Below are 144179 nucleotides of genomic sequence, written 5' to 3'. Positions count from 1 at the left end.
TATACCCTTTGGCACTTGTAGTCCATTTTCTCGTGAAATCACATCACGTAGGATCCGCGAGTCTGCTGCAGATCCTTCCCAACCGGCGAGGACATAAACGAAATCCCCTTTTGTGTCACAGACCCCAAGAACGTTTGTGGAAATTTCCCCCTTACGCGTTCTGAAAGTAGGCCGATCTCCTGCGGGGACGTTGACCTTTATGTACGTCCCGTCTAACGCGCCAAGGCAGTTCTGCAGGTTGAAAGAAACACGATGAATTAACTGCGATGTACCTAAAGGTCAATTATAGTGAACTTCTATGATGCCCACCTCGAAACACTTCCAACGTTGATCATTGCAGTTACTTGTTACCGGAACAGGTCTCTTTATCAACTCCTCATACAGTCGAAGAACAGCCAACAATACGATGTTGAAATGTCGAGATACTGTCTCACCGGAGCGTACAAATTCTCGTTGTATGACGCGGTTCTTCACGTCATGAGCGAGGACGTGCAAGAACATTGCTACCATTTCCTCAACATCGAAAATTTTTAGTTCAAGAAAGACCAGCGACATTTCTAAGTAAATGGCATAGAATTGCGAATGTTCGTCTATCCATCCGCGTGCTTTGCCGACACACAAGATCTGACTCGTGTATCATGCGAAAGTAAGCAAGCTCCCTAATTCTATGGCGTGTATCGGGCGGTGTATGTGGGAGACGCTTATTGTTGTTCATTAATAGCTCCAACGTTAGTAAAATCTGACGTTGGGCCAACGTGAATGCAGTTAGAACTCCAATAAGTGTTTGTTCATCCATTACAATGTATGTAAAGTTCCCTAAAAACATGTACTATTTAAATTAGTACAATATTGATATATTGTGAAAAGATATGTAAACTTAGTAATATCCATATTTAGTAAAACTATAAACATAGAACAAAAAAATTAGATTATGACTGACGAGAACATTGAAAACCGAACAATAGTTTGGAATTTGTAATTTGAAATTATGACTTATAATTTTATTTTATTTTCAACAATTTTTACAATCTATTTTAGTTCTAAAATAAGTATTTTAAAAATAGAAATAAAATTGGTTGAAAAAAAATTCAACAAAACATAAAGAAGGTTAAAATAAAAGAAAAAAGTTTGTGGTTAAAACATCTTAATAAGTTTGTGGTTAAAATACAATTTCATACAAATGTGTGAGAATAAAATAACTTTAGAAATAGTTGAAGTTTCAAAAGTATAAAACTAAATATAAAAATTGTTATTAAATGAGGCTTAAGAACATTAGAATCGAGAATAGGAAAAATGTTTGAAAATCACCAACATTTATTTTCTTTCTTTAACGTCACAATATGCTACATAACCTATTTTCTTTTTTCTTTTTAGGAAAAAACCTATTTTCAATGTATATATATTTTTGAACTAAATTTTAAATTTTTAGATGAAGAGAATATTTTGAACTAATTTTAAATTATTTAGAATCTATATGAATTTTTTTATGACTTCTATATTGCTCATAATTACTAATCTCAATATTTGATCTTTAAATATAAATGAACAAAATACCAAATATTTCAAGTGAAATAAATAATATATCATTTCTCTTTTTTTATGAAACAAATAAATACATTTTCCTTGGACAGTTTTTGTATCTCTATTTTCTCAACCTATGTCCATTTTATTAGGTCTTACAACTTGCAAAACTTTTTATAAGGCCACGAACTCTCAATTGTATATACAATAGTTTTTATTAGACTTTTTAATTATTTGTTGGTAGAAAAATAAAAGTTAGAATTTATGTTTAAAACGTTTTGGACTAAATTATTAAAACAAAAAATGTCATTAAACTTTGGAACGTGTCTACTCCTAAATTTTCAAAGCTTCAAACACATTTGTACAAACTTTATTACTATATAGAAAATTTTTTGTTAAAAAACAGAAAATTAATAGGATACATTATGTAACAAAATTAAACCGAATGTTCTATATACATATTATAAATGAAACAAAATGTTAATTATAAAATTATACAAAACCGGAAAAAAAATGAACAAAAATAAAATACATTATCGAAAGCCTACAAACGGCTATTACAAGAGTACCTCTTCAAATAATTTCGAACTCCTTCATCGCAACGTCCTACATAAGAGAAGAAGATGATTATTATTTGTAATTAAAACACAATAAAAAACGTATGAAAAAAAAATAAATATACATACCTTTTTATGACGAAAAATTAAACTCCAAATGAAGATTGAATCGGGAAACCGTAAGAATAAGATTAATTTTAATTTAGTAGCCTCAGAGTTTTGATTCCATTCAAAATAATGAATGGAATTCCATCATAGTTATAGAAAAAAAAATAAAGGACAGGAAGGTATAGAAAACATATCGCAAAAACCATACACTAAAAAGACATGGAAGAGACAACCTACATGGTAACGGTAATGAATACAAAAGATAAGTTACAAGCACAGAGAGGGTACAAAAGATACATGGTAACAGTAAAGAAGAAGAGGACTTACAAAATATAACTTAGAACCACAGAGATGATACAAAGAGGGAGAAGAATGCAGTGAATCAAAAGAGGAAAGGTGGCAATATATAGGGGAAAGATGGGGCAAGTTGAGAGGACTTGGAGGGAGGTAAACAAAAATATAAAGACCAAAATACCAAAGTACAGCCAACTATCAATAAAATACAGGCCCTATCTCTCTGCTACAACTGACATAAAGCATAGCATAGTCAAAGGCTATATACTGAAACCTATACCAAAACCATACCCTACAAAAACATGGAAGAGACAACACTGGACAGAAAGGAAGAAGAGACAACACTGGACAGAAAGGAAGAAGAGACAACACTGGACAGAAACAATATAGACAAATAAATTAACAATGTAACAATACAGACAAATAAATTTTGTAAATTAAAGTAAATGAAAGTAAATGAACAGAACAATAAAACAGAATAGAAGGATTGTAATAAATTTTGTAAGCAAATGTGAAGTCAAAACCATACACTAAAAAGACATGGAAGAGACAACACTAAAGCAATAAGACATGGCAAAAGAATACAGAGAATAAATAAAGAGAACAATACAAGAATTGAAAAAAAATGTAACAAATTTTTAAATGAAACAATTGTACAGAGAGAGGTAAGAATAAAACAATTGTAAAAAAATACAACAATTGTAAGAAAATTGGTAAGAATACGCATGTTACACAAATTCAGTATTACACAAATTCGAACTCATCATGGCCGGAACTACATACATTCATTACAAAATAACACATAGGTAAAGAATACAGAACACAGAACACAGAATACATAGGTAAACAATACAGAACACACAACACATAGGTAAACAATACAGAACACACAACACATAGGTAAACAATACAGAACACACAACACATAGGTAAACAATACAGAACACACAACACATAGGTAAACAATACAGAACACACAAGACATAGGTAAAGAATACAGAACACATAACACATTGGTAGAGAATACAGAACAATTCAGCACAAATTCGAACTCATCATCGGCTTTAAAAAAAGTGGATTGAGAACTCCAAACCTCCCTACCAAGCTTCAATGGCAGAGTGAAGAATCTGTCCTATTGCCAATCGAAAGACCGGAGAGCATAATCGAACCACGGCGGCAAGGAGGTTTGAAGGAGCCAAAACCCACGATTCCAAAAAGGAAATCGTGTTCGGAGCCAACGAAATCGTCGGCTTCAACGAACACAGAAGTCCTTTCGGAGTGAGAGAGACGGATGAGAGAGATTTAGAGAGAGATTCGGCGTAACGAAATCCGGTTTCATCGCAAAAACGCAAGAGCAGAATGGATTAAAGGATGAAGACGAAATTGTGAACATTCGTTGAGGGAGAAGACGAAGGGAACGAATGGATTAAAGGATGAAACGGAAAAAACCAAAATCGACCGGACAAAAGAGAACGAACACAAACCCTAGAAAAGTTGAGGGAGAAGACGAAAGGAACGAATGGATTAAAGGATGAAACGAAAAAAACCAAAATCGACCGGACAAAAGAGAGCGAACACAAACCCTAAAAAAGTTGAGGGAGAAGACGAAACGAACGAATGGATTAAAGGATGAAACGAAAAAAACCAAAATCGACCGGACAAAAGAGAACGAACACAAACCCTAGAAAAGTTGAGGGAGAAGACGAAACGAAACATCCTTTCGTTGAGGGAGAAGACGAAACGAAACATGGATTCGTTGAGGGAGATGACAGAAAGAAGAGAAAAAGGAAAAAATTTCGAGGAAGAAGGGTTGAGGAGAAGATTGAAATCGGTTTGAAGGAAGAAATCGAACACGGATTGCGGGGAAGGACGAAACCGGATTCACGAAAACGGGGAACACGCGTATCGCCGTTCAAAGGGGAAGAGGAAATCGTGTTAAGGAAACCCTAAAACTAGGGTTTCCTTAACATTGGGCCCAAACGGGGGTTAGGGTTGGGCTAACCTAACCCCACAGCCCAAACCCTAACCCCAAACAGCCCCTAAAAGAATTAAAATAGTTTTGGAGAAATTTAATGTAAAGAATTTGAATTTTGCATTTGTATTAATTTTTGTATAGTATAATGACTGACAGTTTGATTCTCCCCTCTAGAAATTAACTTTAATCCTTCCTTCTTGAATGATCAGCCTTCAGACTTGTTAATGAACTTAATCACCATTTGAAATTTTTGACTTCGAGAGCGCCATAAACTTTATTATCTTCTTGAAGTCTTTTGATTTTTGGATCTTTAGGAAAGCCAAACTTTGAGAAAATTGTGTTCGTCGAATCTTCAACCTGAACTTGAGTTACTCCAATAGATAAGGCCTCAATTTATAAGGGTTTCATGGGACTTTTGGGGCAAATATTGAGTTTGGACTAAAGTTGGGCTTGAGCCCAATCTTTTAGGTGGCTCAAATATTCACCATGGACTTGATGAGTTGGGCCAAGCGACTTTAATTAGTTGACCCGATCCCAACTATAAATTTCGAGATGGGATAGACTTTTAAGGTGCGTTTGGGAGAATGAAAGAGTTACGAATAAAAGAATTATAATAATCCTAGGATCATGACAATCTTAGTGTTATGATAATATGTGTTTGGGGTAAAGGTTATTATTGGTAGTGTCATGGTAATATATGTTTGGGGGAAAAAATATAAAAAGTAGTGTTATGATAGTATGTGTTTGGAAGAGGGATTATGATAGTAATATTATAATAATATGTGTTTGAGGAAAATGTTATGATTGTAGTAATTTAAAAAATAATAATAAAATTTGGATTGGGTTAGTTGGATAGGTTAATGTAGGTTGTAAGAAAGTAAAAGAGAAGTTAAGATAGGTTTATTTAGGGATTAGGATAACTCTAATCCCCATTTATCATAATCCTTGGGCCAAACACGGTTTGGCCCAATTTCCTAATCCTTTTCCCCATAAAACCTCACCCCAAACACACCCTTATTGTGATGACATGGAAAATTTAGGAAATTGGTTCGATTTTAGTCCATATACTTTCTTTAACTTTAGTCTCTATATTTTCAACAATCATCCTTACTATAAATTTAAAAAATTATTCACCCATTATATTAACTTTCATGAAAATTGTAATTATTATTATTTATCAATTTTGAAAGAAAATAATTTTGATCCACTAGATTTAAGATTTATTATTAAGGGACTAGGAATTAAAATTGCATCAAATAATATTTTGACCAATAATAATAATAAGTAATGAAATATAATTAAACTAAATTTTAATGAAAAATGATTGTAAATGAGAATACTGTTGAAAATGTTTACAAATGATTGTAAAATTTTGTATTTAGACTTTTACCGATTCAATTAATGGTAGATATTGATAGATAGAAGTTTATAGTGTATATAACTGATTGAATGTTACATCTTATATAAATATTTCTTGGTTTTAATTTTTACATACTTAGGCCTATTTATTTTATTTTTACCCGGGCCTTTAGTTTAACGCTCCCACTCGTGAATTTATGTAACGGTGTATTGGTAAGTTGTTCAACCCCTAAAGTCCATATAACAAATTGAAGGTCTAATTTTGTAATCTTTATAACCTACTTTGAATATCTATAAAAACAAATTTAAGAAAAAATATCAAATTTGTTTTAAAAATGAGGTGTAACTGAAATACGGAAATAAAAAAAAATATATTATTAAAATATTAAAATTTAATATAAAATAAAATACAGAAATTAAGGACATTCAATATTTAGAAATTTTCAAAGAAATTCACCATCTCCCATTTCTCTAGAAAATCCTTCAATGTTGGTGTTTCTTACAATCCCACCAAATGTCACTATTTATAAACAACTTGACACATGGATTAAAGGAATGATCTTATTTGGATACTAAATGTCTATAATAATAAGATGCACGGCGATTATCTATATATTCATCTAATATTTATACTAAAGTTCAACTTAATTAGCATATAGAATAGACCTACCTTTTCCATCAGTACTTGTAAATCTTTGAGAATGGCTTTCCAAAACCATAGTCTCCAATCTCCATGAATGTTTAAGAGTTGTAAGAAAAATACTTCTTTAACTTTTTTAACCATCAGTTTTGACGACGATTTCATCTTCTGATTTTAGTGGGCTTATAGATTTTTCACTACTAGTAACTTTCTATGATGTTGAATAGGTATTTCACCCACTTACTTTCTCCTTCATATCATTTGAGTCATTGGCTATAATATATGACAACTTATCAATTGCTCGTTTTTTAGGCTAGGGAAAATTTTGCAAGCTAGTTCAAATGAAAAAGAGTCCAATGATATTGTTAGTTACGGTGTGGACCCTTTTTTCTTTCCGATTTTGGAGATTAATACTTTACATTTTGTTTGGAAACAAGATGTTTACAAAACATGTACATGATCCTCACTTTTTAGATTATCATGGATGGATTAAGTTTCTCTTAAATAAATATAGCCTAAAAGCAGTGTTATCAGAGCAAGAGAACTAAGGAGCTGCCGGTGCAGATGCAATAAAAGAGTGAATACTTCATAAACAAAAGAGATTTTCCCATCTAAATGGGTAGGACAATATTTATATTTCTGTAGACAAAGGGAGCAACACAATGTTTAGTCACAAAAAGAATACATCTAATGCTAATGCTATGAGAGGGAATTTTCTTTTCTTCTTGATTAACCACTACGCTCTACAAGAAAGGCACGGCCAAAACGAAGTTGCTGAAGCGGTTTGGGGGGGGAAAAAGAATGTCAAATAGATGGTTGAAGATACTATAGAAAAACTGCTGGAAATAGAAAGAAATGTCATAAGACGAGTCTCAATTTTGTTCTCCACATTTCACCTATCACCTTCTTAGGGGAGGGATCGTCTGGTCCTTTATCTCGTTGTCCAGACGTGAAGTATAGCCATCCGTCCCAATATCCAACCAGCGTCGTTTTAACGCGGAACGGAAGCTTCCCTATCACTGACCATTGCTGCAATGCAACAGAAATTTCAACAAAAACATAACTCATGTAAATGCTCGACTAAAATCATCAATCTTGACTGAATTATAATTCTAGTCCTTTGGCTTCACCCTTCTTATTGTTTTCGTCTTAACAGTATTGGTTTATTTTAGCTTTTAACTAACCAATTTAGTTCAAAATATGGTTTTTTCAATTAAATTGAAATGAAAATCTACTTCAACCCCATGTATTAAGCCAACAGCATAGAGTCACTCAAGTTACTATGTGGTCAGAAAAAAAAAATGAGGGCAGTGCAAAGAAGGAAGATTTCCCTATTTCAGATAAAAAATATATATAATACGTTAAAAGTTAGATTTTGAGCTTCCACTCTAATTTCCCCCTTAGTCTTATTCACTTTAAGACTCAGGTTGGAGGACGAGAGAAAATCAGCGTGTGCGTACCCACTGAATGTATTTAGACTTACAAAGGACACAAGGAGAATATAAAATAAGTGATACCTGCAAACGCAGACTAAATTGGAATACTTCTCCATTGAGAACCATCTTCTTGGTTTGAGGATGCTTATCTGTCGTGCCGCCAACAATAACAATTGAATTGTTGACTACCACCCAAGCAAATTCTATATGGGAATCTGGTTTTGGCATTGATGGCAACACTTTCCATTCCATATCATCATCCAGCATATAAACATCGCTGTAAACCACCTATAACTCAACCGAGAAGATTAAATCAGGCATAAGGATACCAAAGTTTATATAGTATCCATTCTTGCAGACTAGTTTAATGCCTTTTTTCCAATCATAAATAGTATTACAAGTAGTTTTCTAAACGACATTGAGAAGCGTCAAAATCCTTTGTAGAGATCAAAATAAATGGGCAATCATGCACACAAACCGATCAATGGCACTTTTTATAGACTTAATTTCATGAAGTTTGACAAAGGGAAAAAGGGTAGGCGCATCAAGAAGTTAACAGTAGAAATAGACCACTTTTCAAATACAAAAGTAAATTAACAACGGAGTTATATAAAGAGATATTGACAAAACTAAGGCAGGTCGAATATGAGCTTACCTCATTCCTGCGGGAGCATTTGAAAATAGGGGATCCTGGTTTTGCCATAAAATCACCTTCTTGACCTCCAATAACATAAAGTCGGTCATCAACAACAATGCATGCTCTGCAACAAACCAAGAAATAGTTAGTAAAATGAAAGAGGAATCCATGTAGAAAGTGCAAGAAAAAGTTTAGAATGTTTTGATCTTTTTGAGGTTTAAGAGAGACTAAATAGCTGTACCATGCAAAAAAGGAGTACCAAATCAAACTGGTCACTCAGGAATAAATCATCAAGGCTTATCTTCACCAACAAAAAGTAAAAATGTCTATCAAATTTACGATTATAAGTCATGACAAAAGACATCACAAAGACCTGTGAGGTCCTCCTCGAGGAATAGGTATTTCACTCCTCCACTCCTTTTCTAAGGCTTTCCCATCCTTCACGGCAAGACTCCAATGCTCTAAAGCAGGTGTGTGCCGGTTTTCCATGCTACCACCCATCACATGGAGTCTACCTCTCCAAAGTTGAGTTGCAGGTGCGTATCTGCAAATGTCTCATCATGTTAAAACTATTTAATGGAATATGACTTCTACAAAAATCACAATATGCATCACTAAAAAGAAAAATACCTAGGGACTGGTAATGGGGGCATATCCTGCCACTGCTTCGTCTCAGTATCGAGAACAAATGTATGAGCCGTAGGCCCCCGACACTGTGGACCATATTGCCCTGTGACTACATAAATATACCTTCCATCAGTTGCCATTCCTAAATGCGAATGTGCCATTTCCTTTGGCATGTCAAATCGTCCTCCCCATGTATTATCAGTAAAATTATAAACATCAACATGCGAATGTACCTATTATCCGCCAGAAGAAAGAAGATAAGAAAATAAGAGCCTGTTGACAGATACTAACATCGGCAAGTCTTCTTCATATCCATACTTGAATGTAACTAAGTCAACAGAAGAAATAAGAAATAAAAACAACAGCAGACCGATTAAGTCGGATCAAGTATGCTGAATTTACAGGATAATCTCCTATTCAGACATCAGAAAATTAGACCTAAATTTTGTTAGAAACTGAAAATCGGTTCTTTAGAGTTTTGGTGATAATTACACCACCTACACAAAAGTTCTTACAGGAAAACAAAATATTGCAGCAGGTTGCAAGATATTCAGAGAAATCCACATTACTTCTAAGTAATTTTGCTAGTTGTAAGACAATCAGGAAAGTGACACAGGCTCCATTGCCCTCGACCATAAAATAGGTTTGTGGAAGTTTGGATGGACATTTTTCTGTCAGGATGAAGAATCAAATGAAGAACAAACAGCTTTTCTAGATTCAGAGGCAATCTCTTAAATAAATCAGAATTTTGTAATTGCTAAAGCCTAAAGTAATAAATGGAACTTAGTGAGTAGATTTTTCTTTTTTAAATTTTTTTTAAGTACAACTGGGGGTGAGGGGATTTGAACTCAGGACCTCTTCTCCTCGGGAACATACAGATGCCAGTTGAGTTGAGCTGAACTCATGTTGGCGGTGAGTAGATTTTCCACAAAGAAAAGTTAGAAACTAGTAGCAATAGAACGGAAAAAAGGACAAATTCTCACTGAATCAATGGTGCCATATCCAGCAAATACGAATAGAAGATTCTTGATCTGTATTGCAGCACCATCCAAGCGAGGCACAGGAGCAGTTGTCATCTTCTTCCATGTTAACTCTGGAGCTGGCAGATCAGCAAAGGTTGCTGACAGGGCTCTCCCAGGATTAACGTCTTTGCCGCCTTTAGCAGCCTCTCCCTGCAGTAACCACAGAAGGGGGATAATTGAAAATAAAATTCAGATTGTTCAAAACTTTTGTGAGTGTCTGTTACCCTCATTATAAAAACGTGAACTGAAAGTCTATAATTATAGGATATAAATCTCAGGTAGTTTACACATATAGTTTTTTTATCCAATGAGTTTTTTTTTCTTTTTTCTTTCTTTTTTTTTTTAAAGAAACAAATGCTTTTATTGAAAAAAAGTGAAAGAGTACAAGGGCATATAAAAAAACCAAGTTCACAAGAAAACTCACTAAAGACAGCGTTCCCAACTAAGTAAGTTGTTAGCCAGAGAATAATTTTGATAAAAAATTATTATAAAAAAAATTGAAACTAAAGCCTAAAAGGGTGTGTTTGGGGTGGGGTTTTAGGGGAAAAGGATTAGGAAATTGGGCCAAACACGAATATGATAAATGGGGATTAGGGTTATCCTAATCCCTAATAACCCTATCTTATCCTCTCTTTTACTTTCTTACAACCCTACATTACCCTACCCAAATAACCCAATCCAAATTCTATTATTATTTTTTAAATTACTACAATCATAACCCTTCCCCCAAACACATATTATTATAACACTACTATCATAATCCCTCCTCCAAACGCATACTATCATAACACTACCTTTTATATTCTTTCCCCCAAACACATATTACCATAACACTACCAATAATAACATTTCCCTCAAACACATATTATCATAACACTAGGATTATCATAATCTTAGATCTTAGGATTATTATAATCCTTTTCCCCCATAACTCTTTCCCTCCCCCAAACGCACCCTAAAGAAAAACATGGAACCTCACCAGGGATCAAATTTCACTAAGATCACCATCCTCACCTCTAAATACTTTACCATTCTTCTCCCCCTAAAGATCCCACAACAAAGCGCACATCCCAACAAACCACAAGAAACAACTTTTTTCTTCGAAAGGTGGATGGAAGTGGAACTCCCTGATCATTGCAATTTGCACAAACATTCTTGACAACTAACAAAAGTCAAACTCTTGAAAAAAGCAGTTCAACACAAAACTAGCAAACTAACACTCCTGGTGACAATGATCCACGTTTTCTTCCACCTTCCGACAAAGGATACTCATACAATAGAAAACCATAATGAAGGTATCTTTCTCAAAAAGCTATTTATTGTGTTCACACGACTAAGCAAAACTTGTAATCCTCCATAAAACAGGAAAGACCAAATCGTCAGCAGGAGAGAGATCCTACAAAAGCCCAAAGAAAGACTTACAAGAAAAAAAGATGACTGAAGTCTACCTCACACCCATTGATCTTCCCAAAAATACATTTCCTTAACTTCCCCCCACAACACAACAAACAAGATGGAAAAGAAAAAAGGGAGCTCAAAAGAAATATTTCCAAAAATGATGTGTGTCTTTAACCCATGTCACCACCCATTCAAAGGGATGGCTTTGGATCATTGCTAACTCATAATGATCCAAAGTCATCTAGCTAACAGAGATTTGTTGTGCAACCTTAAACTTTTTACCTCTAACCTCCGTGTTCATGTGTCACCCCACAACTTCCAGTTGAACAAATGAAACACTTTCCCTTCCTCCACCCCTTCCCAAATAAAGTCTCTCATGAGACACTCAATGCACTTACAAACCGAAACTAGAACACAAAAAAAGGGAAAGATAATAGATAGGAATTCAAATTCCATTCACCACCGATCTGATTAGGTAAGTTGGAAAAATTTGGAGGAAAAAAAGTTCTTTCATGAGGCTAACCTTTTCCTAATCTTCTCAATCGGGGATCGCCAAAAAGAGATGACTCTCAGATTTCCTCCAAGAGGAAGGCCAAGGTTAAGGAAATTATCCAACTTCAAAGCCAATAAAACCTGCCCATCTATTGAGTTTTTCCTAATCAGAGTTGAAACCCAAAATCTGAAACTTGCTCCTATTTATTTAATGCCCTGACATTGCCTCAAAGAACCCCAAAATATGATTCATGATTAGCGAAGGCTCCCTTTTGCCAGAGCAATAGAACACATATCTGTGAACTAAAGATGAGACAAAGCCACCTCCTTGGATTCAGTATTAAAAGGTTTAAGAATGCCACCTTCGAATTTGACTTGCTTGAGGATGATACAACTTAAAACATCCTTGACTGGAAGGAACAGGAATGGAGATACAGGGTCCCACTGTCTCAAGAAGCCTTAATCGACCATTTGAGATTCCATTGACGAGGATCAAATCATTCACCTTCTTGACACACCCACATCCATATCCTTCATCTATGCCTGAAACCTTTCTTTTCCATCACCCTGTCCAAGAAGTCCAAATGATTATCATAAGTTGTTTCAAAGTTAATTTCAAAGAGCACTACTTCCTTCTTTTTGGCTCTATAATTCTCAATGACCTCATTGACTATAAGGGCTTGATGAAGAATTTACCTCCTACCTATAAAAGCTCCTTGCGCCTCAAAGATGGTTGAAGGGAGTAATTTCCTTATAGGATTTGCAATGACCTTAGGTAGAATCTTGTAAGCAATAGAGTTGACATAGATAGGTAGGAAATCCTTAACCCTATTTGCATTCTCCTTCTTAGGAATGATGCAAACTATGGTTTCTGATATTCTTTAATTTATTCTCGATAAAAGTTGTTGATTCTATATTTCTTTAAAAAGAAAAATAAATAAATAACCAACAACAGTGGTTTCCGATATACAAAAATTCAAGATACCTCCCTCAAAAAAATTCTTCAAAGACTCTTTCCAACTCAACCTTAACAAGATTCCAATGATCTTGGAAGAAAACCATGGAAAAGCCATCCTGGCCAAGGGACTTATACCTGTAACTCCCCAAGACAGCTTTTCTAATTTCTTCCAACCATTCCTTGTCGAAAAGAGACACTAATCAATACCCTGAACAAACGCTTTAGGAAAGATATCAAGCTTATAAAGATTTGAGAACACCAGCAGAACCTCCTCCTAAACCTCCTTATTATTACTCGTAGGCTTTATTTTTTCCAATGAGAGTAGCCAGACATAGTAGGAATACTTGTTCTCTTAAATTCTAATATAATCGGAAGACTAAACGTTCTAATTATATATCTTCCCAGCGTTTTCTCAATACAATGAAGTCGATGTAATCCACAAGAAATTATGGATACCAAATGGTCTGTAGAAAAAAGGTTAACCCACCAGAGTGGATAAGGGTTCACTCAATTCCTAAAGAAACAAAAATTCATAATATCAAATTTTAATAAACAGCGTAATATTAACATTATGAAAAAGAAGGAGAATCCAAATGAACAAAGAAGAGGGAAACGCCATGGCTAGTGCTAATCCTTCACATAAGAGTGAAAGCTTTTCAAGCCCATAACACAAATCAAATCAATTTTTTTTTTACTCAACTCAAGTATAGGTGCAATTTACCGGATACACCCATAAAACCAAGAGGGAAATCTGAGAAAAGAGAAACTGACCTTGGTGGGATTTGCTGAGTCTGGTTTAGTGGTAACCGGTATGCTGGTATCCGGGTGGTAAGGAGGAGCCCAATTGGATGCAATGGATAAGGAATAAGAAAAGCGAGATGAGGAAGCCCAGATATAGTCGGCGATGAGAGCAAATCCAAGAAGCGCCAAGCATATTAGCACCAACTTGAGTGATGCGTGCTTAGATGAGGGCCTTGCCATTTCTGATTGAAACCCAAATGAAAAGAGATGTTAGGAGATCTGTGAAACAGAGGATATGTATGTGTCCTCTCTCACCCCGTATGAAGATCTTGAACACATGACGATGATATGAACCACCATTAATGCAGCGCCATCTTCAACCTTTCGTCTGCGATCGGCTTTACTTGTTTTCACTGTTCATCTCCCACATCACAAACCGACGTTTTGTTGCCTCCCTTCGTTGAAGTCCTTTTTCTTTTTTGGTACGCATGACTTACTCTTGAAGGTGATTAAGTCATGAGTACAAAAAAAAAAAAAAAAGAAAGAATAAAGGAAGGCAACAGTTTGGATTACCCATAAAAAAAAAAAAAAGAAAACCATTTAAAAAATAAGGTGTTTTGTGTTAGAAGGTAATAAGGTGTTTTGTGTTAAAAGGTAAGGTGAATTATTGCTGTGCCGTGACGAACCACTGCCCTGAAAAAGCAATTTCGGCTGACTGTAGTGCTAATCGTTATGTCGTTTGCTCCCAAGGTTAACACAACGTGCACTCGTAGGAATAGAAACAAAGGGCTTATAAGGGCTCAAGAGGAAGAGAGGAAAGGGCTGACGAACCACTGCCTTGAAAAAGCAATTTCGGCTGACTGTAGTGCTAATCGTTATGTCGTTTGCTCCCAAGGTTAACACAACGTGCACTCGTAGGAATAGAAACAAAGGGCTTATAAGGGCTCAAGAGGAAGAGAGGAAAGGGCTGACGAACCACTGCCCTGAAAAAGCAATTTCGGCTGACTGTAGTGCTAATCGTTATGTCGTTTGCTCCCAAGGTTAACACAACGTGCACTCGTAGGAATAGAAACAAAGGGCTTATAAGGGCTCAAGAGGAAGAGAGGAAAGGGCTTATAAGGGCTCAAGAGGAAGAGAGGACACGTTTCACGTACAACCGCCTAAAAGTACGCCACGTAGGTGAATGCCTAGACTGTCTAAAAAGTAAAATAAAATTATATTCCTATCTTTCGCGCAAGCGCGGTTGCCCGAGCCCGACCGGACAGGCGGTGGCGCGCATGTCGTACAGGGTTATGCTATCACCACTAAACTTGGTTTGTAGTCCTCTTGAAAGATAGGAGTTTATATTTCCTTATCCTACTTCAAGATTTATCCATGTGGGACAAACTTGATGGTTTTACTATTTGGGCCAAGCCCAATAAGTCATTTCCAATAATCCCCCTCAAATGACTGCTATAGCAAAAGTTTTCGGGTAAGTGAAAAGAATGAGATGTGTTCTGAGCATAGAGGAGATATTAAGCTTAGGCACCAATATCCGAAGATTTGAATTGATGCGTAGTGAAGTAAGGCAACAACCTTAGTTAGAGGGAGTGAATTATATCTTGAACTCCTTGTAACACTTGGTTGAGACCCTTACGACATGCTTTATCTCTAGAAAAAAGCCTTTGTTTCTGCAACATAAACTTGTGCCTTTTGGCCATGCACATAAACCGAACCTCGGGTCGTCGTGAGAGCTCTAGAAAGAGACCTTTAAACTCTTTCATAGAAGGCGGCCCCACCTTCACTGTCACGTTATATGCTCCATCAAGTTTGTCAAGTCAAACCACTCAAAAGAGCTATGGAGACTTCATTGTCCATACTGATTATGAACTCACAGGTTTTAGATTATCCATCTAGTCCATTTAAGGACTATCCACACGATGGGCTATGGACCATCAAGTCTATCGCAACAGACCACCCAATAAGGGGCTATGGACCATCAAGTCTATCGCAATAGACCACCCATTTATCAAGTGCTATGGATCTCCGAAGGGCTTCAGGCCCATGTTCACAGAGGAATCTAATACCATTTTCCTTGTTAGTCCTTTGGTTAAAGGATCAGCCAAGTTCTTCTCAGATCGAACAAATTCCAAGGAGATGGTTCCTTCCTTTAGCAGTTGTTTTACTACTGCATGCCTAAGACGTATGTGTCTACTTTTACCATTATAAACATTGTTCTTGGCAGTACATATCGTGGCTTGCGAATCACACTGTATGGACACCGGTACAGATGTCCCCCACAATGGTACATCTCCTAGTAGATTTTTGATCCACTCAGCCTCCTGTCCTGCCAACTCTAGTGCTATGAACTCGGATTCCATCGTGGATCTGGCTATACAAGTCTGTTTTGTAGACTTCCAAGATATAGCTCCACCTCCGAGTAAAAATACATACCCACTAGTGGAGTTAACCTCATCATTGTCTGTGACCCAGTTTGCATCACAATATCCTTCTAGTACGGCAGGAAATTTGTTGAAGTGTAGACAGTAATCTATCGTTCCTTTAAGATATCTCAACAGATGGCGTAAGGCATCCCAGTGGTATCTATTAGGATTGTGTCTATATCTACTCAATCTACTAACAGCATATGCAATATCTGGTCTAGTGTAGTTCATTAAATACATCACACTACCTATGATCTTTGCATATTCTGGTTGAGACACACTATCTCCTTTATTCTTCTTAAGATGTTTACTAGCGTCAAAGGGAGTTCTCACAGGAGAAACATCAAAGGAGTTAAACTTCTTTAGTATTTTCTCTACGTAATGAGATTGACATAGAGACAAACTGGTTTTGTTTTTCCTGATTTTAACACCTAGAATTACGTCTGCTTCTCCCAGGTCTTTCATTTCAAAGTGTGACGAGAGAAAAAACTTAGTGTCAGTTATTAACTCCATGTTTGTTCCAAAGATTAACATGTCGTCAACGTATAGACATATTAATATGCAATCAGCTCCAACCATCTTTGAATAAACACACGTGTCAGAGGAATTTATTTTAAAACCATTGGTTATCAACGTATTGTTAAATTTTTCGTACCACTGTTTGGGAGCTTGCTTGAGACCGTATAGGGACTTTCTCAGTTTACACACTTTGTTTTCTTGCCCATAGATTTTAAAGCCTTCTGGTTGTGTCATATAAATTTCTTCTTCTAAGTCACCATTTAAAAAGGTTGTTTTTACGTCCATTTGATGAATAAGAAGATTATGTATTGCGGCCAAAGCAATCAAGGCCCTAATTGTGGTTATCTTAGTTACAGGGGAATAGGTGTCGAAATAGTCAACACCTTGTTTTTGGGTATATCCTACTACCACTGATCTAGCCTTGTATCTTTCTATTAATCCATTTGATTCACAAAATTCTTTAAGAGTTTTATCGGAATACTCACCACCTCTATCTGATCTTAATCTTTTTATCCTTTTTCCTAACTGATTCTCAGATTCTGCCTTGAATTTTACGAACATACTGATAGCTTCATTTTTTGTTTTTATCAGGTATATCTTAGTGAATCTAGAGTAATCATCAACAAAGGATACATAGTAGTTTTTACCTCCTCTACTAGCAGTGGTTCTAAAGTCGGCTAGATCTGAGTGAATTAATTCTAACAGCTCAGTAGTTCTATATTCAACTGGTTTGAAGGGCTTCTTATGGAATTTACTTTCTATGCAAACAGGACATTTACCAGTTTCATGCGTCTCAGAGGTATTAATGAGTCTCAAGTCTTTAAGTTTTCTAATTGATGCAAAGTTCACATGTCCTAGTCTACCATGCCATAAGTTTGCAGATTCAATCAAGTAAGCAGAACTGGAAGCATTTGCATTCATAGAAATCGTGTTTAGCACAAATAGACCATTAGACAGATACCCCTTACCGACAAAATCTCCATTTTTGGTGAGGACAACTTTGTCACCTTCTAGCACAATTTTAAGCCCGGCCCGATTCAACAGACTCCCAAACACCAGGTTCCTACGTAGGGAAGGGACATATAGAACATTACTTAAAGATAAAGTTTTGCCAGAAGTTAACTTTAAAATAACCTTCCCTTTCCCGATTACTCCTGCAGTGGCTGAGTTTTCCATGAACACGCATTCTCCATCAGCAGTGTCTTCGTAGTCATGGAGTAGTTCACGATTAGTGCAGAAGTGTCTCGAGGCTCCAGTGTCGAGGATCCAGTCCGTCTTGTTTTCTATCAGATTGGCTTCTACTATGGCTGCAATGATCTCACTGTCTTGCTCTGCTAGATTGGCTTGAGGTGTTGGTTTCTGACTTGGCCTCCCTTTTCTCTGGTTGCATTGGTATGATTTGTGCCCTTCCTTTCCGCACATGTAGCAGACCAGCTTTTTCTTCTTAATTTGTCCCCCAGTAGTCTTGAATTGTCTCTTCTCTGAGTTTTTCCCTTTATGTCCTTTTTCCTGCTTCGTTCTGTCTCTGTTCACAAAGGATGATTCGACTAAGTTAGCATTAACTGAATTTAAATTTTTGGAGGCTAACTTATCTTTCAGTCTGTTGGCTTCTTCCGTGCGCATATGACTGATGAGTTCCTAGAGCTTTAGATCCTTCTTCTTGTGCTTGAGATGATTACGGTAGTCATTCCAGGATGGAGGAAATTTTTCCAACAGGACATTTGCTTGAAGTATTTCGCACATCTTCATGCCTTCAGACAGGACGTTTGCCACCAAGTTCTCGTACTCATGTATTTGTTCCACGACTGGTTTGTCGTCAGTCATCTGGAATTGTAGCCATTTTCCAACTACATATTTTTTCCGTCCAGCATCATCTCCTCCATACCGTGATTCCAAGGTGCTCCAGATGTCCTTGGCAGATTTTTGGACTACGAAGAGGTCAAACATCGAGTCAGACATATGGTTTAACAGGTGTCCTCGAACGGTCTTGTTATCCTTTGCATATTTTTCAGGATCAATCACTTGGTCCTTCTTTACTTGATCAGTGACAGCAACAGTTGTAAGAGGCCCCGTAGATGATTTTGGATCAGAGGATGTTGACGTGGTAGTTGGGGGGTCAGATGTCGGGAGATCTGTAGTGAGGACATAATCGACTTCTAGTTGCTCAAAGAAGATTAGCAACTTTTGGGACCAACGGCGGTAGTTTGTTCCGTCGAGTGGCTCAAGTTTAGACAGGTCCGATAGGATTTTGTTGGAAGTCTTGATCGACATAATTGCTTTCAGATTGTTAGAAGGTAAGGTCGATTAGAATTATTGCTGTGCCGTGACGAACCACTGCCCTGAAAGCAATTTCGGCTGACCGTGGTGCTAATCGTTATGCCGTTTGCTCCCCAAGGTTAACACAGCTTCCCTGGTACGAACGTGCACTCGTAAGTATAGGGAATAGAAACAAAGAGCTTATAAGGGCTCAGAACACAGGGCGAATGAGAGGAAGAGAGGATTGAAGTAAATTGTGTGTTTTGATGAATGAGTGCTCTCCAATTTATAGAGGGGTGAGGGAGGAAGTGCATGGAGGAGAGTCTTTAACGGGAAGAAGGGGACGAGAGTGAACTTCGCAAAAGTCTGGCAGAGGGAACGTTAGATACGTTTCACGTACGTACGTTCGAACCGCCTAAAAGTACGCCACGTACGTGAATGCCTTGACTGTCTAAAAAGGTTACACGTGTCCCTTAGCTCCCAAAGAATAAAAAGTAAAATAAATTGCCCAAGCCCGAGCCCGTCCGACCAAATGGCGGCGCACGTGTGGGACAGGGTTATGTTATCACCACTAAACTTGGTTTGTAATCCTCTTGAAAGATAGGAGTTTATATTTCCTTATCCTACTTCAAGAGTTATCCATGTGGGACAAACTTGATGGTTTTGCTATTTGGGCCAAGCCCAATAAGTCATTTCCAATATTTTGGTAACTTTTCTAAGAAATGTGATTGAAAAATAATTAATTTGGAAGAAAAATCTCAAAAGCAAATTTTAAGAAAGTTATGCATAGAAACGCTTATAAAATGTAATCAAACAAGTAAGTGTTTAAAATTTAAACTCGTTTTAAAGGAAGTGTTTAAAATTTAAACTCGTTTTAAAGGAAGTGTTTAAAATAAAATGTATTCTTAAAAAAAATTTTTTTAATAGATAATCCAAATGCACTAAATTCTATGACACTTGCCAACTTATAAAGTATAATTTTTTGCTCAAGTTATTGGCCATATTCAATAAATACAAATACATCGTGATCGCGATTAACCCTACAACTCAATGAAGTTTCCTATCCCTAGCCTAATTTAACAAAACGTGATGATTTAAACCTAACTGGACGTTCCAAAATATATTCATGATAGCGATGACCCTTCCCACCCAATCATTTTCACAAATCTCGTGTAACACAAACACGAGAGAAATGTATATTTACACCATGGGTTTAATCGATGTAGCAACAAGGATGAACCAGTCACCCTAATATTTGCTTAGTCATGACCTAAGTTCCAAGCCCATTTCAAAACATCATTTTTAGGCAATTTTATCCTAGTCTCTCGACTTAGGGAAGCCCATTAAAACACGAAGGTTTAGCACTTGCCTGATTATATTAGAATAAGTCTAATAGGGATTTATAAATTAAAAAGTTTGAACTTCAATCCAACTTCATTTCACCAATTTCGACCATTGTGGACCAAGTACGCTCAGCTTTCTGAAGCTTCTTCTTCTTCTTATCGGGGTTCCCACTTGTGTTTACCCTCATAAGTAGATTAGTCATGAATCACTTTTTCGATTACTATTGTTTTCGATTTTCTGGATTTGCATTATTAATGTAATAAAATCTTTTGTAATATATTATTTGTTTCCTTATTCATCATATAGGTCTTTGTATTTATCCCCCTTTTTCCTTGATGTAATACACACAATATTATATTTAATAAAATACAGCACATGGTATCAGAGCTTTTAACCTAAGTCACTGTTCAGCTGCCGCGCCGCCGCCGCCACCTATCCGATGCCTGCGTTTCTTCTGTCTCCGCTGCACTTTCTGATCTTCGAAGTCACGTTCCCCATCGTCATCTTTTCATTCTAAGCCTCACCAAGACGAAGACAGATCCATCCTTCATGCGTCAGTCTGTTCGCGCGTTCGAGTTGTTCTCCGTCCAAGCTTGGCCGCAAGCGAACCAAAGCCGACCTTCGATCTCATTTTTCAGTACCCGTTTCTCTGATCTCCATCTGCAGCATGCCCCGATCTCCGTCTACAGCATGTCCCGATCTCCGACCTCCGATCTCAACTCCCTGTTCTTCGATCTCCATGAAATCTAGCCAAAGCCAAACTCCGTTCTCAGTTCTCCATTTGGCCTCATTACTCATCGCTGTCGTGATTTCTGTTCAACCCTGCTTTTCATTGCTGCTGCTCTCTGAATTTTATTTCTTGTGCAGAACTACTGCTTACCAATATTGTGTTTTGTTTATACGATAGCAGACTTATTTCTTTATTATGAGTAGATGGAGAAAAGTGAAATTTCTTTTCAATTAGCACAATTCTTGATGGCTCTAATTATATTACATGGGAAAATCAAATGAAAAGTTTTTTAATTGGACGAAAATTATGGTGTATTGTCACCGGCGATATAACCAAATCGACCAAACAAGACAAAGAAGATGATAGCAAATTTATTGAACGTCTTGAAGAATGGGACAGCAAAAATCATCCGATTATTACCTGGCTTAGTAACACTTCAATCCCTGTTATCCATACACAATTTGATGTGCATCAAGTAAAATTGTATAGTTGACAATAAAAAACCGTCAAGTAAAATATTATATTTGATTCAAGTAAAATCGTATACTTGACTCTTTTTTACACTTCAAGTAAAATTGTATAGTTGACACTAAAAAACCGTCATATATTTAACGTTATGTATATTGTTTAATAATATATATTAAATATACAAATTTTCTATTTTCTGTTTCCTGTATTTGGTACATTCCTTTCCAACCAATAGTTAGACAACAAAAAATGACAAATAAACCAATAAACCAACAATCATTTCATTCTTCTCCTTAATATATCATCAACAATTACAGAATTCCAATCCATAATATAAACCAACTAAAATTTCCTATATATGGCCTATTCCAAAATCAACAATAATAATAGCTATCCTTATATAACCAAAGACATGTGTTGTATACCAAAACTAAAGTCTATCCCTTTGCATCTATTGCCTCATCTATATAAGTATAATGACTATGAACAAAACATTTACACAAAAAAGGTTATGAGCATTCTCATATGTTAGCCATTTACAAAATTAAGATCACATCTAGGTGTCTATCATATGTACCGAGTTAAAAATTCAGTCCACTCCACTCGTATTTCATCCAATTCAAGCTGTGAGTATGAGTTTCTCCTATCAATCTGTACAACATAAAAAGTTAAGTAGACATTTTGTTAAAAAAAATAAGTCACATATTATACTATTTATAACGTTACAATGTAAGTAGTTTAAAAACATACCGCATCAGTAATAATGTTTGTGTCCTTACTCACGATTTCGTGCATATATCTCATGACATAATATCCACATTCAACAGTACCTACTTGTAAAGGACACTATAACCCAAAACCAAATAACAATGCATATTAGGTTATGTGCTAAATTAAATTGTAAATAATTATATATATATATTTACCTTTTATCGCTTTCCAAAATGTTGTTTTTCTAGTCTTGTTCAAATTTTTCTGAGATTGGAAAATCGTCAAGGCCCTACATTTCCCAAGTATAGTATAAATCAAAATGAACTAATTTGTTTATCGATTAAAAAAAACGTAAACAGAGTTAGCTTACATATTCGTTACGTATTTAATATCATCTCGGGAGCTTGTTCTCAATCAGTCAAGATGCTACACCACATCATCATATAGATTAATGACTACTAATGACCAATGATCCCTAAATGAAATATATATGCAAGTAATTAGTATTGGTACTAATGCAAGTTTAAATTGATAAAAATTATACTTATCTAGGAATACTTACGCAAGATTATAAGGAACAACAACCAATTGATCTTGTTTGGAAGTCATTAATCCACTACAAAGGTTTCGAGCTCTAATCTCTCGAGTACTATGGCCAGTTGAAATAAGAGATGGATCTACTAAAACGTACTTTAAAACCTTATTCAAATCAATAATGAGTGAGTATAAGTACCTACAATAAATTAATTGCATACATCAACCTACTACTAATTAAAAAGTGTGAATATATATATCATAAAGAAGTAACATTTACTTACATAATATAAGCCACCATTGATAAAGTCTTAACTTTTTGCATGTTGCAAAAATCAATAACATCTTCTCGCAAAACGTAACTCTTTCGAGGTATACCAAATAACTCAAGAGGTAGTTGAAATGAAAAACTAGACCCATCAACAATTACCCTTTCAGCATATCTAAGAATATACTTCAATTGAATTGGTAGATTGGATGGTTCACTAGTAACTTCCACCTCCTTTGTCATCGGCTTTAAAGCTTTTACCTAACACAAGTAAGTAACAATCTAAGAACTCATATACCTAAAATTGTTTATTTACAATCCACCTTCACATTTACCTCATTCTTTGATATCGATGGCCTAGTAAGAATCACTTCCTCCTTTTTCACTTCCTCCTCTTCTACGACCTTCTTCTTTGATGTAACTTTGATGTAACTTATGTAGGTTACAGCAGGTCGGGTGCGACGGCGGCAGTTGGCGTGTGCGGGTTATAGCGGGGTGCGGAATCTGTTGGTGCGGTGATTGGCGTGTGCGGGTTACGAGCGACGTGTGCGGGTTATGGTGGGTCGACGTCTTCTGGTGCGACGTCCAAAGGTGGCGGTGAGATTGGAGATGGAGGCTTGAGATGGATTTGGAAGAGAAAGGGGGAAAATGAAAAGGCTTAGGAGGGAAATTTGAATAAGTTAATTTATTTTAATAAATTGTTTTATTAAAATAATTTTTAATAAGTTTATTTAATGAAAGGATGGAATAAATGGTATTTTTATACTTTTTATTTTTTTATTTTTTATTTTTTATATTTAACATTTCCAAAATATTTTAAATAAAAATGTAAACTATACTTGACAATTTTTTTCACGTCAAGTAAATATTACCTATACTTAACGCAGCCACAACGTCAAGCAAACTCTGCACTATACTTGACGTTAATAAACCGTCAAGTACAATCTCTACTATACTTGATGTAAAATAAAACGTCAAGTAAAACTAACGTAAAATTATTCGACATTTTTATTTTTCTTCATACTATACTTGACACGGATACAACGTCAAGTAAACTCTTCTTTATACTTAACGTGGAAAAAACGTCAAGTAAAAGCCAACGTAAAAAAGTTCAAAAATTTCCGTAAAAACCCAGCTTTTTGAGACTATACTTGACGTTTTTTCTTTAAAATAGTCAATACTTACGTTTTTTTTACTAAAAACGTCAAGTATATAAAAATACTTAGTGTCAAGTAAAGTAGATTTTGTAGTAGTGTGCTTTTAAAAATGCTAAGGAGTTATGGGACTTTTTTATCTACATGATTTAAATTCACCGGATTAGCTCATTATTATCAGCTGCACAATAGCCTTGTAAATCTCAATCAAGAAGTTGGTCAATTGGTTAATGAATATCTAGCGGCGCTTCAACCCATCTGAACTCAACTTGATCAAGCTAAAATCAGTAAAGAACATCTTCGTCTTATTAAAGTTCTTATGGGACTTCGTCCAGAATATGAACCTGTTAGGGCTACCTTATTACACCGCAGTCCCTTGCCCTCATTGGATGTAGATATCCAAGAGATATTATTTGAAGAAAAACGTCTTGGCATCAATCTTTCTAAACATTCTGATGTTGTTCTTGCAGACACTTATTCACCATCTGGAGCATCAAGCACATTTTGTCAGAATTGTAAGCTCACTGGTCACAATTCATTGATTGTCTTAAAATAGAATGCAAGTGCTGCCATAAGCCAGGTCATATTCTGGATAACTGTTCCATAAAACCGCCTCAACCTTGAAGCTATCCTACAAGAGCAAAGAACTTTACTAAACCTGGTACCTCCTCTGTTGTTGTTGCTGCTTCAGATGATTCCACCACCCCCCATTTTCAGATAAGTGATCTTCAAAGCCTATTAAATCAGTTAATTTCATCATCTTCCTCTGCACTTGCTGTCTCATCAGGTACTCGATGACTTCTTGACTTTGCCTGTTGCAATCATATGACATCTAATTATTCTCTTATGAACACTCTTAGTCCTGCTAAATCTTTACCATCCATTTGTGCTGCTGATAACAATTGTATGAACATCACTCACATTGGCACCAATAATACCCCCAGTTTAAATCTTCCTCATACTTACTGTGTCCCAAACTTAACTTTTAATCTAGTGTCTATTGGTCAACTGTGCGATCTTGGCTTAATTGTCTCTTTTTCTCTCAATGGTTGTCAGATTCAAGATTCGCAGACAGGATAGACAATTGGGACGGGTCGCAAAGTGGGAAGATTGTTTGAGCTCCTATCACTTCAGGTTCCTCCTCCTTCATCCATCTCTACTCCTGTCACTGATTCTGATACATATCAGTGGCATCTTCGTCTTGGTCATGCTTCTCTTAAAAAACTGCGTCATTTAATTTCTATTAACAGTTTAAGTAATGTTACCAAGTTTGTCCCTTTTAATTGTTTAAATTGCAAACTTGCTAAGCAACCTGCTTTGTCTTTTTCTCCATCCACTTCTATATGTGATAAACCTTTTGATTTAATCCATTCAGACATTTGGGCTCTTGGCCCTACTACCATTGTCCATGGTTTTCGCTATTATGTTTTATTCATTGATGATTTCTCTCGATTCACATGGATATATTTTCTCAAACACCACTCTGAATTATCTCGCACTTATATTGAGTTTGCTAAAATGATTCACACTCAATTCTCTTGTCCTATCAAAACCCTTTGCACTGACAATGCCTTGGAGTATAAAGACTCCATTCTTCTATCTTTTCTCTCCCAACAGGGCACTCTTGTTCAGCGCTCCTGCCTTCACACTTCTCCTCAAAATCGCCGTGCTGAGAGCAAACATCGCCACATTCTTGACTCAGTACGTGCCCTCCTTTTTACTGCCTCATGCCCTGAGAAATTTTGGGGTAAAGCAGCTCTTACATCCGTCTATACCATCAACAGACTTCCTTCCTCTATTCTTCAGAACATCTCTCCATTCGAAAGATTATATGGTACTCTTCCCAACTACTCTAACCTTAAAGTCTTTGGTTGTGTGTGCTTTGTTCTCCTGCATCCTCATGAACACACAAAACTTGAACCAAATGCCCGCCTTTGTTGTTTCCTTGGCTATGGCACAAAACATAAAGGTTTTCATTGTTGGGATCTTCTTTCCAATAGACTTTGTATATCTTGCCATGTCACATTTTGGGAGCATACTATGTTCTCTCGCTTGTCCTCCCTCCACTCCTCCTTCTCTAGTCCTCAACCTTTATTCACCGATACATCTGATGAACTCTTTTCTCTTTTTGAGTCCACTCTTGATACCGAACTTGCTCAATCTGCACCTACTTCTGCAAACTCAAACCAATCATCTGTCTCTGATGATGGTCCTGAACCTACTCTAGACACCCCTCCTCGTCGTTCTACTCGGGTAAGGGAACCTCTCATCCATCTTCAAGATTATCACTGTTTTTTCACTATTGTTTTCTTTGTTGAACCTACCTCTTATCAAGAGGCTAGCACTGACCCTTTATGGCATAAAGCGATGAATGATGAATTACAGGCTCTTGAAAAGACACACACTTTAGACTATGTTGACTTACCTCCCGATAAAAGACCCATTGGCTGCAAGTGAATCTACAAGATAAAGACTCACTCTGATGGTACTATTGAGTGTTATAAAGCTCGTCTTGTTGCAAAAGGATATTTGCAAGAATATGGTATTGATTATGAAGAAACATTTACTTTTGTGGCTTGTGTGACGTTTGTTCGAAGTTTGTTACCTGTTGTTGCTGCCAAGCAATGGCCTCTTCTTCAGATGGATGTCAAAAATGCTTTCCTTAATGGGACTCTTTTTGAAGAAGTCTATATGAAGCCTCCTCCTGGTACTTCTCCTCCTCCTCACAAGATGTGCCTCCAACATCGAGCATTATATGGTCTGAAACAGGCCTCACGGGCTTGGTTTACCACATTTAGCTCTACCATCACTCAACTTGGATTTTCTTCTAGCCCTCATGATATTGCACTCTTTACTTACCACACACCCTAGGGTATTATTCTTCTTCTCCTTTATGTTAATAACACGATTATTACTAGTAATAATCTACAAGCCATATTTGATCTCCAACATTATTTGGGTCAACATTTTGAGATGAAAGACCTTAGGTCTCTCAACTACTTTCTTGGTCTTGAAGTCTCCCGGCGCTTAGACGGGTATTTCTTATCTCAAGCCAAATATGCCTCGAATCTCTTAGTTCGCTTAGGAATTACTGACTCCAACACATCTTCGACGCCATTAGATTCCAATGTTCATTTGACCCCTTATGATGGTGTTCCTCTTGAAGATGTGAGTCTTTATTGACAACTTGTTAGCAGTCTTATTTATCTAACATTGAGTTGCCCAGACATTGCATATGTTATTCATATTGTCAATCAGTTTATGGCTGCTCCTAGAACTATTCATTTACTGTTGTGTTACGTATTCTTCGCTACATCAAGGGAACCTTGGGGCATGGACTTCAGTTTTCTTCTCAATCCTCTCTTGTCTTATCTGGCTACTTTGTTGCAGATTGGGTTGGGGATCCCACTAATCAGCGTTCTACAACAGGTTACTATTTCTACTTAGGTGATTCTCTAATTTCTTGTCATAGTAAGAAATAAAGTGTTGTCTCTCGTTTCAGCACTATATCAGAATATCGTGCTCTTGCTGATGCTAACGTTGAACTCCTATGGCTTCGTTGGCTTCTTGCTGCAGCAGGGACCCACTTTTATTCATTGTGATAATCGTAGTGCCATCCAAATTGCCCACAATGATGTTTTCCATGAACGTACAAAGCACAACGAAAATGACTGTCACTTCATTCGTCATCATCTCTTGAGCAATACACTTCTTTTGTAACCTGTCTCCACCACTGAATGACTAGCAGATATCTTCACCAAGGCTTTACCATCTACCCACTTCAATCAGTTACTTACCAAACTCAAGCCAACCGATACTCTACCACCTTGAGTTTGAGGGAGGGTATTAATGTAATAAAATCTTTTGTAATATATTATTTGTTTCCTTATTCATCATATAGGTCTTTGTATTTATCCCCCTTTTTTTCTTGATGTAATACACACAATATTATATTCAATAAAATACAACACATGCATAATTTGATCCGTTAAAAAAAAAAGAGAAGTAATAGGTATTTTCTATTTGTAACTTGTCATTTTAGTTTGAAAGGGTAGGGAAGAAGGGAATGGTCTTACGCTGATGATGAAAAATATGCATAGATATGAGTGTTTGGTTGACTTATATACAGTGTTCAATAGTCCTCTTGTACATTACATCCTAAAAAGAGAGATGGTTGATGATCGAGTTGGCGTCATTAGTTCCGTGTAGCTGGGAAGGTTGTGACTTTTACTAAAGAAGATTTCACCTAATCACTAGCATATGGTCATCTCCCTTTATCAGTGATGTTATCTAGTTTGATAGCAGCAATTATTATCTATAAGACAAATTCTACTCCGTTCGGTACAAACCTAATAAAATTATGAATCTATGGTGTTTGAGTTACATTAAACCTCAAGAAATAACCTAAAAATCTATAGTATATAGATAAGGTTGGGTGTTTTATCCTAGTAATACTATGGATATGACCCGTCTTATAATAGTTACACATAGTTTGATTCAAATCGTTCATGATGAGGCATGTAAGTGGGATATCATATACAAAGAGCTTGTATAAGACTGAACAACAAAATATCTAATCTATCTTTACAAATTCGTTAATTAATGAGATTAATATGTCATATGATGGTCATGTATAAGATCTTTAATCTTGAATGATTTATGAACTTTTTATCTATGAAGCCAGTGTTTTGATTTGCATGAGTAAAAGTGGCATGAGTTGTGGACTATTATTGTCACATCCTTTTCTGGAGCCCCCTCTCCATAGCCCCAAAAAGCGAGGGCTAGCAAGCATTGTCATACTTTGACAACACTCACCAACCAACTAAACTACGTAACTCAACGACCTCAATACTAACATTGCATACACTAAAATAAAGCCAACACAATCTAAATCCTCAATAAGCTTAAACCAACTCTATTATAACTACTACAGACACTCAACGTAAACATAAACTTTACCAAAAACCCTTAGGCCCATGACATCTAACTTATGCTAAATGCATACACATGCCAACTACAAAAAGAATAACCTTAGTTCACCAATAACAGTTATAGGGCAGGCTCGACACAATGATCACTGCCTAGAAAGCTATGAGAAAACATTTTGAAAGAAATAGTTAAGAAACTCAGAACCATTTGGTAACATTCTCATTCTCTGTTTCTTGTTCCTTGTTTCTTCTTTTGTTAGAATGGGAACAAGAAACATAAATGTATTTGATAACTGTTTTTGTTTCTTGTTTCTTAAAAAAATGAAATAAAAACAGAAAATGTATTTGATAATTGTTTCTTATTTTTTTTCTTAATATATGTCTTACATTAAACATAAAAAAGAAAATTATCAAAAGTTTATATCGTTTAATACAAACAAGTCCAGTGCACAAATAAAAACAATAACATAAACATAAATAAAAACAATATCATTTAGTTGGCTTCTCATAAAATTCCAACAAGTTTTTGTAAATATTGTGGTTGGTCGATTTTCTTTTGCAATTTCTCTTCATCCATTAAATCTACAAATAAAGCTTCACTCTTGTCTGACCATGGTTCCTCACTTCTTAATCCATCAATTTCAACATCATCCGTTACAAGAAATCGGGGCATCACTGACGCACAAAAAGGTGTCAGAAGACAGGACGTCGGGATAGAGGCCTTTCCTCGACATTGTTTTATCCACGTCGGGGAAAGGCAAACAAAATATTTAATTATTTACATTTCTTGATGTCTCCTCCAAGGCGTCAAAAAACAAGAAGTCAATCTCGACGTCTTGATGTAGTGCGTTAGGAATGGTTAACAATTAAATAATATATAACTTTTCTCACGACGCATCATGCATGGCATCAAGAATGGACTTCACTTTTCTTGATGCCATTAGCAATGCGTCGGTAATGGAAGGTGTTATTTTCAACGCACTACAGAAGGCGTCAGGAATTGTGAAAAATTAAATGTCATATTGTTATTCACGACACGCCATGCATGGCATTGGGAATAGGTTTATTTATTCTTAATGCCATTAGTAATGCGTCGGTAATGTGTGTGGCTATTTCTGACGCATTACTAATGGCATCAAGAACAATGGGGATCTTTCAACATTTTCGTGGTGCATCGAGAGTTTTCCTATAAAAAGATGCTTCAGTTCTATAATTCACAGAACCAAAATGAAGAGAAGAGGAGAGAAACAAAAAGCGAAGGAGGAGAAGAGGAAGAGAGTCATCGTTGTGCTGTCATCCCTCACCGTCGTGCCCTTATCGTCGTTCGTCACCGTCTACCGTCGCTCGTCCTTATTTTGGTAAGTATTTTAGTTTAAATGTTAGTTTTGTTTAGGGTTAGTTTAGTTTAGTTTTTTGTTCTATAAAATAAGTTTTAGGATTTTGATTGTTGATTAGTTTTAAGAATTTGATTGTGAATGAGTTTTAGGATATTTTTTTTGAATAGATTTTGGTTTTGAAGTTGAAATTTTGAATGGTGTGGGTTGAAAATTTGAAGGGGGTTTATTTGAAAAATTGAAGTTGGGGAGTTATATTGAATTGAAAATTTGAGGGGGAGCGGGGCTTAAATTGAAAATTTGAGGGGGTTAGAGTAAAAAATTAAAGGGGGGTTGTAATTAAAAATTGAGGGTGGTCGTATTGAAAACTCGAAGGGGTAGGAGCTGTTATTATTTTATAAATTTTGTAATTTGTGGTTGAAATTTGTTTTGGCTATCCTGCAGTTATAGTAGCCTTTAGTTCAAATTTAGTTTTTTATTTCTTAGTAGTTTTGAAGTTATTTGTTGTTGATTTATTGTGACTATCTTGCAGTTATGATAGTCTTTTTAGTGCCAACTTAGTTTTGAATTTGTTAGTATTTCTGAGGGTTTGAAGTTGTGGTAGATAGCTTGTAAAGTATATATGTTGGAAGGGATAGGTAGATTGTAAAGATTGAAGTTGTTTGTGATTAGCTTGTGGTGGCTATCCTATAATTATGATAGCTTCTATAGTTTAAACTTGGCTTTGGTGAAAAGTTTGAGAGATTGTACATTGCTTATTTAGAGGAGTAAGTTTAGGGTGTGAGAGGAGAAATATACGACTAATCAAATCTATTTATGTTTTAGGAGCTTTAAGATGGACAAGGGTTGGATGAAACTTAAGAATAAGTTTTTCGTTGACTATAGAGAGGGAGTTACCCAATTTTAAAGGTTGCCAAGTTTCAAGTCGATGATTACGGACCAATAAGGTGTCCATGTAAGAGATGTATGAACTCAAATTGGAACTCATTAGAGGGTGTGAAACGACATTTACTTACTATTGGAATATCCCCTACTACACAGAATGTGCGTATCGTGGAGAGTCAATTAACTTGAATAGAGGTATAGAAAACTTTGATGAAGGAACTAGTATTAACCCTTTTGATGAAAGAATTAGTAGTAGCCACTTTCATGAAGAAGATGAAATATTTGGTATGCTGAATGACTTACAAGCTCTGATTGAACAGAAAGAGGAAATAGAGGAAGATCGTTCTGAGAATGAAGTGTCGTGCAATATTAGGGCAAATATAGAACAAGATACAACAAATATATTTCAGGACTTATTGAATGAAGCACGTAGTGAGCTGTACCCTGGTTGTTCAGAATTTTCCTCCTTGAATTTTTTGGTTAAGTTGATGCACGTCAAGGTTCTCAACGATTGGAGTAACAATCATTTGACATGTTGTTAGAACTGTTAAGAGCAGTGTTTCCAATGTATAGTGGTACTATCCCTAGTTCATTTTATAAAGCCAAACAAAAACTGTGTGACTTAGGCTTGGGATATGAGACTATTCACGCGTGCAAATACGACTATGTATTGTACTGGAAGGAGTTTGGCGATTCGCAACATTGTCCCACATGTGGCGAGGTTTGGTACAATGGTTAATCCTAACATAGGAAAAAAAATTATGCATAAGGTATTGCGCCACTTTCCGTTGATACCAAGGTTACATGGATAAACGTGTTGAAACAGATGATGCGTTGAGATATCCAACTGATGCGGAGGGATGGAAGCACTTTAATTGTGAATTTCCTAATTTCGCTTCTGATCAACGGAACGTTCATTTAGGGTTAGCTTGAGATGGGTTTAATCCATTTGGTCATATGAGTATCTCGTACAATATGTGACCTATTAGTCATATGAGTTGGTGTAGAATGGCATACGCGACTTGTTAGGAGACATTCGTAGTTTTTTTCCTATGTATTTTTTTCGAACATTTACTATATTATGTACTTTTTGGAACATTCGTAAACATACGAAATTGTTTTTGAATTTGGTATTTTATATAATTATTTACTAATTTATTGCTTATTTTCTATAATTTGATTCGATTTATTTCAAATTAGAATAATACTATTGAATAAAAAACAATTCAAAAAAAATAAAAAATATTTTAAAAATATTCCCCGATGTAGCTTAGACGTTGGGAATTGGAAACTCTTTTCGATGCACTTAAAATAGCATAAAGAACACAATTTTCAACGTTGCGTCAGGACAACATCGGGAACGGTCATTTTTCAACGTCTTGACAACATCAGCAATAGTGACGTCGGGAGACATCCATTCCTGACGTCGTGTTGGTAGAGCGTCAGGAATAGGTCTCTTGATGCATTTCTCTTGACACACTTTCCGACGTTGCTTTCTACATCGAAAAATCAGTTTCCGATGTATTTCAAGCCGACTCTAATGCTTTTATGCATTGGGAATACCCCAACTTGTTGTAGTGATCGACACAACGTTGTTCAGATGATTTTTGTGACATCTAGAATGTAATATTGATTTTAAAATTAGTTATTATGTCCTCAATACTCAGAATTGAAAGAAACAAAACATAATTTAACCTTTAACTCTACTACCTATGATGGTTTAGAGAAAAATGAACAATATAAGAACGTGCCTTGAACAATACATATTCACAAATCACCTAATAATCAAATTAATTACAAATCCAAACAAAAAAACTAATATTCAAACCGCTTTCTAACCAGATTCAACAACACTTTCCCAAATGATAACGAGTTACATAACCAACTTAAGCTAAAGTCAATCAAACCATTTCTTGAAACAAAATAACTCAACTAAAGTCTACTAGAACTGCCTAGCTCAAGGGCCACCATAGCTCAAAGAGCTACTTTAATTCCAACGGTGACGTCGATATATAGCCACCTTTCCTTTATAAACACAGTTCTCAAAACTCTTTATCACATAAACTCAACAAAAGGCACGAGTCCAATAACTTACTTCTAAAATATGCCTTGCATCTCACATGGTAACATCAATCAACGTGAGGAGTATCTACACATGCTTACCAAATATAAACTCTTACCATTCATATGTTTCAGCGCAAGCAAGTTATTAAAAATAATTTCTAGATCAAACTATAAAATCCTAAAACAAAAAAGAAAAAAGAAAAAGACTGAATCTAACGTCAAACAAATAAGAAATATACCAATATATACATCAAAAGGAAGCCAACCAAGAAAGCTTTATTTGGGCAACTTTTCTGTTTCAACTTATTTAATGCAAGTCTTGTTTCCTAATGAGCTAGGTAAAACCATCATTCCAATTTTGAGCCCTCTTTTTTAGTTTTTATGGAACAACATCAGACTACTTCTATTCCATATAACATAGGCAAGAAATTGAAAAGACCAAGATTAAAAAAATCACGATTAAAGAAATTGGGTACAAAAAAAGATTGTGACAACTTGAGCGCAACTTGAAGTAGTCACCAACCCCATTTTTATACTTTAAATAGAGATACCATGTGAATTTAGAAAACCACTTTACATCACAATAACAACTATTGATTTATCTGTGAAAACACATCCTCAGGTGCAAAAAAAGACTACCTGTGGGTAAAAAACTTAAGTCAAAGAAGTGAAGTGAAATAAACTATACCAAAGGTACATCTGAAATCATAAAACATATCCTAAGGTGAAAATGAAAGCAGCCTTTTATTAAAGCAGTCAAATTAATTCAATCCCAATTCGCAAGCACACTTGAAAAATATGTGAGCACGACAAATATTCGATATACGATTCTCATATCAAGCTTATGGAATTCAATTTCTTTCAAAAACTTTGACAAATAAGAACAAAAATCACTACGAAACTTTCAATCAAGAATTTGCTACAAATGGTACTTTTAAAATCAAAATCTTAGCGGCAAATAAATTTGTATTTCAAACAAATTTGTATTTGCTATAAATCAATGAATGACTATTTCATCAAACATGCTTTTCTAAATAATTATGCTCAATGCTTTATTTATTTATTTATTTATTTATATATATATATATATATAAATAAATAAAGAAGGGATTTGGAACAATCATTTTTCATCTTCTTGTCTCTTCTCCATGTTGAAATTAAAATTCAAACCCATAAGCAAACATGAATTTGTAGGTTACATATTGAAACCGAAGGTTCCAATTAATATTAATCAACTCTATGACTTAATAATAAGTAATTGAAAAGGTTAAAAACTCATCATTAAAGCCAATGAAAAAGGATGAAATCTCTTCCCATTCTAAATCCTCTAAATTTTTCTCTTAACATTTCAAAATTTAGAACAAATTATATAGAGCATCTTTTTCTTCCATTCCTATAAATAGTTTCAGTTATTTATAAGGAGTTTTATTGCTTTGTAAAAAAAGAATCGTATCAAATAGCTTTGATTGAAGGTGTATCTTTATTTTAGATTTTTTTTTGTTGGTCTTATGACATGATTTAATTTTGTTGTTTAAAAAGGTTTTTATTTGTAAAGGAAATTATTCCAAAACATGCACTTTTAGTATTACTTTTGTACCAAATTTATCTTATATTATCTTACTACCTTAAAATGTGGCTAATTAGATGATCATTTTTTATTGTCGAAATGATAATTCTTTAATTTTATTTATGTTATTTATTTCATTCTTGTTTATTTAACATATCTTGTATTCTTATTGTTTAACAAGTTTTATAATTAATAAATAATGTGTTTCTTAAAACATTTAACCTTAAATTTACAATACTATCATTTGTTTTAAAACATAAAATTTGTTATTGAATATTTTTAGTTAGGTTGGTAATTAAAAAAAAACCACTCACTTACTCAATGCAATGGGTCTTTTTTAAAAAACGAAAATGACTTATTAAAGTTAAAATGATAACTATTATCGTTAATAAAAATAAAATAAAACATTGATTATGAAAAACAGTAAAAAATACCCAAGGACCCTTCAGTTAAGACTGCAGCTAATAATGTTAGTAATAACTTGTGAGACAGTAGAGAAGATTAACACATGAGACTTTGATAACCCAGTTCGGCAAATATTGCCTACATCTGGCGAGCTGCGTACAACTCAGATAAGTAATTTTATTAATATTCACCATAGACACCAAAACATCAATACAACTAATGTGTACTTCTCAAGACTTTTTAACTATATGACATGTGTATTAACATCAGACTCCAGACTCCCCCTGGGATAAGGATGGCTCCCGTCAACAACGTCTGACTTTAAGCTCCCCCTAAACGTATGCGTGAATCAACTATGAATCAAACTCACCACAGGTTCATTCTGTATATTACTCATCTGCAAACTCAACTTTAGGTAATCATGTTGCTTTATAAATCATAAGATCAAGCTACCTTTTGTTACGGCGGCTTCAATGAAAAACCAGATGTTACTTCTTGCGTCAACAACGAAACTTTTCTCTATTTTTTCTGCGCGTCCAGCACGTCTTCAAAACTCATATATATACATATGTGTCCAGATATGTATAAATCTTTTATCTTTAATAAGATACCAAAAGAGTAGGAACTTATTTTATTCTTAAAGATAATTAGAAAGATTCCCAAAATATAGGAGAATCAATTACTCATTGAATATCTTTTCTTTTAAACAAATCATATAATTAAAAGATATTCTGTTAGACAAAAACACTTCAACAAACTCCCCCTTTTGTCTAAAAGGAATTTCTTTTATGGTTCAACACAATACTACCACAAAGTCAACTGTTAAGACAAACAGATGATACCAAGTCATGACAGTCAGCACTCAATTAATGTGTTATATACCATAATCTTCAGTTCTTAGTGAAACAGAGTCATTCATTAAAAGAACTTTCTCATAACAGAAAACAACAAATTTTATCAACTACATCTGTCACAAAACAAATCCTACAGTCATAAAAAAAACAGAACCAGAACAACCCAAAACAATATCCATTTCAACCCAAAACCAGAACATCCCAACATCAACATCCACTCCCCCTTTGAACCGGAAAAGTAATGACATCAACTGAAAGATGGCTGCTGACGACTAGTAGATGAGGCTAAAGACTTCAAACGTCGAATAAGAGCATCAACCTCTAATCGACATTCAGACAACAGATTGATGGAGTTAGAAAATGCACGAGATTCAACAGTCGGAGAATTAACAATGCGGGCAGCTAACTCACGATCAACATAAAAACCTCCAGCAGACTCATCCCAGTCATCAGTATCAAAAATACGTGGGCTACGAGTCAGATGCACATCATGGTCAATATTAGGCACATGACTGCCTTGAAAGAGTTTGTAGCTAAGGACAAATGTTTTAGCTTCAGATCCAAGAGCATCAGTTGCAGTAAGCACGACTCCATTTAAGTGAAGTAGCAGACTGGAGAAAAACCGCAGAAGAGCAATTGGAACCTTAACCCCAAAAGAACGAACATGCCTTAACAGCTGATTGTAAATGAAAGCACCCGTATCCACTTTATTGTCATTGCAAATTTGATACAAAAATGTACCTAAAGCACCCGATACGCTAGAGGCAAGAGAAGAAGGGAACCAATTAGTAATGTCAATCTTGTGCAAGATGGCATATTTGATGCTGAGAGCAACTGGAGGAATCCCATTTACAGGTCATGTGGACAAGGTCCCACCAGATAAGACAGTAGCTAAAACCTCAGTAGAAGGACACGATGGAGAGCAGTTAATATCAACAAAATTTCCAAGAAAACCATTAATCACAGCAAGAGAAATCACAAATTTGAACCCTCTAATATGAACTGTCTAGTAATCAGGGCTACTTGGATTATTAAACTCATCAGGCAGATTGACAATAAATTCTCTAATTAGCTAGGGATAGAACGAACCAACATTTGAGATAGTTTTTTCCAAACCAGCTCTTCTGTTAATCAGGAATGGACCAATATTAGCTGGGGATAGAACGGACCAACATTAGCTGGTAATTAGGGAATGAATACCCCTTCTGTTGATGAACTCTCTTGAGAGTGTGTGGAACTAGGGGGATAAGAAGGGAGCTTCTCAGAGATAATTGAACCTGAGGTTTTCTTCAACAATCGAACTAATGGAACATCATCCTGATCATCCGAATCCATATCGGATACAATGGCCTCAGGAACTCGAGATGCATGTATAGTAGAAGAAACAAGAACAGAAGACTCACCAACTTCAGGCACAGACACAGGCCGTAAAGATTCATGCAACCTTCTAGAGGCCTCTCCTTGTAATTTTTCAGATGGAAGCCAATACGGTCTCTGGGGAGGAGTGCTTTTGAACCGTCGACCTCTTACCCTCACTTTTCATTTCGGAGGAGGCGAAGAAATGGTGACATTAGGTACGTCTTCAGATTGTTGAGACATATAAGACCCCTTGTGAGTATTCACCATATCGAACAAGATTAGAATAACTAAAGAAAGATTTCAACTGTTGTATCAACTTCAGTGTGTGTGGCGCTCAGAATAAACTCAGTTTAAATAGCCAGAAATTAAAAGCCCAATAATGTAAAAAGAAACTCTCCATATGCCGAAAAGACATCCATTTATTCCTGAAACGGCGCTAACACCCCTAATGATTTGGAACGTGGAGACATGCGCCGCCTTTATAGCTGGCCATGAAGTTAAGTGCGACACACTCCTAAACCAGCACGTAAGTATTCGACTAAATTTGCATCTAGAGGCTTAGTGAAAATATCGGCTAATTGTAAGTTTGAACGAATATAATCGAGTCTAATTACTTTATCTTCAACAAGTTCTCGAATAAAATGATGTCTTATGTCAATGCGCTTTGTTCGACTATGTTGAACAGGATTCTTCGATATATCAATTGCGCTTATATTGTCACAATACAACATCATAGTGTCTTGATCAAAGCCATATTCATGCAACATATTTTTCATCCAAATCAACTGAGTACAACCACTGTCTACTGCTATATATTCAACTTTAGTTGTAGATAAAGAAACACAGTTATGCTTCTTACTCAACCAAGAAATTAGATTGTTTCCTAAAAATAAACATCCTTCAGATGTACTTTTTCGATCATCAGTCGAACCTACCTAGTCAACGTCACAATATCCAACAAGAGTGGGGGTGGTTTCATAGGAATACATCATTCCAAAGTCATTGGTCCCATTAACATACTTAAGAATTCGTTTAACAGCTTCTAGATGAGAGATGCAAGGATCAGCTTGATAACGGGCACATATTCCCACAACATAAGATATGTCAGGTCGACTTGCTGTTAAATACAATAAGCTGCCTACTATACTCCTGTAGAGTTTGTGATCAACTTCAGCACCATCAGTATCTCTTGTAAGTTTAACATGTGTTGCAGTTGGAGTCCGCTTATTTCGAGTCTGTTCCAAACAAAACCTTTTAATCATATTCTTGGCATACTTTTCTTGAGATATGAATATGCTGTCATTCTTTTACTTGATTTGAAGACCCAAAAAGCACGAAAGTTCTCCAACCATGCTCATTTTGAATTCTGACTACATGATGTTAATGAAATTATTGACAAGATCTTGAGGAAAACCTCCAAAAATGATGTCATCAACATAAATTTCATTGTTCCTCCTGGTAGTGCCTTCATCATTCCTTCTTCGATACTGATTAGAAATTTGAGCATTCATACCTGTTGTATTCATATTTTTGAATTGAAGGACGTTTGTGAATTATTTTGTTAACAAGGCTATTGACTCATCCATGTTTGCTTCAGTGTCACTTACTGCCACCTCACCTTCATGTGTGGACTTAAAAACAATTCCCTTGCCTTTCTTATTTTCTCTATCAGCAGTGGCCATCTCAAATGTAAGCAACGAACCAAATGATTCATCAAGTCTCAACGTTTTAATATCATGAGCTTCCTCAATGGCAGTAACTTTCATATCAAATTTTATGGGCAAGGATTGAAGTACTTTCCGCACTATTTTAGTGTTAGATATTTTTTCACCAAGCAGCAAAGATTCATTTGCAATTTCAAGAACTCTCTTATTGTAATCAGACACTAATTCATCTTCGGTCATTCTCAATGCCTTAAATTTAGACGTTATCAACTGTAATCTTGAGATCTTTACTTTGAAGTACCTTCATACACTACCTCCAAGATTTTCTAGGCTTCTTTGGCTGTACTACAAGAATTTATTAACTTGAAAACGTTCAGGTCAACACCATTGAATATCGCGTTAAGTGCTCTGGCATTCCCAACAGAAGCTTGCTCTTCAACATTGGTCCAATCAACTTCGGGTTTTGGAACTGAAACACTATTCACGGTAATCATAGGAGGATCATAACCCGCAACAAGAGCTCTCCAAGCTTTTCCATTTCACGTCTTAATGAAGAATATCATCTGAGGTTTCCAATATGAGTAGTTTTTACCATCTAAAATAGGAGGATGTAATGCAGATGGTCCTTCTCGGATTATCTCCATGATCTCTCAACGCGCTCTAATACCAATTGAAAAACAGTAAAGAATAATCAAGGACCCTTCAGTTAAGACTGCAGTTAATAATGTTAGTAATAACTTGTGAGACAACAGAGAAGATTAATACATGAGACTTTGATAACCCAGTTCGACCAATATTGCCTACATTAGGGGAGCTGCGCACAGCTCAGATAAGTAATTTTATTAATATTCACCATAGACACCAAAATATCAATTCAGCTAATGTGTACTTCTCAAGACTTTAACTATATGACATGTGTATTAACATCAGACTCCAGGCTCCCCTGGAATAAGGATGACACCCGTCAACATCGTTTGGCTTCAGGCTCCCCCTGAACGTATGCGTGAATCAACTATGAATCAAACTCACCATAGGTTCATTCTGTATATTACTCATCTGTAAACTCAACTTTAGGTAATCATGTTGCTTTAGAAATCATAAGATCAAGCTACCTTTTGTTACGGCGGCTTCAACGAAAAACCAGATGTTACTTCTTGCGTCAACAACGAAACTTTTCTCTCTTTTTTCTGTGCACCCAGTACGTCTTCAAAACTCATATATATACATATGTGTCCAGATATGTATAAATCTTTTATCTTTAATAAGATCCCTAAAGAGTAGGAACTTATTTTATTCTTAAAGATAATTAGAAAGATTCCCAAAATATAGGAGAATCAATTACTCATTGAATATCTGTTCTTTTAAACAAATTATATAATTAAAATATATTCTTTTAGACAAAAACACTTCAACAGATTATTTATTATCTTTTTACATTCTCACAACCTTCTTTAACCTACAAGAGTTTAAGAGATAAAGAGGATAGAATATGAAAAATCTATTTATTTTTAATTCAACGATTAAATTTCTAGAATTCATACGAGTTTCAAAGGTTTTGTAATTTCTAATTTTGTCAACTATATAAAGGATCATCTTCAACCATTTTTCTTACAAACATTTGAATACTCACTTCTACTTGTTTTTGTTTAATATCTTTCCTTTTTACTCACTCTTTGTCTTATAATTTCTATTAGATTGTTTAAATTTAACATCATTTTAATTTTTAACATTGTTTTTATGTCGCAATATTGTCAATACTTTGTAATGTTAGAGAAAACTCAAAGATATGCATATAGAGGAAGCAAAAAGAAAAAAAAAAAGATCAAATGTTAATTTTGTGAAATCAAGTCCAATAATGCTTTTAGTTTTTTTTTTTTTGTTCTAATTTGTAATACATGATTACAACCTTTGATTTTTGTACGTGAGAGCAAGAAAATGATATATAATATAATGTCACTTGTGAAGCCAAACCCAATGAAGCCTTTAATTTTGTAATTTTCTATTTTAATTTGTTTTGCATTATCATATTTACCCGTTTCTCGAAAAAAAAAACATAATTTTATGTTAAAAAAGTTAGGAAAATCATTTCTAAACTATTTTACCCATTTGTCAAAATATCTTAAACTTTACTATTATTATTTGTTTTTAGACCTAAATTGTTTTGTAACGACCCAACTTTTCAAACTAAGCTGAGGTCATTAGTTAGATCCAAAGACCAATCATTTAAATATAAACGTTTACAAAAATTATTTCAAAAATAAATATTAAAGAAAAATTTAATTTAGGTCTTGTTTCAAACAAAATAAAAGTTTAAAATATTTATATTTTGAGTCACCTTGAAATAAATAGTCGTTCTACACAATAAATTCATTTCAATTGACAGAATTCGAAAGAAGAAAATGATAAAACGATAAGCGGAAGTGTCTTAAAAGATAATTCCATATAACGTTCACGAGTCCTTCTTGTCCCTCACCGATCTACCTCTTATATTACCTTTGTCTGAAAAAGTTAAACATGAAAGGGTGAGTATAAAAGTATACTCAGTAAGAGACCCACTACTAGTCCCGTTAGGGGGTAAAAACTGTTAACTTCCTATTGGGATGTATCCTACATCATAACAGTCTTGTAACCCCATAGGATGTACATAATTAGTCTAGTGATCCCGAATGATGCTCATAATCAGTCTAGTGATCCTAAAGGATGCACATATCAGTTTAGTGATCCAAAATGATACACATATCAATCTAGTAATCTCGAAAGATACACATATCAGTCTAGTGATCCCGAAGGATACACATATCAATCTAGTAATCCCGAATGATATACATATCAGTCTAGTGATCTCAAAGAATACACATATCAATCTAGTGATCACGAAGGATGCACAACATGTAGTGATCCCAAAGGACATTGTGCGTGCAAAATACACTACCTCATAGATAAAGCTAACAATTCTCCCTCCATCCATTCTAAACAGTTCAAGACAATCACATTAAAGCATAATTAAAACTGTCAACATAACTCCTTCTCTACACATGCATAACCAGTTAAAATAAATACGCTAATGCATGTCACAGTTCAGTCAACAATATCAGTCATCAATACATTTTAAACTACGCATAACAGTCAAACTATCTCAGTTCAGTCAACAGTATAAACTATCAATACACTCTAAACTACACATAACAGTCAACTCTCTTAGTCAATAAATTCCAACTTCAATATAAGGTCCAGTAGTAGGAATCCCTTACCTTGAGGTTAGCTAAAATTTTCTGTTTAATTGATAGTCAATAATTTTCCAATTAAATAGTTTCTAAACAATAAGGAAAGTATCAGTAATTTTAATCAATAAAATTGACAATTGCCTACTATCCAAGAATTCTACCAAATTACTTACCTAAAATACCAAAATAGCTCAACTTGGCTCAAAAGAGAGAGACAACAGCTCGGCTAGGAAAAGAAATTGACTTATGCGGCTCAGCTAACAGAGGAAATCAACTCCGACGGCTTGCATGTAGCCTAAGAGAGGGAAAGAACCTGCGGCTCAAATCTGGCTTGGATGGCAGACATGTATGGTTAAGTTTGAGAGGAGCTCGTCGGGCAGACAGAAGCTCATGAAGGATGATCGGTGAATGTTTTGACTTCATGGAGGCTACAACTACTGAAAATGGCAGAAAGAAGAATGACGCACTCATGCGACGACATGCAATAGAGAAAAATAGAGGTCATGGAGAACTTGACGTGGACAGAACTGTGCGATGTGCGACGTGATGAAAAACAAAGGGAAGATGCGGCTGGGACACCCAAAGGACACTTTAGCTCGGGAAATTGACTCAAAAGAGTGAGACAGAGACGGCGAGCAGCGGAGACCAGTGGAAGTGGTGACCTGGCATGCGACGGTAATCAAAGATGGTAGATGGCGACAGACTAGGGTATTGAGAGGAGAGGATGAAGAGATGGGAAAGATGGAGGCGCATGCAGTCCAACACGATTTTAAAATAATAATAATACTTTATTATTATACTTTTCTTTTTCCAATTCCTTTTCAAAATAAATACAGTAAACTTCTCTCCCCTCGTTAACTCCTAAATATCCTATATATATATATATATATATATTTATTTATTTATTCATTCTCTTTCTTCATTTAACTTTTTCTATCACATCATCCATTTTTCTTCTAAAATACAATTATTATTTACTTCAAAAAAATAATGATATATATATACATATATATAACTAACCAAAATTTCTTTAAATTCTCAAATTTAATTAAATCAATAAAATTCAACTTAAATCAATTTTTTAACAACACCAAAATTTCAATAAATTAACACCAAAAAATTTAAAAATCTTAAGAAAATAGACAAATAGGTTGATAATAAATACCTTAAATTTTGAGAGGTTACATGTTCTTATTAAAAAAAAATTATGTCGATAATTAGAAGAAGAAAAAACCCACCATCGATCCACGCACACAATGAAACCCCTTTTATATTTAAAAAAGTTAAAATGATTTATTATGTTATCAGTATAAAAATAAAATAAACATTAACTATTTATTTATTTATTTATTTTTTCACTACAAGAAGAGAGTCCTGTTATGACAATTCATTCTATCCCAAATTGAAAGAATTAAAGAAAAAAATGTCATAAAAGGTCAAAATGCGTGTTTTTGGCAGAAAAATACGGAATTTTTCGAATTTGAAGAATTTATGACAGTTTTTAAGTGTCATTAATCTATGACAATTTTTAACTGTCATTAAATATAAATAATAAAATAATAAATATTTATTTAAAATCAAATGAAAGGAAAGAAAGAAAAGAGAAAGGTACCAAACCTCTTGCATGATTTTTTCTTATGCACAAAACATTTATCCCCAAATCCTTCTACACTATTTTCTCTCGCCCAAGGAAGAACAGGTACATCGTTTCATTCTTCTTCTTTATCTCTTTGCCTCTCTTGCCTTTTCCCTTCTTCTTCTTCCTCCTCTCTTAGATTCATCAACATTTCCAATCCATTCTTCTCCCCAAGCCCTTGTTTCCCACTTTTTGTTTCTTCTAGACACGTCATCTCCGTTTGTCATCTTCAGTCGTCTCGTGCTTCTCCTCGCTCCCTCCTCCATCTGGTACGTTCTTCATTCATTATTATAGTACTCCTCTTTGTTGCTTCGTTCTTTGATTCGTTCTTTGCTCTCCAATTTCCTTTTTACTTAACTTTCATTAATCGCCTTCATTTAGTTTTCTTGATGGATTCGAACGTGTTTGACGTGGGTCTTCATGTTTAGTTTTTGTTGTTTGTTCTTCTGCCTGCAAACTGTTTGAGAAAATGACTGATAGAGTAATTTCTAGATTATGATTTCTCGGGTACGAAAATTTCTTCCTTGTTGACTAATAAACTTAAAGGATGATTGCACAAGTTCTACGCTCATTTTGCTTTTTAAGTTTTACTCTAATTTTGATCTTCTAGCTCTTGGATGCACATTTGATATATATGAGTTATTGGATTTTGAATGTTTGAGTGAAACAGTTTGGAGGAAGCCGTTAGAAAATTGGAGGCATATAGACAAAAATTTCCAAGCTTGGAAAGGTAATTCCATCCTTGTTAAGTCATCTTCAAGATGGTTAAATATAAGTTTTCTTCATTTTTTTCTCAATAACTTTTATTTAGGTCCTTACTTGTTATGTAATGTATAGATTTCTTTTAGAAAAAAAGTATTTTTTTTTTTTGGATTGTTTTTCAATGGAAAGTTTTGTAAACAAGTAATCTTAGGGCATGTGTTAATTTGCATTGTTATGGAAACTGAATTTTCTAATTGGTTGTGATATTAGTTATAACAATAGTGCACATTGATTTTATTGTGGGTTTGATGGTGGTAGGTAGTAGCATAGCATGTAAATTAAGACTATTGTATCATCATCATGAATGCCTAAATTTGTTCTCTAATTGTGATTGAAAAACTACTAGAACTGATTTCAAATCTAATGCATTTAGATGCGGATAAAACAGTCTTTTTAGTGCAGTTGATTTTAATTTTTAATAATGAGAAACCAGGATTTTTAATCTTCTTCTTTGTTCTTATAGTTGAAATCTATATGTAGACTTCTTTTGTTTGTTAATTTATATTATTGTTTTGTAAATTGTGGTAGCAGCGAATCAAAATTACCATTTTGTGTATATTGCTCCTGAGGTGTTGCTTAAGAAAGAGTATGATGGCAAGGTAAATGTTATAATATAATTATATATATACATGTGTATCAATATGCCCATTCTATCTTGTGATGTGTTTTAAGGTTGAGATTATTTCTCTTTTTTGTATCTGACAGTGCATTTCAGATTGCAGATGTGTAGTCGTGTGGGGTGACCTTATATGTTCTTTGGTTTGTTATTCATTTATTATAATTAATAGCAAAGTTAGATATTGTAATTGGTTGCATATGTTTCCTCTGTGCTCCTAAAAAATGGTTGTTTTGGTCTTCATGTTGACAACAAGATATTGCTTTACAATAGGCGCTAACTCAACAACGCCTTTGTCCATTCCCTAAGGTACCGTAACTCAAAAACGCATTTTAACTATTTTGTGATCTTTTAAAGGTATATTGATGGTTTTGTGAAATATATTGTCGGCTATGTGATGAAACATTTTGGTAGCTTACAATGTGTTTGACGAAATGCCTCAATGAAGTCTTTGGTTGATTTTTAATTGATTTTTGTTTGTTTGAATTAGGAAATCAAGGCCAAGGGAGATTTCATGGCTATGGAAGGAAGCTTTGAGAAAAAGAGAATAGAAAATGAATGGTTAGATTTTAAACTTTGATGATGTGTAGGGCCTTTAAGCATTTTCTAGAATTTAGTTGTTAATGTCATACATGTTTAGTGTTAGGTTTTATTTCTAGTAGTGTAGAAATTTCAATCTCCTCTCTTATTAAAAAGAATATTTAGTCTTAAGATGTATTTAGGATTGTTTCTCAAGTAATGACTTTTTGGAATGAATGGAAAATTATTTGGATACTTGGTTTTATATTTTGCTATGATTTCTTACACAGGCACTTTAAGGATGACCTTCATCACACATTCGCTTTCTTGAACAGATCCTTTCGATGCTTCGAAAAGGTAACTTGTCTAGAACCCTTCTTTCTCATCTTTTTGCTTGTTCTCTAAAATTAGAGCCATCCAAAAAGTATCTCCATTTTTCTTCTCTTTTGTTCCTCTCTTTTTCCCTCAATTTCTTCATTTTCTTCTCTTTCGATGCTCACACATGTTTGTACTATACATGTACTTTTTTGATAGTTTTGATGTTCTTCTTTTTCTTAGCAAATGCCTTTAATAAAAAACCATATCTCCTTGGAAAAGTTCTATTTTATGGGTGAGCAATTTCTTGTATGTTAACAAAAGTTCTCATCAGATATTTGTTTTTGTAACGTATTACTTGTATAAAATCTTCCATTTCAAGAACATTTACGGCCATCAACTTTTGTTTCTTTTTCTATCTTTTAGCTCTCCACATACTTTAGTACTCCAAGTAGTAATTTTTAATTTATGCTCCAAGTTGAACTCAACCAAGTGATGAGTATATTTATAATTTATTTTGTAGGTTGAACTCAACCAAACGTGCCATTTGTTTGCAGATATATCGTGCCTGAGACAGAAGATTATTGATATGAAGTTGATGTTATACCCAAGAAGATCAAATTAGAAAATCTTACAGTAAGCCCGCTCATCAAAACATTGAAAAGAAATGCACAAAATAACATTTCCATCTCAAGTAATTGAATGATTTCTATGAATATCTATTACGGTGTTTGTTAATGGTTTGCTTCTCATTCCAAGAACCCCTTGTAGTTTCCAAGGTTGAGAGTCGTTTTTTTTAAGTAAGATTAATTGTTATGTAAGTGACGTCTGTGAGTTTGCCAATTTTATTTTGAATTCTTGAATTGTTTACTTATTTTCTAGGAGATAAGGAGTGCAAAGATTGAAAGGAAGAAAAAAATTGTACTAGATGAACATGTTTTTGGTGAATTCGTGATTCAGAGTGATCTTTTATTGATAATTTTGTACATACTCTTGAGATAGGTTTGTGTTGATGATTGTGAACATTGCTTTGTTAGGTTATTTTTGGTTTAATGAGTTCTTTGAACTAAGTAGTAAATTATGGAACTACAGACTTTATTATCTTTGCTAATATCCATGGACAATATTTTACTCTTTATTCAACAACTTTTTATTTTATAGTGTTGTCTTTAGAAGTCCAATTTGAGTTAACCTACTGCTTTCATACATTCAAATTTTAGATTTCTCACAACAATCTTTTGATTTTTCTCTCTCAGATTGTTCAAAGAAGAAGCTTAATTATTGAAGATTGATTTCACAAAGATGAAGAAGAAGAAGATTAAGATGGAGGGAAGAAGAGGATGAAGATTTAGAAGAACACAAGAATTTTATAGTGGTTAAGCAAAAATGCCTACATCTACTTAGAATGAGGTATTCCTTTTGTTTTGCTTTTCAAGTTTTTTAAAGATTTTACAAAGGAAACTCGTACCTCTCAATCTCTTTTATATCAAAAAATTTAAAGAGGAAACAACTGTTGGATTAGTTTCGAGGTTACAACAGAAGTAGGTATTTGTTTTAAATTACTTTTATACAGCATCAGATTACAAATGCTAGAGGTTCTTAAGGATGCCCAATGGTCAAATTTGAATATTTTTTCATGTATTCTGTCCAAGTGAAATTGTTGATAATAGCTTAAGTTTTGTGTTCTCAATCCAACCCACATCATTATCTTTCTATTTAGAATAACTTAAGTTTTTTGAATTAGCAAAAACAATGAACGGGTCCTTTGAGCTAACCCATAACATGCATGCTCTGTTACAGATCCTAAAGCTTTGTCATGCATTTGAATTAGTGCTCAATTCTACATGTACTTAGGAACTTGATACTTTGTTGTATTGCCTATTCTGCAATTATGGTAGTCATTGAAAAACTATTTTGTTTAATCCACTTAGACATATGTTATAGGAATCATATTGTTTTGTAATTACTTTGGAGGAGGGGGCTAAGGATAAGTTTATGCTAAGTTTCAACTTGATGCAAACTAGAACATTGCTTGGTCTGTAAATATTGAATCAAAACTTACATTTGCAACATTTATATACTATGCTTATGTCTATGCTTATGTAGTTGGTTTTTTTTTTATCTTTTGCATTCTTTACGGATTTTTGTATTAAAAACCTTGGTTGTATGAACTTTAGGCGCTTATTTTGAAAAGTTTATTGGTCTGCTTATTAAGAAGGTGATTTTTGTTCGGCATGTACTTAATGTTTATGCTTATGCATTTTCTGTAATGAATGTTGGCTAAGGTTCATTTTCATTCAAATTTGCAGATAGTTGAAGAATCCATGGACCATGGTATCAATCAAGTTCTCATTTATGTGTCAATTTGATTAGATTAGATCACACATACATGTAATATTACAATAAACTTATCTTTTGGATTATTGTAAAATCTTTACCGATAATGTAAGTTATATTTTTTATTATCAATATAAATATCTTTCCAAACATATGTGGGTAATGCTGAAATTTAATATTTAATTTTTTTTAAAGAAGAAATATATGACAGAAAAATATGTGTTGTGAAAATGAAGAATAACAACACCAAACATGTGTCGACATATAAGTCTTTATTAAACAGAAACAATATCGTTAAAGCACATTTCTTGACAACAATTTTGTGTAATGAAACATTTACAACGACAATATATTAGTGTCGAGTTATATTGAAATGTGACATACTTAAAGCGTCATTATAAGAGTATTAATGACAATATATTGGTGTCAAGTGATAGATAACAGTGAGACATTTAAATTGTCAATGTAATAGTATTAATGACAATATATTTGTGTCGAATGACAGATTACGGTGACACATTTTAAGTGTCAATGTAAGGGTATTAATGTCAATATATTTTTGTCAAGGTATAGATAACGGTGACATATTTAAAGTGTCAATATAAGGTTATTAATGACTATATTCGTGTCGAGTAATAGGTAACGGTGACAAATTTAAAGCGTCAATGTAAGAGTATTATTGACAATATATCAGTGTCAAGGTATAGATAACGATGACACATGATTTATTGATGTCGAGTTATAGATAACGATGAGATATTTATTGCATCAAGGTAAAGGTATTAATGACACAATTTTGGTGTCATCTAAGCATATTTAATGACACGTTTTACAAATTGTCGTTAAATAGTCTTTCTTGACAATGGCTTCAATGACGGAAAATTGTGTCGTTGAAAGCATTTATGATGAAAAATTTGCATTGTTAAAGCCAAAATTTGTGGTAGTGCTCAGATATGTATTGTAGAGAGCATTTAAGAACAACATTTGTTGATAAAAGTGGTGAAAATAGTTCAAGACCGATTTCATGTTCATCTGTAATATTCAGCTTGCTAGTTTCTTATAACTTGTTCTCAAAGTCTCAGGTTTAAAGCAAACAATGTATTTTTGCACTTGACATTATCATTCCTTTTAAATTAATATTTCTCTCACTTGATCAGATTTGATTGTTTGCAAGGTTGGAACGGTGCTCCTTAGTTGTGCCTTCCTCTATGATATCTTTTGGGTATTTGTTTCTAAAGAAGGTGTTCAATGAAAGTGTGATGATTGTGGTTAGTAGGGAGTGCCATTTTGACTTACATCGTCATAAACTTGAAGAAGATCACCTCTCAACTACTTTACTGCGTTGCTATTAAAAATCATTAACAGGTGGCTCTGTCTAATTTTCAAGTTGGCAACTTTCAGTTTCTGGGAACGGTTGGAAAAAGTATTTATGCTATGATGAAAATGTGGATTGAAAGTGCATCTAGTCTTGTATGTACATTGGCAATATTGATAGTGGGTTAGGGTTCTGCTAGTTGCACATGTTGTGTACTACTTTTCCCTCCTAGCATTTGTAGGGATGTATTCTTGAATGATTAATTTAATGATTTCTGCACTTTAATGCTTTCTTACATGTAAATTTGCTGTCATTTTGGCTACCATAAAGCCAATGGTGCTGGGTTGAAGGTAAAGGAACATGAATGTTCTTGATTGGTTATTTTTCAATTATTCCCGATAAATCCTAAATGTTAGAGTGTTTATTGTTTTTTAAATGTTACAAGTTTTATGAAAAGTATGTTGGTGAATTAAAAATGTGTTGAAGTATCCAAGAGTATGGCTTGTGATTAACATTAGGGTCTGCATTGAATTCGATGAGCATTCGATTACAAGATTTATGTTAGTATCATTGTCTTCTTGAAGATGTCTTGGTTCTCTCTTATTATATATCCTTATTGAAAGGTTTTGTCATCAATATCTTTGTTTGCAAGGTTTTGTCATCAATATTAATATCAGGGCTTGTGATGTCAATTGTTGCTTTTGATTATCAGGTAAGTTACATATGACTCATGTATTTAGATTTTTTAGAATTTAGAAAAATAAAGAGCTTGATGTTCTACTGGTTGATTTATTTGTCTATAATATGTAGGAGCTTGGAGTTTTGGTGATGCTATTTTCCATATTTCATGTCTGTATAGGTTTAAATTTACCTTCACTTGCAAAATTAAGAACTATGGTAGTGTTTTACTCTATGATAGCATCTGCTGAAACGTAATTATGCATACATCAGGTTTTGATTGCACACTGGTTTTTTTTCTTTTCTTTTCTTTTCTTCGTTTTAGTAGTTGTAGCTCACAAACGCAGAGACATGGCTTCCTTCCTCTTCTCCAACACTAATTTTGAAGCTCTAAACAATTATGAACAAATTGAACTTCTCATTGTTACCATCTCTAGTGATTACTATGGTATTGCCTTCCAAATATCTTTGTTATATATATATATATATATATATATATATATATATATATATATATCATCAACTTAATTTAATTAAACATTATCCATATAATTAATTGTTTCTTAATTAATATTTCCATCTCTTTCTTATTGTAGATATAGCCTTAGATATTCTTATGAAGAAACCTGAATTAGCAATGGCACGGCTGTGTCTGGAACAAGGCTGTAAAGGTTGTCAAGATTGGAGGTAATTTGGAAGAGAGATTTTATTCTAGAAATTAAAGAGCTCTACTTTCTATTTATATAAGTTAGCCCCATTAAATTTATGGTTAGAATTTTTCCAACACATTCATGATCTAAAGTCTACCCATTTCTATCTAGACCAGTCTTTACAATTACACTTTTTTAATATGCTCTAGATATAATTTCTACATATCCTTCGAGTAATTTCTCTAAAAATACTCTAATAATTAAGAAATCTGGCGTTTGCTTCGATTAGGCCCAAATAATTCTAACCCAAAATCAAATTTATATTTTGACAGTGACTTAGTGTTGCATGTACTATCTAGAAAGCCATCTGTAATTGGTAGCAGCAATGAGCTTAGCTTTTGGAAAAGACATGTGAACTCTAGTAATGCATATCAACTGTGTCTTTTTGTTTGAATATAATGTGTATTTTTTGTAACATTATATGATTTACATGTTTGTGTTTTTTAAATTTAATTTGGTGTATGCTTCAACATAATTTACAGAAAGGCTCTAATGGAGACATTAGCCTATCAAGTTGTTGAACGCATAGGCAATGTTCTTGTCCAGAATCTTTCACTAAAGGAATTATTTGATTTTATAAAAACTCCTTCATTCCCATTTTCCGACATAATAAAGCATTTACAGTGTTTGTCATATCAGATGTTGTAGCTCTGGTGATGTTTATTTGTGTCTTATTACCGTTGGGAGGCTATTACTGGCGCATCAAAAATTCAGTGATAATAGCATTTGCTGTCATTCACTACTACAAATTTGGGTTTCAACGACGCAAAATGTGTCATAAAGAGTTTCAACGACACACTTTTCGCGTCATTGAAGCCACTGTCAAGAAAAGCTCTTTAACGACACTTTGGAAAATGTGTCGTTAAATATGATTTGATGACACTAAAATTGTGTCGTTAATACCTTTACCTTGACGCAATAAATATGTCACTGCCATCTATAAAATGACACCAATATAGTGTCATTAATACTCTTACATTGACGCAAATGATGTGTCACCGTTATCTATACCTTGACAGAAATATATTGTCATTAATACACTTACATTGACGCAAATCAGGTGTCGCCGTTATCTATACCTCGACACTAATATACTGTCATTAATACTCTTACATTGACGCTGTAATTGTGTCTAATTGTGTCACCATTATCTATACATTGACACAACTATATTGTCATTAATACACTTACATTGACATAAATCAGGTGTCATCGTTATCTATATCTCGACACTAATATACTGTCATTAATACTCTTACATTGACGCTTTAATTGTGTCACCGTTAGCTATACATTGACACAAATATATTGTCATTAATACACTTACATTGACGTAAATCAGGTGTCACCGTTATCTATATCTCGACACGAATATATTGTCATTAATACTCTTATATTGACGCTTTAAATGTGTCATCGTTATCTATACCTCGACATGAATATATTGTCATTAATACCCTTATATTGACACTTCAAATGTGTCACCGTTATCTATACCTCGACCCGAATATATTATCATTAATACCCTTATAACGACACTAATATATTGTCATTGTAAATGTTTCGTTACACATAGTTCTTGCTAAGAAATGTGCTTTGAGGACACTGTTGTTGTTTACTAAAGGCTTATATGTCGACACATGTTTGGTGTCATTATTCATTTTCTCAGCACGTATTTCCTGTCATATATTTCTTCTTTCAAAAAAATTAATTACTAAATTTTAACATTATGCACATTTGTTTGGAAAGATATTTATATTGATAATAAAAAATGTAAATTACATTGTCGGTAAAGGTTTTCCAATAATCCAAAAGATAAATTAACTGTAATATATGTACGACCTAATCTAATCAAACTAATGTAGGAATGAACTTGATCGATACCATGATCCATCTATTCTTCAATTACCTACAAAATTGAAGAAAATGAACCTTATTCAACTTTCATTACGGAAAATGCATAATGACACCACATTAAGTACATTCCAAATAGGAACTTTTTAACATAAACGTCCAAAGTTCATACAACCAAGGTTATTTATAAAAGACCCATAAAGAATACAAAGATAAAAGAAAAACACCGACTACATAAGCATAAACATAAGCATAAACATGGTTGCAAATAAATATGTTTCAATTCAATCTTTACAGACCTAACAATATTCTGATTTAAATTTAAAACTTAAGCATACACGTATCCTTAGCCCCCCTTCAAAGTCATTTATAAACTTAAACATTAACTTAGCATCTCACTCACTCCTTCCAAGGTCATTATCAAAAATAAATGTATCACTCCCCTCCCACCCAAGTCATACAACCAAGTTTCTTAGTAAAAGATTCATAAGGGAAGCAAAAGAGAAATAAAAACACCAACTTCATAAGCATAAGCATAATATATAAGTAATGCAATAATTTGTTTTGATTCATTCTTTACAGACCTAACAATGTTTTAGTTTGCATCAAAGAACAACTTAAGCATAAACGTACCCCTAGTCCCAACCCCCCCCAAGTCATTTCTAACCTTAGCAACTCACTCCCTCCTTCCAAGGTCATTATTAAACATAAAGGTATTCCCCCCCCCCCCCCAATTTCCCACTCCCTCACCCCTTCTAAAGTCAAAATTGAGCTTAAACATGAACTTAGCACTCCCACCGTCCCGCTCCCCACTTCCAAGGTCATTAATAAACCTAAACATAGACTTACCTCCTCCATTCCACAAACACCTATGCTACGAATAAAACTTTACAAGTAAACGAAGTGAACGAGAAATTAACAAAACAAAACAATGTCAACACGGTTCCTAAAACATGTGTAAGCAGATTGAACAAAATAGCTAGCTTATCAATGACTACCATAACTGCAGGATAGTCAACACAACTATGAACAGAGATCCAAAGTACATGTCAACATGATTCCTAAAACATATGTCTAAAAATCAACAAAAGAGCATTTCAATGCAGGATAGTCGACGCAACAACACGTGTTGTAATAAAATCCACACAAAAAAGCATATAAAGTTGTCTAGTTTACAAATTTTACCTTTGAGATTGGGAACAGAAAATATATTTGTTTACGAATTCAGCCCACTCCGTTCTTACGACATCTAAATCGTCCTGTGAGTATGTTGAGGTTGATCCTTCCATCTATTCATCATTTAAAAATAATTTAATATGCAACAATTGTAAATAACATAAGTAGAGAGAAAAGGTAAAATGAAATACTTACTACTTCAATGATTGTCCTGTTGTTTTATATGTTGGAATTATGACTTGGTTCTCTTACATGTCAACTAACCTAATTTAAGTTTATAATTTGAGCATTATCCATGTAACATGCCTAGGATGACTTTGAAGTATCGGTAATCTTTATTTTTCTTAGGTTGTTCTCTCTTAGTAGTAACTATTTCATCGTATACTTTGTCATGGAAGGTTAAAGGGTCCAAGTAGTTATAGGAAAATGTGATGAATGTGATGTTTTCTTTAGCCGTTGTGTCTTTGGTATGGTGTATGAGTTAGGTAGCTGAAGTGTTTGAAAAAAGTACCCAATCTTCAAAAAGCTTCAGATTGGATCATTAGAAATGGTTAGTGTATTGCCATCATATATTTGTATTGCAATTCTCAAGCGCCAGAAGTTTCAAGTCTTTCTATTTTAAGGACATAATTCTATTACCAATGTTCGTAGACTTAGAAGTTAAAGTTCTTAGTTTTAACACTATTCTCATTTTGTGCTTTGTTACTTGCTAAATTATGCTTGTCGTTAGTGTGCATTGATAAACTAAACTTGATGATAAATTTGCAAAGAATGGCAACAGTAGACAGTAAAAAATAACATAGGATTCAAAATAGCAATCAAAGAACTCAAATTTCAACCAAAAAATGTGAATGGAAGAAAAGCGAGTGAAGGGAGCGAACCGGAATGAACGGAAAATAAAGCAGACGAAGGAGGAAGCAAGGAGAAGCAATCAACAGCAAAAGACAACTTCACGGAGGTAACCAGAAATTGATTTTGACGGTGTTGCAAATGTGCTGCGCTTCAACAACTATTCCTAAAACACAAGGACCTGCAAGTGTCAAAAACGAGATTCTAAATGGAGCTAACCTAATGGCTAATTCATTCAATTCACACTAGTTGAAGTGCAATGCAATGCAGATGATAAAACTAGACAGCAACCATATTTAAAAAATCAAAATCAAAAATCATTTTTATTAAGCATTCATAACTACAAAAAACACCACTTAATTGAGTGGTTTCTTCAACTAACTTCCAAACTATTTTCATATCATTCAATAGCATTATATAGCATACAACCATACAATTAAGTCTAAAACTTCTCTCTGGTTCTTGTTGAGTTTCTAGCTGGATTAAGTCTAAAACTTCTCTCAGCTTCAAGCCACTTCTGGCTGCAGAACCACCTTCATATTAACAACCTTCATCTGCTTCTAAGTTTAAATGAAAATGATACAAATACGAATTAGTATAAACCTGGTTGGATCCTTCGGGCTAATAGGTTGCCAACACATGAGGCATTAATGAATGGAACTTTTGTGTAACAAAAGGGTGAATGCAAATAACAACAATAATATTAATATGACGAGCCAGTAAAGTCAAATAAATATTTAATCATATACATATAAGGACTACAGAGAATTCCCATATAATTTGAAAGCTGTCCAATTTGTAATATTTTAGGGTATGGTCATGCAACATTATTAAACTACTAGAAAAGGGCACATGATATTATAGTAGGAAATGAAGCCGCATGTCAAGGAGATTCATTCACTTTTTAATTTTTCTTGTATTTCGGGTTTCAAGACGTCGTATCCTCATAATTTCCTTCCTCAATTCTTTAATTTGAACTTGGACTCCTCTCTGAGTTAGAGTGTTATATAATCATTGTTATTGTTATGGGATTTGACTTTTTATAGCCATTTGGATAATTTGAATTAATAATATTCATTTTGGGATTAGGTATCACGAAAGGAAATGATAATTACAAGGTTTTAATTTGAAGCAATTGTACTTAATTCCATTCATATATTATATAAATTTAACTCTATTATAGTATGGAGTTTTAAAGTTAAAAAATGCCTTCATATCCAAAAATAAATAGACCATTATATGAGAATGTTTTTGTGCTGTCAAAGTTTTCAGCCATAGCCAATAGGTCATTCATTGTGACTTTGATTTACAGGATTATGATAGTGACTTAGATTTTGAAGTAGAACCTTTTCCATCTGTCAAAGCTAATGGTATACCGAATGAGTCAGACGTTCCAAATAGTTCTGCAGTTAAGGCCCCAATATCCCAATATAAATTTTCTAATCATGGTGACGGAAAAATGGCCATAAAGTTATGAAAAAAAGAAAAAAAAAATAAAGCACTCAACACTTCAATAAGATGGAATTTCCAACATAGCAAGTGCAGAATTTCAAAAGTCTTGAAACAACTTAAACATACTCGAAGTCAATCTCAAGGACATCAAAGGGACCTCTCAATTAAGCAAGAAAACAAGAATCAAAACACGAAGAAGAAAAAATATATAAGCTCCCAAACATATACAATGTTAACAACATAACTTACAACATGAATGCATTGGTAAAGGAAAACCAACCATAAAAGCAATAGTTGAAAAAGAAAAAGAACAACAGATCAGGAAACTAATATTTAGGTACCAATAACCAAACAAGAGTTTTGTAAAGGAATGGTAGCAATATACGGGATTAGACCTGTGCAGTATTTAAGTTATAAAAACGTTAGAAGCTTACCGGGTAGTCGGAACCAAATGCTAAGGATGCTTTGCAACTTAAAAGTGATCTAAATAAAAGGGATTCTTTTTCAGCTCTCTATGCTGCAAGTTTGTTTGTTGGAAACTTAGCATCATCCAGAAGGTGTTCGGGCTGCCAAGAAACATATTAGATCATCAATAACTTAGATGAAACCATCGGAAAGGATACTGAGATACCAACATGCTAAATAGTAATGTTAAAACCAAACTGTAAATTAAACTAAAAGGAACACTTGATGAAATTAAAATGTTTAGAGATCTAACTCATCCTACAAAGTTGGCGTTTTCTCGTCTGATCCTACAACTAAAATCAAATAAACTCGTAGGAAATAAATTTCGTAGATGACTACCCATGACCTTTTAGTTGAGATATCACCACTAGGTCAAATCACAATGGTTTAGGAATATATAGGTATTATTAAAGACGTCTTTAAGGAAGAGCAAGAATTAGGGGTAGATTATGTCTCATTCCATCCAATATATGCCTTATGTTACTCTTTGATTTAATATGGTATTTGGATTCCAACCGAAGTATCCAATAATCACATCTACTTTCATCAACTTTCATGTTTGTGTAACCTAATTCCAGTCACAAGAAAATTAAATAAATCAAGCAAAAGTATTTGAGTCATTCGGGCCAACTTCTCTTAAATCTAATTCTGGGAGTTGAAGATCTTTTTAAAATATGTATCTTCATATTACAATAGCATGCATAATTAGAGATATGAGCCGAAAGAGGACATCAATGGCATATAGAAAGAGAATAACATTGGCATCCAAATAAAACCTACTTGAACACCTTTAACTTACGCAAGACATAGTTCTCAAAGAGCAGAAAAACCCAAATGAAAAAGAGGAAAAAACGAGATCTTAATTATCAATTACTCAGGCTAACTATTACTACTCAAGGTGGCAACATTCTTCTCTCTTATCTCTATCATTTGCAAGTGCTAGGATAAAGAAGAAAGTCAGTTTTCAATATTTAAAAGTAAACGTATATGATAAACATCTGAGCATTATCCATGTAACATGCCTAGGATGATTTTGAAGTATCAGTAATCTTTATTTTTCTTAGGTTGTTCTCTCTTAGTAGCTAATTAGCCAGTCACGCATCGGCTTAAACAACGTTGCTTTAGGTGAGCTTACTGACCATTCACATAGAACAAATAGCTACTAAGTTGATGCGTGACTGGCTAATTAGCCACCAAAACAACAAGAAACAGTGTAAAACAACAACAAAACGAGAGGAGTGACCAGAAAAAATTAAAAGTGCTAAAAGCTAAAAGCAGTCTCCTTTTTCCATTAAAAGTGTGTTTTGCAATTACTTCTTAGACCAATATATTTTAAATGAAGCATTTGTCTCGTCATTGTTTGGTAAGTGATGGAGTTAAAGAAAGGAGATGAGAGATAAAAAAAAAGATCTGCTGGAAACCAAGACTTGTTTTATATGTTGGAATTATGGCTTGGTTCTCTTACATGTCAACTAACCTAATTTAAGTTTATAATTTGAGCATTATCCATGTAACATGCCTAGGATGATTTTGAAGTATCGGTAATCTTTATTTTTCTTAGGTTGTTCTCTCTTAGTAGTAACTATTTCATCGTATACTTTGTCATGGAAGGTTGAAGGGTCCAAGTAGTTATAGGAAAATGTGATGAATGTGATGTTTACTTTAGCCGTTGTGTCTTTGGTATGGTGTATGAGTTAGGTAGCTGAAGTGTTTGAAAAAAGTACCCAATCTTCAAAAAACTTCAGATTGGATCATTAGAAATGGTTAGTGTATTGCCATCATATATTTGTATTGCAATTCTCAAGCGCCAGAAGTTCCAAGTCTTTATATTTCAAGGACATAATTCTATTATCAATGTTCATAGATTTAGAAGTTAAAGTTCTTAGTTTTAACACTATTCTCATTTTGTGCTTTGTTACTTGCTAAATCATGCTTGTCGATAGTGTGCATTTATAATCTAAACTGGATGTTAAATTTGCAAGGAATGGCAGCAGTGGACAGTAAAAAATAACATAGGAATCAAAATAGCAATCAAAGAACTCAAATTTCAGCCAAAAAATGTGAATGGAAGAAAAGAGAGTGAAGGGAGCGAACCGGAATGAACGGAGAACGAAGCGGATGAAAGAAGGAGCAAGGAGAAGCAATCAACAGCGGAAGACAACTTCACGGAGGTAACCAGAACTTGAATTTGACGGTGTTGCAAATGTGATGCGCTTCAACAACTATTCCTAAAACACAAAGACTTGCAAGTGTCAAAAACGAGTTTCAAAATGGAGCTAACCTAATGGCTACCATAAAACTTGATATTTTAAACCTTCCTTCACATATTGCCATCTTACTTTTAAAAATGAAAGGAAAAATAAAACACGCATTTTAGAATACTATGAAAAGTTGACACCAAAGCACCAAAGTTTAGAAAATTTTCAATAGTCTTATTCTACATATAGAAGAGAAGATAATCTTCGAACTTGGATCATAGAAAACAAAATAACAGACCCAAAGGATGAAGCCAAAATAAGAGATGACAACCACAATTGATCCACTAAAGATGAGTGATGATCTAATGCAACCAAACACTCTGCATTCCAAGGAAGCCTTAACAGCTCAATGTGCAGTAAATACACACAAATCTACAAGATTTCAAAAACAACTCGAACGAGAAGAACCCCAAAGTTACAACCAAAATAAACAAACACTATCAGTCTTAAGTTAAAAAAGAAAAAAAGAGCCCAACAAGTTCAACGACAGAAAAAGGCCACCAGAAAAATGTCTTAGCTCTCAATTCCACTAGACAACTTTTTTTATGGTTCTCTTATTGCGTTCCATTAAGTTCTTTTTCCCCTCACTTGAAGAGTTTGTATGTCAAAAGTATCAATCACTTTTCAATTATAAACTGAAAATTTTCTGTCTATAATTCTATATTGTATAGGTTCCAAGTGATTCTTCATTGTTCCATAGACAATAAGGTCACTCCTTTGTAGTTATATAACAAAATAGCTCCATGATTGAAGGGATTAAAAAAAGCTCCATAAACAGGAGAAAAACAATCAAAACAAGAAATAGAAAAAACCAAGATCAGTCACCAACTTCAGTTTACACCCAATAGAATTTTCTTGAACAAGAGGCCAAAAAACAGCTGAATAACAACCAACCAAATTCCCAATATTCCAAAAAAGGGGAAGAAGAAACCCAATAGATTAGGAAAATAGAGAACCAAATTCATGTTAGAATTCCCAAAAAATGGTATGGTATCATAAGACCAAAAAGAGAGGTCAAAGAACAATACCCATATCCCAAAACACCATAAATTGAACAAAAACAAAAACACAGAATGTTACATTGACGACGGAATTACCTAAACACTGGCAGAGATTGGATTGAGAGAGACGACGTCGGCGGCTGGAAATCAGATGCGAGCAGTGGATGGTGGAGGGAGAAAACAGCAACGATCGATCGGGTGGTGGAGGGAGAAAACGACGACGATGGTGGAAGGAGAAAACAGCCGAGGTCGATCGGTTGGTGGAGAGAGAAAATGACAATGATGGTGGATGGTGGAGGGAGAGAACGACTGAGGTTGGACGGCTTTGAGTGGTGGGTGGCGGATGGAAACGACGACTAAGGTATGCGAGTGGTGGAGGACGGAGGGAGACGACGACGGAGATTGGATTGAGAGAGACGGCGTCGAAGGCAGGGAGGCGGCGCGAATGGTCAAGTTAGGGATTTTCTTTTACACTTTTAATTTGTGTCAAGAAATAATTTTCTTTTTTTTTTTATTTGAATAACTTTTTAATGACACTTTAATTATGCCATTAATTAGTGACGCAAAATTTTTGTCAAGGAAATTTGTGTCAAGAATTAATAAAATTATTTTTTTATTTGAATAACTTTTTAATGACACATAAATTTTGTCGTTAATTAGCGACTCAAAATTTTTGTCAAGAAACATTAAATAACAACGCAAAAAGTCTGCATTTGTTAGTTTTAACGACACATTTTTCTTCCACCCCACCTTTTTTTACTTTTAACGACACAATAATTTGATTACTAGTGTCGTTGAAACCCAAATTTATAGTAGTGATTGGTTTGCTCACTTCGGCTGGTAGTGCGTATGCATTGAAACAGTGGGAAAAACATCCATATCAGACTTGACAAAAGCAGTAAAGTTATATTTTATATTTCGATCTTTGGTTTGAAGTTAGTAAGCATCCATTCAAAAGTATAACTTCTAATCTTTATGCTTAAGCTTGCTAGACAAAGTTATATGATATCAATCTTACTCATGGACTTTGGATGGGGATTCCAGTTAAATCACGAAAATTTATATTCACATGTAATCAATGAAGATAGTCTAAAACAATCTCACTATAAAAAAATTTATATTCCTTATAGTTTGTACTTTCATTTTTTTTTCTTTCAATTTGTAATCTCATTCACTCGCTGTATAGTATTCAATCATGTTTATACTATTGTTTGCTCAGAAATTTGTACACGAGTATATGGTTCAATTCTTTACGTTTTGAAAGGTAGGGCTTTGAGATTCAATGAGGATCTAAAATTGTCTAGAGAATATTGTCTATTTGTTGACAACTTGAGCAGGATCTATTTTCCTCAAACTTGTCTCGAGCAATATTGTCTTTTTCTTGATTGTCACTACTACAAATTTGGGTTTTAATGACGCAAGTTTTGCGTCATAAAAAGTTTCAACGACATAATTTTTGCGTCATTGAAGCGACTGTCAAGAAAGGCTATTTAACGACACTTTGGAAAATGTGTCATTAAATATGCTTAGATGACACCAAAATTGTGTCATTAATACCTTTACCTTGACGCAATAAATATGTTACCATTATCTATAACTCAACACCAATATGTTGTCATCAATACCCTTATATTGACGCAAATCATGTGTCATCGTTATCTATATCTTAACACTAATATATTGTCATTAATACTCTTAGATTGACACTTTAAATGTTTCACTATTATCTATTACTCGACACGAATTTATTGTCATTAATAACCTTATATTGACGCTTTATATGTGTAATCGTTATCTATACCTTGACACGAATATATTGTCATTCATACCCTTACATTGACACTTTAAATGTGTCATTGTAACCTATCACTCGATACGAAGTGTAAAGAAATTTTTGAATGTTTCAGTAGTCAAATTAAGTGGTTTATTTTGATATTTCCTGTGGAATCATTGAAGACATATCGGGTTGAAAGCGAAGCGATTGTATTGTAGATAGCCAGATTATTGTTGAAGGTTGAAGATTAAGAAGACGTTTAGAATTTTTTAAAAAGTCTTGTCATAGGATCTTGTTTCATGTAGTGTTATAGAATGTATATATAAACACAATATTAAATTTTCATTTTGTGTATATAAATGTAAAAGACAAATATTATAGTTTCTAAAATAATATTAATTTTATCAATTTGTTGGAGTGAGAAAAAATATTTATTTACATGGACTCAATGTCAGATTATAAAAAATGGACAATAATAAAATAACTTAATAAAAATAAATTTAAAAAAATGGGTCTAGAGGAAGGCAAAGATGTTGTTTTTAAACCGTTGGTTTAGAAACAACATTAAAGGTATCTTTAATGTCGGTTTAAAAACGACATTAAAGACATCTTTAATGTCGGTTCTAAACCGACATTAAAGGTTTTCAATAACACCATTAAAGATGTCGGTTTTAAACCGACATTAAAGGCTAAATTTCTTGTAGTGCCCCCTTAACCCTTCCTCAACCCAGCGTGGCAACCTAGGTTGTCGACGTCATCGCCAGCTCCCCTAATTCCATTGTTTTAAAATTACTAATATCCCCTTATTCTTCTTCTTCTTCTTCTTGTTCTTCAGGCCATGTTGGATTTAGAATATGAATTTAAAAAAAAAAGTTTCATAACACTACCTACATAACCCTTCCCCTAAACATATACTATCATAACATTAAGTTTATCATAATACTAGTTTTATCATAACACCAACTCTTTATTACTCAACCATTCCCCCAAACGGTCCCCAAGGTTCTATTTATAGGACACCACCTATCATGATGTTTAATTAGGATATTATCTTTTTACCTAATGGGTCTAATAAAATAATAGACCGAAAAAGATAATATAGCATATAATGCATATGGGCCAAATTAATAATAGTATTATATTTAAAATAAATCAAACATGCAGGGAATGAAGATGTTAATGTAAGGCATATACATGAAGATGATGAAGCTCTTTGGTACCAAGTATCAAACTTGGAGGATAATGTGGATGATATTCATTTTTCAGTGCTGATAGTGAAGATGGCTTAAATGATAAGGTTTTGGAATAAATGAGTAACGAAGTTGAAAACACAATTGAAGTTGAAAAGGATAACATGAATAATATTCATTTTTCTGACTGCGAATTTAACTTAGATTCAATTGATTTTTCTGACTTTGATTTAGAGGATGATACTACCAAGTTTCTGTCGTTTAAAAATGTGATGGATGGATCCTTCTGAAATTCACTTTGAAATTGGCATGTTGTTTGACTCCTTAAATGAGTTTAAGAGAGCTATTTCTAAGTATGCCATACATGGAGGATGATCTATGCATTATAAGAATATAGAAAGAAAAAAAGAAGGTTCAAAATCATGCAAGTAGATTGCTTATGCGACAAAAATGTAGAAAGAAAAAACATTTCAGTTAAGAACACTAGTTGATAAAAATACTTGTGCTTGATTATTCAAGAATATTAGGATAACTTCAAAATCGTTGAACCCACTAGCCGCGTAACGCTAAAAAACCCTTTCGTCCAATTTTCCTCCACCCATCGGCGTCAAAACAGTGCTCCAGCCACCGTCGTCGAACTGCCACAATAAGCCAACGCCGTCGAACCCACCAATGTAGCCACTGCCGTCCGTCGAATGTTAGGTCGCGATGCCGTTGAATCAAGAAATCTAGCCATGGTCATGTCTCCTTTTCTCCCTATCCGATGAAGATGTACTTGAAGACAAGCCTCTGAAACACCTCTCTTTAACCAATCCAATGCCTGAGAAGACGATCTTCCTGTCCAACATCCATCTGGTTGTGGCCTTCATCTTCGAAATTGTTTACTTCTTCGAGGACGGTACAATGACGATGATCTCAAGGATTGTGAAGATAAAGCATTGGCGATTCTCTTGATTTCGTACTATTTCTTAGTCCGTCGACTTTAGATGAACTAGAAGAACGGTCAAATGGAGCGTTTTGTTTGTGAGTTCGAAATTGAAGGTGCTGATGAATCCTTAGCATAACATATATGCTATGGCAGGGGACTGGAACTGCGTTGCGAACACGAGGTTGAGAATGCGGAGTATTGGAACTAAAAAACCGTCAGGTGCTAGTTCCATTGAGGTCGACAATGAGGTTCATGAATTTACAGTTTTTGATCGATCAGATCCAAAATATGATAATATATATCAGGTGATTAATGGATAGCGTCATGAACTTAAACAAGTTGAGTGCTTTTTAAACATGTATTAATAGAGTTTGGGGTAGCTATAGAATTGTAGTAGACCGCTACTCAGAGATGTGACGTGATCTTGTAATGTGACAAGAATGTGTGGTTGAAACATGATGAGACATGTTTAATAGTAAAGACTAATTTGTAGGAGGTATGTAATTGTTTTTTTTTTCTTTTCCTTGAAAAAAACTTATCGTGTAAGTTTTCACTTGAAAAGAATTTAAGAATCAGTTGCTCTTGTGTTACCAGGTTCTAATGGAGACGCGTAGTCAAGCTGGCATGCATGACTGCACAATTAAACTGGTTCGGACTCTATTCTTAATTTCTTATTAATTTTTCTTGTTAACAAGTTGATGAAATAATTGTTAAAATTAAGGCGGTGGTGTCTGTTTACAGAGAGTAAATCCTAAAAAACAGAGAGACAAGGTGTGCATTGCCTGTGGTGCTAGTTTTGGAGGCGATAGGCCAATTGCGGCTCTTAAATAATTGCTTCAGAGGGTCAAAAACCTAAACTATCTTGTACTTGAATGCCTAGCAGAATGCACTCTTGCAGATTGCTATAAAGTTATGTTGTCTAGTGGTGATGGTTAGGATTCAAAGAGTATGCCCTTGTTTAATAATCATATTTAGCCTACAATTTTTCTATTAATTATATTTTTATCATTTCTTTCTCAAATTCATACTTCTAGAAAGTTCTTAAAATTGTTGAGATGGTAGTTTGGTATGAAGCTAGCAAAAGGTTCCTTACATTTGTTAAAAGTATATTAGTATTTCTAAAAACATTGAGCTCATACGGGTTATGTTGAAATGACTTGTTAATTTTTGGGTTAAGTTATATGTAGGTGGTTTTTGTATAGAAATGCTTTAGGTCACCGGTTTGTGATTAAATAGAAGAAATTTGTAGAGGGAATTTTTAGCAAACAAATGAGATTTTTTTGTTTCTGCACCCTGTGGCCTGAAGTAGTTTTTAAGACTTAGGAATCCCATTTTTGTGTTCTTTTTTTTGTGTTTCTAATTTGAACCATCCATAAACACCTTTGTATGTTAAGTTTCTAATCACGAGAGAAATGGAATATTATAATATTAGGGTTTCTTGATTCTAATCCTAATGTTATTTAGATGTGAAGAAGAAAGTGTTAGGGCTCATAATGTATGTCTTATTCCTAAAAGCCAATTCTTCTTAGACAGGCCAAGTGATTTTAATGGTGGCAAGTCGATGTTTATGTTGTGGGGGAGGGTTGCGACCCGACGGTTTGGGCAATTACTCTTTTCATCATTTCAGTACTCCATTGTTTATGATTGCCTTTGTATGTTGGCAAAATTTTATTTTTACTTTTAGTTCAGATTTTGTGAACATTAAATATCTTGCTAATGTACTTAGTTTTGCTCTTAGCCTACTATTTAATATACTTCATGGTTTTTTTTACACCCCCACCACTGTTGGTACTTTGAGACATACAATATAGATACTTCATGGTTTCAGAAAAATGCATGTCTGGACGTTCAAGCATCGAATTTGAATCGACTTGTTGATGCTCATGCTATTACACATTGTAACTGCCCATTAAAAAAAATTCTCATGTCAAATTCTGTCAGATTCTCATCATGAATTCAAGTCTAATTGCATAATCATATTTGGTTCCAAAATTTTTTCTTATAAAAGCTCTGGAGCTTCACGTTGAAGATTGGTCTAAATGTAGTTCACCAAATGATGACGTGAACTTCGTCAGGTTGTATTTGCTCTTTTCACATGGCTAATGCATTACCATTTTCATTTCAGTAGTAATTATTCTCTAGTTCTCCACTTTATATGATGAGCATTTCAGTAGTAATACCATTTTTATTTCAGTAGTAATTATCTTATGGATATTTAAACAATATTTGATAAATGAATTAGATATGCGTGATTCGTATCCTAATTGATTCTGAGCTAGATTAGAACTTGAATTGGGAGGTCTTTGACAGTTTCTTGCACAATCAATAATGGGATTCTGGGTTGTGACTTTTTTTTAGTACATTGTATTAGGATTCACCATGTATAATCGAGTGATTAGGATTTTTCTTGACCAGTTAGAAACGAAGTAGTCAGAAGTCTCCTCTTCTTGAGCTCGTGAAATTTTCTTTCCACAGATACACACTTTATGGGGCCTGATTGATTGGGCATAGTTCAAAGAAGCTTCATGCATAGTTCAAGAATTCAATTGAAGCTTCTTTGAACTAAACAATTTTGTGGCAGTTGAATTGCATAAATTAATTTCACCGATGTCTTATTGGTTAGTGCATTCTCATTCTTGCATGCATTCTAATTCAACTAATGCACACAAATATCAAAGGGCGATTTCTTTATCTAGCCTGTTGTATTTTTCAGGTATGGTATGAATAGGAGTGCAGAGTTGATTACAAACTATGGTTATGGTTGTTTTTTTATCTACAAAGTTGATTTTGTTAGCTTTATTTTCTCTTTTTTATGTTTTTCTAGGTATCGGTATCGGTCTTTATTGAGTTTTTTGGTTTTTTTGGACAGTTAATAGTCTTGATGGAAACTAGAATATTGTTGGAAAATTTGGTAGGTTTTTGTATAACTAAGTTAAGTTGGTTCTCTTTGTTCTCTGGCTATGAGTATTATCTTAAGCATGTTTTTGTATAGGTAAGTTTGTTCTTTTTCTTGTATATATATATATATATCACTCCTTCAAACAAATCAATCAATAACACTTAATCAATGATAGACTTCTATTAGGATCTATTAGTATCTATCTAGGCAATAAGAAGGTAGAAAATCTTGCTATAACAGGTAAATAGTTTAGCCTATTTTTCTATATTTAAAAAGTCTTAATAAATATGTATCAAATGGATTTTGAACTAATATACTCAATTTAAACAATATTTCCAAGATGTCATTGAGAAAAATTTGGGAAACCTACTTTGATTTTTTTTCAAGATATACCTACTTTAGAATTCTTTTTCCATTGTAATGCTTATGATCTTCTCATTATTCAGATTCACATTTCTATTGGAACCGACATTCTCTACAGTGAAGATATTACCGATGGTTTTGAGGTATAACTGCTATCTTTTCACTTCCTCATGCTTCATAATCTCACTGGAATTTTCTTTCAAGCAACGTTTATGATCAGAGAGTATTTCCGAGTTTTGACTTGTTCCGAGTGAAATGTTATTTCTTGCTTTCACGTTCCATTTTCCTTGTAATTTGATCTGGATACAGTAGGATTTGATTGATTATATTTTCATTTGTTATATCAGAGTTTTCCACACTTTTCAGCCCACAAATATATTGATGGATCCTTACTATTGGTGATTTTGCATGATTGACCTCCACTGTTTTCTTTCAGCGTCTGCAGAAAATGCTTGTTGAATTTGTTTTTTATGAGATGGAATTCTGATGCAATAAATTTGAATAGCTAAAGCCAAAATTCAGATAAACTAAATAACCACAACTCTAATTACTTCACTAATAAAATATTTGACTGCATCATTCTCCCCAATTTTGTAAGAGAACTCATTCAAGGGGATCGTTAGTGGTCATCAAAGTGGCTATGAGAGTGGTTCTCTCCCTTGTTAGTTCAATATGGTGCTGGGGATGACTTTTTCACCTTTTATGGCTCTTTATCCTATCTATTTAAACCTGCTGCACCATAATTTTTTTAGGGAGTACATTTTAGATTATTTGTTTTTATATGTTATTATTATCTTCTAGATTTGACACAGGCAATGACCATAGCTTGACTTTCCTAAAAAAATGAGATCAAGTCGCCTTGATGAGACAACGATGTCCTCCTTTTTTCTTTTTGTTGTCTTGTTCTTAATTTTGTTTCCTTTCATTTTTGCCCGTTGTTGGGACGAAAAAACATTTAAATATGCTTGTTTCTTCAACCCTGGCTCTACCATATGGCCGTAGCTTGACTTTTTTAGAAAAATGAGGTCAAGTCCTCTCTATTGTTTCTGAAGTCTGGAAAGGGGTGTGCTTCTATTTCTTCTTTTTTCTGTCCTTTTTCCCTCACGTATTATTTAAATCAATTTAAGGAGTTGTTCTTGTTGATTTATAGGTTACGTTGTTTGAATTCGAATGATTATCATATCCGATAGTGATGATTGAAGATATATGTTGATTTTTTTTTCTTTTTTGCAAATGAACTCAGTTTCATGGTTAATCTGTATGTAATTTTTCATTTCATTTCACTTTCTTCTTTTTCTTTTAAACAATTTTGATTGAGTTTTGCTTCTTTTGACTTTGATTATTTCACTCGGTCACGTTGTTGATTGATCCTACGTTTGTTTTTGGTGGAAAGTTTAGAAAGATTAAATCGAAACTTACATTTGCAACACTTGTATACTATGCCTATACTTATATTTATGCTTATGTAGTTGGTGTTCTTTTTTTTCTTTTTCATTCCTTATGGGTCTTTTATTAAAAACCTTGGGTGCTTATTTTAAACAGTTCATAGTCTGCTTATTAAGAAAATGATTTCTATTTAGCATGTACTTAATGTTTATATGTTTATGCTTATGCATTTTCTGTTATGAATGTTGGCTAAGGTTCACTTTCTTCAAATTTGTAGGTAGTTGAAGAATCCATGGACCATGGTATTGATCAAGTTCATTTATGCATCAATTTGATTAGATTAGGTCACATATACATGTAATATTATAGTTAATTTATCTTTTTGATTTTTGTAAAACCTTTACCGATAATGTAATTTACATTTTTTATTTTCTATATAAATATCTTTCTAAACATATGTAGGTAAGATTGAAATTTAGTATTTAAGTTTTTTGAAGGAATATATGAAAGAAAAATATGTGTTGCGAAAATGAAAAATAACGACACCAAACATATGTCGACATATAAGCCTTTATTAAATAGAGACAGTGTTGTTAAAACACATTTCTTTACAAGAATTATGAGTAACAAAATTTACAATGACAATATAATAGTGTTGAGTTATATTGAAAAGTGACACATTTATAGCATTGTTATAATGGTATTAATGATAATATATTTGTGTAGAGTGATAGATAATGGTGACATATTTAAATTGTCAATGTAATAGTATTAATGACAATATATTCTTGTCAAGTGATAGATTACTATGACACATTTAAAGCATCATTGTAAGGGTATTAATGAAAATATATTTGTGTCAAGGTATAGATAACGGTGACACATTTAAAGCGTCAATATAAGGTTATTAATGACAATATATTCATGTTGAGTTATAGATGATGGTGACACATTTAAAGGTTATGTGTGTCACCGTTATCTATACCTTGACACGAATATATTGTCATTACTATATTTGTGTAGAGTGATAGATAACTGTGACACATTTAAATGACAATATATTCGTGTCAAGTTATAAATTACTATCACCCTCTTCTGCCGTCCAAAACCCAAAAACCCACTTCTGTTCTAAATTCGTTTCGGCATCGCCATGAAACCCACTTTCGCTTGTGTTCCAGATATGTCCACGACGAACCATTTCCAGATTGTGTCATTCCAGCTCTCCTTCGACCTTGTACTGAACAATTTCATTGTTCCAGATCTCCTTGCCTTTCTCTGTTTCTGATCTTCTTCTTAATCCATATTTGTGCTTGGTGTAGATGGAGAAAAATGACATTGTTCGTCCTATTAGCACCATACTTGATAGCTTCAATTATATCACCTGAACTTATCAAATAAGGAGTTTTTTTATTGGTCGAAATTGTGGCGCATTGTTACTACAGATATCACTCGACCTGTTCAAAACACTCCAGTGACAAACATCAATAAAGGGACCCCTAAGAATGATGATGCATAATCAGTTGAAGTTACTATTCAAGACACTACTATAGAGGATGTCAAATATATTGAGCGCCTTAAGGATTGGGTTAACAAAAATCATCAAATCATCACTTGGTTGGATAACACTTCTATTTTGGCTATTCGTACTCAATTTGATGTATTTGATACTGTGAAAGAACTTTGAATTTTTTTGTCTACACGTTTTCAATCTATTGGCCTTGCTCTTCTCGAATTGTTAGTCTAAACTAGGAGGTAGGACAATTTGTGAACGAATATCTTGTTACGCTTCAGCCTACTTGGACATAGTTAGACCAGGCAAAAATCAGTCCCGATCATATTCGACTTATAGAAGTCCTCATGAGACTCCGCCCAGAGTATAAATCAATTTGTGCTGCTCTGTTACATCGCAATCCCCTGCCATCTCTAAACGTTGTTGTCTAAAAAAATTTATTTGAGGAGAAAAGAATTAGCATTGTCTCCCCTCTGTCATCTAACATCGCTATTGCAGCCACTCCTTCTCGACCTATAAATGAGTTAATCTTCTGCAAAAATTGTGAACTTCATAGCCATAAGTTTCCTAACTGTCCTACCGTTGAGTGCAGGCATTGTCACAAATGAGGTTATATCTTGGAGAGTTGTCCTGCTCCCCCACCCCGCCCTCCTAGTCAGTCACATAAATCCAAGGTCTCTCCTAATTCTGGTTCTTCATCTATTGTTGTTGCTGCCACACCATCTAACATTACCACACCTCCGAGTTTCCAGTTAAGTGATCTTCATGACTTAATGAAATAGGTGATCTCTTCCAACTCTACTGCTCTTGTTGTCACCCTAGGTACTTTTTGGCTCCTTAACTCGATTTGTTGTAATCATAGGACATTTAATATTTCATTGTCGTCCTCTCCTATTTTTGTTTACACCTTTCCTTCAATCCACTTTGCTAATGGTAATCACATGTCTATTTCTCACATTAGCATTGTTAATACACCCACCATAAACCTTTCCAATACTTATGACGTTCCTAATTTAACATTCAACTTAGCTTCATTGGTCAACTATGTGATCTCAGTCTAACCATTGTCTTTTCTTCTCGTGGTTGTTAGGTTCAAGATCCATAGACGGGATAGGTGATTGGTATGGGATGGAAGGTGGGACGATTATTTGAGCTTCACATATCTTCAGTACTCTTCTGTGTTCCCACCCATCTCTGCACCAGTCACTGATAATGCTATATATCAGTGGCACCTTCGACTTGGTCATGCTTTTTCTGATAAATTTCTTAATTTAGATTCTATTGGCACTTTGAATAATGTCTCTAAATTTAGTCGGTTTGATTGTTTAAATTGCAATCTTGCAAAATGACCCGATTTATCATTTACTACCTCTACATTATTATATGATACACCATTTAACCTAGTTCATTCTAACATTTTGGGTCCTGCTCCCTAAGTGGTTGTGGATACTTTATTTTATTTATTGATGACTATTCTCGCTTTACTTTGGAGTTATTTTCTTAAACATTGTTCTTTCTTATCTCAAATTTACGTTGATTTTGCAAAAATGGTTCACACTTAATTCTCTACCACCATTGAAACTATTCGCACAAATAATGCAATGGAATATAACTACTCCCAATTTCTTTCATTCCTTGCCTAAAAAGGCACTCTAATTCAACGTTCTTGTCCTCACACCTCCCAGCAAAATGGTAGAGTAGAACGCAAACACCACCACATTCTGGACTCTATTTGTGCTCAACTTCTTTCTGCTTCCTATCCTGAAAACTCTTGATGAGAAGCTGCTCTCACCTCTATTTGTGTCATCAACCGTCTCCCTTCTCAGGTCATCCATAATATTCCCCCTTCGAACATCTCTATGGTACTCCTTCCTCTTACTCTAATCTTAAAGTCTTTCATTGTGCATGTTTTGTGTTGTTACATCCTCATGAACATATCAAACTTGAACCTCGTGCTCGTCTATGTTGTTTCTTGGGTTATGGTATTGAACATAAAGAATTCCGTTGTTGGGATCTCATCTCTCAACGATTATGTAATCTCGTCATGTCACATTTTTAGAACATCGCATGTTTTCTAGTATTTCTCCATTTCATGCATCTCTATCTAGTCCTCACCCATTCTTCACTGATTCTTCTACCGATCTATTCTTCACTTCTAACTCACCACCCGACACTAACACCTTGTCCTCCACCCACATCTGAGCTCACTCGATCTAATCCTATTTTTGCGCTCTCGAATCTTCCATCTGTCCTTTGTAAGGAACCTGAATCTACACATGTCTGACACTCTACCCGAGTAAGAGAAACTCCTCCTCATCTCAAAGATTACCATTGTTTTTTCACTATTATGTCTTTGGTTGAACCTTCCTCGTTATAAGGAAGTCAGTACTAACCCCTTGTGACAGCAAGCAATGAATGAAGAACTTCGTGCCTCAGAAAAGACTCATACTTGGGACTATGTTAACTTACCTCCTAGAAAGAAACTTATCGGTTGTAAGTGGATTTTTAAAATCAAAATTCACTTTGATGGCTCTGTTAAATGATACAAAGTATGACTTATGGCCAAAGGCTATTCTCATGAATATGGCATTGGTTATGAAAAAAATTTTGTTCCAGTAGCTCGAATGACGTCTATTCACAGTCTTTTAGCCATTGTCGCTGCAAAACAATGACCCCTCTTTCAAATTGACGTTAAAAATGTGTTCCTCAATGGAACCCTATCTAAAGAAGTCTATATGAAACTACCACCTTGTACTACTCCGCCACCTCAAAAAGTGTGTCTTCTTTGCCATGCTCTCTACGGTCTCAAACATGCTTTCCGAGCTAGGTTTGCGACGTTCAACTCCATTATTATCCAACTTGGGTTCACCTTCATTTCTCACAATTCAACCTTATTTACTCGTTAGACATCTAATGGTATTGTTCTCCTTCCTTTATATGTTAATGACATGATTATCACAGGTAATGACTCTCAAGTCATATCTGATTTGCAATGTTACCTGGGTAAGAACTTTGAGATGAAGGATTTAGGCACCCTCAACTATTTTCATGGTCTTGATATCTCACCCTCGTCTAATGGCTACTACTTAACTCAAGCAAAATAAGCCTCTGACCTCTTTAGTCGATCTAGTATTACTGACTCTACCACATCCTCAACACCTGTGGATTCAAATCTGTGACTCACTCATTTTGATGGTGTTCCTCTTGACAATCTCATTTTGTATCGGTAACTTGTTGGCAGCCTGATTTACTTAACTGTGACCTGCCCAGATATTACATATGCAATTCACATTATGAGTCAATTCATGGCTGCTCCTTGTATTATTCAATTCACTGTTGTCCTTCGTATTCTTCGTTATATTAAAGGCACTTGGGTCATGGTTTAAAGTTCTCCTCATAGTCCTCTCTGGTTCTCTTTGAATTCTCTGATGCTGATTGGACAGGTGATCCTACTGATAGAAGGTCCACCACTGGTTATTGCTTCTATTTTAGGTGATACTCTTATCTCCTGGTGCAGCAAGAAACAATATGTTGTTTCCCGTTCTAGCACAAAGTCTGAATATCGTGCTCTAACTGATGCCACTTCAGAATTACTATGGTTTCGTTGACATCATATGGAGGCCTCAGAAAGGTCACCCATTATTCTTCATTGTGATAACTATAATGCTATTCAAATTGAACACAATGATGTTTTTCATGGACTAACAAAGCACATTGAGAATGATTGCCTTTTTGTTTGCCATCATCTTTACAGAAACACTCTCCATCTCCAATATAATTTATCTCCACCACTAACCAACCAGTAGATATCTTCACAAAAGCTCTCCATTCTCCTCGTCATCTCTACTCTACCACCTTGAGTTTGAGGGAAGGTATTGTCGTAATTAGAGTATATTTTGAGATATTGTTTTGAATATTATTCTTGATATTATTATTGATGTTATTCTTGTAATTCATTTGCATATTCTTTCCTTAAGTAGCTACTTCTTTGTGTATAATTAGGCTTGTACCATTGATAATATATCAAAAAAATACATAAATATTCAATAAAATTACAAGTATATTTACAATATTAAGTTTTTTTTTTCAAAACTGTTGTTGCTTGTTGACAACGTTACTTAATTTCACCGATGTTTTTTCTAGGAAACTTTGGTGCAACGTGGTGGATGCAAAGTGTCTAAAAAATCAGTACGAGCATCCTACCTTCAAATCTTTAAATCTCTTGGTAATGTTTATTTGATTAAACTATTATTGGAGGATTCAGGTCATAGTGTACAAATTCAAACTAGAAATGAGTCTGAAAATGAACCAAATCCCAAATTTTTGTAAGTCATGCATAAAAAATTTCTAGTTACTAGTTATTATTTTGTGAGAACACTTTATTTTCTATAAATACTTCCCCTCCCCACAATTTTGTTGAAAGCAAGGTTCAAAGCAAATTCTTTTTTGTTCTTTAGATTACTTTGTGACAAATTCTATAAATTTAACAAAAAAAAATCATTGTAAACTTTAACTTCATGATTATACAATAAAACCTTAACATTGTATATAACAATAAGTGCCAAGATCTTTGAACTAGATGATTTTATAAATTAAATTTATTTAAAGAATGACATACATTGATCAATGAATAATCTTCTTGAAGAATTGTGTTTCTCTCACTTTGGCCTTTTTTTAGAACTTAATTTAGGTTTTTTGATGGGAAGAATAAACTACTTAATGAGGCAATGAGAGAACCAATCCCTAAGGTTCTATTTATAGACATCATCCTTCATAGTGTTTAATTAGAGCATTATCTTTTAACCTAATAGACCTAATAAAATAATAAGCCTCCAAGAGATAAATAGCATATAATGCAATTGGGCTACATTAAAAACAATATTATATTTAGAATAAATCTAACACTCTCCCACTTTGCCCATTGACATTATTTACCATATACGTTCATAGACATAATGCACAAAATTAAACTTCATAACATATCATGTCAAGTCAAAGTAACAATCAAAGAATCATGGCAGTCATACATCATTGCATTAACATACTCCCTTCCATGTATCACTGAAATAGTTCTTCTATTAACATGATCTATAATAAAGATAATTAATAATGGTCCAAAAATAAGTGTCTTTGTCAAAGACGATGTCCTGTTTGGTTTACATAATTCATTTATGTATACACTAATCATGAGCTCAAAGTGTCAAATAACATAATCTTGATTTGAATAATAATATCTACTAATGCCCACACGTTTAACATGATCATCGAATGTACTCTATGGTAGCAATTCTTTAGTTAGTAGATATGTAATCATAAGTTTAGTGCTAATGTGTTTGATTGACACTCTTTGTTTCTGAACTTTTCTTCTTTAACAACAAAGTATTTTAATTCCATACGTTTAGCACCTTTAGAATATCTGTCGTTTTTCTTTAAAAAAAAACTGCTGCAAAATTATCACAATAAATTCTCAGTGACTTGGCAATATTGTCGACAATTCCAAGTCTTGAAATAAAGTTCTACAGCCATAAAACATGAAGCTGTAGCCTCAAAGCATGCTATAAATTCAACCTTCATAGTGGATGCAACAATAATACACTACTTCGCATTTTTTCATGAAATTGCTCCTTCACCTAATAGAACATATACCCAAAATTAGTGGATTTTCGTGTTTCCACACATCTGACAAAATCTGAATCTAAATATACAGTCACCTCAAGATGATCAAATCTCTTATAAGTAAGCATAATGATTATAATTAAACTTACTCCCATATACATCGATCAACGATGTTTTCTTTAAAACCAAAAGTTGTGATGGTATTAGTGTACTTAAGATACCATTGTCTGAAAGCTTATTTAAATCCATATATTGACCTCTTTAATTTACACATCATATGTTCCTTTCCTTCAACCATAAAACCTTCTAGTTGATCCATGAACATTTCTTCATCTAAATTTCCATTTATAAAGGTAGTTTTCACATCAATTTGATGAAGCTCTAAATCATAATGAGCTACAAAAGTCATAATAATTCTTAATGAGTCCCTTTTTGAGATAGGAAAAAATGTCTCTTTGTAGTCAATGTCATCTTTCTGAGTATAATCTTTGGCAACAAGTCAAGCCTTGTGTCATTCGATATTGCCATTTAAGTCAAGTTTGGTCTTAAAGACCCATTTACAACCAACTCTTTTACTTTTTTTTAAACAATTCTACAAGGTCCTAAACTTGATTATCATTCATTGATTTTAACTCTTCTTTCATGGCATCTAACCATTTGGTAGAATTATCTTCTTTAATGGCTTGTGAAAACAAAATTGGATCATTATTAATACTTAAGTCAAATTCTGACTCATGCAAATAAGCCACATAGTCATCAGAAATAGTTGATCTTCTTTGTCTTATAGATCTTCTTAACTCTATTTCTTGTAGTCCCTCAGTTACAGGTTCGTTTGTTATAATATCACTATGTGGTGTTTGACCATTAATTTGTTCTTCTTATAGATTGTTAACAGAGTTAACAACTATGAGAACAACAACTTGAGAAGAAGTTATAGATGAAGGAATTTCCACCCTGATTTCTTGAATTTTCACTTTACCTGGTTCCAAACTCCCACTAATTATGTTATTCTCAATGAACCTTACATTTTCAGTTTCAACTATTCATGCACATACTATGGTTAGGACAATAAAATCTATACCATTTTGATTTTTCTGGATAACCAATGAAGAAACCACTGGTTGTTCTTGAATCCAGTTTTCTTTCATATGGATTATAAATCCTTACTTCCGCTTGACATCCCAAAACATGCAGATGCCTTAAACTAAGTTTCCTTACTATCCACAATTCAAAAGATGTCTTTAGAAATGACTCACTAGGAGCCATGTTTAATAAATATTAAGCAGTTCTTAATGCATACATCCACAAGAACACAGGTAAAGATAAATTAATTGACATGTTTTTAACCGCATTCATTAATGTACGGTATTACGTCTTTTTGCAACACCATTTTGTTGCGGTGTTCATGGTATTGTGTATTAAGCACATATACCATGACTTTCTAGGAGTTTAGCAAATAGGTCAAAACAATGTGCTTTTTCAACATATCTTCCATAAGTTTTATAAAAACCTTACATTTTCAATATTGTAATTGCAGACTTGAAATTGTTTACTACAATCATTTGCATAAACATTAGGCTCAATTTATTTGATCTTTTCAAACATTATAAAAAGATCTATCTTCCTCACTGCTAATAGCTGAAGTAAGTGTAGTAGGTTTCTCACTTAAGAGTGCCGAATAATCAAGATCCAAAACTTCAGGATGAAATCGGATTTGTTTGCACCAGTCAGAGAAATTGAGTGAAATTGAGTTCATTAAACTTGATTATAGATGTAGCATGCGAATGAATAGAAACAGGAGCTGATGATGCAATTACAGAATAGATATGCTTATACATTATTGCTTTGAGAAATAAACATAAAGATACAATACATATTCAGATAATATTAAATAATCATTAACTTATACATTGAAGTTCTTCTTTGGAAGGTACAACAATGTACAATATTTATACTTAACTGAAGTCAGATTTGGTTTCATATAATTTGTAATTTAAATGCCCAAATTAGATAAATTAGTTATCTTTAGATATACTAATAATATTTAACCAAACACCTCAATTAACCACAATAAGATTCAAAATTATAAAACTACTAATTACCTTCGAGCAATTTAAATGTTTTAAAATAATGAAAATCAATATATTCATAATAATATCTTTATCTTTCATAATATAATATGATTCATCATCACCACATAAATATGAGTAATTGAGGTTAATCTTAATTTGATATCTATTGAACTTACTAATTTGGCCACTTTGATGACTAACAAATTATTCGTAATATAGATATCATATTAAAATAATCACAAATAATTATTTCCTTAATTTGTAAGACACTATCAATGATGTATTTATAAGACTTACTAATTTGGTCACTTTGGTGTCTAACAAATTACTCATAACATAGATATATTGCAATAAAACAATCGCAAACATTGATAATTAAATTACAACTTTAATTTGATGCTTATAGAACACTTGGTAATTTGGCCACTTTGGTGACTAATAAATTATTTATACCATAGATATCAAATAGTCACAAACAAATACATGCTTTAAATTATTTCTGATTTAAACATAATGCAAAAGGACAATAAAATATAATTTATTGTACCAAATTTTATGGAACTTAAACATGTATAGTTTATTATTTTTTAAATTTAAGCAACTCAATCATGAGAAAAATAGTAACATTAATGGAGTAATTAAGAACGTAATTAAATATGGGATAATTTTAAATCAAAAAAAAATATTTGAATCTTGGAATATCCTAATCTTGATAGTGTGATTATTTTGGGTAAATTATCTCTTGATAAAATATTTATCTTTTTTTTTCTTTATTTTATTTTTCTTTTTCATAATAAGAAGATAAAAGATTTTGCATGATAAAAGATATTTTTCATAATAAGAAAATAAAAAAAATCTTCTTTATCTTCTTTTTATTTATTTTATTTTTCATTTTCATAATAAGAAGATAAAAGTTTTTCCATGATAAGAAAAATAAAAGATTTTTTTATCTTCTTTCTCTATTTGTTTTCCCTAATTAATTTAAATTTGATATCTATATAACATACTAATGTGGTATCGAATAATACATAATTCCCAAGTGATTTTAATCGCAAAATTTGTAAAAATATTAATATTGCAAATAATTTTATCAAAACTCTCGATCAATCTAAGATATAATTTAAAATCACTAAGATAAATGGATACTACATAATATATACATAACACATAAATTATAATTAATTCAAAATCATCCGTTTGAACGTAAATTAAATATATACATACCAGATATAGTAACTTTCAAAAGATTTTAAAACTAAATTTTAATTCTTAAATAGATTTTAATTCTTTTAATTCATGATTATTATATATTAAGTTAATTTATTATCTTTTAAAATAAAAGAAGAAACAAAAAATTACTTTAATAAATGTAATTGTGGCCGGCGGTGGTGGGTTAAATTTTTTTCCCATTCTTCCGACAATCATAAATAAACTCAATTTAAATTGATGATCAAAACTTCTCAGGCAAACATTATCAATTTTATTAAATTTCAATTACCAATAAATCTTAACGAGGTTGGGAACCTCTTTAAAATTATGAAAAACATGCCGCAGAAACATTAAAAAATATTAATCATTCATGTAAAGTCACAAGTTCTCGATAAGGCTTTAATATCATATGTAAACTTTAGTTTCATGATTATACGATAAAACTCTGACATTGTATATAACAATAACTGTCAAGATCTTTGAACTAGATGATTTTACAAATTAAATTTAGTTAAAGAAGAAAATACATTCTCCATAAATAATCTTCTTCGAGAATTGTTTTTCTCTCACTTGGCCTTTCTTTAGAACTTGGTTTCTTAATGGAAATAATAAATACTTAATAAGCCAACGAGAGACGATCAATTCTTAAGGTCTTATTTATAGACACCACCTATAATGATACTTAGGACATTATCTTTGAACCTAATATGTCTGAAAGAAATAAATAGCATTGGATCGCATTAAAAGTAATATTATATTTAAAATAAATCTATAAGTTGTCTTCTACCAAGAGTTTCAAATGAAACAATGACCGCTAGTAAAAGAGAAAAATTGCCCCCAAAGAGAAAATTGAAAAAGAAAGTTAGTAGACTTCCTTGGATAACAATGGAATAAAGTATTCGATTCGCAAAGATCTATATACTTTGAACAAGCTATCAAGTAAATGAATAGATGTAGTTGCCAACTTTTGTAAAGATTAGGCCTTACTGAAGTTTTGTGTACATGAAGGTGATTTTTTTATATTTTGTATACATGTACATTGTAGCAGGAGATAATATGTTTTGTATTTTTCAGGAAAGACCTCAACTTGATGCTGATGAAACTCTTTAACTTTGATGACAATTTGAATGTTTTCTTTTTAAGTGTTTAGTTTGAAGGCAGGCCAATTTTGAAGGTAGTTGTTTTGAGGAGAAATTTATGGTTGAAGCTGGGGTAGAAATTTAACTTGGTTTCTATTTCTTTTATCTCTATTAGGGATCGGAGGTCTTAGAGACGTGGATATTTAAATTGATGATAGTGTAACTATTTAAGTTTGATGACAATTTAAATGTGAATAAGCACGTAAGATTATTCTGTACCTAAAAATTACTTGATAGTTTATTGGAATTATTGAAACTCGTGATTTATAAGTTTATAAACATTTTATTTTTCTGATTTCATCTGCAACTACCTATATATTCATAAAATTGAAAATTTGATTATCAGTATTGTCATCAATATTTTAATTCTTGATTAGAATAAGATTTAATTTAATTGAAATTAGAAAGGATATTTTTGAAGCTAAACCTTTTATTAGGGATATTTTTTATATATATAATTTCTATCCTGTCACATGACGACCTGTCACTTTTTAACAGTCTACTTCACCATTATGTTTTTCTTCTTTAATCAAATTTGAAAAATCAAGAGTATGATTTAAGGGTATTTTTGACAGAAAAAAAAACCAAGTGTTAAAAAACATTTTGTTATAATTTAATTATTTAAATTTAAAAAACTTAAAACCTTTAGTTGTTATTATTTTTATACTTTTTCCTATTCTCTATACCTTCCACCTGCCTTCTCAACAATGGAAGGCGACCTGAGGAGAGATATAACAGAAATGAAAAACTATTTTATTTTATTTTTTTCAATATTTTTAATTTTAAAAATAAATAATATAAAAAATTAATTCATTCAAATATTTTTTTAAAAAAATAATAATAACTTTATAACTAGTTTTCTATCATAAGGTCAACGCAAGTGGTAGAAAGGTTGTGTTTGGCTTAACTGAATAAATTAGCGGTCGAGAGCCGAGGGAAAGGGTGTAACCCAGTTGAATGGTTGAGGTGTTTCTTCTAGGAGAAATGGAATACAGGCGTTGCTTGTTGCTGCTGGTATTGGCAACAAGATGTTTCAAAGCAAGAGATTACAACGAAAAACAGGTACACTTTCATTCATTCTATTTAACATTAAGTCGTCAAATTAACTGGTTTTGGATTCTACACAGCACCAAACAAACCCCATTCCCTATTACAAGAAGCTTTCTCATTCCTCTTTCTCTCCACCAAAAACACTGGAAAAGAAACTCAGAAAAACTATACATCAAAAACTAAAAACAACACCACCCCATCCCCCTTTAACCATCCGCAATCTCTGTCAATTCATCAGTCCTAACCTACCTACTTACTACCCTACTACCAAACCCAAATATTAAATCAGGAAACATCTTACGTGGACCAAGTTCATGATGCTAAACGGGTATCACATCATTCTTCGACGTGTCTTCACATTGCAAAACAATACCTTCAATACTAGCTGGAAAAATACACTTGCTCCACTCACATCCACTCGCAATTGGATCAGGCGGAGGGACAATCATTAGCACATTTTCGTTTCTCTGAACAACACCCATTACACTAACAGTGCTTCCTTCCTTGATATATCTGCAAAGGTAACAAATATTAAGACCTGCCACATAACTGTTCTTCGATCATACATTGTACTAATTAACAACTACGACCCTCCAAGGTAGAGTTGGGCAAACTGTGTGCTAGTGGCAAGTTTGCAGGAGGATAGGATAGGATCGTTGATGGCTAAAGATTGCTGGAACCAATGATTGAACCGATCATCAGAGGTTGTAAGACAATATAGTCTAACCATATCTAGGAAATGACTCTAAATTAACTATAATATTTTTTAATAATGTAATTTGCAAAAATATGTGAGATCCAGGGCTTCCTTCAGAGGCTCTAAAGAACTTTATTTGACACTAGCTATAGTTCTGGCTTCTTCATTTTTCCGAGTTTCAACAAATAATGAATAGAAAAGAGACCGTCCACAAAAATGTCTATCAGTTTTCTTTACAAGTAGTGAAGTAATCTGTAGGCATGAAGTATTTCAAAAAGCCAGCAAGATAAGTACATTACCCTTCTTTTAGCTGCATGACTCGACCATCACTAGAAAGATTTCTTTCTCCTAACCACCTGATGAAGTTGGGAGATAATTCTTCGTTTACTGGATTAACATCAATAACAATTGGATCATCGACATAAGGAGTCACCCTGGCTCCATAACCGGTCTTAACCAATGCTCTTAATCCAGATTGAAAATCAGAGATGTAGAAGTCAACCACATGTCTCTGTGAATAACAGCAAAAAGAATCCAGCTGTAAATGGCCTCAATAACAAAATAAATAATTCAAATTAAGCAACAAAGTAGCTGAGGACATTTATAAACAATTTCAAACTGCAAAAAATTTTAATACCTACATGGAACCAGTAGGCATGTGGTGTGGCAATATTTTATGGTATCGATTCACTATGTTAACTCCAAATGAATTAATGAATAGTACTTTTTATTGGAAAAAGATCATTGATACTCTATTCTAAGAAAAATAATATGTAAACACGAACCATAGCATACCAAATTTTTCAACCCCTCCCTTTCGAACACACAAGAGAGAGAAAGTAGAGGAAAACAATAAAACTTCAAGGATAGTAGTATTAATCAATCATAACAATAAATTGAGTCTTCAGTCACTCACTTCTAGTGATCTGAGCCCCCAAGTAAAACGGCGATGAGTAGGATTAGCAGCTTTGGAACTCCATCCACGGTACTCATATAAACTGGTTGACGTATATACACATCTTGGAATTTTTTGGAATGATGACTCAAGGGGCACATTACCACAGGTAACCACCTTTAGAACATGACCAAAACAAATTAACAATAACCAAATAAACCAGTATAATGATAAAATCAGAATAAGCTGAATTTTTCCCCAATTGAGGAACGGCAACATTTCACTTCTTACGGGAAAAGAATAGTCGACAAGCATACAACAGTAATCGGTCTCATATTAGACAATAGGCACAGATATAGCATCTATAACAATTAAATGCATCAGAACTATCAGAAGATGTCAATAGCCAAAAAGTTCTCTATGTGCACATTACAGTCTTGACAGAAATTTCTTAAAAAAATATCAATATATCTATTCTATAAGTGAATTTTGGAAATTCTTACCTAAACCAAATCCAGTGGTTTTTTTTCTTTTCTGTTTTTTTCTTTTTTCTTTTTTAAATGGAAACAAGAATTGTCACTTGACTTAGGATGTGTTTGGAATACATTCTGAGTGTTCAATTTAAAAAATAAGTCATTTTAGAAAAAGTTAAGGTATTTGAGTGTTTAATTTAAAAAATAAGTCATTTTACGAAAAATTAAAGTGTTTGGCAATCCCTAATAAAAATTTTGGACTGTATTTTTAAACACTTTTTATCAAAAGAGTTTTTTTTTAAAACATTTTTTTTCTGTAGTCATTCCAAACAAACCCTTAGTTCCACATAAATGTAGTTATGTCATGAAAAACAGTATGATCTATGCTAACTGTTATGTAAATATCAAAATTTGGAGAAGAACGCAAAACAAGTGTATTTAACTAATATCATGAAACATACTTACCCCAGAGACCTTCACAAATTGTCCATTCTTTGCAGTTCTAAGTTCGGAATCTGGATAGCGAGTAATGAAACCCATAATTGCCCTTCTACCCCAGTAAGTATTCCAAATGAAAAGTGTACCAACAGCAGCGAAAAGAACCACAACCACTATGAGAAGGATCGCATTATGGACAGCTCCAAGAATAAAACCCCCAGCAATAAAACCCATCACAAATAGAAGAATTAATGACCATAATACTATCTTTGGAAAGTTCTTTGCAAATGAATAATCATCATCATAAGTAAGAGTAGTTACAGCATGACCATGAGCAGCAGAACCCTGTAATTTAATGGATCCCATTGATTCTAAAGGGCCAGAAACTTTTCGTTGAGCTCCGGAAGAATTTAGAGGCCCCGAAGAAATGGGTCCTGAAGTGATAAGGCCAGTAGCAGGTAGTACCGGAGGAAGAGGCCCAGAGTTTTGACGACCGATAGGTGTTACACCACCAGATTGTGGACCAGACAACTTCTTTACAGGTTCCCCATGCTTGCTCAATGGTCCAGAATTGGACTTCTTCAGTGAAGCTGAACCAGAAAGGCCTTGAGAAGGTAAAGAACCTGAGGTGGTGAACATGGTGCGAGCAGTAGCATTTGGCATGATGGGTCCAGAATGAGATGCAACACCTCCGAAAGATCCAGACCTCAAGGAGCCACTAGTAATAGGTCCTGACTTCTTGGACTTGGAGCCATCTACAGGGATATCAAACATCTTCCCTAGCTCTCCTGATTTCTTGATATCTCCACCAGTATAGGGCATGGCTACAGAGCTCATCGTTGGGGGTCTCTCCTTAGGTTGCTCAGGCCTACCAGAGACGTAAAGACCATTGCTAAGCTGATGAGATGGTATTCTGGAACTCATCTTTGCCTCTTCAAAATAATATCAGCAGTTGATGTAATCCTCAAGTTTCCTGCTAACCAAAATGTTCAAATGATTACAAATCAATTGTAATCAAATGTTAAGCATGAGCTACAAAGACAAAACAGGCACTTGAAAATCAAAACAGATCCATCGAAAGCTACACAACGAGCAACATGTAAATAGATCCAGCGATGAATAGCCTTAAAATGAGAACTCAAAGCGATGTATTTGTTCAGATAATGCAATTATGGTTTCCAATATAATTAGAATTGGCTAGTCCTATATAAATAGATGCAGAAAACTTTCTTGGTCCTAAAGTTTGGATTTAGTGTCTATTTGAACTCTAAGATTTCAAAATGAAAATTTTAGTCCCCAAGGTACATAAAACACCTCTAGAACGTTCTCGGGCAGTTAGTTGATTAACGAAAAAATGGCAATCATTTAGGTTGTTGATTGGCTTATGTTGAATTGGCAATTTTACTTACTTTTTTTTTTATGAGGTGGCTTCACTAAAAAAATGGAACAAAACAATAGACCTTTTATCAAAACAAAAAAATTTAATTGTCTTTTTAAAAGGAAAAGTAACTTTTCACTAAAAAAATAAAAAAAGAAACTAAGGTTCAAAATACAAGAACAAGACAATAGGAAAAAAGTTCAGAGTGAAATTTCAGAAAAAGGCCGAAAACAAAACAACAATAGGCCCTTATCAGAAGAGAAAGATAACAAAATAAAAAACAAGGAAAATAAAAGTATCCCAGCTTCGAGAAATATCTTGAGTTGAAGAGTTGTTGAAGAGCTTTGTTATCACTTGACTTCTCTTAAAAATCAGTCAATTTCTGACTTGGTTTGATCAGGGAGCTCTATGTTCTTTTCTTTCTAGTTCTGACATCATCTAACCAATAGGGAGATGACAGAGGTTGTCTCTCTCCTTTCCTTGTTGGCAAAGTACAATTTTAGGGAAGGGAGAAGGGATGTTCGGTTCTAGATTCCCAACTCTATCAAGGGCTTGTAAATCCTTTTTTAGGTTGTTGTTGGATCCTTCTTCGATTAGTGAGTCTGTGATTTATGAGGTTTGGAGGATTAAGATACCAAAGAAAACCAAGTTCTTTCTTGCAAGTTTTGCTTGGTTGGTGAGCACTTTGGATAGGCTTGCTTGGAAGATGGCTTTGTTAATGGGTTCCTTTTGTTGTATTCTTTGAAGAAAGATGGAGGAAGACCTTGATCACTGTCTTTGGAGCTGTCAGTATGTGAGGTCCATGTGGATCTCCTTCCTGTAGGAGTTTGATGTTCAGATTTTTGGCCAGAGGGATGTTCAAGCACCAATCAACGAGTTCCTCCTCTATCCGCCTTTCAATGGAAAAGGTTGTTTTGTGGTTTGTTGAGGTATGAAATTTATTGTGGAATGTTTAGGTGAGGAACAATAGGGTGAGGTTTAGAAAGAATCCTAGTGAAGTTTGGCCCTTAGCGGGGTTTCACATTTCGCTTTGGGCTTCGGTTTCTAAGGCTTTTTGTAATTATTTCCTAGGTAATATTTTACTTAGTTGGAAGCTCTTCCTTTAGAGGGTGCTTTTATGGGCTTGTTTTTTTTTCATGTCCTTGTATTCGTTCATTTTTTCTCAATGAAAGTTGTGGTTTTCATCAAAATAACACCAAATTGAAACTTTATGATGAGCTACATCAAACTGATGAAAATGAGAAAAGAATTTTGAAAAGATCTTTGATTTCTCTCATGTCATATTTGTAGAACTTTAACTGCATTACTTGAAGGGAGATCTGTGAACGGAGCCAACCTAATTCCAACAAGACTTTAAAGGACATTGACCTTAAAAAATATTCCAAAAGATTCATTGAAGGTTGAAAATACGAAAAAGCTTAGACCAGCATGAAGAAGCATAAGAGCACTCAAAATGATTGAGAGATTCCCCCACCTTCTAACTTAAGACACAGATGGAAGATTGCAAGCACTAGTAGGCATGCTTTCGCTGTAAAATTTCAGCCATATGCAAATTACAATTAAGCATAATACAAATTGGAATATTAATTCACTTGGGAGTTTTGGACTTCCATAATGCAAAATATAAAGACTTATGCATAGGAGTTGAAAATCCAAAAACCCTGTCAATGATTTCTAGGAATTGTCCAAAGGAATCAGTGGAGCACTTTTTTAGAATCATCATGCATAGAAACTCTGAATGTGGATGTGAGTTGCACTAAATTCCAAAGTTAAAAAATCCCTCCTTCATTTAATAAATAAGGAAAACATGTGGAGGGTTAAGAAAAAGACAAAAGCTAATCAACTTGAATTTGAGACAACTATTTGAAATCTTTGTAAAAAGACTAGATTTGTTGTCTCATGTTTGCTTTCGCAAAAAAATTATCGATTGAAGTGGAGGGGCTCTTCAAATAACAAGGACCTAAGTCAACTATTCAATCAAATGATATTAATTAAATATTTATCTCTTTTCAAGAAACACGTGGACCATTCCTTTGCAAAGTTGCGCTCAATTTCATAAGTGGCAATTCTGCCAAGAACTCCTCTTTAGGTGGGGGAAGAATCTGCAACCAGATATTAATCCTTTGAAAGTTTTATTCAAGTGATATCATCTCAAATACAATATCTTTAAATATTTGGGGAGAAAACACTCTAGACTATTCACGATCCTCTTCCTTGGGCATTTAATTCAATACCGTGCTCGAGCATGTGCTTAATATTGGTAAAGCTTTCTTTAGCACAAATACTATCATTGTCCACAACCAAAAATTGAACATCAATACTTAACACTAATGATGATGCTCAATTACCTTGAATCCAATAAACCCAAATCAATTTCATATATAAGGTGGAAGGAAAGACAACATCAACAAGTTGAAACTATTCTCATAAGTTGATCTAGTTCCCGATTAACTCAAAGCACCAACTTAATAAGCTTAGACTTCTTGCCTTGTCCAACAAACATGACAGAAAGTACCTGCATAAACCAAGAGTTTCATTACTTGTTTTCAAACCTTTTTAACCAAACAAATACTCAATGTTCTTTTCTTGAAATATGGCACTTCTGAAACTCTCCTTTCCTATATCCTTTAACCATCAAAATACTCATACTTACTTAGTTCCAGCCTTCCAGGAATTTCAAGCTCTTTAGTCCATTAGTTTTTTCCTCCAACTTGAGTGGCAAAAATTTCCTTATTCTAACCATAAATTTAGCACACTGCAATTAGGAATGTCACTTCGAGACTTTGAGTTCTTTTTCTTTAAGAACATAGATACAAAATATCATGCCACATTGTGCTAGAGAAGATTCTTAAAGTAATCCTTATTAACTACTCTTGTCAACACTTTGGTATCAAATATCTCTCAAGACAAAAAGAGACCATACCTCCTTCCAAAAGAAATCTTTAGATCAACACCTTTAGAAAGATTTCAAGCAAAGCACCTACCAAACAACATAATTCAAGTATGATTCACGGATAACCATGGAAAATGTTATTTAGAAAGAAATCCATGTCTTTTTTCATTTTCCAAACTTATATATGGCATGAACTATCTTATCAAAAAATATATATATATTATGGCATGAACTTATATGCCACTTAGTTAACCTTAGAATCTACAGAATGTTATAATCATCACTCTAATACCGTCTATAACAGCCCATATTTCCAAAAACAACTATTAAACAAAAAAATATTGAACATGACCAATGTAAACTTTTCCTACTTATACAATTCAAAGCTACTTATTACTAACAATTTCTAAGTCAAACTATCAAATCCTGAGACAAACATCCTTTCTCAATTGTTGATCCTCAAATAACATAGAACATACTTTCAAACATTTATCAAATCACAATAGTCAAAATATATCTTTATCAAAATATATATTTTGGAAGGGATGTGGAAATTGCTTACCTCAATCTACAATTCTACAATTCTCAATCCAAAATTCACTTCCTAGAACAAACATCAAATTCCTAAAAGCCTAAACAATAAACAAAACATTTAAGCGTTAGAACTCAGTTTAAAAACCTTAATCAAGGTTGAGAGACTATTTAGGAAGAATAGTCTTACCCAAATTCAACCATAACAAACCATAGACCTTAATTGATCAGTCCGAGTTAGCCCAAAACTACAAACAGCAAGCCTTCACAGGTTAAAAACTGTTATAAGACACTCTAATTGAGTCGAAAACAGTTCAAGACATGCTAGTACTGATAGAACCTTAATCAAAATACTTCAAAACTGACCCAAACACAACGGATGAGTATCAAGAGTTCATAAAACGTTCAAACACTCCAATCCAATTTAAAAAGGAAATTAAAAAAATGATTCTTAACCAATCTTAAGAAAAGGCTCCGGACCTTTCTGGTCGGTGTTCGAAAATGTACGAACTTGCAGATCTGGACCCTATACGTTATGGTACACTAATTTGAAGCCAAACGGAGTGTGGGTAGCAGTCGAAAGCTTACCCCCAAGTCAAAAACGCCGCTGCAAGACACACAGACGTCAGAAATGTTTTTAAAAAACTGCTGTTCGCCCGCGGAACGGAGAAGAAACACAGCCGTTCGAAGTGGCGATAACGTCGCTAGTCAGATTCGTGGATAAACGTAGACCGTCGTCGACGACAGAACTGCGCGTTGGCGTGGGTGTCTACTCGAGTCAATCGTCGGAGGCACGTGGTCGTCGACATTGGTTCGTAGAGTCACCGGAGAAGGAGAACTGAGCACACAAGGTGGGCGCGCTGGCGGCTATGAGGGTGAGGGAGAGGAAGAAGATGAAGACTAGGGCTTTTCGTTTCTCTTTTACCTTTTTCTCTTTTTTCCTTCTATTTTATGACATCATAAAATGGTAACTTCTAAATTTTCATCTTATTAAAATTTCAAAAATTCTAACTAAATCTTTCGTTCGAAATTCATGAAGATTTGAGACCAATTTTAGAATATATATGATATAAAATTTCAATCCACTTTACGTTCTCATTTTTCATTATTTGTTACTTTATCCAAATTATTAAGATTATACTTTGAGATTATCCGACTAAAATAAAAAAAATTATTAAATTTTAGTTGATTCATTTATAAAAGTTTAAATATCCTACAATTTAAAGTTTAAACTAATATTATTATAATTTTATGTAAATGGATGTTTTCGTTTACGATGTTTTCAACATGTATATATATCATAGTTTCATTGAATATTTAAACATCGTCTTAACCAATAAAGTTAAACTCAAATTCACTCCAATTATCTAATTATCCTTTCAAATCTATCGACTTTTTATCCCTTCAAAGTCAGTCCAAAGGGTTAAGAGAGGGAAGAGTTCATCCAATTAGTATGTTGTATTATCTTTGCTTTCAGTGTTTTCTACAACCATAAAGAATAAATTAATTTAATAGTGATGTGTTTTTTTAACCTTCATTCATTTTTACTATCATTTTGTTTTCTATGTAATCATCCTAAGCTAATGATGGAAATAAATAAAGTAAATGAAGGAATCATTTACACTGTTAAACAAAAAATTTCAGCATAACATCATGCAATTAACTCAGGCTAACAATTTTTAAGTCGACCAGAACATAAACCAACCGATTATATTATACATCATAATCAGAATATTATATATTCAAATCAGTAGAAAAGAGTGTTCTGAATTATTTCAAACCTCTTACAACCCAGATTTTAATAATGAAAATGGAAGTATAAGAATGATAAATAGAAAATTACAGAATGAAGAGCAGAGTAATGATTTCCCCAACACACATAAATCATGATCCCTACCTTTCAACCAAAGCAAATCCCTTTTTTTCTCCTTTTACTTTGATATGTCATGGTGCCTTGGTAAACCCAATTGATGATAATTCATTCTTCTTTTCTTGTAGACTACTTTTGGCTTCTAATGAACAATTGATTCAACATCCTTCCTTTCACTATATGGCACAAATTCAACAAAGCTGTGCTCTAAACTTGTGCATTTCTCAATATTCTCTCAGTCTCAATCATTCTTCAATATCCTAGCTTGTAGTTTCAAATTTTGTATACACAATAAAATGTGATATATTACCTGACACAGCAGTTTGCAAAGAGAAAAGTAGAAAATTCCATAGCAAGACTAGCAAAATAGAAGGGAAAAAGCCATATCTGACACCAAAAATACTTGCATTACTTCACATAATTCTACCAGTCAGCTCAAGATTTAATGTTTTTCTTCTTCATATCATACCAAAACAAACCCAACAATATAATTTCACTCTAAAAAGATATAAAAGGAATATGAATACAAACTATACATCAAGCCAAGAGAAGAGAAGTGGGGAGCAGAAAAAAAAATGCTTTATGTCTGTCTTCTTTGGTTGTTCAGTGGATGCACCATGACCATCATCAACATATCTTTCAAAAAACCGTAATACCTCAACAAGTTTCTTACGCACATATAACTACACAGGGATGACATCGACTTTTGATGAGTCCTCGCATCTGAGGACGATACCGTCAAGGCTAGCTGGAAAAATGAATTTGCCCCACTGGCATCCTGTAGTTAATGGTTCGGATGGGGGAACAATCATAAGTACGTTGTCATTTCTCTGAACAACTCCCATCACACTAACCGTGCTACCCTCCTTTATGTACCTGCATTTGAATATACAGCAACACACTCACTAAATAATCACTATCCTTAAATGTCATTTCACATTTAACAACAATACTTAAAACTATCAAACTGGAACTGAAATCTATTACATCATCCAATGGACATTATAATCTGTGTTAGGGAATTCAATGTACAGTGCATGTGAAACTAATCAGCAACGCTCAGCTCAATGATTTCCACATGGATAATAATTGTAACAATGTAAATTTGCTTACTTGTTAGTTACTATGTTCACGTTTGATAACTACTTTGTTATTTAGTTTCAGCCTTTCAAATTATGTTTGTTTCCATGTCATTCTTTTGGTAAAAAATTATCCACCTTCTTTAACAACACAATTGAATTATATTTCTAAAAACAAAAACAAGTTATAAAAACAGTTTTTTCCTTCAAAATTTTGAAGTTTTTTTAAAACATGTTCAAAATAGGTAGTAAAGCAAGAAAACTATAGCTAGAAGAAGTGATTGCAAGCTAGATTTTCAAAAACAGAAAACCAAATACATGGCTATCAGTTGTCAGATGGACCTAGATGTTCCAAATCAACGACAATTCATCTCAAGTTTAGAAAATACCTGTTAGAAATAGTGGGCTTGGATCATGTTGAAAGTCCAAGGATCGTTGAGATTTACTTTGCCCTAATTTTTTATTATTTTAATTAGGCTCGTTTTGCTTATAAATATAAGAAATATCAATATCGTGGTTTTTCTTCCTATACTAGACTTTTCACGTAAATTTGTGTTTGTTCTACATCTCTACTTTCTACATGGTATCAGAGTGGGATATCGAGGAAACCCTAGATAATCAAACACTTGATGGAACCCTAACAAAAGGGACCGCCGTCGACATCAGTGCAATTGTCGCTATTGCAGTTGATGCCCAAATCAGCGCCGCCATGGATGAGTGGTTCCGACGTCTTCAGAACCCACCAGCTAGCCTTCTTGCCAAGATGCAACCGTTCGCAAACCAAGAACCTTCAGCTGCACAGATCCCTCATGCGCCTACTAGGTTAGCTGCAAACCTTAGTGGCTGCCTCGAGGTTGGAAATCCAGCCCGCTTGACTTTTGAGGTAGGTGTGTCCTCAGTGCAGTCAAGGGCCCATGAGTAGGGTCCGTTTCTCGGTATTGCTCAACATCAACTGGACATGCTACGATAGTAGATTGCAGCGATTGAGGCAACGCTTGGGGATCCGTCCTACAACCGTTCGACCTCACCGGTGTATTATGAAAATTTGGTAACCTCACTCCTTGCTTTGTCCTTTTCTTATGTGTCTAATATAGTGGCACAATTTACAGGATATTTTCCAAGGAGGAAATTGAATGGTCAAAACTATTTTTTAGGTCCCAGTCTATTAAAATGATCCTTGAAGGGCACCACAAGTTTGGTTTCTTGACAGGGGAGATACCTCGTTCTACATCAAGAGACTCTCAGGAACAATACTGGAAAGGTAAGGATTCTCTTATTCGGTCCACATTGATCAACAGTATGGAACCATAGATTGGCAAGCCCTTACTCTATGCTGCAATCGCTGAAGACATTTGGGATACGGCTCAAAAATTGTGTTCCAAGCGTCAGAATTCCTCTCGTTTATACACTCGACAAAAACAAGTTCGCGAATGCAAATAGGGGATAATGGATGTGACATCCTTCTTTAACAGACTTTGCCTAATCTGGCAGGAAATTGACCTATGTAGAGAAATTGTCTGGAAATGAACCAGCGATTGCATACAATACTCCAGAATTGAGGAGGTTGACAAGATATATGTTTTACTTACAGGTCGCAACCGTAAGTTCGATATTGTTTGCATACATATACTGAGCCAAAGACCTATACTCTCCCTAATGGAGGTTGTTCAAAGGTTTTCCTTGAGGAAGATCGTACCAATGCTATGAGTAGTCTGTCAAACCCCGGTATTGATTTCGCTGCCTTCAGTGTGAGGTCCCCTAGTCATGACAGTGAGAAGCACAATGGAAAACCAATCCTTGTCTGTGAACACTGCAAGAAACAATGGCATACCAAGGAGCAGTGTTAGAAACTACACGGTTGTCCTCCAAGAGGTAAGAAATGCCCTTCCAACGACAAACAAAACACGGGACGCGTTTATATGAGTGAATTTGCTAGCCCTTCCCAGCTACGTGGGGATCCCAGTCCGACTACCCTAGGAGCTATGCCTAGTCAGGTATACCTCAGTCCTTCCGTCTTATTAGTGTCGATGGGAAGAATCCCTTGATTCTGGATTTGGCACCAATGATCATTTGACATGATCCTTAGAACATTTTGTGTCTTATATTCCATTTGTTGGTAATTAGAAGATACGAACAACAGATGTTTCCTTGGCTCCCATTGCCAAAAAGAGGCTGATTTTTCCTTTTGAAGGATCAGCTCTACACTAGCATGTGCCTCAAATTTCCTATAATCCACGGTATATAAGCAAGCTTACTCATGAATTAAACTACAAATTAATATTCTGACCAAATTCTGTTTTGTTTCAGGATTTGAGCTTGGGGAGTAAGAGACTCTACCTGCTTGATGATGATGCCTCCTCTTGTAGCATTTATAAAACTAGTATTTTATCTTCATATTTTACTGCTTTAGAAAAAGACTTTATGTTGTGGCATTTCCATTTAGGCTACCCCAACTTTCAATATGTAAAATGCCTATTTCTTCATTTTTTTCTAAAGTTGATATTTCTGCCCTGTCTTGTGATGTGTGTATTCGAGCTAAACAATATCAAGTCTCCTTTCTCTCACAACCATATAAGCCAACCCAACATTTCAATCTTGTACATAGTGATGTTTTCGGACTGTCCAAGGTCACTACTTCCTCTGGCAAACGGTGGTTTGTTACCTTCATTGATGAATATATCCACCTTACTTGGGTTTTCCTCATCTCCGACAGATCCGAAGTTACATCCACATTCTGAAACTTCTATCACATAGTAAAAATGCAATTCAATGCAAAGATTGCAATCCTACACAGATCAATGGTCGTGAGTTTCAAAACCACACCCTTAATAAGTTTTTGTCCTCTTAAGGGAATTGCACCAGAGTTCTTGTGCTTACACCCTACAACAAAATAAGATCGCTGAGAGAAAGAATCGTTACCTTTTGGAAGTTGTCCATTCACTTGTGTTGTCTACTTCCCTTCCTTCCTATCCATGTGGCGATGTTGTTCTCACTTCAGCTCATCTCATCAACCAAATGTTTTCCCATATCCTACACCTCCAAACCCCCTAAGTATGTCTCAAAGAATTCTATCCCTCCACCCATCTCATTTCTAATGTCCTCTTTCAAGTGTTCGAGTGCACAGGCTATGTTCATAGTCATGATCCTAACCAAACTAAATTCACGCCTCGGGCTCAAGCTTGCGTGTTTGATGGATACTCTATGCACCAACAAGGCTATAAATGCTTTCACTCATCCTCACATAAATACTTTGTCTCCTTGGATATGACCTTTTTGTAGGATTGTCCCTTCTTTCTCGTTAGCCTACTTTAGGGGAGAGTGTGAGTGAAGAGTCTAACTATGTTGTTCCCTTAGAGTCTACCTATTTTACTCTGGTTACCTTGCCTGACCAAAATTCTCACACTGTAATCCTACCTACAAACCAAGTACCCAGGAAAACCTACTATAGGTGGACTCTTAGAAAGAAAGTTAGATTTACTGTTGTTCAGCTAGTTGTTGTCCAGGATTCTGAACCTTTACGAGATCAAGGTATGACCAATTCCATTGACCACAGTCATATATTAATAACACAATGAGTGAGAATAACAGGTTCGAGACGAATTCCACTAACGCACAAACCGACAGTAAGGCGGGTAAGAATGATCGGTCTGCAAATAACGGGTCCAAAACAGTTGTCCCTAAAAATATGGTTGAGAAGGGCAATGTTGATGAGGTCATTATAGATAGAGAGGTTAGGGTTGATGAGAATGACAAAACCAACTAGGACCATTCAGGAAACATCAATAACTATGATCCTTCTCTAGATCTTCCTATTGCACTGAGGAAAGGTATCAGGTCCTGTACAAAGCACCCTATTTCTACCTATGTTTTGTATGAGAACCTCTCACCCCAGTTCGGAGCCTTCACTGCCAGCTTTTACTATACTACAATACACAAGAATCATACCTTGCCTTAGAATCCCCTGGGTGGAAGACTACTGTAATGGAAGAAATGAGGACCCTGGAAAAGAAGAAGACCTGAGATCTTTGCACACTCTCTAAGGGACACAAGACTGGTGTTTGCACTCAAGTACAGAGTAGATGGTACTCTTGACAAACATAAGGTCAGGTTAGTTGCAAAAGAATTACTCAGATTTATGGGGTTGACTATTCTGAGACATTTTCTCCTGTTGCAAAGTTAAATACTGTTAGAGTCTTGTTGTCGGTTGCTGTAAATAAAGACTAACCCTTATATCAGCTTGATGTTAAGAACACGTTCTTGAATGGATATTTTGAAGAGGAAGTGTATGTGAGTCCTCCTCTAGGATTTAAAGCTCAGTTTGATAATCAGGTTTGCAAGCTTCGAAAGTCTTTATAATGGTTGAAACAGTCATGAGAGCTTGGTTTGATAGGTTCACCACTTTCGTCAAGTCTCAAGGATACAATCAAGGGCACTTCGACCACACTTTGTTCACAAAAGTTTCCAAGACTAGGAAAATTGTAGTATTGATTGTCTATGTTGATGACATTGTGCTATCTAGGGATGACACCGTTGAGATCATCCAACTAAAAAAAAATGGGAGATGAGATTGAAATTAAAGACTTGGGGAATCCAAAGTATTTTCTTAGGATTGAGATTGCTAGGTTCAGAGAGGGCATCTCCGTATCTCAGAGAAAGTACATTCTTGATTTATTAGCTGAAATAGGTATGATGGGATATCGTCTTGCTGATACGCCCACTGAGCTCAATGCCAAACTTGGAAATTCTAGTGACAGGATTTGTGTTGATAAAGAGAAATATCAGGGCCTTGTGAGAAAGTTGATCTACTTGTCTCACACTAAGCCAGACATCTCCTATGTTGTGCGTATTGTCAATCAAATCATGCAGACTCCTTATGAAGACCACATGAAGGCAGTTAATAGAATTCTGAGGTATTTAAAAGCAACTACCGGTAAAGGGTTGAGGTTCAGGAAAACTGACAGAAGGTGTATTGAGGCCTATATTGACCTTGATTGGGCAAAGTCTATTGTTGATAGAAAATCCATATCGGGATACTGCTCATTTATGTGGGGCACTCTTGTTACTTTGAGAAGTAAGAAGCAAGGAGTTGTGGCTCGAATCAACGCTAAAGCCGAATACAGGGATATAAGTTTGGAAATCTGTGAGAAAATTCGCTCCAAATAGGTGTTGTCTGATCTTTGTCGGGACAATTAGGTGCCTGTGAAACTATTCTATGATAACAAGGCACTATTAGCATTGTCAATAACTCGATCCAACATGACAGAACCAAACATGTAGAGATTGACTGACATTTTATCACAAAGAGAGGACAGTGGCAGTAACATCCCTTAGATACCTTAGAGCAAACAGATTGTTGATATACTCACATAGGAGTTCCTAAAACAAAACTTTGATTCATGTGTTAGCAAGTTGGCCTTTTCGACATTTACGTCCCAACTTGAGGGGGAGAGTTAGAAATAGTGGGCTTGAGTCATGTTGAAAGCCCAAGTGTAGTTGTGATTTACTTTGCCCTAATTTTTTATTATTTTAACTAGGCTCGTGTTGTCTATAATATTTTCCCCTTTGTACCTTTATTATCATAAGAAAATAATAAGAAATATCAGTATCGTGGTTTTTCTCCCTGTACTAGGATTTCCACGTAAACTTGTGTTTGTTCTACATTTCTACTTTCAATAATATCATCCCTGTCTAAGACATGTACAATCCTCAAATAATATTTTGTGATTCAAAGAGGAATATAGAAACCAAAACTGAACAAACCTTAAAGTACAAGGACCAAATGGTAGTTTAACCGATTCATTTTAAATGTGTGGAATAAAAGGCTAAAGTAAATTGGTTGACAGGAGTATGAGACGAAATTCTGTGATTCCGAAAGGAAAGAGTAAAAGTGGGTGTTGAATTTTATTGCCAGTTATTAAAATTGTTGGACAGACCAGCTGACGTTGGGGAAACCCTTCTGGGTGAAGCAAAACTGAGTCAGCCAGTTGATGCTAATGCAATATATCTCAGTTGGAATAAAAACAAGAGATAGAGGAACAGCAAAACAAACTATTGTTGAAATATGGTGGTAGGATAAAAAACAGGGCATAACCATGAGTTTACTGAAGTCTGAGGCTATTGAAGGAGTCTACATGTAATTTTCCTCTTTGAAAATCAAATATTGGGCAAAACTAAATAAGTTGAATAAAATTCACAATATAGAAGTTTCTAATAACATGAGAGATGTTGAATTGTAAGAGAAGAAAAACAAAGTAGTTTACCCTTCTTTTAATCGCATTACACGATCATCGCTTGAAAGATTCCTCCTTCCTAGCCATCGAACAAACTCCGGCGATAAGTCTTTGTTTGATGGATTAACATCAACAACAAAAGAGTCGTCAACATATGGAGTCACTCTAGCACCATAGCCTGTCTTAACTAATGCTCTCAATCCGGACTGGAAATCAGAGATGTAAAAGTCGACCACATGTCTCTATGGAGAAAAACATGAGCACGGAATAAATTTATTGATATCGATCTTGAAGTTCAACAATAGAACAGATTTACAAAATCACGATATTGTCATTCATATAATTGTAGCATGTCTAAAATTAGCTCGCACATGTTCTGGGCGTTAATGTCCCCGAGCAATAGCTCCCAAAGAAAGATTTTTACCTTTCCAGGTTCTTTTTAAATCATTTACATATCAAGAAAACAGATCCAAAATAACATCTGAAACGTAGGGAAAAATACATTTCTCACACTAAGATTTAATAAAAGTGTTAAGAGTATGTCCTCCTAGCAAGGGAAGTCTGTACAGCCTTGCTCCAGAAAAGCAAGATCCAATCATCGCAGGAATTCCTTAACTTGCCAGACTCCCTTGGCCTAATCCTCCTCAGTTACAAGATCCAAAACATACTTGCTACATCTGCTGTACTTTTATTTGTCTAGATCAAAAGTAGATTCTCGTAAAAAGAAAAGGTAAAAGAGAACTTGTACTTGTCCTTTATTTTCTTATTCTAAGCAATTGGAGCCTCTTTTTGTTCTGATTTTATGACTCACCTCTGTATGGCCCTTACTTTTGTAACTTACTTCAGATGGATGAAAGTTGATTTTCCATCAAATAAACTAGTTTGAGAAAACCTTGTGTTACAACTTGCAGCTTTACCCTACGTAGATTTGACAATTCCAAAAGATTGGTTCTGCTTTCGATTGGAATATTTGAAAACCGCATTCATCAGCCAGGGATCATCAAGACCTAAAAGTCCAAATCATCTCAAGAGTCCCCCCACAACCAATAGTGTGATATTGTGACAACCATCAATATTAGAATCCATTGTAAGTAGTATTAAATATCCTCAATATATTTTAAGAAGTTGACCGGAAAGAAATATAGAACACTACAATTTTTACTTGATGAAAACAAAGGACTAGCATTATATGAAACCAAGGAATGCAGAAAAGTCAACAACCAAATGTATTCCATCACCTATTGGGCATATTACCTCTGATGATCTCAGTCCCCATGTAAATCGACGATGTCCAGGATTAGCTGGTTTTGAACCCCACCCTCGATACTCATATAGACTAGTAGATGTATAGACGCATCTAGGAACCTTACGGAAGGATGATTCAAGGGGCACATTGCCACATGTAACAACCTGCAGAGTTTGAGAAATACTGTGACATCATAAGGAATTCCCTTTTGCAAAATGCAACAAAATAATGATAAAATAATATAAGAAAAAAGGGGGAAAAAATAAAAAAATAAAAAAAGAGATTAACCTTGGAAGTTCAGGTAATATTTACAGTAGATAGTCACCCAAAATTTCATACTTATTGATGGTTAAACAAATTAAAAGCAAAAAAAAAAAAAATACTTGAATGCATTTCGTTTAATTCAATGTCTTAGAAATTATCTGTTGCTATCAAGAATAGTAACTAGCTATTATCACCACTACCAAAGGACATTTTGTTAGGCTACATACCCCAGAGACTTTGACATATTGCCCATTTTTTGCAGTTCGGAGTTCAGCATCAGGATACTGAGCAATGAAACCAATAAGAGCTCTCTTTCCATAACAGCTGTTCCAAGTAAATATTGCAGCAACTACTCCAAAGAGTAGAACAATAACAATGAGAAGAACAGGATTGTGGACTGCAGCAAGAATAAAACTACCAGCAATGAGCCCCATGACAAATATGAGAATAACAGACCACAATATTAATTTCGGAAAGCTTTTTCCAAAAGAATATTCATCATCTGGGCTAAGTGTAGTAACTGCAGGATTTTGTGCTATTGATGGGCCATTTATTTTCATTGAACCCATTGATTCCAATGGACCAGACGTTTTTTTAGGTGCCCCAGATGAGTTCAGCGGACCAGAAGAAATGGGACCCGATGTGATGAGTCCAGTAGCAGGAAGAACTGGAGGAATAGGTCCAGAATTTTGGCGTGTAACTCCACCAGATTGAGGGCCGGATACTTTCTTTACAGGCTCTCCATGTTTGTTTAGTGGCCCAGAAGTCGACTTCTTGAATGAGGTTGAACTAGTCATCATGCCAGAAGAAATAGGACCAGAGGTGGTATAACTCGCTCGGGGAGCTGCATTTGGCATGATCGGTCCTGAATGAGTTGCAGCCCCTCCAAAGGATCCAGTCCTTGTAGGAGCAACATTGAGAGGCCCAGACTTCCTGGACTTAGAACCCTCCATAGGAATATCAAACATCTTTCCCAATTCTCCAGACTTCTTAATATCCCCACCAGTGTAGGGCATTGCCACTGAACTCATTGTTGGAGCCTTTTCCTTCTGCTGCTCTGGCCTCCCCGAGACAAAGAGGCCATTGCTAAGTTGATGAGATGGGAATCTGGAACCCATCAATTAGTTTCAAAGAAACTCACGTGGACCAAAGCAAATTGTGAAGGCAACTATTGTAAGGTCAATGTAGAAGTCCGTTGTCCTACAGGAATAAAACAATATCATAAGAAAGAGAGAGAAGACTAGAAGAACCATTTCAATTTACCAAAAGCAAAGCACAGGGCCATAAATGCAGTAAGCAAAAGGATTTTCAACATCCGGGAGAAGTTCATTTCGTCACAAAAATATGAAACCTTACCAGAATAATGACGTATAAACTGTTTACCTACATTTTTTTTTCAAAAATAAAGTAAAATAGAAACAGATGTGCTATACTTCCTACATAAAATTGAAAGTATATAACCGATGGTGAAACCCTCCAAAATTCTATTTCGGCAGTGATAACAACAAAAAGAATGAGTTTTTGTAAACATTTTTCTCTAACAAAGAAAAGAACAAAAAGAATGAATTTTCCACATTACAAAAAGAAACACCGTGGATAACAATCGTTTTACCCACTTCTTCAGAAATAATGCGTCGATGCAATAGTCTCTGGCAACAAATTGCTCCAATCCAAGACAAGAATGGTATGTACATCAAGAATTGGGGAAAAATTTTATTAAAACAATACAAGGTAGCTAGTGACTACAACTAAGAAAGAATTAAGAAACAGAGAAAGACTGAATTGCCAGGAGATCTCCTTTCACTTGTTTGGACTTTTTACACCAGAAAAGAAAAGATTTGTAGCAGGATTTGAGTAGTTGAAAAGTCCAAGGAAAAAAGAAAACTCAGCTTCAGATACATTCTCCTGGATCGAGTGAGGCAAAATTCCATCCCTCATAAGGGTTATTCGCAGTGAAGGCAGATTTCTAAAATTACATCTTTTCCTAATAATGACAACTCTCCAACGACTTCGAATCTAGAAGTGTAAGGAGGTAGCAGATCCATAGCTCAAAGAGAAAATCCAAAACAAGAATAAAACAAAAGACAGACCCCATTTGTCAAACTGAAGAAATCCAGAGAGTTCAAATCAAAGAAACTAAGTAAAACCAGGGTATCCCACTGTACATGAATGCGAAAATGGGGGATTCCAGAGCAGATGGCAATTGAACAAAAAATTCAAAAGTAACCCATTCCAGAATAAACCCATCTACAATCATAACTCAACTAAAATCGATCAAAATCGACAAGCCAGATCAGAAAATCATCAGGTAGTGGTATGAAAATGGGGGAAGATCTAAAAGGAGAAGAAGAAATAGGAATGTGGATAAGGGATGGATGATTTGATTAAGAGTAGAAAGTTTTACCTGTAAAGCAAAGTGAGTGAGTGTGTGAATCAAAGGTCACGGTGGAATGGAAGTAATGGCGCTACTGATTCAGCTGGGAAGAGGAGACTGAGATCCCAATTCCATAGCAGAGGGTCATCTCTCTCTCTCTCTCTCTCTCTCTCTCTCTCTCTCTGCGTGAGTTTGAGTTTTGAGTGTGTATAAAAAAGAATTTCTCTCTCTTCAAAGAGCCGCAACAACTGGTAGGTTGTCTGGCCCGGCAAAAACCACCAAACGGAGTATAAAGGTCAAGGAAAAGAACAATCTCATTTAACTATTCACCTCGGAGGAGACATCCCACCTCTCTCTTTCTCTCTCTTCTCAATTTTCCCCTCATTTTTATTTTGTCCCTTCTTAATTATGTGATAAAAATTTTGGTTTCTTGGTACTCATTTCATTTCACTGATTATTATAATTTATAAGTTTATAGTTATAATAGTTTGTGTTTAAAAACTATCGTATTATTTATATGGTCCAGATTATCTAAATGATAATAAATTATTTTAGTATATATTATAATAATTTATGTTTGAAAAGTATATTATTTTGATTTTGAAAAAAATAGTAAATTTCATTGACAAAAGTAGTTAAAGCAAGAAGAGATGTTTAATACTTCAATATTGTAGTTTACGATAGGTTATAATAGTTGAAACCCAAAAAATAGAGTTGAAATATAATAGTCAACTAGGTTAAAATCTAAAATAAATAGTTGTGTTCATTCAAACTATAAAATCATTTAAACAAATTGTTATCAATTTGAATATATAGTTAAGTTGACAAGGAAGACTATCAATTATCATCATAAAAATAATTGATAGCAATTTTTCAACTAAATATGGATGATTCGATTTTCATTTGGATATTTATTAATTTTAAATAAATTTTATCAATTTTAAGTAATTAAAATTAATTTTCTCCCCAAAACCTATTAAAATAGCAACAAACGAAATTTATCAAAAAAAATTCTAAATAAGTACGGAAAAAATAGACCGAGCAAAGAAAATGAAAATTTTATTCATACTTTTGGAAACCTTCTACTAATTATGTTTCTAATATTAATGATTTCTAAAATTAAATTAGTTCTAAACTAAGTCTATTATAAAAGTTTAGAATTGAAGGTAGGATTATTTCCGTATACAACCAAATGAACCAAAATATGTATGAATGCTATAAATTATCATTGATAGATGTAAAGGGACACTGGTAGATTATTATTATTTATCGTTGATAGATGTTGATAGACACTTATAAAAATCAATCAATGAGTATATTATTTATTACCAATACACTATTAAATTTTGCTATATTTATAGATATTTTCAACAGTTTGGATCACTTAAAATAATTTTCATATATAATATAATTATTAATGTAAAATTTTAAAAAATTGTTTTCAATGACAAGAATGTTGAAAATATTTAAAAATATAGCAAAAAAAAATTAAATAATTTATACTCGTAAATATTTTAGATGTTTTTTATAAATAAAAAAAAGTGTAATTTTATTTTAATCCCAAGAGTGGTTCCAAAGAAAGCCTTTCCCTTTTCCATATTTGTCTTCATTTTCACCCAAAGGTGGGATTTTCTTGGTGGAGAAGTTGAAGAATTACCAAACCGCTATGAAATGACAATAATTATAATTATAGCAACAAATTTAAACCTAATTCATGAAATGGTATTATTATAAGTTATTTATAAAATTAAAATATTTATTATAAAAAGGAAGAGAAAAATGAAGGAGAATGGAAGGGCAAGAAGGAGTGTCAAAATCATCACATGTAGACAAAGACAAACAGTAATGAACTTTACACGGTATCTATAGCTGTAAGGAATGGGGTGTTATAATATGTGTAACAGCCAGGTAAGATAATCAACACTCTTAAACCACACAAACCCTCTACTCTATATTTATCATTTTATTAAAGTGCAAACTAAGTAATTAAAGAAAAACATTATTAATAAACCCAAAGCTTTAGCGTTTAAGAAGGTTGCTTCCTCCCCTTTCTTCAATGCCACTTTGGACATTATTGCTCAATCTTCCAACCCACTCATCCCAATCCCACATCCACTCCTCTACTCTATAAATCCATTTTTCTTAATCAGGAGAAAGAAAAAAAAAAAAAAAACAATGATTTTCATTCCTCATCTGTACTTTCAGAAATTATCTACTAACATATATCAATTTTAAATTAGGATGGATAAGTATCTATTAACTATAATTTGTAAATATTTTTTGCTCATTTTGCAACATTTTGAAAATGGTCATATTCCTTCATAATCTTGTTGGTGGAAAAGAATATGTAACTGATCAATTATATTTTTAAAATAATTTATGAGTTAATTAATTTAGACTTCCTATGTTTAATTGCTCTTTTAATCACAGAATTTATTATAATTTTAAAGAATATGTTTCGAAGAAAATGGCTAATAACCGTGCTTATTGAGTTTTGGTTTTTCTCTCCTATTATTTCTTCTTTCACTTATTTTAAAAAAATATATGTAATCAATTTTCTTCTAAGTGGGATTTAGATGTTAGAGGTAGAATATAATGTTGCATGTTAAATGAATGATTTAGTTTATAAATTGTTGAACCTAAAACTTTTTTTCGCAGATAGTTTAATTCAATATTGATTTAGTTTAGCATTGAGATTAGATGAATATATCTATATATATATATATATATATATATATTATTTCATTTAGGAAACTGCAACAAGAGGGTTAAACGTCATATTATTATTGGGTTATTATTATGGTGCCCCTTGATCTCCCCTAAATTGTGCACTTGGTCATTAATATAAAATTCATGGTTGGGTTATCACTATTGATCGAACACACGAACCAGTTTTGAACAAAAAAAAATGTGGTCGACTCCAACAAAAGGTTCATCATATATAAAAGGGAGAATTATTCATCATCCATCCATTTTAGCGTGGAGACCTCAACTACTCTTCTTTAGTTTGATCCTTCTCCACCATCTCCCTTGCTAACCACCGGGGTGCCAAGTCTGAATCAACCATTTTTTGCTATAACAATCTCTCAATTCTGTACTCAACTATGCTCTCCATGGCGGAATGATAGGGAGAAGGAAAAAGTAGAGACAAAGAAATGTTGTGTCCGCGAAGGACCAAGTGACACCAAATTAATGGTAGGCAAAGGAGAAAAACAGCATGGATATAATTGAGTGGTTTTTCTTTACTCCCCGACCCGACCAATCAAAAAAATTATGATGTAATTTTTTTTCCGTAAACAAAAATTTTCTTATTTATAGTACTTCATGTCTAATGTATCTGCTACATGACCATTTACCTATGAACTAACAACACCATACAATAACCCATGCTAATCAAATCCAAATAACTTCCATCTAAATTAATAAAACGTTACATATTAAACTGAGTTGTTGTCCTAGTGGTAAAAAAAAGGTAATTATATTAGCTAGATAGCAACTTTTAGAATAATTATTAAGTATGTAGCAATATTTTTAAAAAATTGCAAATATAGCAAAGTCTATTAGTGATAAACATCTATCGTGGATATATTCTTATGGCTTATCAGTGATAGATCAACATTTACTACATGGTCTATCAGTGATAGATTCTTATCATCGATAGATTTTGATAGATTTTACCATATTTGCAATTTTTAAAAAATGTTGTTATATACTTCATTATTTTGAATATAATTGCTACATTTGTAACTATCCCTAAAAAAGACATAGTCTCAGTTCATATCATTCATCAAATACCAATACTCAATATCATATTAGTTTATGGTCATTCATTTACGACTATCGTTATTGATTTTAGGCACAACCAAAACTATTTGAATGGTAATTGTGTGATGGTAAAAATCTTGAAATTCTCGAACATTCACACAAAAGAAAAGTAACGTATCTCACTTAATTATTAATGGTAATTGGGTTCATCACTCCCTCTTCCACAATCAAATTATTACAAGCTTGAATTATGGGCTTCATCATTCATCATGATTACAAAATGTTAGCAAACTAGTTGCGACAAACATAATTAATTGGGACTCACTTTTGATATTACCATTGATTGTTTACATTTACATATATATGAGTAATTAAACTTAAACTTAGTTCTAAATCATTTTTCGAAACTTAAAAAAATGTGTAATACAAATCTCTAAACTTTGGATTTTTTTCGTAAAAGTTGATAAACTTTAAAACTGTATGGTACCTAAGTTAATTTAATCTATTTTTTTAATGCTAACTAATGTACTTGATACCAAATTGAATCTTATATGGTCGTACACAAATTGAGTCTTATATATCCAAGAGAACCTAGGCTTCCAATTTAGTATACAATAGGTTCATAAATATGTATTAAAAAATGTTTAAGGTGAACTACTTCTTATATCAAAAAGAAAAAGAAGAACTCATTGGTATACAATAATAGGTTCTATAAAGTTTTGTACTATGTAGTAGATCCATAAGTTGTTATTGCCTACCATTTTTTTCAAAAGAAAAAGATATTTTCGTCTTTCTCAACATGAATGCTCCAAATCGAGTCGATGGCGAATACTCTATTTTCATTTTCTATCACATCACCAATGTATGTGTACTATACCCTATTGCAATTGCCATTTATGCTTTAAACAATGCTTTGGATTTCTCTTGGATCCCTGCTTATTGTGTTATATTTTATTTCTTTTCTCAAAGGTTGTTTATGTCTTCTAAATCACGAAACATTGCAAATTAACACACTTAAAAGCTAAATGGAAATCCAACAAATTTCAAGATCCAAAAATCTACGAGGTTGGTAAAATTTGATAGGGGATTGACTGTTAAGATTCTACTAATCACATTTCATTCTTATTTTTAAAAACTATACTTCTTTTCTCACCGTTTTTTATTGGTTACTTTCCTATTTTCTAAGTAGACATTTAATTTCTTTGCTAGTTTCAAAAACAAAAATAAGCTTTAGAAAACCAAATTTTTTAGTTTTCAAATGTTGTCATGAATTTAAAAACACTCCTAATAAAATGCAACAACAATACATGATGCAAATTAAATATGCTATATTTGTTAAATGATGATTTATATAGCAAAAAATTTACACTCCAAATTTTAAATGCTCACTCCCAAATTAATTATATACTTATTTTATGTGATTTAGGATGCTTCTACACATGTTTTAGGAGTTTTTAGCTATTGTCTTTTTATCTTAAACATTTCACAACTTACAAACTTGCCAAATCCTATATCAATTATATATTTGTTTTATGTGATTTCGGGTGCTTCCATACATGTTTAGGGAGCTTTTCATAGGTTTTAGATTGCATATGGCAATTTGAAATGTCTAATTTCAAATTGATTTTTCCAAGAATTAAAAAGTTTGTATTTTAAGGGTGACACATGTTTGGATTTTAATGCCTTACGATAGTGTATGGGATGAGAGACAAAGAAAATTTTAGAAGGCATTCTATGAAATTAAATTGGAATAGAGCATTCAGAGTTTTGAAGTTACGAGATGTGAGTGAGATATTTACGAGAGAAAAACAATAATAGCTAAAACTTCCTAAGACATATGTAAAAAGACCCTATAATACCTTTAAATCACTTAAAAGAAGTATGAAATTGAATTGGATTGAACATTCGTAGTTTCAAAGTTGCAAGAGGTTTGCGAGATAAAAAAAATAGCTAAAACTCCCTAAGGGGTTATAATAGTTTGTGGTTATAATAGTATATGAGTTATTTCAGTCTGTGTTTCGGGTGTAAAGATTATAGTTTGGGTTATTAATTATTATTTGTGTTTAGGTTGCAGACTATTATAAACTGTGTTATTATAATATAAGTTTGGAGTGGAGACTATTGTAATATAGATTTTTCACTACTCTTTTTTGGCATACATATACTGTCACATCTCATCCCGGAGCGGCTCCTCACTCGACCTAAAATGTTTGTGAAGCCAACCAACATCATTCTTCTTTTAATGACACATGTCGACTTTGTTTAACTTGTAGCTCTTATCTAGATCCTTTAAGACTTTAAACATAAAATGCGGAAGAAAGTGTCTATACTTGAAAACAATAATTTAAATAATTTACAAAACATCTTCAGGTTTACCCAACTTTGGGACAACTTACCCAACAGTCTTATATGGACAAAAAGAAGTTCAAAGTCCCAACCAGACAACACTATTTTCAAAATTCAAATCAAAACTCTTATACTAGTATATTACAGACAAGGACAGCTAAGTATTCTATTAGAAGAATTACAAATTATCATGCATGCATGGAATAAGCCACGCAAAAATCTAGTCAAACTCTAGTAAGTAGGCAGAGCTTTAACAGGTGTCAAAACCATGATCTCTACTTGTAAGGGAATTAAACATTAAAAGGATGAGCTATAAAGTCCCTTGAGTGATAGCTTTTAAAACAAAACATATTTACTAAAACAAATATGCAACACATATAATACAATCTTATAAAGTACTTTTCTAGGTAAATATTTCTAGCAAAGCAAACCATGGCTTAGAATAAACTAGTTTGACTTACTACGTTGTGGTAGGGCATGTCCGATACCCCAACATCTTCCTCTCTTACCTTAACTCTATGATCTATGATGTAGTAGGGCACACCTAATACTTCCATTGTCTTTCTTTCCAACTTTACTCTACGATGTGGTACAACACGTCTAGTACTCCCATCATCTTCCTTTCTAACTTTACTCTATGATGTAGTAGAACATGTCTAGTACTCCCATCGTCTTCCTTTCTAACTTTACTCTATGATGTAGTAATGCACGTCCAGTACTCCCATCTCTTCCTTTTTAACTCTACGCTACGATGTAGTAGGACATACTCAATACTCTCATCGTCTTTCTTTCCAACTTTACTTTACGATGTATCAAAGGAAGTCTAGTACTCTCATTATCTTCCTTTCTAACTTTACTCTATGATGTAGTAGCGCACGCTCAGTACTCTCATCGTCTTCCTTTCTAACTTTACTCTACGATGTAGTAGGACATATCCAGTACTCCCATCGTCTTTTTTATAGTGGAGCACACCCGACACTCACGACCAAATCGTTGTCATGGATTACACTTAACATCGATAACGGGATAATCTTCTTTGTGCACATAACATCTTTATAATCTCAATCTCAATCTTAGTCATGTATCTAGTATCGCTCTTAGAAATATCAGAACATTTAATCATGTTTTGTTCTTAAGATTTGCTAGCTTAAGTCTCAACTTAGCTTAATTAGTACTTAGCTACTAGAGCTTTTTAACTTGAGGCCACTCTTGCATCATGCTTTGCCTAAACTTATCCATGACTTAGATATATTTTCATAAACTTAGGATTCAAATAATTAGCTCAAAAATCTCATGTTTAGATAGACATGTTCAACTTAAATGCTTTTAAAGTTAGATCATGCATACTTATTTATCAATCTCATAAAACTCTTCCTAAACTTGAAAGTCGTGCTTGGTAATATATTTATAACTCAAGTATAAATCAAATACGTTTAACTCAAACTATGCTATAAATATTGAAGGGATGAGAGCTCTATGTAGCAGAAAAACTAACAGAGACCATAAACTCAATTTAATTGAGATTTTAAAAATACCAAATACATTGACAAAAATAATTAAGAAGCTAATTTCTAGGTTTTAAGGTTAAACATGCTTTCAAAATTAAAATAAAACATTAGAGATTACAAAGAAAATAGAACAGGAAACTTACGTTGTTAAGGACTCTGAATCTACTAAAATCATATTCAATTAATATTTCATTTAAATCATATTTAAATGAATATCTCTCGTATAATATATAGTTTTAATTTATTTAATTAATTAAATTAAATTAAACTAAACTATTAATAAATTCTTCAATTAATTAATTTCTAAATTAAATATCTTATATTTAATTTAATCCAAATTTGAATCATATTCAAATATAAATTTCTCTCATAACCTATAGTTTTAATGTGTATTATATATACACATTAAATTTTAACCTATAGTTTTAATATGAATCTAATTCATATTAAATTAATATTTGAACTCATTCAAATATTTTATTCTCTCGTAAATTAATTTTGAACCATATCCAAAATTAAATTTGTATAATAAAGTTTAATTAAAATATAAACTTTATATTGTAGCATATCACCATACATTATATTAATTCTCAAAGTAGATTTGAACATTTCAAACTACAACGAATATAGATAAATCTCATCATCCTTTATGAGCTAAGAAGGGACCTAATAGACCTATAGATTAGAAGCTACAACAATATGAGATTAATTGGCTAAACTCGTTAACCACATCAATCAATATTCGTCAACAGTGTGTATACTCCATTAAAAACTCACAACTAAACTCTTCTCATTGTAGATATATTTATGTGTCTACGGATATAGACTAATAACAGTAAGTTAGTCGTTCACAAGTGTTCGTAACACCAGCTGGATCAAATTACCATTTTACCATTAAGTTACTTCTAGTCCTTAAATACCAATGCTTCTCTAATGAACAATCTGTTTATGGTCCAAGCATTAAACAGAAACTTCTCTCCTGCCATAGAGAAGGTAGGGCCCTTTTCTTATGTCATGGAGACACCATTTAAGGGAACACTTATTTACTTACTCTAAAGTTGGGAATGAGTGAATTCCATTTTGTGTGATTATGTTTCCAGCTCCCTACTCAGTCTTGTTCCCGAAATGATAAGCATATTGAATCGGCAATTTGGCCACTCTCACCCATACAAATCAAAGGATAATCTCTCATGAATAGGAGTTCATAATACACTCAAGAATAAGACTAAGTTACCTAGGTCATCCTAATGAAATAGAAATCCAACTAGTTAACGAAGTTACATCTAGTGGTTACTATTTCGTGGTTTGGTCTTATGGAAACTCATTGCATAGGATATCCTTACTCGCATGTCACCTACACGAACGCATTGGATCATTGCGTTTGTATCAAATACAAAGTGAGCCATATCCATAGTGTTACAAGGATAATGTACTAAGCTTTATCCTTATACTATAGACCCTTTAAGCTAATCTTGAACATCGATCCCTGTATGTCTCTACATACTGTTCGAGACTCATCAAACAATTTAGGGTGTTAGTTTATTAGATTTAGGTTATTAAGACAAGGCTAATAATATAATCAATAACACTTATTCACTACAAAAAAACAGAGGATTCCCGATGCCAACAAAGACGTAGGCATATAGAACGTCGGGAATAATTGTATTCCCGATGCTATGAACACTGCATCTGGAGAGGCATCGAAAATACACTTTTTCCCGACGCATCAAATACGCATTGACCACGTAGCATTGAGAAAAGGCTAAATTAATTTAAAAAAATACATTATTCCCGTCGCCGTGCACAGTGCGTCGGAAACAACGTCGGAAATAGGGGGTTTTCTCGACGCACGATAATGCGTTGGGAAAACCGTTTAATGAGCGTTGGGAAGCTCCTTTTTTCGACGCCTTTTTAGGGATTTCCCGACGCCGCGCGACTACGTCGGGAAATCCCCTTTATAATCGTTATAGTTCTGTAAAATACAGAATTGAAACCGAGAGGGGAAAAGGGAGGAGATCGAAGCGCTTTAGTCTCCCATCGTCATTGCCGTCGCCGCCTTCCGTTGCCGTCCCTTGCTGTCGTCTGCCACTTTAGGTAAGTGGAAGATTAAAATTTGTTTAGTTTAAATTTATGTTTTAGGGTTTTTTTAGGAGAATTGTTTTAGGATTTTCTTTTAGAATAGATTTTTTTTTGTTAAATGTATTTTTGTATAGAATGTGTGTAATTTATGGTTGAATTTAAATTTGAAGGGTTTAGGGTTTATGATTTATAGTTAATTTCAAAATTGAATTGGGGGGGAGGGGGGTTAATATAGTTAAATTGAAATTTGAATGGTTTAGGGTTTAGGGTTTATAGTTAAATTGAAAATTGAATTGAGGGGGGGAGGAGGGGTTTATAGTTAAATTGAAAATTGAATTGGGAGGGGGGGGGGGGAGAGTTATAGTTGAATTGAAAATTGAAATTGGAGGGGGGGGGGGATTTATGGTTAAATTGAAAATTGAATTGGAGGGAGGGGGTTTAAGTTAAATTGAAAATTGATTTTTTTTTTTTTGGGGAGGGGGGGTTATGGTTGCATTCAAGTTTGTAGGGGGTTATGGTTACATTCAAATTTGAAGGGCGGTTTATGTTTTGAATTGAAAATGTAATATGTGTGTTAAGATTTGATTTGGCTATCCTGCATTTATGGTAGCCTTTTTTGTTTTGAATTTGCTTATGTTTGGGATGATTTCAAGGGGTGGTAGTAGGATAGCTTGAAGTATTTTGTTGCTAATAATTAGATTGTGTTGGCTATCCTGCAGTTATGGTAGCCTCTATAGTTTGAAGTTAATTATTGAAAAATAGTGAAAATTCAGGGGAGTAAGTTATGGATGTGAGAGAGTGAGAGAGATATGTTTCTAATCAAACCTATTTATGTTTTAGGGACTTAAACGATGGATAAGGGTTGGATGAAACTTAGAAATAAGTTCTCCCTTGAGTATAGACATGGAGTGACCCAATTTTTAGAATTTGTGAAGTTTCACGTTGATGCCTACGAACGATTAAGGTGTCCATGCAAGAGATGTTTAAATTTAAATTGGAGCTCATTAGAGGGTGTTGAATGACATCTACTGGCTATTGGAATATCCCCCTACTACACAGAATGAGTGTATCATGGAGAGTCATTAAGCTCTAGAGGTACATAAAACTTTTAGGAAGGAACTAGTAGTAATCCTTTTGATGAAGGAACTAGTAGTAGGCAATTTAATGAAGAAGTTGATATCTTTGGTATGCTTATCACATGCCCCTATTGAACATGAAGAGGAAATAGAGGAATTTCGTTTGGAAGATGAAATACCGATAAATGTTGAGGTAAATATAGATGAAGATAGAACAAATAATATATTTCAGGACTTATTGAATCAAGCACGTAATGAGTTGTACCCCGGTTGTTCTAAATTTTCGTCGTTGAATTTTTTGGTTAAGTTGATGCATGTGAAAGTTCTAAATGGTTGGAGTAACAAGTCGTTCGACATGTTGTTAGAACTCTTAAGAGCAGCGTTTTCAATGTGTAGTAGTACTATTCCTAGTTCATTTTATGAAGCAAAACGAAAACTTTGTGACTTGGGCTTGGAATATGAGACTATTCAACGCGTGCAAGTATGACTGTGTATTGTATTGGAAAGAATTTGCTGATTTGCAGCATTGTCCTACATGTGGCGAGGCTAGGTACAAGGTTAATCATAATAGAGGGAAGAAAATTTCGCATAAGGTATTGCGCCACTTTTCTTTGGTACCTAGATTACATCGCTTGTTTGTATCACAAGAAGGGTCTGCTGACATAAGATGGCATAGGGATAAACGTGTTGAAACAGATGATGTCTTGAGATATCTAGCTGATGCAGAGGGGTGGAAGCACTTTGATTCTGAATTTTCTGATTTTGCTTCTGATCCACGAAACGGGCGTTTGGGCTTGGCTTCAGATGGGTTTAACCCATTTGGTCAAATGAGTACCTCGTACAGTATGTGGCCTGTTGTGTTACTTTCTTACAATTTGCCACCATGGAAATGCATGAAAGAGACAAATTTCTTTATGTCACTGCTCATACCCAGTCCTAAATCTCCTGGTAGGGAAATTGATGTGTATCTCCAACCATTGATTGAGGAAGTTATGGACTTTTGGGGTGCGTACGTATGACTCTCTTACAAGTCAGTTCTTTCAGCTATACGCAGCCTTGTTATGGACGATTAATGACTTCCCGGCGTATGGTGACCTATCAGGATGGAGTACGAAGGGGTATCATGCATGTTCTATATGCATGGGTGATAGATCGTCCTTCGGGATACGAGGTAGAATATCTTTCATGGGACATAGACGCTATCTTCCACAGAATCACGTGTGGCGTAGAAGTAGGCTACACGATGGAAAGGTAGAGCGTAAGGCTCCTCCAGTGGTAATGAATGGGCATGAAATATTAAAACAACTAGATTAGTTGGACTTTCCAGTTATGAGTTAACATCCTTCAATACAAGATAAGAAAAGAAAGAGAGCTCTGTTTGTGCTTGATTAAACATATCTAACTTTAACCAATCTAATGTGTTATATTTGTAATGTGTAACGATTGTTTGTGCTTGATTTAAATGATTAAGCAATGAATAGGTTTGTTGAGCATCAGATGCTCACGACCTTTAAAGAGTTTCGGGCCGATTGTCACAGACATTTCAAAAAGTACAACGACCCGAAGGAGGCTCGTGCCAACCCACCAAACGCATTGGTTGGACGTCATGAGGATTGGCACTTCCTCTGTGACAACTATATCAGGCGTGCATTCCAGGTATTTGTCATAATTAATTATGATAACAAGTTTTAATATGTATAAGAAATAAACAATATAATGGTTTTAGTGTAGGAGCAATCACGGACGAACAAGGCTGCTAAACAGAAGCAACCTTACAATCATAGTAACAGATCCAAGTCGTTTCTACAATGACAGTACGAGCTCGCTGAGAGAGAAGGAGAGTCGGTCGATTGTATGGAGTTGTTCCGAGAATCACATGTTTGAGCTGGGACGTTCGTGTCGCAGGCCGCCGAGGATGCGCATGTGAGTTATGCCCTTATTAATTATCCACTTTCATTATATATTTTTTCGCGTTACCTAACATAGTTTTTAAATTTGTTGCAGAATCAAATGCTGGAACTCCAATCCCAGCCTACCCCAGAGGTTACTCAGCCACTCTCTGAGGATGAGATATGCGATCAGGTGTTGGGTAAACGACCAGACTACTCAAAAGGCCTTGGTTGTGGACCCAAGCCAAAGGTCCGTAGTGCAAGCAGTTCGTCGACATCTTGTTCGTAGTCCAAAGAAAAAAAGAGATTGAATTACAAGCTAAACTTCATGAAACTTTGGAACAGATTGAAGTACAAGATAGAAATCACCAAGCGTTAGCTTAACAAGTGAAAACAATGAAAATGATGATAGAAGAATTAACTCGTGCACAACAGGGAGCACCACATGATCCCTAGCTCTGCGGTACGTATATATGTCTCTATTATTCTTAAGTTTTTGCAATATATGATTATGTACTAAAATTAGTTACTTTTATATCTTTTTTAGGACCGAAGGTGTAGAATGACGCATACGCACCACGTTGGGAGACTTTTTGTTATTTTTGTGTTTTCTTGTATTATGAGAACTATATTTTTTGTATTAAACTTAGTAATATTTTGTGAACTTATTCGTATTATTAATTTTAAATCTTTTTTTAATTTATGTTTGTATATTTCTTAATTTCTTAATTTATGTTCAATTTGTTTTAATTTAATCCAAAATATCGGGAAAAATATTTGAGCAATCCGAACATCGTTGTGAATATTTGAGCAAAACATTTTAAGGAAAAAAATAGAAATAAAATATTAAAAAATATATATAAAAAGGAATTCCCGACGCAATGAAACGTCGGGAAAAAAAACGTCGAAAAAGAGGCATTTCCGATGCCGCGAGGTGCGTTGGCATAAGGTCTGTCGGGAAAGAGGTATTTCCGATGCCACCTTTGCCGACGTTTATTTAGGCGTCGAGAGAGGCTTTCTCGATGCCGTGTTGGTACGGCGTCGGGAAAGCCTCTCCCGACGCGGTTCTCCCAACGTTCTTTCCGACGTCGTGATGTACGTCGACATATCCTTTTCCGACGTATTTTTCATTTTTACCGATGCTTTTGAGCGTCGAGAATACCCCCGTCTCTTATAGTGATTGAAATTATAACAATAACACTTTATTAATAACGATCGATGAATTATATTTACTATCTATGAGTTTTAGGACATAAAACCCAACAAACTCCCACTTGGACTAAAATTCTAGTCTTTATGGGATGTACATAGTAAAGTAATCCTCAAATATTGGAAATGGTAAAATGTACAAGTATATTACATAAAATGTATATATATAAATACAATAAACTAGGGCATCCTCGTATCCATTACACGTCTCCCACTTGCCCTAGATTACTTAATCTACATATCTCGTAGACCTAGACTTTCTAGATGACTCTAAAACACTTTAACTAGGAGAACCTTCGTAAACAAATCAGCAATGTTATGCTCCGAAGCGATCTTGGTGACGATCACATCCCCTTATTGCACAATCTCTTGTTTTAAGTGATACTTCCTCTCTATGTGTTCCCCTCGTTTGTGGTTGCAAGGTTCTTTTGAATTGGCTACTGTCTCACCGTTATCACAATATAAAGTGATAGGCATGTTCATGTTTGGAGAAACTTTCAAATCATGCAGGAACTTCTTAAGCCAAAGTACTTCTTTTGCTGATTCGTAAGATTCGCAAGTAGCGACGTACTCAACCTTCATAGTAGAGTCTCCAATGTATCTTTGCTTGATGCTACGTCATACTACAGCTCCCCCATTTAGGATGAACACTAATCCCGATATGGATTTCCTAGAATCCTTATCGATTTGAAAATCAGAGCCAGTGTATCCTATAAGGGTCAAATCCTTAGCTCCATACAAAAGCATTAAGTCTCTCGTCCTCATAAGATACTTGAGAATAATTTTAACTGTCGTTCAATGGTCTAACCATGGGTTAGACTAATACCTACTGGCTATTCCCACTGTATAACAAATGTCTGGCTTAGTGTAGAGCATAATATACACTAAGCTGCCCACAACTGAGGCATAGGGAATATGTCTCATATCCTTAACTTCTTGAGGTGTCTTAGGACATTGTTCCTTAGACAAGCGAACCCCGTACCTGAAAGGTAATAAATCCTTCTTAAAGTTCTACATCGAATATCGAACCAACAGTTTATCGATATAGGTTGCCTGAGACAGTGCTAGCATTTTGTTTTTACGATCCCTTATGATTTGGATCCCCACAAATATATTGTGTCTCTCCTAAATCTTTCATTTGTAATTGGGCTAACAATCAAGTTTTAACGTCAATTAGGTATCCCACATCATTTCTAATGAGAAGAATATCGTCCACATAAAGTACTAAGAAACCTACTTTACCTTTGTTGATTTTCTTGTATACACAAGGTTCATCAACATTTTATTGTCAAAACTATAAGGGGGCGTTTGGGGGAAGGGTTGATTTATGGAAGGCTTAGTGTTATGATAAAACTAGTGTTATGTTAAACCTAGTTTTATCATAACCCTTGTTTGGGGGAAGGGTTTAGAAACCTAGTTTTATCATAACCCTTGGGGAAAGGGTTATGTGGGAAGTGCTATGATAGTGTTATGAAAAAGGTGTGAACGAGAAGTTTTATGTGGGAAGGGTTATGGGGATTTTATGATAAGATGTGTTTGGGGGAAATGTTAGGTGAATAGTTTTATGAGAAACTTATGATAAGATATGTTTGGGGAAAGGGTTAGGTGGGTAGGTTTACGTGGAATTTATAATAAAATTTATTTGGGGAAAGTATTGTATGGGTTGGGTGAATAATTTTTTATTTATTTAATATAATATTTTTTAAATGAGATTGTAAATATGATAAAAATAATTTTATCGCACACTTTTTTTTTACGAAAGCGTTGAACCCGTCTTATTGCCAATAATTTATTCTATGTGTAATGTTATTAAATTCGTAAATACAGTTGTCCAATTTGTAATTAATTTATGAACATATTGTGAAAATTTTATTAAAATTCATTTTTTAGAAATACAAATTAATTATTTGCTAATTGTGATTAGCGATAGGGACGTCCCCCTATTATAAACATATATAATTACGTGGTATAACACCTGGGTGAAATTGTGAAGTAATCACATATTTAAAATAAACATTACGCGTGTAATTGAAGGGATGTACAAGGGACAACAAAAATAAGTATGCATAAACAACAGAAGTACATAAGGAAACAAATAGTTGTTTACAATAGGAAAAGTAACCCACAGTCATAAAAATGAGAAAGTGAAGTAAGCAAACAAAAACCAAGAAATGTCAGTACAAACATAATCTATCTCGGCATGTCACGTAGGAGGACTCTACAAAATCCCTCCCTCTCATCCTCAGGCATGAGTACGAAACACGTCAAGTCGTCTATACGAGACAGAAGATGCCTTTGCAACAACACCCTATCCAAACTTGTCAGTTTCGGCATCTCACGAAATATGCAGAAGAATTCCATGCGCACATGATTGTCATTAGCAAGGGTGCGTGCAGGCCACTCGACAATCATCCTGAGTTGGTCGTTTGTTTGGTCGAGCGTGTAATAAACATTATCAACATCCACCTCTCTCTGGCTTCCCCTCTTCCTCTTCGATCCACTCGATCCGACCCTACCTTCTAAAGCGCGTGAAGATTGAGATGCGCGCACATCGTTCTACGACAAGTACTGAATGAAAGACAAATGAATTAAATGTACATTGCGAACGTCGTGTGACGTCTATATTATTTTCCTTACCCTAACCCAATTATCAAATAATTCTTTCTCCGCAATGATACATTTCTCTTCATTGTTCCACCCAAAGCCACTGCACACTGGCCTCTGCATTTCGATGATGGCCTGGAATGTCCGCTTCAGTGTATTTTTTTTACAGTCAATTACAGTCGTTGTGCGGACCTGACATCCAAGTAGTTTCTTCGCCATCATGCGTACCAACTGGGCCAGGTAACCTGGTCGAGACCTACCATTATCCGATTTCCATCCCCCAATTGACACCAACTTCATTAAACACTCCACAAGAGAGCCCTCTGCCTCCTCTGTCCAGACATGTCTCGGGGCACGGTTTGAGGTTGACATACTAAGAATGAAAAATTACAAGAAATACATGGAGTATGTTAGTAATTTCACAATTTCACATTTAACAATCACAAACAAAAGGCACACGTACATTTCATATGCAATAGTACATTTTACAGGTGATAGAAATTCGCATACAATCGATTACTTGTAATGTAAAATTTTCTTATCTAAGCATTACGAAACTGTCAATCAGTAAACATCAATTTGGCTAGTTTGTCGCACCACTGAGACCACTCGTTTGTCGTCTCAATGTAGTGAATGTCTTCTAAAGCAGTGGTCGTTACGTACACGGAGTCCCATTCGTCCATGTCATCAATGTCGTCGCAATATGTCATTTCTCTGTTGATTAAATTGTGGAGCAAGCAACATGCTAGTATGGTGTGACACTAGACTTGTAGGGGATAGTACGACTTTCCACGAAGAATGGACCAACAACCCTTAGGAACACCGAAGGCGCACTCAATGACATTCCTTGTCGAGGAGTGCTTCATGTTGAAGTACTCCTTTGCATTTGTTGGCGCATTTCCAGCACCACGCCACTCTTGCAAATGGTACCACTGGCCTCTATATGGGGCGAGAAACCCCTCTGCGTTTGGATAACCTGTATCGCATAGATAATAATATCATGTTATTAAAACATTCGTTTAAGCGCTTTGAATAGGTAAGTAAAAAACGACATTGTTTTATTATAAATAAGATATACCCTTTGGTACTTGTAGTCCATTTTCTCGTGAAAGGGCATCACGTAGAATTCACGAGTCTGCCGCAGATCCTTCCCAACTAACGAGGACACAAACAAAATCCCCTTTCATGTCGCACACGCCCAGTATGTTTGTGACAATTTTCCCCTTACGCGTTCTGAATGTAGGCCGATCTGCTGCGGGAACGTTCACCTTTATGTACGTCCCGTCTAACGTGCCAAGACAATTCTGCAGGTTGTAATAAACACACCGATATAAGTGCCACGTACATTAAGCTCAAATACATTAAACTTGTACCATGCCCACCTCGAAACACTTCCAACGTTGATCATTGCAGTTGTTTGTCACCGGAACAGGTCTCTTTATCAACTCCTCGTATAGTTGAATGACAACCAACAGTACAAGGTTAAAATGTCGCGATACTGTCTCACCGGACCGTACAAATTCTCTTTGAATGACGCGGTTCTTCACGTCATGGGCAAGGACGTGCAAGAACATTGCTACCATTTCCTCAACGTCGATAATCTCGATGGACGAAAGACTAGATACAGTCCGAAGTAAATGACATAGAATTGCAAATGTTCACCTGTCCATTCGTGTGCTTTGGCGACACATAAAATCTGACTCGTGTATCATACGAAAGTACGTAAGCTGCCTTATTCTATGACGTGTATCCGATGGTGTATGTGTGATACACCTATTATCGTTCATTAATAGCTCCAACGTTAGTAACATCTGACGTTGGGCTAACGTGAACGTAGTTAGGACGCCAATGAGTGTTTGTTGATCCATTACAAACTATGTAAAGTTTCCTAAAAAATATGTAGTAAGTGAATTAGTACAATATCCATATACATTGTGAAAAATCCCTAATTAAAGCTTATTACGCACTTACTAATACCCTAAACTTAGTAATTTGTTAAACCCCCCTATTTAATATGCGATAACATGTCATGTATGAATTGTTTCCATCTTATGTACAAAAAGTTGTAACTTTACTTAAAACTTACGTACAAAAAACAAATAACATATGTACAAATGTTTCAATCTTACTTCGTTTGTGTAACATAAAACAAATAACTTGTTTTGAACGTTATTTTAAAATATGGGTTGCATTCTAAAGGCCGTATGAAAATTGTAAGTACAACGTGTCATAGGTATTAGAAAAATCATAGGTGAGAGAAGAACGTTATGATAAAAATATTATTTTCAAATTTTTTTTGTATGTAAGAGAAGAACGTCTTTGGTTTGTAAGTAGTATGGTGTTAAGTTAATTGCTTTATTTGTGTTACTTCGAGGGATTGTACAAACATTAAAAACTTTTTATTCAAAAAGAATTGTGAACTTATAAACTATAGTATGGTCTTAAGTTAATTGTTTTATTGTGTTACTTAGAAGGATTATTAAAACATTGAAAACTTTATATTCATAAAAAAATTGTGAACTTATAACTATAGTATGGTGTTAAGTTTATTGCTTTATTTGTTTTACTTACGAGGATTGTTAAAACTTTGAAAATTTTTTCATAAAAAAATTGTGAACTTATAAACATTGGTATGTTAATTTGTTAAGTTATTTGCTTTATTTGTCTTATTTATAAACATTGGTATGAAAATTTGTTCGAATGGCGTTTGTTGGCCGTGAAAGTTTAATTTAAATAGATGTTGAAAACATACAATGGAAAGAAAAATAATATTAATTCATTATATAAATGAAATGTCCATGAAAATAAATTATTACAAAACAAATAGTCTGTAAAAATACGTACATACATAATTTATAATGTAATGAAATGAAGAAATACAACATAGAAGTTTAATGTACATATGCCTAAGTTATAATACCTCTTATAAGTGTGGGATAATCGGGGATGTTCTGAAAAAAGAAAATGAACAAGTTAGTATACAAGTGAGGTCGAAAACAATACACGTTTTTCAAATGCAACATAATTGAAAAAAAAAAAAGAAATGGAAGAAGTGCATACCTTGTATTGAGAACCACTGACCCGATATTGAAACAGTAAAAAAAACATTGAAAACAAAAAATAAAATGTGAAAACAAATGTTAAGCAGCCTCAGAGTTTAGAAATCGGTTCAATAACTTGAACCAGATTTCATCATGGTTGAAACATCAATTAAGAGGGATAAAAAACAAACAACAAATGCAGAAATACATGTAAAAAATTAGGAAGAAGGTAGGTGATAAACATGACATCAACATACGTAAAAAAAACTGTTCATAACATACAATATAGTGGACATACAAAAGAGGGCAGAAACGGTGAGAGAACAACGCAGAAACTGAGAGAGAACAAGGCATACAAACATAGGCATACAAACCGTGAGAGAACAAGGCATACAAACATAGATGACATACAAACATAGGTGACAAACTAGGACAAAAACCGTGAGACAACAAGGTAGAAAGTATGATGAGAAAAGAGTATGAAAAGCTTAGAACCATTTACCTACGAAAGAAGAATAAGAATATGAAGGAAAGAGCCAAGCAATGAGAAATGGAAGTGGTAAATCATAAGCAGAAAAGGAGGTTTATATAGAGGATTGGGGATTAAATATGCAAATAAATGACCCAACCAAGAAAAGGCAGGGGAATCTCTGCAAAAGTAGGCTACAAGATAAGTCAAACAACAGTCAAAAGTAGATATTGGAAGCTATTCTTCAACCAAGTACACATGAAAAGATAAGACAAACAATTGAAGAGACAAAACACAAATAAAGAGATTTTTCCAAAATCGTAATATACATAATGAAGGGCAGAAACAAATTGAAGGTCAACAAAGTAAACCAAACTAAACCAACACAAACAAAACCTAACTAACAAGTAAACCAAAGTAAATTGAAAGAAAGTAAGCAAATAACACAGAATGGAAGGCTAACAAAATTTTGTACAACATAAAGGAAGAAGACAGAATGCAATCCCAACATATATTACAGCATAGCCAAATTAAATCAGAAGAGAATCAACAAATCGGGCTACATACATATATGGAAAACAAAAAGTGTAACAAAATCAGTTTGTGTAAAAAGGTTAAACTCATCCTCTGCTAAAAAATTGGATTAAAAAAGAGGCCAATACCTCCCTACCAAGCTCGATCGGCAACCATTGGCAGACAACGTGAAAGTTTCTGTCTTATTAGATTTAGAATGATGAAATGGCAAGCACATTTCTAACTGCGTTCCAATAATCTAATCAACGACACATTTGTTTGGAAGATAATTATATTGATAATAAAAAAAATGTAAATTACATTATCGGTAAAGGTTTTCTAATAATCCAAAAGATAAATTAACTGTAATATATGTACGACCCAATCTAATCAAACTAATGTAGGAATGAACTCGATCGATACCATGATCCATGTATTCTTCAACTACCTACAAAATTGAAGAAAAGGAACCTTAGCCAACTTTCATTACGGAAAATGCATAAGCATAAGCATAAACATTAAGTACATGCCAAATAGGAACTTTTTAACATAAGCGTCCAAGGTTCATATGACCAAGGATTTTAATAAAAGACCCATAAAAAACACAAAAGATAAAAGAAAAAAACACCGAGTACATAAGCATAAGCATGGTTGCAAATATAAGTTTCGATTCAATCTTTACAGACCTAACAATATTCTGATTTAAAGTTAAAACTTAAGCATACACGTATTCTTAGCCCTCCCTTCAAAGTCATTTATAAACTTAAACATAAACTTAACATCTCACTCACTCCTTCCAAGGTCATTATTAAAAATAAATGTATCACTCCCCTCCCACCCAAGTCATACAACCAAGTTTCTTAGTAAAAGATTCATAAGGGACGCAAAAGAGAAATAAAAACACCGACTTCATAAGCATAAGCATAATATATAAGTAATGCAAATGTAAGTTTTGATTCATTCTTTACAGACCCAACAATGTTTTAGTCTGCATCAAATTGAAACTTAAGCATAAACGTACCCCTAGCCCCAACCCCCCATCCAAGTCATTTCTAAACTTAGTAACTCACTCTCTCCTTCCAAGGTCATTATTAAACATAAAGGTATCTTCCCCCCCCTCCCCCCAATTCCCCACTCTCTCACCCCTTCTAAAGACAAAGTTGAGCTTAAACATGAACTTAGCACTCCCACCGCCCCGCTCCCCACTTCCAAGGCCATTAATAAACCTAAACATAGACTTACCTCCTCCCTTCCACAAACACCTATGCTACGAATAAAACTTTACAAGTAAACGAAGTCAACGAGAAATTAACAAAACAAAACAATGTCAACACGGTTCCTAAAACATGTGTAAGCAGATTGAACAAAATAGCTAGCTTATCAATGACTACCATAACTGCAGGATAGTCAACGCAACTATGAACAGAGATCCAAAGTACATGTCAACATGATTCCTAAAACATATGTCTAAAATGATCGAACAAAAGAGTCTTTCAATGCCTACCATAACTGCAAGATAGTTAACGTAATAACACGTGTTGTAATCAAATCCACACAAAAAAGCATATAAAGTTGTCTCATTTACAAATTTTACCTTTGAGATTGGGAACATAAAATATATTGGTTTACGAATTCAGCCCACACCGTTCTTACGACATCTAAATCGTCCTGTGAGTATGTCGAGGTTGATCCTTCTATCTATTCATCATTTATGCAACAGTTGTAAATAACATACGTAGTTCAAAAAGGTAAAATGAAATACTTACTACTTCAATGATTGTCCTGTTGCTTGACAATATTATATCACGCATGAATCGCATCACATAATACCTGCACTCCACAATGCCACCTTGCTTCGGACACTATCCATCAAAGAAAAAGAAGAACAAAATACCTATGTTACAGTTGCAAAACATAAAGTATGTTTACCTCTTTCTTATACTAAATCCCTACTTCTCATACCTTGATTATCCTCCAAATAGGCTTCTTCTTGTTCGAAATGTCGAAAGCCCTAAGAATGCATATCAAACTACGTAAGTTATACAATCATTGTCTCACATGCAATATATTAACTCATTATTGTTTTATCATAAATAAAAGTTCCAACATACATCCGGACGACATCAGAGGCATCATTGTTAATTCGGTTTCTCAAAGGATCCATCTAATATGCAGTGTCCCTTGAAAAATCGATGGCTATTAGACACCAATGGTTTCTATATTGATAGGTAAATGTGAGTTAAACTTAGAATGAAGGTCATATAGTTCATTAGGTGCATTAACTGAAAAAAGTTTTGCACATACCCTGAATTGTATGGAAACATCAAAATCTGACGATGGTCGGTCCCAAGCAATCTAGCATCAGGATCTGTGCTCGATCGTCTTTACTTATACCAACTGAAATAGAGCCAGCGTCTGCAAACTTGTAGGATCCTAACGTTCCTTTCTCTTCCATCACTTTGTAGAGGTGACTACAAATATGAATAGCATAATCGATTTTAGTGTGTGGTACATGTTATTATACTATGTAATTGATGTACAAAAGAGGTAACTTACAACATGAATGCATCAATGCATTGGGTTGATATAGGCTGCATTTGACAAAATTCTTGGAGTGCCTCGAGGAATATGCAACATTTTTGTTGATACCCAAAAACTTTAGCAGGTATGTGAATTTGAATTTTTAACCCAATATAATCAAGTTCCCATAGCAATAATCGTAGTGTAACTGGTGCTCTCTTTGTATTCAGTGTCAATGACGGTAATCGAGGATCAGCTTGGTACACGCTTTTCATCTGCCACAAACATAAAATCTCATCCATATGAAATATATTTAAACCAAATCCATTGTGAAAAACACATTACTTCTCGTCTGGAGGAATGACTAAATGACGAGGCCATAACAAATGTGAACCGACTTCTTGGGAAAACATAGTCATACCTTCCCTTGTTGGAATAGGAACGAAGCAATTACCATTGGCAACCATGTCCATGGATACCTTCATGTTGTCACCGTCCATGTCGTAGTCGAAAATAGTTCCAGCACCGACAACATTGTCCATAGTCCCAATCGTAAGTCATTAAGAAGTGCCATCCTACAATATACAGTGAAAGAAAATATGATAATATTACTATATTGCATCCGAGAAATTGGAAACTATAGGAATCAAATTCATACTGACCTTCACTTTTGTCAAAGTTTCAATCAATGCACAAACATCTTTGTTCTCGTCACCAACCTTTGCCGCACATAAGTTTTAATTGATCAGACATTTAATCATTAAAAAAATAACGTTTGAGTAAAAAAAATAAAAGTAGATGCCTTTTACCTTATCTTGTTTTTCTATGTCAAGTCCTTTATTGTCAAGTCTTCTTGAACTTGTTTATTTTCTTCTTCTGCGTCATGGTCATTTGCATCATCTGACGTGTCAATGCTTTTAGAAGCCATTTGACTCTAAATATTGCTCTCGTCAGTTTCTCCCTTTGTGACCACTTCAGGAACCCTCTTATGCTTCATTAATTCCGCTTCCAGTTTTAAGATACGAGCAGCCATTCTCGCTCGCTCTTCAGCATAATCTTCTTCTTTACCGACCTTCTTTCGTTTTTCTCTTGCAGTGAGGAAGTATTTACTCGGTGTGACGTATTTACCCACCCCTTGAATCCTTCCTGGTGGATCATTCCCTTCGATGGCTTGCGATAGTATATCACAAGTTACATTGTCCATTGAATGAGTCGCACATTTTGAAACAAGTAAGTTGTCCTATCATGAAAAGGTTATAGTATTTTTAGTAAGTACAAAAAAAACACCCTTAAAAGAGGAAAGTACTTACGATTTTATTGGCCACCTCCTTTGTGTCTATGGCTGGAATCTCTCCATTTTTAGTAGTTCGCGCTTTCTTCCATACTAAAGCACAATCAATTAAATTACCATTAGATGTGCTTGCTTTCTGAAAAAGGAAAGAACATTATGATTAGTTATAACACATTACATGTTGCATTATTCGAACTTATATATACTATTCCTTGCGTACTATCTCTTCGGCAAGGTTTGCATAACCTTTTTGCGACATTCGGTGGTTGTACTTGTTGTTCTTTCTCCGCTCATGACCCTTGTTGCTAACCATCTTCACACATAAACTATATTTTAGTATAATTACTGTCATATATGAATGAAGAGAATGGTGATTATAGTTACCTCAAATTGTTCGGTTAATCTGGAAGCGACAAATATGTTCCAATGCTCACGATCGATGAAAGAGTATTTTGTTGGTGGGTCTTTTAGTTTCTCCAAATCTTTCCTATATGGTAATACATGCTTTGTAGTTAGCGACGACTTGAAGTTTCGAAAATATACACTCGCGTTTTGTAAAATACTCTTTTTGGATCTAGGGTCTACTACGAAGCCACCCTATTACATTACATTATATAATGAACGCTAGTGACAAAATGCGAACAACGTTACTAACTAAAGGTGAGAAAATTACTTCGATTAGTTCGTAAATTTTATCTTTGAGCTTTGTAGGTACATCCTTTCAGGATTGGTAACTGATTGGAACATGAACCCGCACGGTTGTTCCAATGAAACTCTTTAACTTGGTTGCACTTTCACCAATGGGCTGACCAAGCTCATTGTATTCAACCACTCTCTTGTGTCCATCACAACTAACCCGTGTGATCTCAGACATCCCCGTAGGTCCACGTGTACCTTTACCTTTATTAATGACTCATTCGGTACTTGGTACGCTTGAGCAACCAACTTCTAATCTAGCTTGTTTTCCAAGTGTCATTGTTTGGTAAGTGATGGTCCACTTGCATGAAATGACACATAATTTTCAGTATAATACACTATTCATCCACATATCAATTATTTAGGCGAAATGAAAATGAAAAGCAATAATCATAAATAACAATAATCCATTAGTGAGATCCATCAGAAAGTTGACAGAACATATAGATCAACATACATGAAGATTTGATAAGTTTGTTACAAGACGTAAAAGAAAATGTTTACAACTATCACTAATCGCTCAATGGAAATACTAAAAAACGAAGCTAAGAACTACCAAGTGGACTATTGAATACTACAAGTAGGTCTTCTAACTTGGAATTAAAAGTGCCCTGCAAAGAAAGAAACGATAATATTATTTATTAGGCTTAAAATGAATGTTTTTCAATGACTAGAATGAATGATGGGAAACTTTAGAGGAACATTATATTATCAAATGTTTATATATTTACCCAAGTGCCTTCACAGTCGACCCTGATATATGGGATCTCTTCATCTTCTCTAGTCATGTCTGCTGGACATTCTAAAATCGTCGGACAATGGAGGGATGTATCGCCTAGCTCGTCGTTGTAACAATTATCAACAAAAAAATTTTCTTGTGGCTTCACAACGACGGACCATCTGCCATCATTGGGATCTTTAACATAGAACACTTGTCTTGCTTGTGATGCTAATATGAATGAATCTGAATAGTGACCTATACGATTGAGGTCAACTAGTGTGAATCCAAGATCGTCTACTCGTACTCCATTCTTCGTATCGACCCAGTCACATCTAAACAGTGTAACCCCAAAAGTGTTATTGACCCATAAAAACACTTTTTGAAGAGAGGCCGCACCCAGAACGATAAGAATCTGAGTATGAATCTTACATGTGAACTTTTAGGGACGTGAGAGCTAAAAATTGATATATCATATATACCATTTTTCTCCCACTAAAATATTCTATTAATTTAGATTTTGTTTTACTTAGTTAAATTTCAACTAAATGAATCCAACTACGTCTACTCTTATTATAATTATTATAATAAAACTTTGGGGCAAAACTCCACAAGAACATACGAAACGAAAGGAACGACACATGCGAAAGGAAAAGGTGCATGAAGAAGATGACCGTCTCTACTAAATGTTTAAGGAGAAAAATAAAAACGTCACATCTTTGGTGGAGACCATGACCAAACTGGTGAAAATCCAAACCACCAAGGAAAAAAAACAAGAAATGCTCGCAGACCTGAGCGGGCAAGTGAAAAGTGTGGTAGTAAGAAATAAGGCTGCCAAAATGCAAAAGGTTGACTGCTTAGAGATTGTAGTGAAAGAGTTTGACAAAGAAATTGAGAAGATGAGCCATCTAGAGCCAAAACCACAACTTAAAGAGTAAGGGCTTGTCTATGTCGCATAATTAAGAACTAAGAATAAGGTGGGGACATTCATACCTGTGGATGTCCATATGAAAGAACCTTTGAGCACCTAAGAGGCGGACAAGTTGATTAAAATAGAAAAGGGGCTCTTTTCATTTAATAGTCATCTGCGTAACTTTCTTTACAGGCCCATCAAGGCGTTTAGATGAGAGAAGTACTTTCGAGGAGAAACAAAAGTTTGGCTGGATGTTGTCAACATGTTTTTCGCGACAAAGTACCATTTGATAGGATCTTATGCAATAGTGGAATGTAAGAAGGTTCCCTTCACCGTCGAAGAGATCAACACCTTATATGGTCTCTCAAAAAATTCAAATGAGTACCCTGGTCAGGGGATTATCTTTAAGCGTACTGATGGCGATATAAAAAGAGTTCTGAAAACAATCACCTGGATAGGCACAAATTGGGAAGAAACGCTAACTGGGAAGCTACAATTATATCCATACCAACTGACAATTGAAAAAAATGTTTGACTATACTTTCTCAAGAAGAAAATACTTCCCACATGACATGATTGTACGGTGTTGCTCAAGTATGTATTGCTTCTCTACTGCATTATGTAGAAGCAAGCGTTTAACTTGGGATGAGTTATGAATGAAGCTTTTTGTGGATGGATGAAGCACTCCAAAGGTGCCCAACCTATCCCAACTATAGTGGAGAAGTTGTGCCTCAAATACCTCCCCACCCTCATGAGATATCCATAGATAGAAATGGGTGGGAGAGTCAACTTGGCGGGACTTAGCTACATAGGCAACCTCCACGAAAATAAGGAGGAAGAGAGACGCCAAAAGACCCAGAAACAACGAAGACCAGAGTCTGAGAATAACAAAGTTGAGAAGTCTTTACCTCCACCGCCGCTTAAATGCAAAGAGCCAACCTCAAAGGTAGAGGTTGACGCGATGAAGGAAAGTGTATCTGATCCTGACCCTCCGCGAAGAAAGAGAATAAAACTAAAAAACAAAAAGGTCTTAAAAGAGGACTCCCCTACCCAATCCAACCTCCAGTAAAAACTTCCACCTCCATTTCCACTCCGTGACAATCCCAAAATGCCTCCACCTCCTGAAACATCTAAAACGCCTCATCCACTAACCAAATCCTCTTCATCAACCAAACTACCTCCTCTCAAAATCCAAACTCCTCACAGCTCTCCCTTGTGACAAAAAACTTTATTGCTAGACCATAATCCAAACTCCAACACGCTAATCATCAACCTGGATCCTGAGCGTTCTGACTTGAATGTTCTTGTGGTCAATCTTTCAGAAGGGTACACAAATCTTGAAAATGCGGTAGACAGTGTAACACTACTTAACACTGTGACCAATGATGAAACGTCTCGAGACCTTGGTGCCTAGTTGACTGTTTATGACCCACTCTTCCAAGGCATACTTGCTGAAGAAGATGTAGACGAGACAAGTTCAGCAAGGTAAGCACAACCATAGATTGAAGCCCAAGAGAAGAATAAAGGCGAGCTTTGCAATTTACTCCAAAATATAATCATGGAGCATATGAATGGGGGTTTTCAAGACGTGCTCAGGGAGAATGCGACGCTAAAAGACCAAGTTGCCAGCTTCAACACGACTGTGCAGGGGCTCAATGCCAAAGTAGAGGGATTAGAAGCGACCATCTCCCAACCCAACTCCATACTCTCACAATTCTCTGCCACTTTGTAAAACTTAACATGCTTAATGATTTCGCACTTCAACCAATCGCGTTAAATTGTAGAGTGACATGATATGCAATTCGCAGCACAATTAGAGTATACACACGCGATATTCGTACAATGTGTACCTAAGCCTATCATCGCGCTAGACCTAATGACACCATTCCCTCCCATTCAACCAGCAAATTCCACTTTTGGCGAACCTGATCCTCGCGCGGTGAGTTAAATTTCGGGGAGATGTTTTTGGAATTTATGTCATTTTTCCTTATTATTTTTCACTATTTTATATTGTGTTTATTGATTTTAGTTAATCTTATCTATTCCTTTATGTCCTTATATCTTCTAATTTTTACAAATTAATTTTATTGTCACTTGTTTTATTTTTGGATTCCTTTTATGCTCTCTTTTGTTTTTCGCAAGGGATAACTTTCATGATAAAATTTATGCTAAGTTAATCTAATTTATTCTTAGCGAGGGCATTTTTTCTAGCAAAATGAACTTAGTAAATATTTCTTGCAATCTTTAGGCGAACAAGGTTACCTCAAACCTCTTTTGTAAATTTTTTATGTTCATCTTATCATACACTTTTCGCAATGAGGACCTTGCAATTGTAAACTTGAGGGTGTACAAGGTCCGAGCTAAAACATTCAAAAAATCAAGGAACCCTTCCTTTTCAAGCTATTTGAAAAAAACTAGGTTATTCTTTCATTCTAAATTCAATTGAAATAAAACTCCTATGTCGTCACCTCTCACCAAATAAATAAGAAGCAAAACTTCATCAAAGTTTGAGACCAAATAAATAAGTGGCGATAAGTGTTGTAGTTGAGGAGAGGAACATACTCATAGAGTACCTATGATATTCCACTCAACGCCTAATGAAAATTGTTAGAATTAGTACTTTTGGAAAGAATAAAATATACTTTTGGAAAAAATAAAATATAAGATTTTATTTCCTAAATATTTCCTAAATCTTTTCCTTTCTTATTCCTATTGTACTCTATTTATACTCCCTTTGTACCTATTGTTTTTGTTCATAAGAAAAATAATAAAAACTAAAGTATCGTGGTTTTTCTCCCGGTTCTCGGGTTTCCACGTAAGTCTCGGGTTGTTGTTAATTGCTTTCAATATGGTATCAGAGCAAAGCAATAACGAAACCCTAGAAAATAACCTAGGAGAAACCCAGATCGAAACTGAACCCGTCACCGCCGCCGCCGCCGCCGCCGCCGGAATCGCCGCCGCCGTGGACGCCGCCGTCGCCGCCGCCATGGAGAAACTGCTCCAGAACCTACAGAAACCGCCGATCTACCCAACGGGAGTGGTTCCGCAGCCGTACGCGCCGCCGTCTGACCAGAAGTTGATTCACGCGCCGCTCGTGTCCGGCGCGTGGGCCCACGCGCCGCCGCCGTCTCACGTCACCGTCCATCCCGTTCCCTTCTACGCGCCGTCGGATGTCCAGCCGTCAAACCCTTCCGGCCATCCGCATCCTCATGCGCCGTCTACGAGCTCCGGACAGCATCCCTCAACCGTAAATTTGTCAAATCAGTACAGTAAGCAGCAGCTGTACGTTGACCCTTTACAGCAACCGCTGTTTTCTGGTAACGGAATTGATCAACCCCAAAACAGATCGGACATTGAAGCGGGCGAATCTTCAACACATTCCAAACCAACCGAGTTGCCGATGTATTCCAAGAACCCGGTAACTTCGTTCCCTAATTCACAGTCAAATTATATAACTGGCTCTTTGGGTTCGTCTACAGGGAATTTTTCAGGCGAAAAATTAAATGGTCAAAATTATTTTTCTTGGTCCCAATCAATAAAGATGTTCCTCGAAGGTCGATACCAGTTCGGATTCTTAACTGGAGAGACTGTACGTCCTCCACCAGGAGACGCCTTGGAACGACTCTGGAAAGGAGAGGACTCACTTATTCGGTCCATGCTGATTAATAGTATGGAACCACAGATCGGCAAGCCTTTACTATATGCAGCCACAGCAAAAGATTTGTGGGATACAACTCAGACCCTTTACTCGAAACGACAGAATGTCTCTCGGTTATATACACTACGAAAACAGGTCCATAATTGCAAACAAGGGACCCTGGACGTAACTACCTATTTTAACAAGCTCTCTCTCCTCTGGCAAGAGATGGATTTGTGCAGAGAGACAGTTTGGGACACACCAAATGACAGTACACAATATGCTAAACTTGAAGAGGCTGACCGTGTTTATGACTTCCTTGCAGGACTTAATCCCAAATTTGATAATGTTTGTGGTCGTATACTCGGACAAAGACCTCTTCCCTCGCTAATGGAAGTTTGTTTTGAAGTCCGCCTGGAAGAGGATCGCACTAATGCCATGGGTGTATTGACTACCCCTACCATTGACTCCGCAGCCTTTAGCGCTCGGTCCTCAAATCATGACAGTGACAAGAATAATGGGAAGTCAATTCCTGTGTGTGAGCACTGCAAGAAACAATGGCACACCAAGGATCAGTGTTGGAAACTCCACGGTCGTCCCCCAGGAGGTAAGAAACGGTCCTCCAACGAGAAACAGAACTCAGGACGTGCCTACATTAGTGAGACTACACCTGCTAGCACTTCTCAATCAACTGATCCTACTGTGAGCCAGACCAAGACTCCGACTCTGGGTGCCATTGCTCAGTCAGGTATGCCTCAGTCCCTTGGGCTTATTAGCGTTGATGGGAAGAATCCCTGGATCTTAGACTCGGGGGCTACAGATCACTTGACAGGTTCTTCAGAACACTTTATCTCATATGCCCCGTGTGCCGGTAATGAAAAAATCCGAATAGCCGATGGCTCTCTAGCTCCGATCGCTGGCAAAGGACAAATAGTTCCCTTTGACGGTTTTGCTCTCCAGAATGTTTTGCATGTCCCTAAACTGTCTTACAATTTGTTATCTATAAGCAAGATCACTCGTGAGTTGCATTGTAAAGCTATCTTCTTACCTGAATCGGTTTATTTTCAGGACATGAGCTCGGGGAGGACGATTGGCACTGCCCGGCATAGCAGGGGACTTTACATCCTTGATGATGATACCTCATGTAGTAGTTTGTCTAGGGTTAGTTTACTGTCATCCTACTTTAGCACTTCTGAACAAGACTGTATGTTGTGGCATTTTCGACTGGGCCACCCAAACTTTACATATATGCAACATTTATTTCCCCACCTTTTTTCTAAAGTTGATGTCTCTTCTCTATCTTGTGATGTGTGTATCCGGGCAAAACAACATCGAGTCTCTTTTCCCTCACAACCATATAAACCTACACAACCGTTTAACCTCATCCATAGTGACGTTTGGGGTCCTTCCAAGGTCACCACCTCCTCGGGAAAGCGGTGGTTTGTAACTTTCATTGATGACCATACCCGTCTCACCTGGGTCTACCTTATCTCAGATAAATCCGAGGTTCCATCCATTTTCCAAAACTTCTATCATACTATCAAAACACAATTTCATACAAAAATTGCAATTCTTCGAAGTGATAATGGTCGGGAATTCCAAAACCATAACCTTAGTGAATTTCTAGCCTCCAAGGGGATTGTTCACCAAACCTCATGTGCCTACACTCCTCAACAAAATGGAGTGGCCGAACGAAAAAACCGACACCTTGTGGAAGTAGCCCGCTCACTTATGCTTTCCACTTCCCTTCCATCATACCTGTGGGGAGATGCTATTCTTACAGCTGCTCACTTAATCAATAGAATGCCTTCTCGTATCCTCCACCTTCAGACTCCCTTAGATTGTCTTAAGGAGTCTTACCCCTCTACTCGTCTTGTTTCTGAGGTTCCTCTTCGTGTGTTTGGGTGCACCGCCTATGTCCATAATTTCGGCCCTAATCAGACCAAATTTACCCCTCGGGCTCAGGCCTGTGTGTTTGTTGGGTATCCCCTTCACCAACACGGTTATAAATGTTTTCACCCGCCGTCTAGGAAATATTTTGTCACTATGGACGTTACTTTCTGTGAAAACCGACCCTACTTTCCTGTTAGCCATCTTCAGGGGGAGAATGTGAGTGAAGAGTCTAACAACACCTTTGAATTTGTTGAACCTACTCTTATTACCGTGTCTGACATTGATCCTCATCCCATAATCTTACCCACAAACCAAGTTCCCTGGAAAACATATTACAGGAGGAATCTCAGAAAGGAAGTTGGGTCCCCTACTAGTCAACCGCCGGCTCCAGTCCAAAATTTCGAACCTCCTCGAGACCAAGGTATGGAAAACCCTACAAAACCTTGTACTAATAATACAATGAGTGAGAATGACAAGTCTGATGTTGCTGTTCTTGAAAATATGGAAGAAAAGAACCATGATGATGAGACTGAGGTTAGAATAGAAACCAGTAACGATGAAGCTGAACAGGGTCATACAAGAAAACTTGATGAGTATGATCCCTCTCTTGACATTCCAATTGCATTGAGAAAAGGTACCAGATCATGCACTAAACATCCCATTTGCAACTATGTTTCCTATGATAATCTCTCTCCACAGTTTAGAGCGTTTACAGCAAACCTTGACTCTACCATAATACCGAAAAATATCTACACTGCTCTAGAGTGTCCTGAATGGAAGAATGCTGTTATGGAAGAGATGAAGGCTCTCGAAAAGAATAGAACTTGGGAGATCTGTGCTCTACCCAAGGGACATAAAACTGTAGGATGCAAATGGGTATTCTCTCTCAAATACAAAGCAGATGGTACGCTTGATAGACACAAGGCAAGGTTAGTTGCAAAGGGGTTCACTCAAACCTATGGTATTGACTATTCGGAAACTTTTTCTCCAGTTGCTAAATTGAATACTGTTAGAGTCCTGCTATCTGTTGCTGTGAACAAAGATTGGCCTCTATACCAGCTGGATGTTAAGAATGCTTTTTTGAATGGAGACCTTGTGGAGGAAGTCTACATGAGCCCCCCACCAGGATTTGAAGCCCAATTTGGTCAGGAGGTGTGTAAACTCCAAAAATCTCTATATGGTCTGAAACAGTCTCCGAGAGCATGGTTTGACAGATTCACTACCTTTGTCAAGTCCCAAGGGTACAGTCAAGGGCACTCTGACCATACTTTATTTACAAAGGCTTCCAAAACAGGAAAGATAGCTATTCTAATTGTTTATGTGGATGACATTGTTTTGACTGGAGATGATCAAACAGAAATCAGTCAACTAAAGCAAAGAATGGGTGATGAATTTGAAATCAAAGACTTGGGAAATCTGAAATATTTCCTTGGAATGGAGGTGGCTAGATCAAAAGAAGGTATTTCCGTGTCTCAGAGAAAATACACCCTTGATTTGCTAACCGAGACAGGTATGTTGGGATGTCGTCCTGCTGATACTCCTATTGAATTCAACTGTAAACTAGGAAACTCTGATGATCAAGTTCCAGTTGATAAAGAACAATATCAGCGCCTTGTAGGTAAATTAATTTACTTATCCCATACTCGTCCGGATATTTCCTTTGCTGTGAGTGTTGTCAGCCAGTTTATGCAGGCTCCCTATGAGAAACATATGGAAGCTGTTAACAGAATCCTGAGATACTTGAAAAATACACCTGGTAAAGGGTTGATGTTTAGAAAAACAAATAGAAAGACCATTGAGGCATATACTGACTCAGATTGGGCAGGATCTTTCATGATAAAATTTATGCTAAGTTAATCTAATTTATTCTTAGCGAGGGCATTTTTTCTAGCAAAATGAACTTAGTAAATATTTCTTGCAATCTTTAGGCGAACAAGGTTACCTCAAACCTCTTTTGTAAATTTTTTATGTTCATCTTATCATACACTTTTCGCAATGAGGACCTTGCAATTGTAAACTTGAGGGTGTACAAGGTCCGAGCTAAAACATTCAAAAAATCAAGGAACCCTTCCTTTTCAAGCTATTTGAAAAAAACTAGGTTATTCTTTCATTCTAAATTCAATTGAAATAAAACTCCTATGTCGTCACCTCTCACCAAATAAATAAGAAGCAAAACTTCATCAAAGTTTGAGACCAAATAAATAAGTGGCGATAAGTGTTGTAGTTGAGGAGAGGAACATACTCATAGAGTACCTATGATATTCCACTCAACGCCTAATGAAAATTGTTAGAATTAGTACTTTTGGAAAGAATAAAATATACTTTTGGAAAAAATAAAATATAAGATTTTATTTCCTAAATATTTCCTAAATCTTTTCCTTTCTTATTCCTATTGTACTCTATTTATACTCCCTTTGTACCTATTGTTTTTGTTCATAAGAAAAATAATAAAAACTAAAGTATCGTGGTTTTTCTCCCGGTTCTCGGGTTTCCACGTAAGTCTCGGGTTGTTGTTAATTGCTTTCAATAAAAATAAATAAACCTGGTTTATAAAAGTGTTGCAAGAAAAAGAAAGGAACTAAGAATTTTTGAAACAACAACCATTTCACAAAAAGAGAAAATAAAATTTTCTAAAAATGAACAAGGTTATTTTGAGACTTAAGCATGTCTCTTTTAGAGTCTAGAAATATTTTCAAGTTTAAGTTGGGGAAGAAAATAAGAAACACTAGAATACAAAATAGATTATAAGTGCATTCTGAAAGGTTTAGCGATGTGCACAAGAGGAACCATGCTTAGAATCCGGAGATGATGCTTGAGGACAAGCATTATTTTAACTTAGGGGTGTGATAACTTGTAAAATACAAGTTATTATAGCCTTTTATGTCAAATAATAAAGTCTAAATGCATGAGAATAGAAGAGAGTAAGGGAAAAAGTAGGCGATTTGTTGAACTTATGAATAACATGAAATGAAAGAGCTTTATCCCTGTTTTATCGTGTTTTAGAGCTTTTATCGCATGATTTTTAGGAAAAAGGAGTGAAGTTCAACAAATTAGCATTACTCGAGAAGATACGCCCAACCATTGCTAGAAGAAAGAAGCAAGCTAGACATTTAAGGCACTAGAAAACAAAATTGGTTGGCTAAAAATTCACAGAAAGGACAAAAGGACGTTTGTGCAGCGTCATTGCAGCTTTTCAGTGGCCTATCAACATCAACTCTCGCCTTTAAATAGAGCCTCTCACTTCAGAACAAGGTGTGTGAAATTTGACTGAAGAGCAAGTGCATACATCGTCCATCCTTTTATTTCCCTTAAAGTTTTAGTTAAGAGCCTAGAACAAAAGAGAGAGAGAGTTCTTCCCCTTTCATCTCCTCCTCATCGGTAGACAAAAATCAAAGCCAAAGAGTATGAGAAATCATACTCTGAGGCTTGACACCAACTTCTATCCTTCATTTTAAATTTACAATGTACTTCATGGTTGAGAGGCCTAAAGCTATTTTATTCAATGCATTGCACTTTTCATTTCATTCTCCCATACTTCTTCTCCTTACTTTCTTTACTAGATTAGAGTGCTAGTATTAAAATGTGTTTTAATGCTTATAGAATCATAATATATATGTTTTAAGTTTTGTTGAGTTAAGAGTGAACGTCAAGAACGATGTATATTCGAGAGAACAAATTTTTTTGTTGTAATCATCTGACAAATGAGAACTCGCAATTAGTTACACGATTGGTGAGAAGGTTATAGTAATACAGTCTTATCATCAAGTTTATCCTTCACATTCATTGTAGAAATGACAATGTGTGTGGCTAAAGCATCGAGAGGTTGCTCGCCTTAATCAAGGAGAAATGATTTAAAATACTCATAAAATGGTTAGGTCTAAATCATAGTTTAACTTTGTATATTTCGATCCCGAGAGGCAAGCAAGTATGGTGAAAGTGCCGAGAGGTAGCTCGCCTTAATTCAGAGTTAAAGTATGCTTTGTATCACCTTGAACCATTAAACACAATTTATTATGTTGAGATAATTAGACTATTCCTTCCTCGTCATGCCGATATTAGGTTCACAATTCCTTTACTCCATTTTGTCGTGTCTACCTTGCACCACCAAGCAACATAATGTAAATACTTAGAATAGAAAATATATTGTCCATATTATTTACAGTATATCTTATACCGCATGATTTAGTCGCGCAGTAGGATAACTTAAGAGGTTAAATTACCTATGTTCAACCCTGGATTTACCAGGAAACCTCTCTTCACTTACACATGGACGATAGAAAGGAAAACTTGCACGATAATGTATTTTTTGTTTGATTTAGCAACACATGAATAGGAGTGCACCTTGTAACACATAACCTATTTAGTTGCCATTCAGTCGCTGAATAGAGCTTATCATATCTAATCTACGAACATAATCCTTTATAAATTGAACATACACGATCACAAGCAATTATCCCTTCGAAGAACTTTCGGCATTTGAACACTCGGATAGGTACGCTTAAAAACGACAGTAGAACTCCTTTAAAAGGGTAGAGCTCCCTCTCTATCTTGAAAAACTTGTTAATTGTCTTGCGCGAGGGTCTTGATGCCTTACACCGTGACTTTCATTTTGAGAAGGCTATATGCTACCTTCTCTTTCTTCCCTTGGGCCTTTCTCATGACCCTCTCAAACTCAGTTGAGGTGACAGGAAAGGAAGATTGTTCGTTTTTCCCTTGTTTCTTCAATTCCTTTTTCCTTCGCCTTTCCTCCTCATCACATTTCTTGTAACGCGCCTCTTCGTCCTCCTTTGCTCTCCTTTCTTTCTCTCCTCTTTACTTCTCTTCTTTTTCTATTCTCTCTTTCTTACTTGCTTTAACCATTTCCATCACTTAAGCCACATCTTCATCATCAACTTCCAGATCTAACCCTTTAATCCAAGTGGCCTCTTCCTCTTGCTTCCCTACCCTCACTATATACTCCTTGTACTTAAGCATGCTTCAAGTCAATCGAATCCCCAAAATTTTCTTCAGATGGGGGATTGTGACTGGGTTGAGCTTGTTTTGAAATAAGACCATCAGAATGTACTTTCTTTAATTTCTCTTAAGATTGAGTGGGTTTTGAGGTCAAACACATCTTGATGGTCTTGGTTTGTTTGTCTGCCATTTGAGAATAGGAAAGAATAGAGAAATGAATAAAGAAAAGGGAAGAAAGAATACTTGAAACTCACTAGAAAGCTTGTCCAATATTGCGAGAACTTAAAGCTCTTAAGGTGCGCAAGTTTCGATAAAAAGAAAAATGATGGTTTTTTTAGGGTTTATAAAGGGGATTAACTAGGATTAAAACAATTTTACCTCGCTTAGGTTGGGTCAAAATAAGTGTGCTTTAAACGAGATGGGACGTATGATATTGTCATTTATACTTCCAAGGCCACTCCTCATTTTACCCTTTTTAAATTTGAATTTAAAATGTTTCAAATTTCCTGAAACCCTAAAAAGCCCATGAGCTTTTTTTACCTGATAAGCTTCGCGAGATAACTATTGATGCGTTATGCGTTTTTGTAATTAATTCCTATCTCTCGCACAATGGTCTTATCGCATGAAGTCTATTTTTCTTCTCACTTAACCTACACTTAGCAAAGCACACTCCTTTTCATAAACTTGTAAAAAATAACTAAACTAGAAAGTAATAAATAGAGTAGTAAATGCAAGTAGTAAAAGGAATCAATAAATACAAAGAAAGTAATGCAATTGTAAAATGGCTAGAGAAGGCAATACGTTATAAATGCATCCAAGCGTTTAGATTTTTGAAAATGGATGTCTGGGGCCTTGCCGCAATTAATACTCCACACAACCATCCTAGACATGTTGTTTCATTTAGAATGCCTTGCGATCATTTTGGAGTTCTACAGCCTTGGAATTTAACCCTTTTGCTCATGCGTCCATTCATTCTTCGCATAGTTAGTGATGACTAGGTGTCTCACTGAATCTAATGTGTGGACCTTAATTATGACGCCTAATTGATCATTCCTCATTGAAGGGAAAGTGAACATCTTTACTTAGGCATTGAGGAACCTTTTAAGTGTTTCTTGATGTGCCTGTATCACAATTCCTCATGTTCCTTGCCGAAAGATGCACTCAATTTCTAGCTCAAGTCTATACTTTTGGATGCCTCTATTTTGTGTAAACTCGTACTAGTGTTCTTCACGTGAACTAGCGGTTCAACAATAATCGAGTGTTTTTCTGAAACTAAAGTAAAACACTATACCTAATTTTGAAAAGGAACTTCCCCGACAATGGCGCCAAAAACTTGGACTTGATAGTTTCGCACATAAAACTCAATCCCAACGATGAAAAAACTTACTTGTGTTGGTTTTGGTTTCGTCTTATGCAAAACTTAATTGTAAGTTGTGAGGCCCTGATCTAGAGAAAGGGAACCTTGTTGAAGAGGAACCCTATTGAAAAGTCATTTTGGCTAAGTGTAAATAAAAGGCATTCTGCTAGAAAGAATGTAATTAAGGAAAGGTGATGCGAGGAGAAAATGGTTGCGTTAAGTGCTGAATGTGTTGAAGCAAGGAGACACGATAGGACTAACTGGCAAAGAAGAAGCATGTGGTTGATGCTAAGAATAAGACATTTGGGTAGTAACGTGATAACTTGTAGAAATATAAGTTATTATTTTCTTTTAGAGAGAATAATGAGACCAAAAGGCATAAGAAATGTATCAAAATGTGTATCTTATGTTGTAAATTCATAAATATTTGGAAATACAATTTACATAAGCTTTCATGCCTATTTCACCCTATTTTTTGTGTCATAACACAAGATAATGAACAAAAGAAAAAGCTAGCGAATCGCAGAGGAACTCACGCTAAGACTAGGTGAGAAGACCATATTAGTAGACGATAAGAGTTTCGCTAGAAGACAAAAGTGGTAGATGGAGTTGATGTGACTTAACACATAAGCAACTTTCAACATTGACATGGTCAAAAGATTAGATTTCCCACTCAAATCTGCCTATATAAAAGACTTCATCACCATTAAGAGAAGCATTTGGTCAGGGTTTGAATGGCCAGACCCTAGAATGGTGGAAAGAGTAGACTTTCCATCGTCTATAAAGTTTTTCTTCATCTTCTCCGATCAATCTTCTAAGTATGCATTAGTCGGTCAAATGTCTTTCAATACATCAATAACATATTTGTTGATTGTTCTGATGCAGACAGGACACCACTCCATCTAATGTGTGGAAACAATAATAATAATAAGTTATAAAGAGTATAAATTTTATTAAAAAAATAATATATAAATAAAATAATATTTTAAACTTAGTGGTCGAGTAACTAGAGCCTGTAATGCCACTTGTGGTACTACAATAGGAAATATGTCATATGCCCATACTTGCAATAGCATTAGTGATCACCTGACTATTTCTAAGAATTATGCATTACTAGCTCGACCCAATTCCCTATAAAGTCATGCAAGGCATCTAGCACCCCAAGTGTACATACCTGTCTGGTCGAAATCATTTAAAGGCAAAAGAAACATATAGTGTATCCGGGTATTTGACTTGTCAGCAAACAAAAAGCCTCTAATGAGTTGCATAATGAACTCACGAGCATATCTCTAGGGTCGGCATCTAGTGGCAATTTTGTGAACTGTTCAGCCAACCATAGAAGACTAAAACATTGACCTTTCATGTCAGATGGTAGAACTTTCAAGAAATCTTCACATACTTGTTTGCAGTTATCCATTAACAATCGCACAACAGGTTTTTCATCCACCATAACCTCAATTGAATCATAACGGCCTACGATGTGATGATGCATTCGTCATAAGGCATATGAAATGTGTAGTCTCCAGTCTCCAAAGCTCTACCAAAGCAGTAATTAAGTGTCAATCCTATCACAAGAATCCTATCTAGGAAACCCCAAGAAATCTAGCAGCCTCTAAGTATGACACAATACACCGATCGAAGGGGATCGTGTACTAGGATGTTGCCTATCTCCTTCGACAACTCAAGACCACAGTGGATGAAGTATCCCATATAGATTGTGAGCGATGAGACGGTTATTGATACAACTAAATAGGATTAACAGGGTCAGGTTCCATTATGCAAATTCTCTGGAAAAAAAATACAATAAAGAATAATTAGATCATTGAAGTATTTCATTACTAACATAAAAGTATTTCATTAATAACATAAAAAGGAAAGTTCGAGCATAAAAGTGGTCGATTAAAAATAAGCCACATCAATGTTTTGAAGATGAAGCACGTAGAGGACAAGTATGTCTGTTATGTCCTTTTGCCATACATCTGTGCATCAAACTGATGGACTAGACTCTTTCCAATTAATTTCATTACAAATCCGGCTAGTTTTGGGTCAATCGAGTTCTTTAAGTAAGTTCGCATTTGGGAGAACTTCGGTGAATAATAACTCTAGCCAATAATCTGGATGTTGTATTGGATGGAATCGGTGTCATAAGAATGCTTGAATTAGTTAAACAATAATTATCATGTAATTATTGTCATGCTCCACCCCAAATGTCACACAATGTGACGAAATGAAGGGCATGCTGCCTAGACATTCAACGTATACCTCTTGCGAGATAACGCGCCGAACACCTAGTGAGCATAACAACTCTTATTCTTGTCTCTTCGCAAATCTCTTTCGTTGAGCCTTAGAGACCTTCACCACATTTACAGCAAAAAACAACTTTTTAATGTAGCTTCGTCGCCTAACACTTTTACAACATAACTTAACTTTAACCCTTAGGCGACAACTCAAGGAAATACAATAGTAGAATAACATAAACTCTTTCTCTTTATTAACATAACACTTACAGAAGTTAACTAGTACAAAATACAATTTACAATTTTTGCTTTGCATAAAATAAACCAACTAGATCTTTTCACATCATTCTTCTTTCTACCAAGTGGTAGCCTTTCGTGCTGCATACCTTCCTTCATCCATCGTCTAATGCTGCTCTACATAGAGGTGGTTGGGAGCATCAGACTCTGTTCTCGTTCCTTTTCCTTTTTATCATCTACAATCCAACCCATGGGCAACCACGTGAGGCTTCTTTTTCTTTCTTCACCGTTAAACACTACTTCTTGTGGTGGGTACCTAGAGGTGTAAAGGTAAAACTTCCTCCTTCACCTAGGTTGCGCAACCACCTCTCTTAGCGAATTGTATTTAGGACTAGCATCCCTCAAACTCGACTCTTTAGCTCTCTAGCTCACCAGGTTAGGCCTTACCAACCTGGATAGACTTGCACAACGAGTGCTACAATGTCTTACGCTGAGTTCATCTCACAAGAAGCTCAACTTCGAGATCTGAGATTCTCTCTTCACCTAGACATGGGATTTGTACTCACCAATATCATACGAGTTACTTGAGATTTCCCCCAACATTCAACCTTAGGAATACATCACAACTCACAACCACGCGAACATAATAAGGGAGCAACAATTCACAACTTTCTATTAGTACAGATCATCAAAGAACCATAAGACATCGCATGATCGTAATCACAAAGGAAAGAATACTCACAAAGTCACTTTTATAAAGCATCTCTTTTCCAAAATGAGAGTCAAAAGTTTAGAAGTTACATTCGAAGTCCAATTTATCATTCATAAACGTTTATAAATCTCGTTTTATCACCTTTAGAAGAATACTCATATTTATTCATAGAAAATATTCAATCGTTAACTGAAGAGCATCCATAACCTACATTTAAATATAGAAGACGTTTAATCATTCATAATCATTTATAAAAAAGATCTTAACACTTGTAGTAACAAAACATATAAAATGTATTTGATCATTCACAAAAGAGTAATCAATCATCAGAAATGTTTATAAATCACATTTATCACTTTTAAATAATACTTGTAAAATAATGTACCACACACAAACAAAACGTATTATTCATTTTGTCACTCGCAGATAGCCTCAACCCCTTCCTTCTTGGCTTCCAACTTTATCCTCTCGTTCGTCGGTTGAAGGAATCGTTCGTTCAACATTCAGAACTTTCTCCTCTCACTTTCATAAAAAAAATCTAGAGTCCTTTACAAAACTTTCCTTTTTTCTTTTTTTGTTGCCTTTTGGCCCTATTTATAGAGGTCTTTCACAT

The 144179-nt window shown here is 34.7% G+C and overlaps 3 protein-coding genes and 2 long non-coding RNA genes across 24 annotated transcripts; 1 reads left to right on the top strand and 4 right to left on the bottom strand.

Annotated features, from left to right (window-relative positions):
* Positions 1–7019: 7019 nt before the first annotated feature.
* Positions 7020–14287, bottom strand: LOC103499161 (kelch repeat-containing protein At3g27220-like). Its single transcript, XM_008462083.3, has 7 exons — positions 13796–14287; positions 10138–10326; positions 9158–9387; positions 8901–9071; positions 8546–8651; positions 7972–8178; positions 7020–7483 (listed from the first exon to the last, which is right to left on the bottom strand). The coding sequence occupies exons 1-7, from the start codon at positions 14003–14005 to the stop codon at positions 7313–7315; spliced, it is 1284 nt and encodes a 427-aa protein (XP_008460305.2). The 5' UTR covers positions 14006–14287; the 3' UTR covers positions 7020–7312.
* A 29783-nt stretch (positions 14288–44070) lies between these two features.
* Positions 44071–48793, top strand: LOC103499160 (uncharacterized). 4 transcript variants are annotated; one of them, XR_007820300.1, is made up of 9 exons: positions 44072–44361; positions 44763–44822; positions 45386–45453; positions 45560–45779; positions 45961–46031; positions 46280–46346; positions 46828–46940; positions 47561–47714; positions 48614–48793. It is a non-coding gene; the product is annotated as an uncharacterized LOC103499160 (long non-coding RNA). The 4 variants fall into 4 exon arrangements; XR_007820298.1 differs by having other exon boundaries at positions 44074–44361; positions 46862–46940; XR_007820299.1 differs by having other exon boundaries at positions 44071–44361; positions 45386–45779.
* Positions 48794–53133: 4340 nt separating this feature from the next.
* Positions 53134–124266, bottom strand: LOC127149065 (uncharacterized). The gene is made up of 3 exons (XR_007820296.1): positions 124169–124266; positions 54384–54480; positions 53134–53253 (listed from the first exon to the last, which is right to left on the bottom strand). It is a non-coding gene; the product is annotated as an uncharacterized LOC127149065 (long non-coding RNA).
* LOC103499159 (uncharacterized membrane protein At1g16860-like) lies at positions 81532–89799 on the bottom strand. 17 transcript variants are annotated; one of them, XM_051083830.1, is made up of 10 exons: positions 89321–89791; positions 89031–89103; positions 88872–88941; positions 88340–88396; positions 88070–88151; positions 87765–87931; positions 84066–85011; positions 83149–83304; positions 82532–82743; positions 81532–82048 (listed from the first exon to the last, which is right to left on the bottom strand). In XM_051083830.1, exons 7-10 carry the CDS (start codon positions 84960–84962, stop codon positions 81856–81858), a joined length of 1458 nt encoding a protein of 485 aa, XP_050939787.1. In that variant the 5' UTR covers positions 84963–85011; positions 87765–87931; positions 88070–88151; positions 88340–88396; positions 88872–88941; positions 89031–89103; positions 89321–89791; the 3' UTR covers positions 81532–81855. The 17 variants fall into 17 exon arrangements, with proteins under 17 accessions (XP_050939787.1, XP_050939786.1, XP_050939789.1 ...); XM_051083829.1 differs by having other exon boundaries at positions 89031–89088; XM_051083832.1 differs by lacking the exon at positions 88070–88151 and having other exon boundaries at positions 89031–89088.
* LOC103499157 (uncharacterized membrane protein At1g16860-like) lies at positions 91099–102290 on the bottom strand. Its single transcript, XM_008462066.2, has 5 exons — positions 101934–102290; positions 99757–100729; positions 99274–99429; positions 98050–98261; positions 91099–91586 (listed from the first exon to the last, which is right to left on the bottom strand). The coding sequence occupies exons 2-5, from the start codon at positions 100645–100647 to the stop codon at positions 91394–91396; spliced, it is 1452 nt and encodes a 483-aa protein (XP_008460288.1). The 5' UTR covers positions 100648–100729; positions 101934–102290; the 3' UTR covers positions 91099–91393.
* Positions 124267–144179: the final 19913 nt, after the last annotated feature.

The sequence above is a fragment of the Cucumis melo genome, chromosome 4 (genome assembly GCF_025177605.1).
Source record: "Cucumis melo cultivar AY chromosome 4, USDA_Cmelo_AY_1.0, whole genome shotgun sequence".
Lineage (NCBI taxonomy): Eukaryota > Viridiplantae > Streptophyta > Magnoliopsida > Cucurbitales > Cucurbitaceae > Cucumis > Cucumis melo.
This window is presented reverse-complemented; position numbering and strand designations above follow the sequence as displayed.

Bases quoted from the DNA above. Each gene is read 5' to 3' on its own strand.
- LOC103499161 (XM_008462083.3), bottom strand. From the start codon at position 14,005: ATGGCAAGGCCCTCATCTAAGCACGCATCACTCAAGTTGGTGCTAATA. The intron at 8,652-8,900 runs GTCTTTGTGATG...GGTTTGTTGCAG, and splicing joins CCTCGAGGAGGACCTCACAG to AGCATGCATTGTTGTTGATG. The intron at 7,484-7,971 runs GTATCACTTATT...GTTGCATTGCAG, and splicing joins AATTTAGTCTGCGTTTGCAG to CAATGGTCAGTGATAGGGAA.
- LOC103499159 (XM_008462078.3), bottom strand. From the start codon at position 84,962: ATGAGTTCCAGAATACCATCTCATCAGCTTAGCAATGGTCTTTACGTC. The intron at 83,305-84,065 runs GTAAGTATGTTT...CATGTTCTAAAG, and splicing joins AATTTGTGAAGGTCTCTGGG to GTGGTTACCTGTGGTAATGT. The intron at 82,744-83,148 runs GTGAGTGACTGA...TGTTATTCACAG, and splicing joins GGGGGCTCAGATCACTAGAA to AGACATGTGGTTGACTTCTA.
- LOC103499157 (XM_008462066.2), bottom strand. From the start codon at position 100,647: ATGGGTTCCAGATTCCCATCTCATCAACTTAGCAATGGCCTCTTTGTC. The intron at 98,262-99,273 runs GTAATATGCCCA...TTTTCTCCATAG, and splicing joins GGGGACTGAGATCATCAGAG to AGACATGTGGTCGACTTTTA. The intron at 91,587-98,049 runs GTAAACTACTTT...ATTCAAATGCAG, and splicing joins GTAATGCGATTAAAAGAAGG to GTACATAAAGGAGGGTAGCA.